We start from the raw sequence: 130,698 nt of genomic DNA, 5'->3' as shown, positions 1-130,698 counted from the left end.
CCATTTCCATCATGGACAAATGACACATAAAGTAGATATTGAAACCTGGCTGCTCTGTGTATCTTTGATAAGGATATGTTTCTCAGAAAAATAGCAGAAGCTACTTCATTTCAGTGTTAAATCTCAGATTGTGGTAGGATATCTTGGTTCATTAGCTCTTAATAGATCTTAATGGCATCTTCATTTAGTTTCTAGAGTTCATTTAATCTGTTCCTCAAGCCTTCAAAGGTTTTGAAGTCTTGCTCTAAATGTCTTAGTGTTAAGCAGACATAATAGAGGCAATCCTATGTACTTCTGGTGGAAGGTTGAGGAAGAGGCCACTAGAGAGCTTATTTTGCTTATCTCAGAATAAAGGGGAGATGAAGAAGGTGGGAAAGGATGCTTAAAAGGTTAATAGTAAACTAGTCTCCTGCACCTCTGGAAATTTGTTCACATCTGAGTTATATTTTCTGGATAAATCTGGATGTGAATCAGCTATCGCCCCAGTTCTGCAATGAGGCCATAACAGAAAAGAAAGAGAAAAGGCACCCACCTTAGACAGAAGAATAAGTGATAGACGATCAGGACCATGGCATGTCCCAGCAGATAAGTGCACAACTTAATAGTTGTATGAATTAAGCAAACTTACTTTCCTTCTCTTTTGGAACACTGTGTAATGAGCGCTTCCAGAAGTGCCAAATCATGTGCTGATATTATCATTATTAGGCTGTTTGCACTGACAAATGTAATAACAAGCAAGATATAGTGGGAACTGAAAATGGGAGCCTACAAGATCTACAGGACAATGTTAAGTCTCAGAAAAAAGAGAGGGCTCCAGACTGGAGGGGAAACAGAAGAATGATTTGCAAGAACCTTTCATAACCTAGATACCAGCAGATGTGAGAAACCATATAACCTAAGAAGTTGGCTGATACTTTGAGAAAGTTTAACTGGAACTAAGAAAGAGTCCTTTCCTCCCTGTATTTATGGGTCTAAGATCACTTTTCATTTCCTAGGTCCTGTTTCCCCAGACCACGTCCTGACATTTCAAGGACAGACTCGTGCATGTATCATACCCAATTTCTAGCCCTTTTTGTGTACCATATCACGTTTCCACAGAAATGAAGCCCACAACTGCAGGGTGAATGGGAGCCATGATGCTTTCCAACATTTTTCTGGTATAAACAACTGGAGATGAAGATCTCGGAGTCTGGTGCAAGAATCACAGCAAATGAATCTACAACACAGCAGGTATAGCCAAATGTCAGCATGTAATAAGGAATATGACTGGAATTTAGGTGTCAACAAGTGATAAAGAATGTTGTTTAACTAAGCGCAAAAATTTCTTCTACTTGGAAGGACATATTCATCTGGAATATTTTTACACTGAGGCAAATGTTCCAGTCACAAAGAAAGTATAATATTTGTCTCATTCAGACAACATCAAAGTTATGAGCGATAGAGAAGCTGGTACTAAATGTATAATGTTCCAGTTGTTCTGAGGTATGAAGTCTCACACAGCTAAAGCATGTGTAGATAAGACCATGGTATTTGCATTTCAAAACAGTTTTGCCAAGCGTGTACTTTTCAGGAGGACTTGTAGAAACATTATTTGATCTCAGCACTATCAGAACTGGAGTAAGAAAAGATTAATAATTCACTCTCCTTGGAGATCGAGGAATGCATTCATAATGCATCCTAGACTAGAAGAAAGTCATAGGAGGATTCAGAAAACATTTAGAACACTATATGTGGGACTGAGCTGATCAAATAAAGTCATCTATTGCAGTGTGAGCTCTCTAGACTTTTTAGCCTTGTAGCCCAGTACATATGGTGCTATCATTGCTGGTAACAGGCTACAGGCTGTGTGCTAAGCTGAAAAACAGGCCTCGGGACTTGTCAAGATTTGTCTGGATCTGCCTTGATCTGCCTGGAGCTTTAGTTTAGTTTGTTTAGATGTAACAGCAATTTTCTGATAACCAGGTGACTATTACTTAATTTGTTTTAGCTTTTGTTTAGCTTTATATAATTGAGTGGTGTAACACTTATTGTTATCTAGCTATCTATCAATCTGTAACTGATAGATATTAATAACATGCAGGATTTTTTTTTTTCCTATAATGAACTATCTATGACCCTAGAATAAAAAACGCAGTATGGAGGAGTACAGGCAGGGATGATACCAGGAGTCTCGAAAGTACAGACACAGGATGATAACAGAGGCCCCAGGGCCATAAACAACTCACCAGTAGTCAATTACTGGCCGTCAAAGGAATGAAACCTTGGAAACTGGGTAAAATAAGCCCAGTTAGGGGTAACAAAAGAACAAAGAATAAGTATCTGACATATGTAAAACACACCATACATAGTGGATGTAATGTGAATTGTGAACCCATGAATAAAGAACAAGTGGACTGTGTTAGCCAGTATATTATAAAAATACTAAGCAGACCCAAGACTGAGGAGGAAGAAACCATCAAAATCAGCATCGTATTTCCTGAAGGGAGGAGGAAGAAACCCCCATCACCATACTTCTTCCAGTGAAGGAAGGGATGCTGACAACTTACCGTAACACCCTCACCCCAAGACTGAAGCCATCAACCTTGGGACCCCGAGTCACAGTGGAAGGGTGAGCATAATACCAGAGAAAGGGACAGTTACTAGAAAGCTTCAACATTTCAATTTTAACTGTATCATTCTTGTGATGAGCTGTAGTAATTGGATAACTTGAACTGTAAGCATTAGTATCATTGTGACTGGTCTAATAATAATTCTTTGATTAGACTGTCAAGACTTTAATTAGACTAACAACAAATTCCCAGCTCTGCGTGAAAGGTGTGTGGTCCACATAAACTGCACAAGTTATAGTGCAACAAAATGGCAGGGGCAACCTAAGCTGCAACTTGGATGCAACAAATTAGTAACAAATCTGTGGAGAATGTGGGCAATCTAGGTTCTTAAAATTTAGTGCAACTACTGATTGCATTGATTAGATCTCCACTGACTGTAACGGGAGCTTAGATATCTAGCTTATACATAGACAACTGAATTTAGGTATCTCATTTAAGTACCTCACTCTGAAACTGATCTCAATGTACTTCTGTTGCCACCAGATTGTATAGCAGATTTCCAAACATCTTCTAGCTTAAAGGACATAAGTGGAGCAGAAGAAAGCTGTTAATCTGTAAACATGGCATTGCTGCTGGCTATGATTCATATAGTAAATCCTTTGATCTTGAATTCTTTCATGTTCGCCATGTAGCATGTCAGAATTCACCTAAGTTCAACTCATAGGTCTAGCTATAGTCTGCATGCCATCAAAACACTACAGAATGTCAATGTAAAATCCTGCTGATGTTTTCATTGCATAAATAAAAGAATCCCAAATAAGTGTGAGAAGGACTTGGTGTTTTTTTCCTACCAGGGAATTAGCAATGGATGCATGCCAAATAAAAAGGATGGAATTGTAGAATCATGCAGGTTGGAAGGGATCTCTGGAGGTAGACTAGCCCAACTCCCTTCTCAAAGCAGGCCCAGTTAGATCAGGTTAGTCAGGCCTTGCCCAGTCAAATTTTGGATGTCTCCAAGGATGGAGAGTCTGTTTAAAGTAGAGTCTACATTTGCTCCACTCTCTCCATTGGTGGTAAGAAGGGCTTATCTGCTATCTTTAAACAAAGCTGAATAAAGAGTTGAAGAAATCAATGTATAATTATGCTAGTACTATCCAATATACCATATGTTTCTGATCAGTCTCAGAGAAGATCCAGGTCTAAATGGGCCTTTTGTTTGACCCAGTATAGCTATTCTTATGTTTTTATGTAACCTAAATGATCTTCCTCGTTCAGCAGTTTTTGGAGATACAGTCATAACTCCGAGGAAGCACTCAGACAGGGGAAAGCTCCCCTCATATAAACTTTTGGTTTCAGGAGGATCACTAGAGTATTTTTTTAGAAAAAGGAGTCTACGGACACAAAAAATTTGGAATCCTACCAAGGTATGAATATTTACAGCATCAGATGTGTGAATGGACTAGAAGACCCTTAACTCCATCTGAACCAGATGCTCATATGGACAGAGCTAAGGGAGGAAAAAAGTCAGCTTTTTGTGGCTTTTCTCTGAATCAGAGAAAGAAGAATACTGCTTAACTACTAGAGAGATTTTTGTAATGGGAGCCTATGGACACGTCACAGAATTAGCCTTTTCTAATTATGAGAAGGCTACCTATCACCACACTGGTGATAACAGATATGGAAGTTGAGATTTAGCAAAGGGAAAAGCAGTATGAACATAACTAGATACTCTACTGTTCCCAAGCATTATATCTGACACCTACTACTGAAAAAAAAGTGTTGTGATTGATGTGTCAGAGAAGGCAATAGTTAATCAGTCAGTATTCAAGCAATCAGTGTTGAATAAATTTTGCAGACAAATATTGTCTGTCTTTAAAATAATGCCAAGAGGCTGATACCATGCTCTTTTATTGAAAATCTAACTGGCAAATTAATATCTCCAATAGAGGAAGTTGCTAATTCACTTCACTATTAGTAATGTTGCTAGTAAATGCGAGTAATTATATTTAGTGCTCATGCTTGTAAATGCCGTTAGAATTGGTTTATGTGATCACCATGGCATAGCCGAGTCATAAGAGCTCTTAATCTGGAAGACTTAAATCCCAATACGAGGGAAAAAAAAAAAAGAATTTCTATAGAAAAAACAAATGAGTAGGGCAAAATGTCAATGAGAAAAATATACTGAGGTCTAGCTCTAATACTTTTTTCTTTCCAAATACCTCCAATAAAATTTTGAGGGAAGTGCCTCTAAATATAGCCTGTCAGGATCTCTCTGATACTGCTGAAGAAGGTCAGAGTCCAATCCCTAGCCCTGATACCAAGCAACGCTGACTGGCTTACTTCCCAACAGCATAAATAGGAAAAGGAAATAAGCAGTGACTAGGCTTCTTTCATTCTTCATGTCTTCAATACAGAGACTGGCAATATTCAGGACACAAGCACAATCCCAACAGACCTTACTAACTAGAATACTCCAGTCGTAAATATGTAGACTATGTACAGCAAAGCTGGAATATTTATAGACAAGTACTCAAAATATGGATGCTTGGTACTTCAAAAAATAAACCATTATAAGTTGGATCTGTACTGAATATCATGCCGAATTCAAGATTTGAAATACCTGTCTTCAAATCTCTGATTTGAATCCATGATAACCAAGAAAAGATGCAGAACCACGACTGCTCTCTGCTGTTTTTGCAGTATGAAATAGGCAAAAGTGAGTGATTGCTTATGATTTTTGAATAGTCCCTCCATGACTTAGTATTTCTTGTAGGAAGTAAAATCTGCCACAAATTTCTCTTCTTTTTGCTTCAAAGTGCAAGGTATCATCTAATTTTCTCTCACAGACAAACACAGACAACGACAAAAACTGTCCGGTTTCCCTTTATGACAGCAAAACAAAAGAGGCATCTGATGCTCAGCACCTCAGTGTCAGGTTTCTCAGCAAGATGGTGGCAGTGGATGCAAAAAAACCTAAATATAGTGTGATGCTTATGAAGATGGCAAAATGGATTTAAATGCCAGACTTCAAAGTGCCCACAACTGAACATCTTGGCCCAAATCCATTTCAAAGATGTAGCTGTACAGCCTGCAGCTGTATCTGTCCTTGCCCCAGACATATATTTTTTTCCTTTTGTGAATTTGATGCAGTGGTCCTTTTAGCATGATCACATTTCAGCTATTTAATTTTTTTCTGTAACTTCAGTTGATGGCTGCAAGGTAAATATTTATTTAAGACTAACTCCAAAAACATCTTTTGTAAATATCTAATGGGGTCATTTGAAAAAAATAATAGGAGTTTAGGTTTATTAGTACTAGTTGTCTGTAACAATAATTGAAGTTTTTGGTGTTTGTTTTATGATACTACATACAGTTTGTCTGCTAAGGTCATAGGAGGATCCAAAATGTCTTGTTTGGTTTTAAGACTGTTAAACACAAATATATGTAGCTGACTGCAGTGAGATTTTAAGGTTATTTCTGAATTGCAGGGAAATGCAGTGGAAATGCTGTTACTCTGAATCTTGTTATAGAAGAGTCATAAAGGCACAGGAATGAATTCTTCCTGAAGCCCCATTTCCTTCCTGTAAATTTCTATGGAACAAAAGCAAATTTCCTGCAGAAGAGCTCATTCACCCCAATGAGAGCAGAACCGTATACTTAAAAAGGAAAGAGGACAAAAAAAAAAAAGAAAAAAAACGGTTACTCAGCAGCTAACTGTAAGGGAAGTATGTTTTCCCTGGCTACTTTAAAAGAGCTACTACATTGTCTAGCATTCCCCTGAAGCTGTGTCCTTGTCAGCACAGAGGCTGGATAAAAGTTGTTGCATCACCTTTTATCAGAGGGAGACACAATTGCTAAAGATGTTGTGCCAAAGTACATATTAGTATTTGATTTTTTTAAAAATACCCTTGTGTCCAAAGCTAAAGAACAACACAATTTCATATTTTCCTATATCCTGGTACGATAATATGTTGTCACTTCAGCTAAGTATGAATAATTCATTCAATGAATCACTTTCTTTTCTTTTTAAACAAGTATTTGGCCTAAAATAGGGTAATAGTGCCTTTTGCAATAACAGTTAGTACCATAATAGCAGAACTTCCTAAGGTTAAAATAAGCAAGGTTAAAATAAGCATTTTTGAACTGTAAGGGACAGATACGCTGCACCTCTCTAACTGTTTTGATCTGCACAAAGGCATGAAGCAGCTATAAAACCAGGATTCACAATTCCCTCTATAGAGAAATTCTCAGATGTCATCAAGCTGCTAAACTGTTCCAAAACTTCCCTTTTTTTTTTTCTTTTTATGATTTTCTGGAATAAAGTAGATATACCATGAATCAGTATTTAGAAAAAAACATAGTCATAAGACTGTATTAACTTCGACAGTGATTTATTTGCCTTCAGTTTATGGGAAAGAAAAGCTGGATAAGTGCACTTCTTTCTTTTTGTTGTCTACCTCCCAGTTACAGCTGTACTACACAACTTACCAAACCAATCAGAAATGCTTTTTTTTTTTAAAAAAAGACACACTTTTTCCAACATTTGAGACTATGGGTGAGAGTCTTCTCTGATGCTCTAGGATACTCAAGACAAGCTACTAGGGCTGGCAGAACCTAGGGGAGACCTCAGCTTTTTGAGGTGTCTGATAGCATCCCTCCCAAACCTGAGGGCTTCTTAGATACTGCTAGATGCCTACGTTAAAGCAACCTATTGTATCTTTTCTGTCTAATTATCCCTAATCCCTTTCCCCTCCTTCTCCCCTCCCTGCCTCAAGCCAACACAGCAGCCTCTTGAGGAAAAAAGGAGTCATAGCTCACAGTAATATCTTCTGTAATTTCTGAATGGATAAAATTATCTTACCTTTTTTTCAGCTCTTGAAAATTTAAAATAGAGAGACTGGTTTAAATTTTCACAGAAACAAGCAGATAAATGAAGGAGCAACAGGCTGACAACAAAGCTCAGTAGAAGACTAAAATATATAGATACATGACTATTTCTATTAATAATCTGCTATTATAAAAATAATGGATAATTTTTAGGCAAATTTCTAGGCAAATGATGGATAATTTTAAAATATACAGAAGTTACATAAAGGAGAAAAGGTTTGTAGGGAGAGATAATATTCTGAAAAAAGACTTTTACATTCCAAAGCTTGTCTTTTTTCCATATTAGCTGTTATCTAGTAAATGAAAATCTCTCTCCCACAGGTCTTGCCTCACTTTTGTCCTTAGACTGTCATGAAAATCCCAACACTTCTTCTGTGCATATTTGACAAATCAAATAAATGTTAAACATTACCTGGGATATAGCAACAGATTAAGAATACTAAGACTGGCCAAAACTTGAGCTGTCGGATTCTCTTCTCCAAACTTTATGCTGCTCCATAGGAAAATGCCGTTTTCCTGGAAGTTGCTAGATAATAAAATTTGGTCCAGATTTCTGGAATCTGACTGGGTCCCAATCAAGTATTAATGAAAACTAAAAGATATAGACAGTAATTACACTAGTCTAATAGCCTCAACCTCTCAACCATCTCATACTTAAAGAACATCTTTAACTTTCATTGCTCATATTGGCTTCTTTCCTATATTAGGCATGCAGAATATATAGATATTCTTTACTTGTGCAAAAGGAGGAGTTCAGAAGATGCTTTGAAAAAATTATGACACCAGCTGATAGCAGCTTATTTTTTGGGTGTCAGAATACTAATAAGGGAAGTTGACTGTGAAGTTGTAAGGCACTGAAAGGCCATGAAAAAAAAGTCACAATTAAGATTAGCTGAATTGCTCATAAAACACTCCTTTTGAGGAATCCAAAATAAAGATAGGAATATCAGAAAATATTAATAAAACAAGCTTGTGGATTTTAAAACTGTGTGAATGTTATGGAGGAGCTTGACAAACAAAGAGGCCATCAGATAGTATGACAACAGGAGGAATAACAGGAATAATGCGAACAGTGTTTCAATAAAGACTGGAAAACAACAACTGAAAACATATGCCTCAAATAGCATATGTCTTCAGAGGCAGAATCTCTGAAAAAATATGATAAGGCAGAAGAAAGGCCAAGAGACAGCCTTAGCAGATTATACAAAATGTCCCTCTCCTCCAGGATCTTGCTCCCCAAAGCCACCAATAGCAGATGCACAGAGAACAGGACAAGTGTGTAGTGATACGTCCACAGAATATTTGCCCAGCCTCCAGCAACCTGTGGCTCACCAACCGTATGTAACATCCTTGTATCTAACAGTCCTTGGTAGGATTTTCTTCCATTAATTTGTTCATTGTTTTCTGATCTCTTTGAAAGCTTTAATATTCCAGGTCCATATGGCACAGAGTTCTACAATTGTATTATACATCTTGTGAAGAGCTATTTCCTTTGTGTTTTTTAATCTGTTATCTGCCAGCTTCACTTGATAGGCATAAGAGAAAGTGAGCAATTGATCTCTCTTCACGCTCTTCACCCTACTCGTATAGACTACTGTCAGGTCTCTCCTGAGCCTTTTCTTTTTTAGACCTCCTAGGTCTTGTATTGATAGGGCCAGTGTAGAGCTCATGGTAAAAGCACTACATATGTAGCTCTGTGAAGGAGATGGAGTAGGACAGAAGGAATATGGGAAGATATTATCACTGAACTGAAGAAGAAGTTCTGATGGAAAATGAAAACAGGAATCTTTTCATTTCAAAGAATACTGTTACAGAACTATAGAGAGAAGACCTGTATAATCTTAATTATCTTAAAAGCAAACTAGAGCTTCTTCTGGAAGCAAATTTGGGAGAAAGAAATTTTGAAGAAACTGAGGAGAAAATCAGATTACTTGGGAACAGCAAAATATGAGATATTCATAAATCTTCCTTTTAATTATTAAACACATAAGATAACAAAAAGCTAGGTCTAGAAGTTTAGAAATATTTCAGTGGAACAGAAGAAGGTTATCACATATCAAGTCCACGCTTCGGACTATTACCCACTGCTGCTCTTCCATGTGGGCGCTAATGACACCAAGGGCAAACTGGAGACCATCAAGCAGGATTTCAGAGCTCTGGGGATGGTGGTCAAGGGTCTGGGAGCACAGGTCGTCTTCTCCTCAATCCTGCCAGTGAGGGGGATGGATGAGAGGAGGAGGAGACAGAGTTTCCAAGTTAAAGACTGGCTGCGCCGCTGGTGTTGGCAACAGGGTTTTGGTTTCTACGACCATGGGACCCTGTCTGAAGATCGACAACTGATGGCGAGAGATGGGATCCACCTCACGAGGCGGGACACGCGGGTCTTTGCCAACAGGTTGGCCAACCTGGTAAGGAGGGCTTTAAACTAGGAAAGATGGGGGAAGGGGAGAATTATAGTGCCAGGGTAGCTGGCAAAATGCAGCTCAAGTCAGGACGCCTCCAGCAGGTGAATGCAGCCAGGGAAGTGCGCATGGGATGTGGCTATGGAGGATCCTCTTTTACCCCTCCTGGGAAACCTGCATGCTCCATCACCTCTCTGAAATGCCTGTACACCAATGCACGCAGCATGGGGAACAAACAGGAAGAACTAGAGATATGTGTGCGGTCGCAGGGCCATGATCTCATTGCCATTACAGAGACATGGTGGGATAGCTCGCATGACTGGAGTGCTGTCATGGATGGCTACGTGCTTTTTAGGAAAGACAGGCCAGGAAAGCGAGGTGGTGGAGTTGCTCTTTATGTGAGAGAGCAACTGGAATGTACTGAGCTGTGCCTAGGGGTGGATGAAGAGCGAGTCGAGAGCTTCTGGGTAAGGATTAAAGGGCAGGCTAGCATGGGTGACACTGTTGTGGGTGTTTACTACAGGCCACCTGATCAGGAAGAGGAGTCGATGAGGCCTTCTACAGACAGCTGGAAGTAGCCTCACGATCCCAGGCCCTGGTTCTCATGGGGGACTTCAACCACCCTGATATCTGCTGGAAAGACAGCACAGCTAGGCACAAACAGTCCCGGAGGTTCCTGCAGAGCATTGGTGACAACTTCTTGACACAGGTGGTGGAGGAGCCAACAAGGAGAGGTGTGCTGCTGGACCTCGTACTAACAAACAAAGAAGGACTGGTGGAAGATGTGAAGGTTGGGGGCTGCCTTGGCTGCAGTGACCATGAGATGGTGGAGTTCAGGATCCTGCGAGGAGGCAGCAGGGCACCAAGTAGGATCGCAACCCTGGACTTCAGGAGAGCAAACTTTGGCCTCTTCAGGGACCTACTTGGAGGAATCCCATGGGTTAGGGCCCTAGAAGGAAGGGGTGTTCAAGAGAGCTGGTTAATATTCAAACATCACTTCCTCCAGGCTCAAGAGCGGTGCATCCCTATGAGTAAGAAGTCAAGCAAAGGAGGTAGGAGACCTGCATGGATGAGCAAGGAGCTCCTGGCAAAACTCAGCCAGAAGAAGGAAGTATACAGAAGGTGGAAAGGGGGACAGGCCACTTGGGAGGAATATAGGAACGTTGTCAGAGTATGCAGGGATGTGACGAGGAAGGCTAAGGCCCGCTTGGAATTAAATCTGGCTAGAGATGTCAAGGACAACAAGAAGGGCTTCTTCAAATACATCAGCAGCAAGAGGAAGACTAGGGAAAATGTGGGCCCTTTGCTGAATGGGGTGGGTGCCCTGGTGACGAAGGATGCAGAGAAGGCAGAGTTACTGAATGCCTTCTCTGCTTCAGTCTTTCCTGCTCAGGCCAGCCCTCAGGAATCCCAGACCCTGGAGACAAGAGAGAAAGTCTGGAGAAAGGAAGACTTTCCCTTGGTGGAGGAGGAGTGGGTTAGAGATCATTTAAGCAAACCTGACACCCACAAATCCATGGGCCCTGATGGGATGCACCCACGAGTGCTGAGGGAGCTGGCGGATGTCATTGCTAAGCCACTCTCCATCATCTTTGAAAGGTCCTGGAGAAGAGGAGAGGTGCCTGAAGACTGGAAGAAAGCCAATGTCACCCCAGTCTTCAAAAAGGGCAAGAAGGAGGACCCAGGGAACTACAGGCCAGTCAGCCTCACCTGCATCCCTGGAAAGGTGATGGAGCAGCTCATCCTGGAGGCCATCTCCAAGCATGTGGAGGACAAGAAGGTGATCAGGAGTAGTCAGCATGGCTTCACCAAGGGGAAATCATGCCTAACCAATCTGATAGCCTTCTATGATGGAATGACTGGCTGGGTAGATGAGGGGAGAGCGGTGAATGTTGTCTACCTTGACTTCAGCAAGGCTTTTGACACTGTCTCCCATAACATCCTCATAGACAAGCTCAGGAAGTGTGGGCTAGATGAGTGGACAGTGAGGTGGATTGAGAACTGGCTGAATGGCAGAGCTCAGAGAGTTGTGATCAGTGGCACAGAGTCTAGTTGGAGGCCTGCAGCTAGCGGTGTCCCCCAGGGGTCAGTCCTGGGTCCAGTCTTGTTCAACTTCTTCATCAATGACCTGGATGAAGGGACAGAGTGCACCCTCAGCAAGTTTGCCGACGATACAAAACTGGGAGGAGTGGCCGATACCCCAGAGGGCTGTGCTGCCATTCAGAGAGACCTGGACAGGCTGGAGAGGTGGGCGGAGAGGAACCTCATGAAGTTCAACAAAGGCAAGTGCAGGGTCCTGCACCTGGGGAGGAATAACCCCATGCACCAGGACAGGTTGGGGGTTGACCTGCTGGAAAGCAGCTCTGCGGAGAAGGACCTGGGAGTGTTGGTGGACACGAAGTTAAGCATGAGGCAGCAATGTGCCCATGTGGCCAAGAAGGCCAATGGTATCCTGGGGTGCATCAGGAAGAGTGTTGCCAGCAGGTGGAGGGAGGTTATTCTCCCCCTCTCCTCAGCCCTGCTGAGGCCACATCTGGAGTACTGCATCCACTTCTGGGCTCCCCAGTGCAAGAGGGATGTGGCACTACTGGAGCAAGTCCAGCGAAGGGCTACAAAGATGATTAGGGGACTGGAGCATCTCTCTTATGAGGAAAGGCTGAGAGAGCTGGGCCTGTTTAGCTTGGAGAAGAGAAGGCTGAGAGGAGATCTTATCAACGTGTACAAGTATCTTAAGGGAGGGTGTCAAGAGGATGGGACCAGACTCTTTTCAGTAGTGCTCAGTGACAGGACGCAAGGCAATGGGCACAAACTGAAACACAGACACTTCCATCTGAACATGAGGAAATACTTCTTCACTGTGAGGGTGACAGAGCACTGGAACAGGTTTCCCAGAGAGGTTGTGGAGTCTCCTTGTCTGGAGATTTTCAAAACCCACCTGGATGCAATCCTGTGCAACGTGCTCTAGGTGACCCTGCTTGGGGGTTGGACTAGATGATCTCCGGAGGTCCCTTCCAACCTCAGCGATTCTGTGATTCTGTGATTCTGTGAAATACTAAGAAAATGTGACAAGATTAGATCAAAAGATTATCATGGCATTTCCACCACTGCAGCCATCTTACATTATCCCCAAACCAAAGGAAATGAGAAGGAAACACCAATATGGGATTCAGAATAAAGGTACCCGTGAGGATCAAATATTTTAAATTTGTCAGCTGCTCAAGAAAAAAATGGAAAATAATATTAAATATATTAATCTTAGCAACTCTGACAAAGAATATCGTGACATTTTGTAAGACAGCCTTTGGCTTTGGAATCCCAGATAAAACATTTAAATGATATAATTGCATGCTAAGAGCTGAAAATGTACTATAAAGGAATGGATGAAATCTCTCTTTATTTTTGTATCAGTTCATAAGTACACCAGGATATACTCTATCCTAGTACTCTTTAAAGAGCCTACAGAAAAACTAGTTTAATAAATGGTGAAATTTTCAGAACATCACAACCATAAAAAGAATTCTACCATCTTTTTAGATAAGTTAACAACTTGTTTATGATACGAGATATGGAAAATGTGGAAAAAAGAATTATTGCATTAGAAGAAAGGAACTTAAGATCAGCAAAGGGAAAATCAGATTTATTGTTGTAAACTGACAAGAGATTTTAACCATCAGCCCGTAACCATAAATATCAATAATTTAAAGCAGTTTAAACACCTACAAGCATTAATTGAGAAGAATTATTTCTGGACAGAGTAAATTAAGGCCTGGATGCTGAGAAGGAATGCTTATAATTTTTCTTTAGATAACTTTAAATTCAAAAATTAATTGTGAAATACTGTCTCATATAGAAAAGTTTCTTAAAAGTTTTGTTTTCTATAGATGTAACATTTGGATGCTAGCTAATGAAAAAGAAAGATAATTCAATATATTAGAAAATAAAATAACAAAAATAAACTTCCAGGTCAGTGAGTATGATTTTTTTTGTTGTTTTCCATTAAATTTGTAGGAACCTAATTATCATCTGAATCTTCCATCCCTTCTTCCAAAATAATTTGAAATAGTAATAGGTTCAAAAGGGAGGACATGCAGTAAAACATTAAGGTGGTATGACCACACAAGTTGTCATTTTCCCAAGGAAACAGGCTCAGATTCTTTTACTTTCTCTATTTTGTCATTATGGTTTTAAAGGATGATTACTCTGCAATGACTGCTAAAGAAGCTGATTTTTTTAACAGACTAAAAGTTTGAAACACTTATACCAACACTAGAAGATGAAATAGAAGAGTGTGATGGAATAAAGTACAATATTGATATAATAACTGTTTTTCTTATTAAAGCAATTTGAGGATTTATAAACATCCCGGTATTAGGTGAAAGTTACTCCCTTGAATTTTTCACTGTTTTTAGGGCCAAAAGATGCTGTACACATCAGGGAGAGAAATATAGGCAATGGGGTTTTCTTAGTTTTGAGCATCTAACATGGGGATTTATTTTACTTGGTTGAAGCCTGAAAGTTGTTAGTTGATCAGCTAGTTTTTAGACATAACTTGCTCGAAAATTCAATATTGTAACAAAGAGGATAAATAAGCATAGGCAAACCAAGTCAAGTCATTTGTGATGCTATTTTTGTCACAACTCTTTGGTGGTGATAACCTAAGTCTTTCAGTGGGTATAAATTATGCACAAATGGGCAATGGAAGTAGCATTTCTGGGCACTTACTGAGCTGCCAAAGGAGGGGAAAACCAATACAGTGCTCAGAGTGCCTGGAAGCTGGCATGTCTCCTAGCCGTCAAGTTCCCTTTGGCATTATTGGAAAACTCTCTGCCCTGTATTTGCTCAAATATTCAGGCCAACATTTTCTTAAAAAAGAAGTCTATAATTAGAGCCTAAATCCATACATTCAACTTAAGTAATCAGACTGTTTAAATTGTCGAGCATCTGAAAATTTCCACCTCAGGGGCTGGTTTATAATAAAAAATCAAATACACCAAGGACTGTTCTCTGGCTCTGAGGCCAACTGGCATGGAGCAGCCCTTACCTATGCTACTAAACTGTCCAGAATAGGGAGGCCTTACCTAGATGGCCTACTGGTAATGGTCTCTCGCCCATGCTAATTCCCAAACCATGCCTGGGAACTTTCTGAAAGCTGGGCAAAGCCCAAAACTTTTCTAGGGGTTATACTTGCAATTTAACAACATAAACCATTAAATTTCAGTGCCTAAGAACATTCCCTAGCCTTATTTAAATTGCTAGTATAGGCATGGATAGTAAGCACTCTTAGGTAAACAGGATTTCTGAGGAACAAGGTCTCCTGTTTGAGGTTTTTTGTTTGTTTGTTTGTTTGTTTTACTCTTTTGCTGTTCCCTTTTGCAAAAAGGTTCACCTAAGCCTAAAATCTCATTTTGTTTCTTTATAAATATTAGAGAGAAAAGACCTTCCACTTGCCTTCATACCTTTCCTACAAGACTGTGATGTTCTTTCCAAGCATTTTACTAGCTTGCTTCCTTAGCTATGAGGCTACACATTAATATTTGAAAGTTAGAATTGGACTGGCACAGTACTGTGGAGATGCAGACTTGTTCCTTATACTGTACTTAGAAAGCCAGATACAGTACTTTCTCTTGCATTAAACAGTAACTTACTTTGAGTAGTCCATTCACATCAGTGGTATTGCTTGTGGTGGAAATGAGTGAAAAAGGAGTCACTCTCCACCTTATTTTCCATTATTCTATGATGTTTTTGGTCTCTATCACATATCAGTTGAAACTCTGAGCCTGTTTGACAATGTACTGAACCAATAAAGAAAAGGGAAAATAGATCGTAATGCTGGTTTATAAACTGAAAAGTAAAGGTGTCCATGGTAAGATTAAAGCTATACAAAAAAGAAGAAATGTCATTTGTTCAAATATTGACATCTCTTCATGACTATTTAGGCTATTTAGCAAAAATAATATGTATATGGTTACTTGATTTAGAAGAAGAAATGTCATGAACTTTTCAAAAACAACTGTGATTCACTTTTATAATCAGAAATGTATCATTAATTGCCCAACCTTCTTCAGGCAAAAATCAGCATGAGATGTAGTGATAGGTATGATGTCCTGTGAGGGCAGAAGGACTAGTCAAAAGAGCATTCTCAATACTATCATCAGGATTATATGAAAGGATAACTCAGGCACAGGAAAATTCCTAGATTTAATTGACAATAGAGAGTTGGGCCAGAATCTAATCACATGTTTTAAGAGAGCAATATTCTTTCAAACCTCACACTGTTTTGTAATTGCTTCTTTTTAGCATTTTGGAAGTCTGAGAATAAGAATAGCAATCTACCTATAGTTAAATCTAACGGGGTATGGTGTTTTGAAGAAAGTGGCAATTAGGAAATATCTATTTCTTCTATAACTGACAATTATAGACTAAGAGTTGACTCAAACTGAGTTCAATCAATAATTTAAAATTTAATTTTTAAAAAGTTTCCTTATCTTGCATTTGGATGAAGACCACAAAACTTCAGAAAAGGAGATCCAGTTCCTCCTGATCCTCTATAAAAGAGTATATTTTGTCTATGCTATCTCCTCATTATAGGATGGAATTATCTACACAGGAGATCTTGAAACCTAGGTTCAAAAATATTGTAAAAGAGAGCACACAAATGGCAATAACAGCTATCAGAACATCAATTTCCTCCATAAATAAAAAACCCCCTGCTCCCTATTGTGAGTGCAGCAAGACTTCTGATCATTCTGACAAAAAAAGGGGAAAAAAATAACAGAACTTTGAGGAGAAGCTTTTAAGCATCTGGTACAATTATCAGAGTGGCTGCCTATTGTGCTCACATCTCCAGTTGACTTGCCTCAATACTTTAGATACATCAGGTAAGCAAAAACAGATAAAATAAGGAGTGGGAAATATTTACTGTATTTTCCTCTGCTCTTCAGAGAAGCTTTTGGTCTTTTTTTTTTTTTTTCCAATTGCCTGAGATGGCAAGCAGGATAAAATCCATCTTTCTATTATGCCAGTGAGGTAAGCAGAATTGAATCAGAGATTATTTTTACCATACCATATAAATGTTTATATGGAAAGCTTACTTACTGACCCTACCATAATCAATCAGACTAACAAGAATATCTCATGTATGTAAGAAATAGTGAAATCATGATTCTTATTTGTTTATCCAGGGGTCTTCACATTCAGGCTATGTAAAAGGCTGCACATTGATTCTGAGACTCCATACTCCATTTGAAACTCTATATTCAATAGGTGTGATATCAATAACATAATTACAAAATGAGTAATACTTGGCAAAGTAGAGAGACATTACACATAAGTGCACATAATGGCTAAATATTCTAATATACCTGCAATATTTATTTTTAAACTTTATTCAGGCAACGGCAAAAACCCAAAATAGGAATAAGTTATTAGAGCATTATAATGGAAATGATAGGTAACAATCACAGTCATTATCAGAAATACTATTTTTTTCTAAAAACTGAAATAACCAATAATCTAGTATAATTTGTCATTACTCATAATCGTACAAAAAATCTGGAGCTCACTGTCTCAGATACTCTTCCATATAAGTCAGGACTGAAATCCATATTTCTAAACATCCCTCTTGATTCTCAAATACTGATATGACTTGAAGTGATAGTGTCCTGATCAACAGTCACTTTCTATTTTATCATAGCATATATTTAGCAGGGGAGAGATAAACAATTGGATGGGAGGAGTTACTTCCATATTGAGCAAAGTCTGCTTTAATAACAAGGACATGAATATTAGTTTTACCAATCATCACGCTTTTCATGAAAAATATGCAAGGATCATATGAGATCGCATTTTAATACTATTTTTTCCACTCTTGCCAGTCATGTTGGTGATGGTTCCACATAAATCCACAAAAGTACTGTCTGGTATAATTTAGAAGAAAGAGAAGCTATGGAACTCCATACTTAGAGATACCTCAAATTAATCAGTGGACTGAGTAAAGAAAAAATCAGAAATAAAGACAACACATGACTGAGCAGTCTTACAGTATTTGTTGCAAATTCTGATAATTTTTCTGTGAATGTCTACTTGAAATACATTCAATTATTTAACCTATTATAGCTGTAAGAAAAAAAGTAAAGGAGAAAGAAAAGTCTTTGAATCCAAAAGTAATAATAATAGCAGCATGAAAAGAAGTAACTAACTTCTAACTTAGTAACTTGCTGACTAGCAAGACCTGTTCTTGGCTACTCATGGACAAAAGTCAATATCTGAAAGCAATATTCTGGATATTAGAACAGGAGACGTAACAATAATTAATTTTGCTGAATGATAAATATGGTTCCTACACAGAAAATGTGCTTTGTCTACAGCAGGCTGCAGGCAAATAACTAAAGCTTCTTAGTGCAGAAGGACTAGTCTGTACAGTGTATGTTCCAATGAAGACCTTGCAACAATGAAAGCATTAATGTTGCCAGTAATTAAAAAAAAAACAAAAAAAACCAGATAATTTTGAATAGTGCTTACTTTATAAAATGGATATATGATAGAATATCAAGAAGATCTTTCAACATATAATAAAGCATGGGTATAAAATGAAGCAAGTAGGTTATTCAGGAAGTATTTTCTTATAATATGTTAGCAAAATAGACACAAATCAGACTCTATATTAGAGTTTTCTGTCATAGACTAGTACAAAATTGATCTGCGAGTATGTAAGAAAATTACAGTTTACAATAATTATGGAAACAGTTTGTACATGTCTATGGATGAGATGCTGAAAATAAACAATGGTAATCTGTCCTTGTTTCAGTGCTCTGAAATCTTAACTTTGCACCCTATTGTGAATTAGAAATGCAAACAAACTTCAAAAGAAAACACACATTCCCCAGGCTCAAGCATATGTGTGCCTTGGGGCACTAATGTTTGAAGACAAAATACACCATGTAGTAGCAAGAGTTGTGTCAGGAAAACCTACAATTTTGAATGCAGTATCACATTCTTGCTTTGAATTAGTATGAACAAAGATATTGTTGCTCAGATCACAAAGGAGAAGGGTACTAACATGCTAAGTGATAGAAGAAAAGCAACATAAAAGTGAAGTGTCTTGGTTTTGTATAATGAAGGATTATATACATGAAAAGCAAACTGAAAGTCATAAAGCATAGAACGCTAATAAGGCTTGAAAAGCCATGGCTATAATTAAGCCATAATCTTAATATATTCTTTTATGCAGTTAAAAAAAAAAAAAACAAGGCATAATTTTGACAAGATTAGAATGGTATATACCTTGAAAAGGAAACTACTGAACTTTTTCACACATATAACCTGAATGGAATATTCAAGGGAAAAATGAACAGTATTACCCCTATTATCAATTATTGTTGTAATTAATTTTATTTGTTCCCAACACGTTATTAGTAACATAAATGAACATGATAATATTTCTATGGCTACAGATCCAGCTACAGAATATATTTATATAAACAGAATATGTCAGAGTTATTGTTACACTGACAAAAGATGCAAGATACCGTGGCAGCATGAATGGTATGTAGTCTATTTGTAAGTTAATGAAGAAAGCTTTTCTTTAACGATTTAAGTTCAAAATCAAAACGTATCCATTTGCTATGAATAGAAGGAGTTCCAGCAGGAGAACTTAAGTGAGCTTTTTATACTTCTACTGATGTTGAGACAAGCTAGTCATATGTCAGCAGTAGTTGAGCATTTACTGAGGAAAAGGGAGACCTGTCCCTGCACAAAGGGTCCAGATTTCAGTTATTTTTCTGTTATCTGCGTTTAGAAAGTGTTCTAGCTGCTATGGCATTGTACAAAAAGAATTTCCTCCTTTCTCTCCCTGGTATCCAAACAGGCCCTTCAGGGAGCTGGGCACAGACAGCCAGTATAGGATTTGCCTGACCTAATTTTAGATGTCTAGCGTGTTGACAATTAGATCTGAGTTAGCTGTCTGGACTATCTTCATAGCCAGTGAAGAAATAAGCAGTTTTATGGCATCATTCATCTCAGTTAAAACAAATACTCATAATAAACAGCTCAAAATAATCACATCCTAGAAATATTGTTAACCATAAAGGAAGTCCAAAGTGGCTAATAGGCAAAATAGATCATAGATTCACAAGACAATTCAGATGGGAAGGGACCACAGTATGTCTCTAGTCCAACCTCCTGCTCAAAGCAGGGCCAGCTCTGAGGTCAGACCAGGTTGCTCAGGGCTTTCTCCAGTCAGGTCTTGAAAACATCTAAGGACAGAGATGGCACAACCTCTCTGGACAACCTGCTCCACTGCTTGAATGTCCTCATGAGGAAAAAATTCTTCCTTATATGCGGATATATCCTTATATCCATTTCAATTTGTGTCCATTGCCTCTCATCCTCCTGCCACGCACCACTGTGAAGAGCCTGGCTCATTTCCTTGATGCTCTCCCCATAGGTACTGGGGCTGCTTTGAGGTGCCCCCACAGCTGACCCTTCTCCAGGCTGAGCCAGCCCTGGTCCCTCAGCCCTTCCTCCTCACAAGGCAGGAGCTCTGACCATCCCGGTGGCCATCCCCTGACTCACCTCAGTTTATCAATGCCTTTTCTGTACTGGGGGACCAACACTGGATCCAGTATTAGAGATGCGGCCTAACAAGTGCTGAGTAAAGGGCACACACAGTCCTGGATGCTGCTGGCCATCTTTGCTGCCTGGGTGCACTGCTGGCTCATATTCAGCTCGCAGTCCCTCATGGGAACCCAGGGCCCTTTCCACACAGCTGCTCTCCAGCCCATCAGGCTCCAGCCTGTATCACTGCCAGGGGGAGTCTTTCTTCCCAGGGACAGGACTTTGCATTCTTCCTTGTTGAATTTCATGATGTTTCTGTTGGCCCATTCCTCCAGCTTGTCTAGGTCCCTCTGATTGGCAGCCTTGACCTCCAGCATATTAAGTGGTTCCCCCAATTTGATGTCATCTGAAAACTTGCTGAGAGTGCACTGTGTCACCTCCTCCACACCACTGATAAAGATGTTAAAAAACAGGACAGGTCCCGGTATAGATCCCTGCTTGTTACTGTCCTTTAAGTAGAACTACCCTCTGAGCTTGTTTCTCCAAACAGCTTTTTATCCATCTGGTTGTTCACCCATCTACATTGTGAAGTCCTAACAGGGATACAAGAATATTATGAGAGACAGGGTCAAAGCCTTACTAACATCAAGGCAAATGACATCCACTGCTCTCCCCTCATCTATAATTCCAAGTATTTTATCACAGAAGGCAATTAGATGGGTCAGCCATGATTTGCCCTTGGTAAATCCATGCTGACTGTTCTCAATACCATGTCTTCTTTTGTTTGACTGGAAATGTGTTCCTAGATAACTTGCTCCATGATTTTCCCAGGGAGTGAAGTAAGACTGACAGGCTTGTACCTGCCCAGATCACCCTTCTGGACTTTTTTGAAGATGGGTTCAACATTTGCCTTTCTCCACTCATCAGGGGTCTCCCCTGATCTCCATGGCTTTTTAAAGATGGTAGAGAGCAACCTTCCAAGGACGTTATCCAGCTTTCTCAGCACCCACAGATACAGCCCACCAGGTCGTGTGCATTTGTTTGGAATGAGTCTTCTCAAGTAATCCCTGACTCGGTCCTCATTCATAGCTGGTAGTTTCTCTCCTCCTTGAACTCTTTCTCTAAGCACAGATGCCTGGGAGACCTTGCTGGTGAAGGCTAAAGCAAAGAAGGTTTTGAGCACCTAAGTTTATCTGAGCCCGCTGTTACTAAATCATCCCATTCAGCAATGGCTCCACATTTTCCTTGTTCCAGTCCCACATTTTTCTTGTTGGCACAATACACATAGAGCTAGGTATATTGAATCATAACTCTTCTTAATGTACAATGTATTTCAGTCAAAGGCAAGTCAGGAATAAAGCGTGGTATGCCAAAGAACAGCACTGTGTAGCACCTACATTAGTGCAGTTTTAGGTAAGAAAGTATGCTTCATTAGGAAAAGAGAAGTGTCTTTGATTACGGAAGTACTAAAGAAGTTAAATAAAAATTTATTTAGGTGCCTAAATTCTGACCAGAGTAATAAAAAAAAAAAAAAGTTTCCTAAGTTGACTCGCGTTGTAGTCAATGAATACTATGCAGACAGGGCCTGATTTTCTTCGGGTCTAATGTCTTGTAAAATACATGGTGCCAGCTCAGTTTTTTCTATATCTGCAGAGCAGACATCCTTGCACTTTCTTTAACTAAACCAAAATGTTTATTTTATCCATTGAGCCATTTCAACACTTAGTGAGAGAAGCAGCAGTGAATCCTTTTTTACTATGGATGGGTCATTAGCTGACAGTCCTTGGGATGGGACACAAAACTGAGGGCATTTTTGCTTAATCTCATGAAATGTAAACATGCCATGAGACTGCAAAGGTGGTAGGTGGTTGCACAGAGTGCTGGTCAGCATTCCTGCTCTGGGGGATTTAGAACCTGTTACCCTGCAGGACAGGAAGAGCTTAAGTTTATTGATGTCAGTTGCACCTACTGAAATGGCTTCCTAAATCCAGGATGAAGGATGCATTAAATGTATGGCTATTGTATTTGTCTACTGCATTATCACCAGGAAATTCATAAAGCACCTTGAAATCTTTAGCATATCGAAGATATTCTAATAAGCTGACCTGTGACTTTAGGCAAATCTACTTCTACTGTTTTCTTTTCTTTTTTCTACCTTTTTTCTATTTGCACTCTACAAAATTAATAGCATGAATTATCACATATAATGTATTTGTTCAGAGCCCATAGTGTCATTTGGGATCTCTAGACACTTTAAAATTGTAAGAGTGATCAATAATATATAATGTGTATGCATTTAATAATCTACTATCACTTATACTACTTGCTGTACTTTATATTATTATTTTATAGTATCCTTAAAAATTTACAAAATGTTAGGTCTAATTTATAGCACATGTACCTACCAATCTCATAGGCTAATCTGAGATGCAGGATTAGTCATTACAGCTTTTATAGGTTATAAACCATTCCAAAATCAGCTTAGTTTTTATCATCTACATGGTAATATTACTACACAAAACAAGCTATAAGAGATCCAGAAATATTTTGCATCACAGATAATAAGTCAGCATCTGTTCTCACATCTGGAATTTTAGTATATAGTGTTAAGATGAAAAGCATGTGATTTTTTACCATTTGGAGGGCTCTATTACACACAGCTATTAAACAAATCAGCTGTTTAATTTACATGTACCTGAAAGTTCACTGTGTATACTTAAAATAAAACCAAACTACAAAGTAATGCCGTTATTCAAGCTAAAGCAGTAACCACTACCAGAATATGATATCCAGCTCATGCAATGAATTCACTTGACAGGTAGCTCTTCTTTCAGGATGCACAGCGATGGATGCACAAAATCACTGTAGCATTTTCTCAGAGAAATTTGAGGCAGAAGACTCAGTAGAAATAGCAGTCTAGGTGTTCTGTATTGCCATTTTCAGTGCGTGCAACAGAAAGATGCGATATGGTAAAGGGAAAAAAAAGGACTTGGGAGTTAAGTGATCACAGGAAATGCCTCAATTCAGAAAGCATCTCTGTTTAGGATAGGACTTAAGCAACTATGTAAGTCTCTTTGTCTATGTCTAGACTGACTGACTGGGGTCATGCTGTGGGGTCCTGAACTCCTGATAGAACAGACATGGAGGCAACTACAGCTCTCTGGTTTTTGTCTAGCCTCAATACCTCTTTTTTCTTCTCAGAAATAAGAGCCTAAGAGTAGATAGGGATGCCAGTATGTGCTGATGTCTCATAGCTGGCTGCACATCTGGCCTGAGAAATGTGAAAATATTCCTGGATCTGATAGTATAAACATGACTGGTGCAGTCACAAGCTGCTCAAGTAGCAGAAATGCTTCCTACAATTTGGTCAAAGCATAGAAACTCTCCATTACCAACAGCAGTTCAGGGTCATGGGAGCTTCCAGTTCTCAGTCAGCTGGAATTTGTAGGTATTAAAAAAATGGAAACAATTAAGAGAAAGAGCAATGTAGCATATAGCCACATTGCTGGCAACAGCAGTGCTTCAATCCTTGAGTTGAAACGTTGGCTAATAGCAAAGACATCACAAAATATCTATATCCTTATTTTGAATGGCTGCAAGAATCTTTTTTTGAGCCATTTCTCCATCACGGCAGGACCCTGGTTTGGACCTGCCTTATCACTATGGACTTGTCTGGTTATCGCTGGGCTGTGGCTGACCCTGATTACAGTCATGGACATGATCCTCACCCACTTATTTGACTTCCGGCTTGACCTCAGACCTGCCTCATCACTATGGACATGCCTGGTGATCTGCTTTATTGTCTGACCCTGGTCACTGTCACTGGCCCTGGTTTGTTCTTCTTGTTTGGGTACCATGGGACAGCGCCCTTGACAGTGAGGCACTGCCTTGTGGGTGTCACCATTACCCTCTGCTTCCAGCTCCCCTTCCCTTGTGGAGCAGCCCATGCTTGCTGCTTTTCAACAGACCATAGCTGTAAAGCAATCAGCAAAATGCAATTGTATTATCAAGTACTATGAAAAGTATATGTGTGTTTGTATTATAGATGATGCTGCAAAATCTTTTGGAACTGCTTGTAGCTTGTTATAAACCAAATAATCCTCCCTCCTCATTCAAATCACTTCTTAAAATACATTTTTTATATATTTTTTTTTCTAAGATGGTCTTGTGCTTTACTGCTTCATGCATGCCTCAAAGTATCATATGTAGCTTCCTATTTGGATAATGTCTGAGGTGACTCTACAGGCCTGCAGGGACAGGGCTACTTTCTATGTATTGGTACAGAACAAAACACACATTTGGAGAGAAATAAATAACAGAAGTATGACCTCTAACATTTAGCAAATGCCAAATTCACAGTGAAAAAGGCCAAGTGTAGAGCGAGTATCCATCTGGCCAAGTGACTTTTCATTTTATAGCTATATAAATGTCCTTTATTTTCCTTTCTAGTCATTATTCTTTAGAGGAACATATCTATCAAAATAATCCAATATGCTTGGGCTATACCTTGGAGAAAACCAACAAAAAATGTCTCCACATTTTTGTAGTGGTGTTAAACCCTAAGATGCTATTACTTTAATTTTACTTATCAGAATGGCTACTTGGGGGAGTGGGGGAGGGGGAGAAGAGTAACCATAGTATATTTTAGTTATAGTTTAGTTAGCTTTATAACTTTTGATAAAGAAAAATTAGATTACCTCCTCTAAAGTTATTTCGTACTCTTAGCTAAGACTGCCAGCTGACTCCAAATGCAGACTGACTTTAAGGGGGCCATACTTGAACTAATTTAACCCACTTAAATCTGGCTGACCTTCAAAGCTGGCTGGTATTTTCCTTGCATTGCACAGTTGAGAACCCTTCAGTCAGCTAATCTGGGTGTTCCCCTTGCCCTCATAATCTCACATCCATTTATCCAAGGGCTTTGCACCTCCCTCATCCACTTCAGACATATAATGAGAAACAGCGTTGTTTAAATCACAGAGATTATAACAAATGTTGATAGCAGTCTTATTCCTGAGCTTCCAAAGTTCAATATTTACCTGTTTGTCTTGTATGCACCCCTTTATGACAGATAAATTTATAGGAGTTATTTCTGTTGAAGTTCTATTGTAATCTGTGATTGCAAACTGCATTGTCATCAATATTTTTATTTGTATTATCATCCTCATCAATACTTTTAAAACTTCTGATATTTATTATTCTTATGCATGACATCCTTTCAGATCAGTCAAAACAGTTTTTTTTTCCCCCACATGTTGACTATTTACTGTATTAATAATATACCAGTAAATCATTTTTTTGGTGATCAGTTTATCCTAGGTATATTTTTATGTCATATGCATCAGGGCAAACACAGCCAAAAAAGTATGTGACTAGTTTTCCAATTTGAACTCTTTTTCCAAACATTAATAATGATTTTTCATCTTTATTTAAATGTGTTCCCATTACATGGCTTTATTTGTTTGGATGGTTTTTCCTTCTAAAAATAAAAAAGAATAAAATAGTTAAATATAGACCAGTAATTATTTGTGATTCCCTTCATTGTTATAAGGGTGCCTGGTTTTGAGAAAATGCTATAATCAGAAAATATTAAGCAATCACCTTCTGAAAACATGTGCCTTTTCAGGTATGAAATACCAGGTATGATAGATCATTAAAATTTTTACATTCAAAATCACAGGTTGAATTTTGAATAGGTAAGATAAGTATAGAAGAAAACCTCGCCCTGTTGAAATTCTTGGTAAAACTGAGTGACTTCTTTGGGGATATTATTTTACAAGTTCTTAATGCAATGGTTGCCAGATATTAATAACAAACTTTTTTTTTTTTTAATGGCAGGAAATTAAGGATTTTAGCTAGCACATCAGCTTTCCTTGAACGTTTTTTATGCATCCTACTTCCACAACTCGGAGCTCTGGCCCTCGGTTTGTTTACATCCCCTTCATTAGATTAAACTAATCTACACGTACCTTAGTATATTTATAGGAAATATCATTCCCTCATGGATACCCTTTGCTGATGAGGGTAATTTCTATTTTTAGTTGAGCTACATATTTACTGAGCACTGGTGCAAGTGTTTAGTTTCAGACTTGTAACACAGTCAACTTTTCTTGAGTCACCAACTTTCTGGACTTATTACTATGGGTGTTAACAAAGATGTCAAATACTTGTGTAAAATTGTATTTATTTTTTACATTTCCAAAATTTATACATCTAAAATTTAATTCTAAAATTCTGCCAGCTTCTCACCTCAGAATGTGTATGTTTTGCTGAGTTAACCCCCAGAAAATATATATCTACATAAAAAAATCTACTTACATAAAACTATATGTACATATAAACTAAATATAATGATAAACTATCTATAAAAATATTTATAAAAATAATCTCTTTTTTTTTGCAAAACCTGTCAGAGATTAGATTTGATTTCATTTGATTCTGATCTAGTCATTACTATGCCCTTCGCACTGTTATTGGAGTGCCTGTTTAGAGGAGAAGAATCTCTGTCACTGAAGCTATCTCCCATGAGTATTTTGGGAGAGCCCTCTAGCGGGAAAAGGGAAGGGTTTTATAAGAGGGTTTTTTTGTTTTTTTTTTGTGTTTTTTTTTTCTGTTACACCACATACTGAAAGACATAATGGGCCAACATTGCAACATGGGGGAGAGAAAGATCAGACCAGGTCAGATTGCTCCTCTTTCTTTTCCCTTTCCCCTTCTCCTTCTCTTCCCTATTGTAAAATTTGGGAATTTTCAACCAAATCCAATCACTCTACTGCAGTAGAGCTATCTTAGGGATGAACATGACAAAAAAAAAAAAAAAGAATCCTGTATGCTACGGTTCCTTGGGCTTCAACAGAAATATGGTAGGTATAAACTGGCACAAAAGATTTGTGAACTTGACCATCCTACAGCATCGGGAAATACGTTCTCAAAGCAGAATCCATTCAATAGTATATACCGCCTCCAGTGTGAGGAATGTTCTCCCTATCTTATTTTCATACCAACCAAAATAATTCTATTTGTGGAGTATTCCTGGCTTAACACCTTTGGGAGCTGAAGTTCAAACCCAGCCAATATGATATATAAGATTAACTTCAAATACAAATAAACATCATTAATAATCTGGTCCATCCACAGAAGCTCTGCAAACAACATTGACTTTAAAAAGAGAGTTGAAGGAACATGTACGGCACTATTCAAAGCACAGAAGCTGGCATGAAAGAAAGAAAGAAAGAAAGAAAGAAAGAAAGAAAGAAAGAAAGAAAAGAAAAGCCTGGGAGTGAAATACTACTTTCTTTTAAATCTATTGCCAAATTTACCCATACTACAGTGAGGCCAATATTCATAAAGCTTCCATTGACTGAATGGTGCTGAAATTTCACCCAAAGCATGTAGCAGAAGGGCCAGAGAAGTTGAAATAAGAGCAGTATTTAACCAAGCTTATCCAGGAGGACAAGACCAAGATCATAATGCCAAACACCTTGCAAATGCCCACTCTTGGAAAGAGTAATCCATAGATGATCTTAGGTCCCACTTCCACAAACCCTGCTCAGATAATTAAAGAATGCCAAAGCCCTTACCCTGCTGCATGTGGCTAGTATGAAGACATTTATATGTTTTATATACTGTATCATAACATTTAATTAGATCACACCAGAAGCTGTGTTTGCTAGGATTTAAATTTAAAAAAAAAAAAAAATCATTAGAAATGTCAGTCACATTCAAAATAAAAGCTTGCAGACAAGTAAAAAATTGTAACTAGCAGCAACTGAAGAATATAGATAACAGGCTTTCATTAATAAAAGCCAATTTAGGCGTAAACAAAGGCATGAATGTGAATCTTTTTTCAATAGCACAAAGGCATCACACAGATTATACATTTTAATTTTAATCGGGGAATCCTTAAAAAAGCTTCATACAACTTATGTCATAGAAAAACAGTGTGACTCTCCTAGGTTAAATAGGTTAAGCAGTAGAAATGATTATTAGAGTGCAATTAGTCACAACTCATTTTTTGAAGTCTTTCTGTTCAAAGTCAGGAACATCTAAGCAGTATGAGAAAGAATAACATTTAATATTAAAAAGTTGGAGGAAATTTCATACACACTTGGTGTCTTTAAAATAATGTTTTTAATATGAGTATACTGGAAAATTACTGAGTAAGTAAATGATCTGAAGTCAAACTAAATATATTACATAGCTCAACACAGAATGGGTTAATAACATGCTTAAAGACACTTTCTAATATGAGACTGTAGTGAATCAAACATTTCTAATACAGTCTTATCTTGATAAGCTTCACATTTCTCAGTGAGTGCATAAGAAAATGTAAAAAAAAAAAAACTCGAAAAGGTCTTACAAATGGGAATCCTTCATTCTGAGTAGTATTACTAGCTATTCATAAAACTGCAAACAGATTTTATGCTTTATTTTTTCTTGCAGATTCTTGTAAACATCCAGTTCTTAATTTTGCCTTCATTAAATCATATAAAAATGATGGGAAAAAAAAGTCTTCTAGAATGTTTCTTCTAAAAATAAATTAACTGATTTTTCTCTGATACAAAGTTACCCCTACAGCACGGCCAACAAGAAACAATATCTGTGCTCCCTCTTCTGGCTTTCTAGCAGTATTAACCTAAACAAATCCTAACTCTGCAGGCATAAAGGATGAGGCCTGTGCACAACAGAGAGAATAAAAATGTAAAGCACCAGATTTTTTCAGCTTCATTAAAGAGAAAAAATAAAAGCCGTTTCAAATGGAAACTCAAATGATTACAAAAATATATTTTATTTCTAAACTTCCTGAAAGTCTTTTCCAAGATCTGACAGATGAAAAATATAAAGATTTCTTACATATTGGATGATAGCACTTTTTCAATATTTATAATACTGCAATACCTTTTAATAATCCAACCAGTTACAGAAATTCTGATCTCTATGGTGGACAATCTGAAAACAGTAAAATAATATAAATAATATAAATAATATAATATAAATAATATAAATAATATCAAACAAATTGTTCACAAAGAATATTTAAATAACCTTTTTATTGCCAAAATTGTATCCCTTTTCATTGGCTAATCTGTAAACCCAATAATTCCCCCCCCCCAAAAAAAAAGACAATGGAAATAAAAAACAGCTAGTATCATCCTCTCAGCAGCAATTTAGTTGTATATTTCTCTAGGAAGAACTCATACAACCAAGACTTCACTGTTTCACTATACCTGGTTCTGCATATAGTAGTCTATTGTGGAGTATAATGGATACTGTACATGATACAACTGTCACCTCAAATATGTCAGAAAGTATCTCTTAAAATTCTTTGGTGGTGTTTCCAGCGCACTGAATACAGAGCTCATCCATCTGCTGTAAGGAGCTCTTTGTCAGACCAGCTATGGGGCAATGCTGAGCCATCTTTAAAGAGGGCAGGCATGTGGTTTTAACAGAAATGATTATTTAACTTTATTTATAATTAAAAATAAATTACTGGTTTCAAGATAAATGGATACATTTGGATGGATTCATCTACAATTTGTCATCTGTGATTATTACTTCATTTACTACAAGTTTGATTATGATCTTAGATAGTTGAGGTAGCTCAGAGGCAGAACAGGGTTCACACCATGACTCAGGAACGTCTTGATTCGAGGGTGATGTAACCTGCACAAATGTTGGCTTGGAAAAATCTTTTTTTTCTGTGCTTGTTCAATTCAACAGGAGGGTAGGCTGGGCATATTGCATAGCAGGAAGGGCAAAATCAAAATCCTGCTTGCTTCCTTCCATGGTTTGTGTATACCCGCTAACATCTGAAATTCAGAAAATACCATGTCTTCTATTTCTGCATAGGGTTTGTATATCTGTATATACTGTACAGTACATATTCAAAATCTGACAAGTAGTCCTTGTACACGTATTGTGCAATGTGGCCCAAAACTGTAGCCTTATGGCCAAAAATGGGTCAGAGCTTTAGCTGGTATATAAGATGCAGGATGGAGTTAATTATTAGAAAGCCAGCCTCTCTCCCCCTGCAGTAAATCCCCCACACAGAGCAGTCCCATGCTCCAGGACACGTGGGCCAAGACTGCAATGCTGTCATCGGTGTTATGGCTGCGTCCAGCCTTGAGGAGGCTCACGTGAGCCACTGTGTTCCTGCCAGGGCCTGTGGCCCCGTGGACACCTCCGCCACAGCAGTTTGCCCGAGGGCAGCAGGGAGCATTGGCAGCTGCCAGCCCCCATGTGCAGCCACAAATCCAGGCATGACTCTGCCTTAAAATTGTCTGCTCATGCAAAGGACAGGAATGACACAGTCGCTACTTGCTGACTGCACTAAGACGATTTCCAGAAGGTGAAGCTCTACTGGTTGGAGTCATAAGGGCAGAGTTATGAGCTTTGTCCTTCCTTTCCTGCTCCACCTCATTCTGTGAAGAAGAGGAGGTATTAATTACACCCTGGGCCCTTTTCAGTCATCCTTCCCATAGGCACAAGCAGGGGCTAAGCTTAATTTTGCTGCCAATGGCAAAGTGGAGCAACCCACAACAAGCTGTCCCCTCATTAGTGCAAGCTAATGAGGTTCTACAACATGAGCATCCTATATTGCAAAACTGACCCATTTTATTTTTTAAAACACAGTGACATTTAGAGATGTACAAAATAGTTTTGGAGTGTAATACGACTTCAGAAGTGAAATATCCACTACTAAGTAACATCTCTACATTTAAACAACAACAAAAACCACAAAGAGTATATCCATTTGATTTTTGACTCTAACAACTCATTTGACCTTGGCTTTCAAGAAAACCTGTTTAACAAGTGTTAGTATCTGTTTTAAAAAGCCATACTCAGATGTATGACTTGCAAACTCAGACTAAATGATACATGCACCAGCTTCAAATACTTCAAACACTTGTAGTTCAGGTGTCTAGAAAATTAAGAACCTATGTCTATTACTAGGTATGATTCAGTGTCAACAAAAATAAAAACTTACAGAGTTTTTCAGCCATGGATAGTGACTGAACGATTTATGAAAGTGACCCTCCCTAATGACCTTAACTTACATGTAAGAAAATTGAGGAAGGGCAAGATCACAGCCACTTTCAGAAGTATTTGCTAATATATTAGTCTGGAAATCTTAAATATGGAAGCACCCCAAAAAAACAGCTGTTGATCCTAAAAATATAAATGCACTAGATTAATTTTGTGCCTGTAAATAAGGTAAAAGAACAAAATACAACAACTCTATCAGATTTTATGGAAAGAAAGATTATAAATGCCTTTGCGCTCCCAAGCCCTGAGAATGCTCTATGCATAATTGTTTCATACACCTCAGCACACATGTAAGATAGCCATAGGGACAGAAAACCTGGCTTCAGAACTATCTGGCTTGGGACATTCTGCCAAAACTTTTCTCCAGCAGTGTCATCTATCTTTTTTCCTGCAGCAATGGAAAAACAGGAGGGAGATACAATCCCATAACTTAATTCTGTTGCACAGAAATACCATTCTCATGGAAATGTCCTCTAATATCCACAGCATATTTCATGATTCAAACATTTGTAGTTTCAGAATTGGAGGGAAACATTCAGACCTTAGAGACCATGTGCTCTGACAGGCCCCAGTTTTTAAGTAGCAATGGTTCAGTTTGACTCAATTCCCTATGCAGGAGTCAATAGTAAAAAAGCAAAGGACTGAACATTCATAAATCACACAGTCACAGAAGGGTTGAGGTTGGAAGGGACCTCTGGAGATCATCCAGTCCAACACCCCTGCTCAAGCAGGGTCACCTAGAGCACATTGCACAGGATTGCGTCCAGGCGGGTTTTGAATATCTCCAGACAAGGAGACTCCACAACCTCTCTGGGAAACCTGCTCCAGGGCTCTGTCACCCTCACAGTGAAAAAGTTTTTCCTCATGTTCAGATGGAACTGTCTGTGTTTCAGTTTGTGCCTGTTGCCTCGCGTCCTGTCGCTGGGCACCACTGAAAAGAGTCTGGTCCCATCCTCTTGACACCCTCCCTTTAGGTATTTGTACACATTAATAAGATCTCCTCTCAGCCTTCTCTTCTCTAGGCTAAACAGGCCCAGCTCTCTCAGCCTTTCCTCATAAGAGAGATGCTCCAGTCCCCAAGCATTGATCTTTCTGAAGCATGGTCAAGTGAGGGTAATTCAAAGCTGACTTGCTGCTCTGTTGAAGCACTAGTAAGTGCATTTATGTGAAAAGGTATACTAGTGCTTCAGCTTTAAGATGCTCAGGAATTGTGAGGCATTTGTTCTCTGTGAAGGATGGAAGGGTGAAACTTCAGGTCTCCATCAGTTCCATAACAGCCTCCTCAGAGCTCATATTGATGCCTCCCGAGATGAAACTCACTATATAGTAGATGAGGAATATCTGAAGGTGATGCAGTTCATCTAAGATCAGGATTGCCCTCTGGTAGCCTATCATTCTCTACATTAACATATGGAGCCTTGATTGTCTCAGGAGCTTAAATTATGTGGGAGAAATCTGGGCCCCTAAGCATTTGACCTCTTCTACACAGTGCAAAGGCATACATCTATAGTTGGGCAACAAGTATCTAACAGCAAAACCTAAACTCAATTAAAGTACAAAATGCAAATCTGAACACACAAAAACACTTTTGTTCCTTACAGACATCCAGGTGCCATCCAGTTCCATTGACCCTGTCATCACCTTCCACAAACAGCTGCTATTTTAACCAATGCTCTGATGCTAGGGGCCGTGGGAGGTACGTTGCAAGAACATGGAAGCCTTGATCTTCAGATCACGCATTTAGATCCATCCAACCTGTAACTATGTCTGCAATACTTAATGTTTTCACTCCTTTGAAATTCTGGGAGATATTAGGGGTCCCAGGCCTCGAACTGCTGGATTACATCCATGATACAAAATTAAACTCACATTCAATGCTAGTAGAAGACCTACAATCAGAAATCAAAGTTTAAACCAGAATGCAAATGAAATCTCCTTCTCCTAAACAAAAAGGTGAAGCGTTTGCCGATCTGACTGAAGAATTTCAGAATGCTATAGGACACACTGACACTTTTCAAAAAATTAAACTCACTTAAAACAGAAAAAAATTAAAAAGAATTAACATCATATGTATGACACAAACACTGACTGATAAAGGCAGAAAAAGCTTGGTAAAAAGATAGAGGCACCCAAAAGTTACTCTCCTCTACAAGTACATTTTGTTTTTAAAATTTAAACATCTGAGTTAAAAAAAAACAACACTGATATTCAAGAAAATGTCAACTTTCAAATAAAAATCTTCAACACTTAAAATATTGGCTTTATACATTGACAAAGATCGGTTATGAGCAAAATTTCAGTGACTTTAGAAAGGAATCACTTCAGAATCAGAAATAAAATTTCAGAAATCTCAGGAAGGATTGAAATGTCTGTCTTGTTGGCAAGGATGTTGGCAACATTCAGCCCTCATGTAAGTGGGTAAAACTATAAAGATGTGAGTAAATATGAACCATTATCTTTAGACATCACGTCACTAAGTTGAGTTCAATAGAGAGTGTTGTGAATTAGACACAAAACAAACCTAGAGTTATTATATATGAAAACATATATACTGCTTTGAGGAAATTATGACATTTTTATAGCCAAAAGGGCTACTAGAAAACACATTTTATGTGGAGGAGACTTAGACACTGTGGTTTTTTGTTTGCTGTTGTGTATACAAGGATCAAAGTTAGTTATAAAGATGAGAATGACGCAGACTGATGCAGTGCTATTAATGTTGTTTGCCTGAATTACTTCCATTGGCTACTAGTTTTAGTAGAGGATTAAGGGACAGAAGAAATTTAGATTCTTATCACAGTACCTAATTCCTGGGTGCCTGGCCCTTCAAAGAGCATTCCGAATCCCAAGCTAAGTGATCCCTTTTACATGTTCAAGGGGAACTAACTTACTTCTAGATTAAGAAACTTTTAGGCACCTCCAAGTTCCTGGGTCCAAATGCACACCTCAGATAAGTCTTGATTTCAAACTTGGGTGAAAGCTGAAACATGAAGCCTCCCTTCTCCTTAAGCTCTGGTTTTCATAGAAAAAAAAAACAAGAAAACTGTGTACTCCAAAGGTCACCTTCCGACGATTGATAGGTGAGGACCACAGGACTCATGGCAGTTGACAGTCATGACAGCCTTAGTCTATTGTTCTGCTTTTGCAGATGTACCTTTCAGTACTGGTGACCATCTTTCAGTGGCAAAAAAATGCCATGGGTTGGTGATGATGAGCTTTATGACTTTTTAAACGTCCACAGAATGGTCTCTGGAGAATTGCAGCCTCCGGATATTTTCTGTCTACTTACTGGAACAGAAGATCACATGCCACTCACTCACCGCTATGCAAGGAAATCAAAGTATACCTTGTAAATGGAAAATCCTCACAGAAGTACCTACTAAACTGGCAGTTTATTTGGTTGACTTTGACTCTCCAGATGTCAACCAACTTCAGCTCTGAAGTTGGTAATCAAGGCACAAATAATTGTGTACAGGCAGTCATGTCCTCTACCATCTCTTGTTTAGCTATCTTGGATAGTGTATTTCTTGACACCCTCTCTGCTGCAGTAAAGTTCTTCTCAGTAGCAAGGAAAATTGTAAATAAGGGCCATAATCATGTCTCAACCTTGCTATGTTACTAATGCGAAGAGGTATGGTTGAGATTTTCTAACAGAATGTAACTGCCAATGCCCTGTGGTTGATTTCAGCAGGCAGAAAGATGCTCATGATGAACCCTGAAAGGCTTTCCATGCCAAGACACAGCCAGACATTGTCTTTTTATCTGTACCGGCCATCTCTGGCAGAGCTCGGAGGGTTGTGATCAGTGGCACAGAGTCTAGTTGGAGGCCTGTAGCTAGCGGTGTCCCCCAGGGGTCAGTCCTGGGTCCAGTAGTGTTCAACTTCTTCATCAATGACCTGGATGAAGGGACAGAGTGCACCCTCAGCAAGTTTGCCGACGATACAAAACTGGGAGGAGTGGCCGATACCCCAGAGGGCTGTGCTGCCATTCAGAGAGACCTGGACAGGCTGGAGAGGTGGGCGGAGAGGAACCTCCTGAAGTTCAACAAAGGCAAGTGCAGGGTCCTGCACCTGGGGAGGAATAACCCCATGCACCAGTACAGGCTTGGGGTTGACCGGCTGGAAAGCAGCTCTGCGGAGAAGGACCTGGGAGTGCCGGTGGACAAGTTAAGCATGAGGCAGCAATGTGCCCTTGTGGCCAAGAAGGCCAATGGTATCCTGGGCTGCATCAGGAAGAGTGTTGCCAGCAGGTGGAGGGAGGTGATCCTCCCCCTCTACTCAGCCCTGGTGAGGCCACATCTGGAGTACTGTGTCAAGTTCTGGGCTCCCCAATACAAGAGGGATGTGGCACTACTGGAGCAAGTCCAGCGAAGGGCTACAAAGATGATTAGGGGACTGGAGCATCTCTCTTATGAAGAAAGGCTGAGAGAGCTGGGCCTGTTTAGCCTAGAGAAGAGAAGGCTGAGAGGAGATCTTATCAACGTGTACAAGTATCTAAAGGGAGGGTGTCAAGAGGATGGGACCAGACCCTTTTCAGTGGAGCCCAGTGACAGGACACAAGGCAATGGGCACAAACTGAAACACAGACACTTCCATTTGAACATGAGGAAAAACTTTTTCACTGTGAGGGTGACAGAGCACTGGAACAGGTTTCCCAGAGAGGTTGTGGAGTCTCCTTCTCTGGAGATTTTCAAAACCCACCTGGACGCGATCCTGTGCAATGTGCTCTAGGTGACCCTGCTTGAGCAGGGGGGTTGGACTAGATGATCTCCAGAGGTCCCTTCCAACCTCAACCATTCTGTGATTCTGATTCTGTGATCTTGCTTTCTTTCACCCATACTCTCTAGCAATCTCTCTGCTTTTATCCTTGCTCCACGCAACAAAGATATGACTTCAGGATGCTCATAAACGGACAGACTGGTGAAGACCAAGGTTGCTGTCTAACCTGATTACCTAAATTTCCTCTACAGCAGAGAAAAACAGGCAGGCAGCTCTAGAGTTATCCGTCCTGTCTTGAGATAGGTAGAGTGAATTATTTCCTTGAAATATCTGCCTTTTTTTATTGATAAAAAGCCCCAGTTATGAGCTCAGTTAGATGCATATCTTTTGGATGTTCACTATGTTTAGTGAGATAAACCCGCCTCATTTTCTTTCAATAGCCAGTTAACCTGGGGCCCAGACAAATGCAGCAGCAGATATGAATATTTAACCAGAAGGCACTGTAAGGGGGTTCTTCAGCCTGCTGATTCCTGTGGTGTGTGCATTAGTAGCCTCTCCTAGGTGACCAGGTGGAAGGGCTTGCTTCTCACCTCTCGCCTCCTTCTTTCTAGGCCTGAACTCCATTACCAACATTGACTCTGAAATGATGATTATCATTTTCCAGTATCATACGTTTAGAAAGATGGCACCTCCTTCCACATCAGCAGAGTTTACAGGGCTGTCACGCTGGCCATGTCGCCCTTTAGAGCGAGATGAGCACACTTTCGCAGATATAAAATGCCTCTTTCACGAGCAAACAGGCCAGGAGAATGCGGAACATGGCTCCGAACTGGGATTTTTTAGAGGAATTTTTTTACTCCCATCTTTTTCCCCCCTCCCCTCCCCCAGCTGTCAATATTTATAGCGCCTCACGTCACAGGGAAGCTCTCGCCGCCTCCCCGCGGGGCGGAGCCAAGCGCCGCGGCGCAGAGACGGCGGCGCGGCCTGCTGCGGCCTGGCGCGGCCTGGCAGGACCTCGCGAGACCTCGCGGGCCGCCCCGCCTCGCCCCGCCCCCGCCTCCCGGCGCTCCCGGCGCGCCGCCCGCCCGCCCTCGCGAGACTCCTTATTCTCGCGACAGCGGGCCGCCGCCATCTTACTTGCTCGCTCGCCCGCTCGCTCTGTTTCTCGCTGCGGCTAAGGGGAGTGGGGGGGGCGGCGCGTTTCGGGCCGCGCTTGGGGCCCGCCGCTGCTGCTGACCGTCGCCGCTGCTGCCCTCCGCCCGCCGCGCAGGCCGAGGGGAGCCGCGGGGCAGCCGGGCCGCGCGCCGCGCCGCGGTGCAGGAGCAGGGCCCGCAGGGAGCAGCCGCCGCTCGGCTGGTTCCGCCCCCTTCGTGGCGCTGGGCCTGCGGCCCCTGCCTGGCGGCCGCTGCCACACCGGGAGGCGGCCTCGGCCTCGGTCTCGGCCGCGGCCTCGGGGGACGCGGCGAGGCGCCGCAGGAGCCGGGGTGCCGGCCGGCGGGGCGGGACGGTCCCCGCCGCCGCTGCCGTTGTTGTTGCTGCCGGGGAGGCGGGGGGCCCGGGCCGCTCTGGATGGTGGTTAAAATGATCATAGAAAACTTCGAGGCGCTGAAATCCTGGCTCAGCAAAACCTTGGAGCCCATGTGAGTAGCCGCGACCCTGCCCCCCCTCCCAAAAAAAAAATAAACAACACTGCCTTTGAAAAGACGGACCTGGTGGGGGCGGGGGGGAGGCGCTTTTGGGGGAGAGTCCCCTGAGCGGGCCGCCCCCCTGAGCGGGGCGCCCCCCGTGTGCCCGGTCTCCCACCGGTCCCTCTCCCCGGGGGCCCCCGCGGGGGTGCGCCGTCCCCCGCTTCTCCCGGCGCCGTCCTCGGCTGAGAGGTAGCACCGTCTTTTTCCTAAGGATGCAGCTTCCCCCCCTAGCGACCGCGAGCATCGGTAGCGCCTCTGTTCGCTCTGCCTTTGTAGCTGGAAGTACCCGGGAGGTAACGTGTCTGCGTGTGCAGCCCTAAAGCTGCCGTGCCCTGTCCTCACTGCCCGTGTAGGCCAGGTGAATAGCTACCGCCTGCCCCCTCTACAGTGACCTTTTCTGGGAGAGGCTATGGGTACTTGGGCCATTTCCCAGAATAGGCTCTTTGTGTTCAGGGATCTTCTCAGTAACACTTTTCATAGGCTCGTAGTACTTCATTCTTAGTCTTTTTGAGTATTTGACACTCGTGTGTTTTCCTCCCCCCAAATACGAGTTGCATCAGTTCTGTAGAGCTCTTGGGAATAAAAGCCCAGCAGAATAATTTGCCTGTGTGTGAATACCTGCTTGGTCTCTATGCATAATGTTCTTGTGAGTAATTAGGATTCTTCTGCTCATGGTCCATTCAATAACACAAGTCTGCCTTCTCTGGATAATATTTTGGTAGAATCAAGATGTGAAGTTGATTTTAAAGGTTTCATCTTCCAAAAGTATGGTGTCTGTGTAGGCACCTTGGACTAAGGCATGCACTTGACATGTCACCCAGAAACACCATTTTAACATGTGTGTATTAATTTGCTGAAGCTTGATTTGAGTCAATAGAATGAGATCTTATAAATTAATTCTTGTATTCACTTCTGAGATATTTGAGCACCATTGGTTCTAACACTGTTGAATGGAATAAAAGGCTGCTTTAATGCTTATACTTAAATATTGCATGTGTATGTGCATGTACAATTTGTGTGACTTATGTTGAAATAACTTGAATAAGGCTTAAGAACTGAAACTGGGAAATTTTTTTAGGATAGCTTCACTTGTGATAGTTTGGGGGGTTGTTCTTTTTGTCTTTAGGGCCTAATCTGAACTGCATTGAAATAGATGAGTCTTGAACTGAATTTCAGTGGGCTTTGTATCAGGCCTGCAGAACTGTGGTGGATTTTTTTTTATTTGCAATAAAATATGACTTGTGAAATGTAAGATGTAATTGTGTGAAGGTGAATTAATTTTCCTTTTGAGTAACTGTGAAAAAGGTGGTTTTACAATAACAAAACGCATTCTGTTCTGTGGTAATAGATCCCACTAGTCCTCTGGTGCAGAATGCTCCCTGTTAGTCTCTGAATGCATTCTTGCATGTATGTTCTGTTAATGGAAATCAGCAGTTTGATATCAATATTTAACGTGTGCTGTTCCAGAGAGTTGGGACAGGTAATTTTTAACTTTGGAAGAAGTTGTGGTTTCCAAAATTCATGTTGGTAATTTGAAGTGATAAATCCTGCACACTTACCTCTTAGTTTATCAGCAGCTGGAGATTGATATTTACAAGTATTGTCAAATTATGAGAAATCTAAAACTGGAAGTCTGCCAGTGACATTTGCAGTAGGGCTTCAGTAGGCTTCAAAATCCCTCATTTCATTGAGTAAATCTATTTTTTTTTTTTGAAGTTCTTTATCTGTTTCTTCTTTTTGTGCATCAGGAGCTTGAGTTTGACTCACCAGTGTATTATAAAACAGTTTCTTATTGACTATCTAAAAATTATCAAACGTTTGCCAGATACCATTAAACTAGAGGTCAGGATGATTCCTCACTCTTTCTCCTCAACCTCATTCATCGATGATGTATATAGTAATTTCTTATCCTGGCAACAAGCATAGGTTGTTCAGTGTTCCTGGATCTGTTTGAATTTTGGGCTGCAGTCTGCTAGTGCTAGTCAGCAATCAAAGGATGAAATTGGGATTTTCAGCTTTTGGAAACAGTGCGTTTTTCTGCTTTGTGGCACTAAAATGGCCAACCTGTTGCCCTTAAGTTATATGTAGTGTGTGAGCAGTTCAGGTGTGGTTCTCATGCTGGAAAAATACATCATGTGCAATGGAATTGCTGACCTGGAGGGTGCTACAAATTCTTCTCTCTGGAAGGAGACAAACCACCAGGAACTGTTAAAATCAACATTGGCCTGCTGTTCAGTTTTGTGCAGTGTCCTATGTAACTTCATTCCTCCAATAAATGTTGGAATTAGTGGACGGGTGTTGATATTGTCACTACTGTTAAAGCTGCTTCTGCTCTTAGTTATCTGAAATGTGTGTCTTATGACTCCTGGCTATATGAAAAATTTAGTATGTAGCTTGTAAAGTAAAGAATAACTGCTGATGGTGCAATACTAGTACAATGAGGACCTAAGTGCTTGTAACCTGGAGGTGTCACCATAACCTGAAAATACTTTTGTACTTGTCCTTTCCTTTTAAAGAAACAAAAATGTGCCCACTGTTTCATTTTATTGCTCTTTTAGAAACCTTTAGCTGTAGGATAGGCACCAGAATTTTTTTCTAACTAGGTTCAGGAAAACATCGTATTGGATCGATGTATTGGATACATGTGGAAGTGTTGCCTCTGTAGCTGTAAGAAAGGAAATATATTTAAGAAGGTATGTAAATACAGTTTATATACACTGATATATAGGTCTAGATTTATGTACTAGATACCAGCCTAGGTACCTGGAACATGCTTGCTTTTTCCAGTTGCCCATTTTCCAAAGTAGCTGGCAATTCTTAATCGGGATTAAGACAATTATTAACAATAACTTTGAAACACTACTGTTTCAAAGGCCGTAACACAAACATGCTTTAGAACTAGAAAAAGAGTATCCATAAAGCTTGTTTTATTTCATCGTAAAGTTTTATTTTCAAACTATTTTAAAGCATTATCAAGAATACCAACTTTTCAGCATAATGGAACAAGTGGTGTATATCATTGTATGGGCTGGACATCATTTGGTTGTTAGACTGCTTTCTCATGGTGCCTCTGGGAAATCCTGTTCATAGGCAAGAATGTTTGGATGGGAGGGATGTTACAGAGTTACTGTTTTGGGGGTTTTTTTGGTACTACTCTACTGCCTTTGGCAAAGCCTCAGTAATCCTCCACGCAAACACCCCTATCTTGGTCATGTTGCAGTAAGGCAGGAACCGTGCAAAAGCTACCATGCCAGAGTATTTATGCGTTCCAGCTCTAGTTGAGTGATGGTGGTTCTCCAGCACCTTTCTACAGCTCTCCAAGGTAGAGGCTTCTTTTGCAGCTTTGGAAATAACTCACTGAGCTGCTCTGTTCGGTGCACAGAGAATTACAAAATATGCACACTGAACTATTAAAGTTATATGTATGTGAATGCAGTGCCAGTGTAAACAAAGTAACAGAAGTATTTTTTTTGCTCTGTGGCTGCGTTGTATTTGAGTAGAACCGTCTTGTATGTGTAATTCAAGCCAGCTCTGTAAAGAAGACATCTCTCTTTTCTTCGCTGATTACAGACTGCAGTATGCTTAGTTTCTAGTGCTATGTGTTTTGTCCTTGTCCGTGGCATATCTCTTGTGAGTGAAGTGTTTGAAAGTAATGTTGAAGTTGGAATAAAACCTTCATGTCTGTCCCCTCTTATTTCTGTACTAGCAAAGTCCTCTCTGAGCTGTATCTAATGCAATGGATTTTTTTTCTTCCTGTAAGTCCATTCCAGATCCTTTATAAACTTAGTGTTTAATACTTGCTAGAACATCAGAATCTGGCTTGGCAAAGTTCCAAGTAGGTATATTGTTTCCATTTATTTTCTTTACTTGAGCCTCTACCTGTGGAAAAATCTGCTCTTTTGTACAAATGCTGCACTCTACATTTTGTCTTATAAGTAATTGTAATGTTTAGGTGAAACTTTCATCTGCCTTGCCCTAATTCTTTATAGTGGAGATATATCTTGTTTTTAATTGTTCTGTGTAAAATAAATTTAATTAAAATCTTCTGCTGGCCCACTAACTTTTACTTGATTAAGGGTCCCACATCTAATTTTTTTTCACTTTGCTATATTTACCTTTTTTTTAGATTCAGTTTAGTAAATCAGACTTGCAGGGAAGACAAAAAGGGGAGAAAAAAGCAAGAACTAAAGCAATGTTCATGCACTATTTAAGCATACCTAATTAAAATGGAAAGGCATTTTTTGCATCAGTTAATTCTGTAAATGATTATGGTATTGTAACTACTTATGACAGAGGGAATAAAATCCAAATTGTTCAAAGAATGTTCTGAATATATTTGCATATCATTAGAATATTTTATGTCAAAGAAATAGGATACTTTGGTATTCAACTGTGCCTTCCCAGTATTATTCTTGTTTGCCTTATTTTCCCAACCTTTCTTAATAAAATCTCATTGTGTTTTTATAGTGTTTGGATTTTGCTTAACTGGTAATAGGTTAGTGATTAGTTTTCTTCACCCAGTTACTTAAGAAACCTGGTGAACAAGAGAGGTTTAACAATGGTGTAAGTAATATTGTAATAACCCAAGATATTGAAAGAATAGAAATAAATTAAAAAATTTGGACATTCCTTTCCACATACATATTGCACACCGTACTACCAGTAATGCTCATCAGCTACCAGGATGTTTCACTTTCATTTCCAAAAGAAGTCTAAAAGCAACAGAGTAAGTTAAATGAAGATAAACATATATTAACATTTTATATTAAAGTGTTTATAACTAGTATAAATAAAGCACAAATACACAGTATTAGTACCTTACTTTCTCTTAACACTGAAGTTACTCTTTACATCTTTGATGTTGCAAGTTACATATGTAACTTCATATTTGGTTCACCTGACTCAGAAATCTGCTGTATTTGAGAATGGGAGGTTCTTAACTTTCAGTGCTGATACTGTTAAGCTTATTCGAAAAAGTACTATGATAGAATTAAAATAATGGTATTATAAAGAAGGCGTAGTTGAATGCAGAAAATAAAGAGGAGAAAATTATTCCTGTTGTAGTAAAATTTTCTTCTTCTTACACTGAGCAACTTCAGCAAAGAGGAACCCCTTGACTGCATCTCAAGTCATAGAGACAAAATTGATGGGTTTTACTTTCCGTATTGAATGATATGTTGGACAGCCAGCAAGCCAACAGCTGTTGTGCCTCATGAAAGCTGTCTGAGTCTAGAGGTGGTATTTAAAGCTGTTGGTTACTAGTTGCAGCTGTATGAACATGTCTAATCTGGGTACCATCATAATTAATAACTTGTATAACAGCACTGCAGGCTGTTAAATTCCTCAATGAATTCCTATAATATATCTACTTTTAAAGAGTTACTGAAAATGAGCATTGCAAGAGTAGTCCTTCCCATCTCCAGTAGTGGCTCCAGATAGCAGCCAGATCTTGCTGAATGAATCTGTCATTCATTTTACTTGCTGAATATTGTAGCTTTTCATGGATTTTTGAACGTAGAATCTAAATGGTAGCATCACAACTGATGGCATGATTGCCTACTTTAGACTAGCTGTTAGGCCCAGTATGTGAGGTACTCTTTTCTGCATGCACTTAGCCCTGCTGATGTAAAACATGTCCCTCAGGCTTCAAATGTATCCATGTCCACTTTGGTTAATGTCAAGGATTGAACAGTATCCTAGAGAAGTATAAGTATTAATCTTCAGGCAACAAAACTAGACTCTGAAATTTAGGTTGTAAATTCTGTGGACCAGTGTAAGACAAATAACATGCACCTACATGTTATTTCCTTTGCAAAAAGATCATTCACTGCCTGGAGGACTTCAGACATGCTTTTGCAGTTTCAATTTATTGTGGTGGTTAAGATTTGTCAAGAACTAGTTTCAGGACTTGCAGCACCATTTTGGTCATTTAAAAAATGAACATACAAAAAACAGGCGTAGCTTCTTTTACCAATTTAAAGAAGTGGTGAGTGGGCACTAGCTGTCTCCAGAGTGAACTGTAGGTTCAGGTTCATGATGGCAGCCTGAAATAAAGGTGATTAAATATATTTGAAAGTAAAAAGCCATGTTTTGTTTACAAGGGGATTTGATGGATGCTTTTTTCTCTCCTCATTTCTCCCCCTCCTCCCAAATACACTTTTTTTTCCTCAAGTGAGTAACAGTGTTCATTTTGTGAGAACCATAAGATTATAATTTGAGAGGTTCAGCTTGGGAAATATATTTTCCAGGTAGTAAAAAAGTTAAGTGCCCTATAGTCAAATACTACTTCTGTATAGCTCCCTTCAGGAATTTCCATATAAAGGCCAAACATTGTGACCAGGGGGTAGATTTTGGAATACTAGATATTTCTTTATAGTAAAAATGTGAAGAAAAGTGTGAATTAAGTTATATTGCCAAAAGGGTAAAAAAATCAAGCTAATTTTCTATATTATGGTGGACTTGTTGTCCAACTACCATAAAAATTTAAGCAGCAGTCAGTTTGCCTTGCCATGCTAGTGAGGTTTTCAGCAAAGTTAAGCTTTAGCCTCTTGTTAAACTGAATTCTCTAGCATCGGTTACAGCACCATAGTACCATGTCTCCTCCAAATACTATGAATACTGCTGAAAAATTGACCAGAAATGATTATTCATGTTATTTTTTTAAAGCTCTACTTCAGACTGGTTATTTTCTTTATGAATTACTGACTTAATTGATGAACAGTAGCATGAAGAACTCTACAGCCCTAGAGATGTGGCTGGGTTTTTTTGTTGTTGTTTGTTTGTTTTCCTGAGAGGAGGAAATCTGGTGATGAGAATCTGCGTTTAGGTATTTCTGCCCTTTCCTCATGCTAATTGCTTAGTACTTTCAAAGGCTTCAGTTTGGTATATGTGTAAGATACCTATAATATCTGTCTTTGCTTGCTCTGGGCTTTCAAAGTAGAAAAACATTGTTTGAGGAAGTCAGATTAGAGCAGGACAGGCAACATTAATAAGCTGTTTAAATGTGGTTTTTTTTCAGGTAAGCTTTCATTAACCTCATAACCCTCTTGATCATTCTTAAGTCTGCTTGCTGATTCTTTAATTCCTTGCATATATTCCTCCTCTTTTTTAAGAGTTCATCATTTTTTCAGCTGATGTTAGTATTGTAAGAGGAGTCTTTGTGGTGTTATATTCAGTATTTGCTTGGTGGGAAGCTCAGTGCCCTGTGGGAGACAGATTCCCAAAGTTCTCAATTCTTGGTGGGATATTTAGTCCAACAGAGACTTTCAGATATGCTTTCCCTTCTGATACCTTTTACATAAAAAATACTCAAGTAAAGAGCATGCTTTGTGCTTCAGTTCAATATGTATTTTTATATTGATGCTTAAAACATTCATAGGCACTAACCTGGCAAAATATGGCTTCAGTATACTGTACATGTAGTTTGTGTTTATTCCCTCTTAAGACTTTGAAAGTATTTACTCTATGCTTCTATTCAGTATCTTTTAAAGTGGTCCTTATGCAATATTTATGGATACAAAGATATTTTACTAGTTTAGTTTTTTTTTTTCCTTGTTGAATTACTTTTAGCTATTCTGGCAGTCTTTTTTAATCAGTACAAGCTATATCATTAGTAAGAGGTTTTATGGGTACAGCTACACCAGTAAGAATCTTTTGCAAACAATGTGCAAGTGTATTCCGTATCTGCTGAATTTGTATATTAAGGCTGTTGCCTGTAATTGCATAGTATTTATAAAAATCAAAGTTCATTCTCAGAATGTATTTAGTGTTTTATATTTTGAAATATGTAAATCTGAGCCAGAGACAGATAGGTTAAGTGGTTTTTTTTATATTAATTAACTGATGTTTTCAATTAAAAAAAGGCCTTTACAGAGAACTGAATCTTCTTCAGTCAAATTACTTTTCTGTGCCCAAACACTCGTTATTAAAAAGAAAAAAAAGTGCTTATGGCTTACTTCTACATCTTCATCTTTACTCTTCTGCTTTATTTCATTTGTTTGAAATAATAATTTGGTGTCAGCACTACAAAACATGAAGAGATTGGAAACAAATGATTTTGAAAGAAAGAGGAATTTTGAACTTTTCAATGAGTTTATTTGCAGTTGCAAAATCTTGCTCCTACAAACTCTTGCTTCTCTTTTTGAAGCTTTTCTTCGGCAGTTAGCAGTTGGAAGTATTCAGATGTTCTCTAAGGAATGTGTAGAGCTCTAGTAAGAGAACTCTTCCATACGTGCCTATACATCAAGTAATCTTTATTAAAGCAAGATTTCCAGAGCGATCTTTCTTGTTTAATATAGAGCAGATAGGTACTGCATATTTTCTGACTAACATAATACAGACTCTGCAAAAGTAAAACCTTTAATTAGGATCATATGTTTTCTTGCAACCACTTTCTGATTATGGTTGGTGTTTAATTCTAACCAGCATCAGGACGTACTTGCTACAGTGGAAATCAGTTTAGATTGCTTATGCCAACTGTTCTTTTGTTTGTTAAAGAAAGTAGTATGAAAGAAAACAAAGGAGGAGAAATTTGATTGCTGTTGCTTATGGATTTTTGCAGCACATGCCTACAAAAAGTTAATGGGATGTAAAAATGGGAATCAAAATTGAGAAATATAAAATGATTTAAAATACATAGCTATATAGATTTTATACTGTGTATTCATATTTTATACTGTAGCCATATATATAGCTACAGTAACTGTTTCAACTGCAAACAAATATTGGGAAGATCCAAAAAAAGCTTAGCAGTTTCGTAACTACATACTGTCTTAATATAAGGCTCAGTTCTATCTTTGTTAAATTTGGTTATTCTGATTTTAAATGAATAGGCAACGTGCTGGATGTTTGAGTACTGTGTGAACATCTAAGATGTACACAAACCAAACCCCAACCTTTTGAAGTGTTCTGGAATGTAGTCTTCTATTATATAAAGGATTCAAATAGGTTGTAATAAGAACGTGAATTTTAATAAGAGTCTGTTATCTTTAGTGAACCAGTTCACTTTTTAGTAATCTAAGAAGATTCCTTATGAGACTGGGGAACCTGCAGGTATTATTTTACACATTTGAATGCATGAAGATATTTTTTCCCCTAATGAAGTTTTAGCGTAAGAATGGAGTTAAAGCTAAATTTCTGTCACACCTCTAATGCACATATTCCATGTATGTTCTGGTCTGTGATATCCTGCACCTTATTCAAATTAACCTAAGGATTCAAACTTGTCTCTAACAGAATTGAAAATGTGTATCATTCAGTGAACACTATAATTAAATTATTGAAATAATTTAACTGGCATTTTGAAATTCAAAATCAATTTCTATCTGAAACATGCATAAGTGGTATTCTGATGCCAGACTGCTACCTGTTTTTCTAAATATTCAGTTAAGGACCTTTGTCACTCTATTGATCTTACAGTCTGCAGGAAGATAGTATGATATGCTTCTGCAAGGCAAAGTCCTTGTGCTACATAGTACGTTTTGCTGCTATCAACATGGGTGCCTTTCCTGTTTTCTCTAAGGTAATATCACCAGGAAAAAAATTAATAAAGCACTGTCAACTATAAGAGCATAAAAAGCAAGTCAGAAAGGCTTTTAAAACCTAATGTGTAAAAAAATCCACGTATGCATAGCAAAGATACTACAAGCATGTGGCAGCTCTTCATATGTGAAGCATCCTGTTCTCTAAGAAAATACTGTCAAACTACGGAACAAAAGAAACTTTTTAGTTATGAGCAAAACTTGATCCCCCCCCCCCCCCCCAAAATCAGATACAGGAACTTTTAACTAAACTGAAGAAGGGTGGAGAATTTGGATGCATTTTTAAAGGAGTTCTGTCCAAATGAGAAAGTAGAGGAGAATTGTTTTAAAAAAAAGCAACCTGTCCCTCCCCCATCAAAAAAAAAAAAACTTACAGAAAATACTCAGAACTCCAGTAGCTATAAAGAACACAAATCATCAGCCCTCCTGTATTCACTGTTCTGTAAAGTTTTTTATTTATTTATGAGACCTGTTATTCTACTTTTCTACTTCTTCATGTTGTTAGCAATTTACTTTTTCCAACATCTTAAGAAAACAGCATTTTACAAGAACCTGAAAACCAGGAGTAGATCAGACTATGCCCTTGTCAGATAAGATATAAAAAAATCTATCTAAAGTACAGAAAGAAGCATGGTCTTCAGTAATATGGAGAGAACAGATCAGCCAGGTTTTTGTTAGTTTTGAACAACCTACATAGGAGGCTTCTGTTTCAAGTCAGTACCTCAAGAAGGAAGTCGGCCTTTGCCTGCATGAAGATGATTTGCAGGTTAGTTTTTAAAAGTGAAAAGAAATCGCCTACAATCATGCTCTCAATTTACAAAGGCCTTTTTCCATCTTGCTCTACAACAGAATACATTGCATCTAATACTGCTCAGTTAGCATCAATTTGAAGTAATTCACCTATGTTCTTATCTTAAAAAATAGTATTTGTTGAATATCCAAAATAAATATATATTCTTAACTTGAAAGCATGTAAGCTCACATGTTGAAGAAAAATAATAGAGCTGAGTAAAATAACCTTTTGCATTGTTCATGTGCAGCAGTATAGCATATATAGCAGGAGAAAGTGTTTCTGTATTTAGAAATTAAGAGTATGTTTGTATACTTTTTTTATTGTAGCTATTTTCATGAGAGTACTTTGGAGTTGGGTGAACAGAATGAAATTCTGAGGTCATTGTGGAATGGGCAATATTGCTAAGATTGGATATTAAAAAAAAAAAAAGGCAAATCAAGCTTTCCAAAATCATCAACAGGAAAAAAAAAGCTAATTGCTATTTAGAAAAAGCATGTGCTTTTTCTTGCCTTTAGTTTTGGCGTCTAGGTGGCTTTCCAGACAAGACTTCCTTTTTTCTACTCTACTCATGCGAGAGGAGTTGCTTTAACTGAATGTGTATAGTCACTACTGTAGGAGTTGGAGAATTAAATAAAATAAATTGCAGTAGCTGGCAGCAATGCTTTTTGATGCTTTTTTTTTTTTTAACCTTCTAGTCTGATGTTTTGTTTTTTTTCTTCACTGAAGTTCTGGTGCATGCATGTGTCATTATTTAAATCAGTTATAGACTGATTTCTGATCAGATAATATCTGATTATAAGATGGTCTGATGCTCAGATTATCAGATGACAACTGAATGAAAATCAAAATAAAAATTTAAATCTGTAATGTTTTATCTGATTTTTGAGGATAATAAAAAGGAGTAGAAAAAAATTAAGCATTATCTTGTGGAAAGTTTCCTCCTCCAAATTTTTTTCCCCCTCTTATGACTGTTGATAATATGGAAATAGCACATTAATTTTCTGAGGTATGATTCAGCTTGAAACTCTGAAGGGAGAGGAATGAAAACTTTCTGTAGCGATACTGAAGTTGTATTAAGGAACAATAAAAAAAAAACTTTGCAATTTCAAACATTCAGAAGTTAAGAAAGATTAGAATTAAAGCCTCCTGAAGGCTGTGCTGGATGAGAACTCTCACTACAGCCTCTGAAGAGCAATCTGTTCAACGTTTGGCTTCCAAGTAATCTGGTTAGATGATGTGCTCAGGTGCCAACACTATGCAAGAGACCATGCACTTCTACCTCTCTATTACTGTACAAGGTTTGTGCCTTGCTCCTGTTTTGAGGATGACTTGGGGCTTAGACAGAATTTTCTTCTGGATAAAGAATTATTAAATCTGAACAGAGGCAAAATAGATGCAGTAGTGGTAGTTGGAAGAAAACATTTTTGAAGGATTTTCAGTGGATGTACAGTCTTTTTTGATTAACAGTAGGTATTTGCATTTTGTCGGTTTAGTCGGTACAGGTTCTTCTGGAGCTCAGACTGATCATGAACTCCCATCTCCTACATCTATGAATAGTGCAGACTAATACAGAAAACTGTGTTACGTCTCCCTAGCAGCTCCAATTGCTTTTACAGCAAGAATTTCTGCTGTTGCCTGCTTTCTAGAGGATGCTGAATTATGTTTTAAGTTTTGACCTTTAACTTCAGAGCACTCTGTATCCAGAGGATCTGCTAAGGATGCACAGATTTGCTTTCTTTGCTTAGTGGATCTCTTTGCACTGGGGATGAAGTTTGCTGTGCAGGAGATAGCTTCTTTGGGGAAAGGAACAGGGTAGAGAGACGTTGTGAAGGAATTGCTTTCTTCTGCCCGCAGTCTAAAAATACACGTCAGTTATCAACATTCAGACTTGTAATTAATCTTCAGTGTTAAAATTTCATTCTCCTTAAAATGTGGAAGAGATTGGTAACCACTGTTCTGTTCAGTCATTGTGACTAGTGGACTACTGCTGGCATTATGAGTGTTCACTGGAACAGTATTCGTATAATGTTCATATTCAGTGCTATTCCCTGACCACACTTAATTTTATTCATTTCTCGGTTATTTTTGCTAGAGAGAATATACAGTTAGGATGTATCAGTGCAATGTTTTCCTCTTATTTTAGTTTTTTAAAACAACACCGTTAACTTTGATTTTCATCTGAACAAGGTAGTTATCCTTCTCACGTGGCCTCTGTGTGTGTGTTTAATCTTCCTTGGTTGGAGGGCCTGTGACTTCCTTTGCCTTATGATGAATCATGGGAAAAAATTGGTTATTGATGTATAGCTTACTCAGTTCTGACATTCTTTGTTGATAAGAACATTTGTTTTCTGCTCAGGCTTCTCAGTCTAGGAGTATTGTCCACTGGAGCTGTGAGATTTAAAGTTATTTTCTGCCTGAGAGTCTAATCCTAATGCTTTGAGATCTATTGCCAATATACAAAGCTATAGCCATCTTGCTGTTTTTTTAGTCATGATTTTCTCAAATTGCCAGACTAACTTTTTTGCCAAGCTGGCTCAGTGACTATTGTGAGACTTCACCACTCTCTGTGCTGTTATTCTTTGGGGTCTGTGTGATGTTTTCAGGGTGTGTGGTTAGCCTTAGTATGCCAATACTTTCCCTTCAAAACCTTGTTCTGTAGAAATGCTATAGCTAAGAGTTTCAGTGAAACGCCAACATCCTTCATACTGAGGGACCTAAGGCAATTGCCAACAAATGCAGGTGCATTAAATTAGGACAGCTGAAGTGCCTCTTGTCCCAGTCGCCTGCCTCGCCACTCTGATCTGCCTCCATGCATGAAGGGAAGGCTGAACATCTCCTGTATGGCTGCTGTGCTTACTGTCAGGTGTGGAGAGATGAGAGATGGTGGAGTTCAGGATCCTGCGAGGAGGCAGCAGGGCACTGAGTAGGATCGCAACCCTGGACTTCAGGAGAGCAAACTTTGGCCTCTTCAGGGACCTACTTGGAGGAATCCCATGGGTTAGGGCCCTAGAAGGGAGGGGCGTTCAAGAGAGCTGGTTAATATTCAAACATCACCTCCTCCAGGCTCAAGAGCGGTGCATCCCTATGAGTAAGAAGTCAAGCAAAGGAGGTAGGAGACCTGCATGGATGAGCAAGGAGCTCCTGGCAAAACTCAACCAGAAGAAGGAAGTCTACAGAAAGTGGAAAGGGGGACAGGCCACTTGGGAGGAATATAGGAACGTTGTCAGAGTATGCAGGGATGTGACGAGGAAGGCTAAGGCCCGCTTGGAATTAAATCTGGCTAGAGATGTCAAGGACAACAAGAAGGGCTTCTTCAAATACATCAGCAGCAAGAGGAAGACTAGGGAAAATGTGGGCCCTTTGCTGAATGGGGTGGGTGCCCTGGTGACGAAGGATGCAGAGAAGGCAGAGTTACTGAATGCTGCCTTTGCTTCAGTCTTTCCTGCTCAGGCCAGCCCTCAGGAACCCCAGACCCTGGAGACAAGAGAGAAAATCTGGAGAAAGGAAGACTTTCCCTTGGTGGAGGAGGAGTGGGTTAGAGATCATTTAAGCAAACTTGACACCCACAAATCCATGGGCCCTGATGGGATGCACCCACGAGTGCTGAGGGAGCTGGCGGATGTCATTGCTAAGCCACTCTCCATCATCTTTGAAAGGTCCTGGAGAAGAGGAGAGGTGCCTGAAGACTGGAAGAAAGCCAATGTCACCCCAGTCTTCAAAAAGGGCAAGAAGGAGGACCCAGGGAACTACAGGCCAGTCAGCCTCACCTGCATCCCTGGAAAGGTGATGGAGCAGCTCATCCTGGAGGCCATCTCCAAGCATGTGGAGGACAAGAAGGTGATCAGGAGTAGTCAGCATGGCTTCACCAAGGGGAAATCATGCTTAACCAATCTGATAGCCTTCTATGATGGAATGACTGGCTGGGTAGATGAGGGGAGAGCAGTGAATGTTGTCTACCTTGACTTCAGCAAGGCTTTTGACACTGTCTCCCATAACATCCTCATAGACAAGCTCAGGAAGTGTGGGCTGGATGAGTGGACAGTGAGGTGGGTTGAGAAGTGGCTGAATGGCAGAGCTCAGAGAGTTGTGATCAGTGGTGCAGAGTCTAGTTGGAGGACTGTAGCTAGCGGTGTCCCCCAGGGATCAGTACTGGGTCCAGTAGTGTTCAACTTCTTCATCAATGACCTGGATGAAGGGACAGAGTGCACCCTCAGCAAGTTTGCTGACGATACAAAACTGGGAGGAGTGGCTGATACCCCAGAGGGCTGTGCTGCCATTCAGAGAGACCTGGACAGGCTGGAGAGGTGGGCGGAGAGGAACCTCCTGAAGTTCAACAAAGGCAAATGCAGGGTCCTGCACCTGGGGAGGAATAACCCCATGCACCAGGACAGGTTGGGGGTTGACCTGCTGGAAAGCAGCTCTGCAGAGAAGGACCTGGGAGTGCTGGTGGACACGAAGTTAAGCATGAGGCAGCAATGTGCCCATGTGGCCAAGAAGGCCAATGGTATCCTGGGGTGCATCAGGAAGAGTGTTGCCAGCAGGTGGAGGGAGGTGATCCTCCCCCTCTACTTAGCCCTGGTGAGGCCACATCTGGAGTACTGTGTCCAGTTCTGGGCTCCCCAATACAAGAGGGATGTGATACTACTGGAGCAAGTCCAGATGATTAGGGGACTGGAGCATCTCTCTTATGAAGAAAGGCTGAGAGAGCTTGGCCTGCTTAGCCTAGAGAAGAGAAGGCTGAGAGGAGATCTTATCAATGCGTACAAGTATCTGAAGGGAGGGTGTCAAGAGGATGGGACCAGACTCTTTTCAGTGGTGCTGAGTGACACGACGCGAGGCAACGGGCACAAACTGAAACACAGACAGTTCCATCTGAACATGAGGAAAAACTTTTTCACTGTGAGGGTGACAGAGCCCTGGAGCAGGTTTCCCAGAGAGGTTGTGGAGTCTCCTTCTCTGGAGATATTCAAAACCCGCCTGGACGCAATCCTGTGCAATGTGCTCTAGGTGACCCTGCTTGAGCAGGGGTGTTGGACTGGATGATCTCCAGAGGTCCCTTCCAACCTCAACCGTTCTGTGATTCTGTGTTGAACAGAATAGGGAATTGCTTCACTGTGATAAGCTGGGCTGTAAAATATAAATCAAGAGTTGCTTCTCAGTCGTGTTGACTGTACTTTTTACTTCCTCGGGAACAGCAGTTGCTGAAAGAAGCTTGGGACAGACATCTAAGACCTTTAATCTCTTCCATTTATGCAACATTAAGCTTTCTTTCTTGTGGCTGATATCGAGTTGGAACCACATAGGTTGGTCAATGAGATTAGTATTTCCAGTTGTCTACCCAGATCCCAGTATTAAACAGCTGAGTCACTAGCTGCTTAGCTGCTGCAGTTTGCAATATAGTATTTAAAATGAACTTAAAATAAAATAGGTGATCATTTGTCTTAGTACACGGTTTTCATTGCAGTGGTTCAGCAGCCAGTTCAGGTAGCTCATCTGTGCACAAGTGAACAGAGGAGATGGTGTGCCAGTTAGACTTCTCTTCTCGCAATACCATCAGCTTCTACACTTAAGTGCTCTAAGCTTAATTTTAGATTGATTTAGATACCTAAAATCAGTAATGATCCTCTAAATTTCCCTTTATTGTCTGTGCACTTCTTATGCAGATTTCTGTGATAATATTGCAAGAACACTTTTTTCCTTAGGCTTTTGAAAATAAGATTTTCAGTTAATCTGCTTTTTATGATATTTGTATGTAGGTAGCAATAAGATTCCTTTAAAACATCTTTAAGAGTGAGGGGTTTTTTGGTTTTTGTTTTTGTTTTTTTAATAGCATAGAACACTTCTGCATCACTGTTTTCATTTGTAATTACATGAAATATATTTTCCCCATTAATAGTCACTAAGTATTACAGGGGTATCTTCACTGATTTCATCACTGGAAAATTAGGGAAGTGTTTGTGGTATTTTTAGTAGTTAAGATAACTAGGCAGTTGAAGCTGTTTCACTGTAAGCAGTCAGTTCTTTCTAGTTTGTGAAGTGCTCTGTAAAATACAGTGTGGAAATCTCACTTCCAGGTAACTATTTCTCCTCTGGAGAAAAAAAGCAATATTTTGTGATCTTATATATCTGGACTCTGTCTTTAAAAATACCTCTGGGCATTTTTCATTGACTTTGATGGAAAAGGTTTTGTTCCTTGATACCATTTTCAGATATTCGCTTGTATATTTTATTTACTCCAATATTTTTTGCATTGATCTATTTGCAGATGTGATGCAGATCCATCTGCCCTAGCTAAATATGTTCTGGCTTTGGTAAAGAAGGATAAAAGTGAAAAAGAGCTGAAAGCATTGTGTGTTGATCAGCTGGATGTATTTCTTCAGAAAGGTATGGTCTTTGTCATAACCATTAAGCTTGAGGGAATTGCTTTTCTTGTTTAATTAATGCAAGCAATCTTTTAACTTAGAATCCTGCATTTATCTTTTCATAAGTTTTGTTACTTGGAATTATGTATTTCAATTTGCATGAAGTAATTTGTTTACAAAGATAGGTGTATAGCTCACTATGTGTTATATTGCATTAGGTATATTTTTGCTGTTTATTGATATTGCTAAGAAAATTAAGGATGTTAACAATTATTGCCAGAATAGAAGTACTGGAGTTCTGTATTCCAGAAATAGTCTCCCAGATATTTTATTTAAAGGCATTAAGTAGTTTAAAGGTTGAAAACCTTTATGAAACATTATCATTATGGACATGTTTCTTGACCCTGTAGAAATTCTTTTTAAATACAAAAATTAGAAGAGATGCAGACTCTGTCATTGTTCTAACTTTCTGGTGAAGGTTGGATTTTTTTTTTTTTTCAGTGTTAACTGAAGTTGTGAACATTGGATATGTATTTTTGTACATTCTTTTCTTTTAGAAACTCAGATCTTTGTGGAAAAGCTGTTTGATGCTGTGAATACAAAAAGCTATCTACCTCCACCAGAACAGCCATCATCAGGAAGTCTGAAAGTAGAATTTTTTCAGCACCAAGAAAAAGAGACAAAAAAGGAAGAGGTAGGCATGCAAGGCTTTATTTTAAATGTATGTCTTTTTTCTCATTCCAGTAATTTGCTCATGTGGTTCAACTTCATCATGTTTATGTTATTATCAGTAATAGTCACAAAACTTACAGTACAGCAGTAAAATCTTTTAGATTTCTGCCTAGTAGGTTGAGTATTGTTACACAGTTTTTCTTAAGAAGTGGGTATACTTCATAGATAAACTGAAATGGTTCTCACCAGCCAAAGATAAACAATGTTACTGAACAGTGTAAGAGTTGTGGTACAACCTGCATCACTTCATTGCTCAGGATACTCTAGTAGTTATATAGCCCTTTAATCCAGCATAAATCCACTCTGGCATTCAAAATGACAGTCCTCGTTCCTCCAGCTTCATGATCCAGGCTTCATCCTTATGCCAGCTCTAGTATCCATGCAATTCTGTGAGCCAGAAAAGACAGAGAGGAAAAGAAGGGAAGATCTGACACTTTTCAACAGCAGCCTAGGTTTGGCTGGATGAATGTGACTGTGTAACCATGAACTGAACAAGCTAAGCTGCTGATAAGAAACAGGTCATACAGTGCCAATCATGTCCTCCCAGGTGTCTCAGCACGGATTTGCCCACCTATATTCTAAGTAGATTTATTTTCATTGCAGCATAATATCGAGATTGTTTATTTTACTTTCTTAGAAAAGCTAATATTTTCTTTCAACCAGTGCTTTGAATAGTCATAAAATTACAGAATTCATTCGTTATGAAGAATTGTCTAATTGCATTAGAGGCAAAAAATACTGTCAATTTGAGTGTTAAGGCTGACTTTGCTCGATGTTTTGAGTTCTTCAGTTTTATGTAATTGTGCAGAAGTCTCCGTTATAGTATGCTCGTATTTTGATCTAATGTATATACCTTAAAATTCAGATAGTTAAAGAGGAAGAGCGAGAGAAAAAGTTTTCCAGAAGATTAAATCATAGTCCTCCTCAGTCAAGCTCTCGGTACCGAGATACCAGGTAATAAATTTTGCTTAACCACTTGCATTATTTCAGCAGTTGAATATATTTGTTTTTTTCATAGTGTTACTATATTAAATATTTCATTTCTGTACAGTCACTTAATAAGTTTTAAGACTTTTACTGCATTTGTGTATATAGTCAAATTGTAAGTATATTGAGTGATAGTTTAAACTGTCTCTAAGTTGTGCACATCTGTCAGATTTCAATTTTATGATACAGATTAATGTTAAATTTGTGATTTGTATTACAACACTTATTCCATTTCAATACAGAACAGACTAGTGCTAATTTTAATTTAGAAGCATTCTTATTTTTCAGTATTTCTGGCTTGGGGAAGGTGTATTTTTATGCAGAAGCAATATTTTATCTACATTTTTAAATCTTTTGGATGCTAAAAATAAAATACATAATCCAACTAAAACAATTATTAAAGTCTTTTCAGAAGAAAGAAAGGACCATAGTTAAATTTAATAATTTTTTAAGAGGACTATACAAGGAGTGGACAGTCAACGTCAATAGAATATCAACCTCAGTATGTTTCCAGTGGTTTCTTGGAACCTGGCTTTTCTAATATTTGTACTTATTAATTTTAGATTATTGAGCAGAACATTGCGGTGTTGCATCTTTTTCATTTGTATAATGTCTCCAAAGCTTTTTCCATTGTCATTTTTTGAAATTTTTAAGTTAAGGTTTTAAATTATGGCTTCATAATTCTTGTAATTTACAACCAACAAAATTGTATATTTAGAAGCCGTGATGAAAGGAAAAAAGATGAACGTTCTCGGAAGAGAGATTATGACCGAAACCCTCCCAGAAGAGATTCCTATAGAGATCGGTATAACAGAAGAAGAGGGCGAAGTAGGAGCTACAGCAGGAGTCGAAGTAGAAGTTGGAGCAAAGAGAGATTGCGGGACCGGGATCGAGACCGGAGCAGGAGCCGGAGCAGAACACGAAGCAGAGGTACCTATAATTGGTCTCTAAAATATGGTGGATGTTGCCTACATTTTTAGATGCCAGACTTTAACACTGTCTTCAAGATGCATCAAAATTTCTATTCACATTCTTTCCTGTGGAAATAAGACTTACACAATTAATTTCTTATTACTTGTCCTCTGTTTCTTCTATCATTTTTCTCATCTAATACTTTTGAATGTGTTCGCCATTTTTAAACAATTTTGAAAGAGAGACAGAAATATCAGATCTGATTGCATCTCATTAAGTTTTAGAAAACTTAGAATCTGATTTGGGGAGATAGAGAAATAATTACCTATTCACAGAGGTAGGACTAGTGGAAACTACTTTTTGTCTGGTAGCAAATGGCTGGTCAAGCTGACCAGTACAGCTTTTTTGTTGTTGTTGTTGCCCCTTCCCTGGTGTTATAGGGAGGGACTGAAATTACTAATGTGTGTGCACTAGCGCAAATATCTGTATGACTTAAGGCTTTGGTAGTTTTGGTCCTCAAATTAAGCTTCTTGCAGAACAAAACTGCTTATTCAGCTGAAAAGAATGCTTTTCTCCTGCAGTTGTTGCTGATAAATTGAAAAAGAGCATTTAGTGTAATTTTATGATATCTTTATCCTGACTTAAACAACACAGTGGTAAGAATAGTCTAGGTTAGGTCTCCTATGTGGTATTATTCCTTCTGCAGTATTGACCTCACTATCGCAGCCTTAAAAGGCAGTATTCCTGAAAATTTGTGAGTGGATATTTTGCAAACACCTTATGAACAAGCAAGTTAAATAGAATGTACTGACTTAACTAAAAGATTACAGTGTGCGTTAAGTCTTAATTTAAGGTTTCTTCTGCATATGCTACACTGATAATATCTTATAGGCTTGAAAAAACTCTGTTTCTTTATCCAGGTACGTAGTAAAGCTTATAATAAAGCAGAATCCTATCCATTACTCTCACAATATTTTACCCGTACTCCTCTGCCTTTTATAAGACATTTTTATTAATGTTTCTTTTATATGGGGTTGTTTGAGTCTACTAACTTTTCTCATGATGGAACTCTTCTTTCTTAATCAGGATACTTACTGTTTAATTGATGGTAATGTTAGAAGATAGAGACTGTGACAGAAAGTTAAGACAATAATTTGTATGTATTCACAATAAAAGATCCTATTACTGCTGTATCTGGCTGGGAGTGTTCCACGCCTTTCAGATACTTTTATGTCTTTAAGCTTTGCATTCAGTTGAGTGTACTCAACTTGGATATAAATGAAGATACAACAATAACACTATCTTAACATGAAAAATGTCTAACCTTTATACCGTTTTCAAGTGGTGTTTGGCTTTTTCTTGCCAATTGCTTCTGTTAATTCTGAATAATTTTTCATTCGAAGTTCTTAGAATATACACATCGCTACAGAAGGTCTACGCTGCTTGAAGTTAAATAGAGTTTCCGCTTAATTGTGGGTATAGCTATCATTAAAAGTACCCCAATTACTGTATAATTTTAAGATTATTAATTTTTATGATTAAAACTCTGGAATATAGAATCATTGACTAGGTGAGGTTGGAAGGGACCTCTGAAGGTCATCTAGTCCAACACCCCAGCTCAAAGCAGGATGAACTAGAACAGTTTGTTAGGACCTTGTCCAATTGGGTTTTAAATATCTCCAAGGATGGAGACTCCAGAACTCTCGTAGGACATTTTAATTATCACTTTTGCACTTTGAGTTGAATTCATTTGGAATAAAGATGCTGGTACAGGTTAGTGGTGAAAATGTGTAGAAGGAATCACACAATATAATTGTTTTCTCTTACAGAGAGAGATCTGGGAAAGCCAAAATACGATATGGATAGAACAGATCCATTAGAGAACAATTATACTCCCGTTTCTTCTGTAACAAATATTTCATCTGGCCACTACCCTGTCCCTACACTGAGCAGCACTATTACTGTTATTGCTCCTGCTCATCATGGAAATAACACTACTGAAAGCTGGTCAGAGTTCCATGAAGAGCAGCTGGACCACAACTCCTATGGAAGACCTCCGCTGCCAAAGAAACGCTGTAGAGATTATGATGGTAAGTCTATGTTTTTAAAATTACTTCCTGCAGCTATGACTGGCCCCTTTCTGAAATGATCCAAGTAATTTTCTTTTCTTTTCTTTTCTTTTCTTTTCTTTTCTTTTCCTGTTCTTTAATATTGTGTTTTACCTGTTATACAACTTGCCAGTTTTTTAGCAAAATTCTTAAGTATTATCCCACTTTTTAATCACCTATCTTCTAAACAGCCTTCTGTGTTAGTATCAGTGTAGTTTTTTAGTTGTTAGAATTACTTTATGTAGTTGAAAAATAGTGTATAATTTTATATAAATATTAATGGGCTTTTATGCAGTTTTTCTGTATTCTGTCTTGTTTAAGCCAAGTACAATATTTGATGCTTTCAGTCATGATTAGAACCTTTTAGCTGGAAGGGTCTAGAGCTTCAACTTCTTAGTCTCTTCCATTTTTGTCAAAGCCAGCATTTCTTAAAATTTAGTGGGGTTTTTTTGTTTTGTTTTGTTTTTTGCTTATCTGTATCTTGCACTATCATTTGGATGTTGGGATTTTTTTTGTTTTTTGCCACAGTCAACACAGGAGGCTGCTACAGTTTGCAGTGATTTACCTCAGTTCAGCCACTAAACCTGTTAACTCAAAAGCATTTTAATTTTCCCCTGAAGTTTTTTCTGAGTTTTTTTTTGGTTGTATTTCACAATGATCTGTTGAAAATCTAGGACAGTGTACATTCAGAGTTCTGATTAGAATCTTTTTTTTTTTTTACGTAAAGAAAATAAGAGGCTTAACTCCCAAGTGTTGACAGAGTTACAACAGCAAAGCTATTCTTAATTAGCACAAGCAATACAGCAGTACTGTGAAGGCAGTAGAGTTGTGAAAGTGTAATTACATTTTGAGATCTTCTTTTAATACAGGTGGAGTTGTAGAATGTTTTGTCATGGTCTCCCATCTACAGACTTTTTTAGAAAGAGAAGAATGTACAGACTAGTATACTTTGGAAATAACATCTTCAGGCATGACACTGGAACTTTGTATCTTTAATAGTCCCTCTTAGATAGCAGCTTATTACTTTCCAGTCTTCCAAATATGAAGCAAATGGTACTGTGTGTGAAAATTATGTTATAGTTGTCTCAGATCGTTACTGTTTTTTGTACGTTTCTGACCAGTACTAAAATTTTTTGGGAGATGTCTCTTGCATTTGCTTTTCCTATAGTTGTTCGTGTGTTCTGAATTCATACACTCATCTTTAGTAGCTAGCTTGTTCTGTCATACTGCTCTTCCTGTCTGTACTTTCACATTTTCTAGTTCACCCTCTCCTCAGAACTTCTATTTTTCCTTAATCTTTCCATTTCTGTGCTCTATAACTTTTCCTGAAGATGAGATGAGATAATATATACTTTTTCAGTCTCAGGTGTTCAGGCATCAAACACACAACTTTCTTCCTATGTTACTGGAAAATGTTTTTGAGCCTTTTGGGGAGGGGTGAAGGGAAGGCAGATGTTGCTAAACAAAGTGTTTTACTTTGCAAGTAAGCAAAGGGAAATTGATATGCTTACGACGTATTTAAAAAGGTATATTTTTGTTTATATGTGTATGTATGTTTTGTGTGTGTATATATATGTACACATGTATACTTATAAATAAAAATACTGTTTTTTACTCTTACATAAGCACCATAAACTATGACAAAATGTTTTAATTCTTTCCAAAATAATTGCAGAAGACAAAACATAAAAGAACTGAAAGGAATTTTCTCATGTTGGAATTTTATAATATTAACTTCCAACTCTAATAGAGGTTTCTCAATTCAATTTCTACACTTTTTATTTAGAAACATTGTGTTCTTGATATTGTGACGACGTTCAGATTTTCTTCTTTGTTCTGCTAGAATGTCACTGCAATATTCTCATGTGCTGACTGTTGAACTAAAGCTAAACAGACAATTTCATATCCTAATATAAATTTTTGTTGCTATGCAAAGCTCTTAATTTACAAACTCCTGCATTGCATATAGAATATCCAATATCTACTCAAAATCAAACCTCAGCTGCTGAATACTAATAACACTTCCTTTTGTTTTTGATATTTCAGAAAAGGGTTTCTGTATGAGAGGGGACATGTGCCCTTTTGATCATGGAAGTGATCCAGTAGTGGTAGAAGATGTGAATCTCCCTGGCATTCTGCCTTTTCCAGCACAACCCCCTGTTGTTGAAGGACCACCTCCTCCTGGACTTCCCCCCCCTCCACCAATTCTGAGTCCTCCTCCTGTTAACCTTAGACCTCCAGTACCACCACCTGGCCCCTTACCACCTAGCCTTCCACCTGTAACAGGTAATTTAAAAAAGGTTAAGACCCATTTTTGAAAAGAAAAAGCTTCATGTTATTTGGGTTGTGTGCAGTGCTAAAAGCTATTGTAATAATGTAAAATATCTTTTAAAAAGTTGTAATATACTCTCAAAATCAGGTTGGTATACCTTACCCCAAAATTATTGTTTTTATGGTAATCAGTATAATGCTGGTGGTTATGTTATTTGAATGCTTTGAGTTTTGTAGGAAAAATTTGAAACTGACTATACCTAGAGAAGATGGGAAAACCCTGGAAATAACAGATGTTTGGCATTTCACTAGTAATATAGAATTAAAGAGAGTTCATGACCACATTAAACTTGCACCTGAAAATGTTTCACTTGGAATTGATTGTGAAACCTAAAACAAAAAAAGAAAATCTTTTCTCCAGCTTGTTTATTCTTGCATTGGAAAGTACTTTGGCTCAAGTATTAAAAGTTACCTGAAGACTTGTGTACCTGGCCATCATTTATAAAATAGCAATTTAGTATTCAGATGCCTTATGTGGCTTAAAAACTGTCTGATATATTACTTTCATGGGACTATTCTGGTTTTTTTAATAACCTAGGTGTCCCACTTGGTTGAATTATTCAAGAACAATTGGTATTTGATATTGTTTGAAAGTTTCTTAAACAGTTTTCATTTCCAATTGATAGTATTTGTAAGTAAGAACTGAATTTATGTATTTCACTTGGTATAGAGAGTAACTATCTTGCTGGGGTGATCAATTCTGCTTCACATAGTATTTTCAGATCTGCCTGAAATTGACTTTAAAGTGTGTGACTTAATCTTTTCTTCCAAAAAGTGTTTTTACCAACAATTGATTTGAATGTCAGGCTTGACTTCTCAGCTTCAAAAGTCTCACGTTACTTTTTCTAAAAAAGCTCTGTTTTAAGAAGGATCACTTTGGCTTTCAACGTGAATCATAGGTTTCTTCTCGGGTGTTTGAAAAAATTACTTCAACTAAGTTAATTATTGTCAGCATAGAATATTTTTGTTACTCTGTCTAGGTAAAAATCCACCTCTGTGTCCTTGAGTGGTTTTCTTCAACTTTAAAGATTTTCAGTTGGTGAAGATAAATACTGGGTTAGCAACGAAAGTTTGTTTATAGGAAGATGGTATTTGGAAGAATGTTCAGCTATTCAAATGCTTTTGTCTGTAATCTAAATTCTGATTTTTTTGCCTTTGAGGATGGTTTCATATGAATGAATGGTACGGCATTGTGTCTGTGTGTGTGTATATATATATTTATTTATTTGTATTTTAATAGCTCTAAAAGCATTTCATATCAAATTCCTTATGAATTGAGTGTGACATAAATCTAGTGGATAGTGTATGAATGCAGTGTTTTCCTTTATTTTTGACAGGACCACCTCCTCCACTTCCCCCATTACAGCCTGCTGGCATGGATGCTCCCCCAAATTCAGCAACTAGCTCAGTTCCTACTGTTGTTACAACGGGTATTCATCACCAGCCGCCTCCTGCTCCACCCTCTCTTTTTACAGCAGGTGTAGTACTGAGGCTTTGCCCACAAGGTTTGCTAAATAGAATAACATTGATTTATATTTTACTGTGCTTTTTAGAGATTGTAACTTTATTCTTTGGGAGAATAAGTTTTATTTTCTAGACTATGACAGTAACTTAACACTTTTTTTTTTCCTAACTTAGGTCAGGACAGAAGTAAAATTTGCATGTAAAATGTGAATCTCAAATATGGAATAATATTTTAATTGTGTTTAAGCAAAAACTTCTCATGGCAGTTTTTTAGGATAGTAATGTTATACAACAGACTGTTCCATTGTAATTAAATCTTGTAACTAAATGAAATATTAGATTTACAAGTTGTTTTTTTTTTAACTGCAATTTATTTTAATTAGACAATCTCTTTGTTACCAGAAACGTATGACACAGATGGCTATAATCCAGAAGCTCCAAGTATAACAAACACTTCCAGACCTATGTATAGACATAGAGTGCATGCTCAAAGACCAAATTTGATAGGACTCACATCAGGTGATATGGATCTCCCACCCAGAGGTATGGTCTCAAAGCTATACTTACTTAGTTTAGCTGATTTCTTAGTTAATGCAGATTGAGGCAGCTATCAGAGAATGTGATACTGGAAAACATTGCAATTTTGTGAATCATTTGGATTTAAGAGAAATATAATTGAACAAGGAATTATAAGTTGCTTACAGGAACTGATAAGTTGCTTTGCATATGCATTTTTACAGGTACTGTGAAATCTACTGGTAGAGTATCGTATGGATTGCACACTTATTAGGCCTAATGACCAGTCGCTTTGTATACCTCTTATATAGAAAAATCTTATATATTTGTAATCTTAGGATTTTTTTTGTTGTGGAGGGGATGAGGGCATTTTAGCTGGTAGTAGACAGCTATGCATAAGTAATCTTACCTTATAGTTCCCATGGTCCTGAGAAGAAGAAGCAGCATATGAAATGGGAAGGCGATAAGAATTATTTTGATGAGGGTTTATTTATATCTTTATTTGCTTGCATTTAATCTTCTTAAGTTTTCGTTAATGTATTTTCAGTGAAGAGTTCCCCAGTTTGATTTGTGTTCTTCAGCAAGAGCCACTCCCTTCCTGCCCCACCTTAAAGCTTGCTCCTAGGTGTTGATGCTTTGGAGTACCACACACTTCCTATCGTTAGCATTTTTTCTTGTGTGTCACGTAATAGTAGAATGGAGGTGTTAGGAGTAATGGCAGAGTATTTTGTGGAACATTGGGAGTGAGTGAAATCATTTTGTGGCAGATGCCTTCTGTCACATTTCTTTTTTTTTTTTCCTTATGTATGATACTACTGAGACAAAACTAAAGCTATTAGCTATTTTGATCTGTCACAGCATCTGTTAATAGTTAAGGTTAAGAAGAAAAGTCTGTGACCAAGATTTGATCCAGTTTGAACAAGAATAATAGTAATTTCAGAACAAACAGTTTGTTTTTCAATGCAAAGTCAGGGTGAATGAGAAAATACCATTTTGCAATCAAATGCACAGAAAATACAAAAATAATATAAAATCTCTCATCTGTTTACAGAAAAACCTTCTAATAAAAGTAGTATGAGAATAGTGGTAGATGCTGAGTCCAGGAAAAGAACAATTGGTGCAGGGGATGGTGGAGTTCCTACAAAGAAGACTTGGTTTGACAAGTGAGTGATTGTTAACACAAAGTTGCCTTAATAGTTGGAATTCATTGGAGCTCTTTTCTGTAATCTGAAACAAATATAAACCAGTGTAATTTGCAATAATGTTAACTCTGAATGAGCTGACTGTATTAAAGTAATCATACTGTAGAGGGGTCTGTGTTTGACAATCTATTCTCAAAGACAGTATAGAGATAACTGAAGTTGCTTTGGATGATAATGAGATCTACTCCCTGAAAGCTGGAATGATCTAAGAAACAGAGAAGCTGCAGTGTCATAGTCAGGCATTAAGGGTGACTGGTTTTCGTTTTGAAATGAGAACTGTATCACTGCCAGTTTAGATTGAGTTTTGGGATGTGTTACTGACATAAAATGTGAAGTGCAGATTTACCTGAGGTGACAAAAAGATGGAAGGTGACAAAAGATAACTGGGACTGAGGAGAGCCTTGGAGTAATAGGAGATATTGGTGGGGGGATTCAAGGGATTTTGGAAAATAGTTTTTGGAGAGAGACTCTGAAAGAATTAGAAATTTACTGACTTGAGGATATTATTGGGAATTATCTTGAAGATTTATGCACTAGAGTATGTTGCGGGGGGGGGACTGCAGGTGTATGGGCCTGTGCACTTTACTCCTGTAAACTCTTCTAAAATTGCAGTGTTTAGGTCTGCAAATATCCCGCCCACCGTGCTCCTGTGTAGGTACATAAAACTTAACATTATATTTGCTAGCTTGCTATGGATTTCTGGCTTGGTTTTTATCTTATTGCAGGCAAAATTTTAACAGAACAAATAGTCCAGGTTTCCAGAAGAAGGTACAGTTTGGAAATGAAAATACAAAACTTGAATTGAGGAAGGTTCCCCCAGAACTTAATAATATCAGCAAACTTAATGAGCACTTCAGTAAATTTGGAAACTTAGTCAACTTACAGGTAAGAGTCAACAGAAAAAAGACAGTGTACTTTGACTTAATGCTGAAGGTAATGTGCTAAAAGGAAAATGTGAAGTGCTTTGTAACTGCTTCCTTGAAACTACCTGTTTTTTAGACATGATTTCCCTGTTTTTAATAAAATTATCATTGAAGAACCAGAAGTGAAATGTTCAGTCTTTGTCTGAATTTTGAACAAAGGTTTTCCTCACAGATCAGACTTCTCAGATAAATGTTTTTCCTTCTTCCTTTCCCCAGTCTTGTATCTGATGTTATAAACCTCCAGTATTTTTTGAGGTAAATCATAATTAGAGAAGACCTGCATTTTTCATCCAGAAAACAGTCCCTGTTATATATGGAATAGCTTTCTAGTCCCATAATTGTGATATTATCCCTTATAATTTCTTCCTGGTTTATCAGTGATCCACTTTTTTTTTTTTAATAAGTGTTTATAAACAGAAATAAGCAAACAATTAGAGAAAGATACAAAAGAGATACAAAGAACTGGAGCTTAGTTTATGTTAATGTTACATATGGCAGGCTGCATGTGTAATGTCAGCATTTTTTACCCATGTTTCTTTTATATTATGTTTCTTTATCAGCAATGGTAAGCTTCAGATGCTACGTACGTGATGTTTTCACGTACACTTGCTTGCTTGTTCTGACAAGTTGAATCAAGAAGTGGTAATAGAATATTTATTGTATGTACTGATACAATACGGAATGAACCTCCTGCACCCATCTTAACACTGAGAGAATTGAAATCACTCTTAACTGTTCCTAAGTATTTCTTAAGCCTTTCAGTAGTGTACCTAAGAGTATGGGAGTATTAGCAGGCAGTATGATTCAGTAAGGCAAGTAAACGTACATATATACATATATATACAAAGAGAGAGAGAGCAAGCTCTGCTCCTCTTCCCAAAGGTATAATTTTGTTCTTTGAAAGTGTCTAAAATAATATATCAGCATCCAAAGGAGGAAAGTGCAAATACTTTGTTTTATAGCTATGATGCTCGATAAGGAAATTTATTAACTGACTCCTCTGTTGATTACGGCAATTATCTTTACTTGAGCATTGCTTCCCCTTCTGTCTTTCAAAAAGCTACTCATATTCACTATTTGGAAATTCTGTCTGACTTTAGGTATTTTGCTTCATTTTTTTTGCCTTTTTTAAGCATTCTTAAAGTTTATTAGCTTAATCTCAGGATTGCTTCTTGAGAGCAGACTTTTCAAACTTAGTCATGAATAGGAAATATTCATCTGCTGACCCATATTGGGTTTAAATAGTAAGCATCTGAACCTCTGAAACTAGTGATTTTATGATAATGTTGACACAAATAAAAATCCTACGTGCAGTAAGTTTCATTCTTCTGTTTTAAATCTTAGGTTGCATATCAAGGTGATCCAGAAGGTGCCCTTATTCAGTTTGCCGCACATGAGGAAGCAAAGAAAGCTATATCAAGTACAGAAGCAGTGTTAAATAATCGCTTTATTAAAGTTTATTGGCATCGAGAAGGCAGTACACCACAGATGCAAACTACTACACAGAAGGTAGAGAATCCAAGTCTGTTCTATCTAGAATTTTATGTAAAATACATTCTTTTTAAACTGTTAGGTTTTGAAAATGTTTATAGAAAGTAAACGAAGTATGCTTGAAATAATGAATAATTAAAGTCATTGTTTCCCCAGAAGTTACACTTTAGTTGTAGATCTTGGACCTCAGATACAGGGTACAGGATTTGATTAGCAAGGTACTGAAGGATTAGCAAGGACTGAAGGTACTTAAAGCCATTCTGTGACTTATGAAGAATTAGTCTGTTACTTGTCATCTTATGCAAAGCAAGGTTTGATGCTACTGTGTGCCAAATAACCGCTATTTTATTTTAACTGGCATAGACGTTTTTTTCTTCTAGTAAGCATGAGAAAGACAGCGGATTTGTATTTCTTTTTCTGGAAAGATAATCTCCCTTTTCTTCCAAAAGATGCAGTTTTTTCAGGTTCTTCCTTTTTCCTTTCCTGTTGAGCGCACACACTGCAGTAGGAAGGAGCAGTATAGTCTTTTTTATACAGAAGTACTCTGCACTGTAATCTCCTCTGTAGAAGAAGAGCTGCATTAGCCTAATTTTATGTGAACATATTAGGGACATTTTCCATTTTGGGGCTATCTGAACTGCACAGTGGAGCATCTATTGGTAATTGTCAAGTGCATAGTAGTATTGACAAGTTTTTAAGTGTATGAAAGAGTAATTACCATAGTGGAGCTTATTGGTAAGCCATGGGCAAACCAAATCCGCTTTCTTAGCAGGCCTTGTGGTTCTGCTAAAACCTAAAGAGAAGCTTGGATTCTTCCGAGTTATATAGGTTATTGGATGGAAGTCTGTCAGTTAGCTCCTGGCATTGTAAGTCCCTCTAAATACTTGGGTATCCTGCTTTACTGGATTTGCTATCAGTGTGAAACAACACATTCTACACTTAAAATATGAGATGGGCTTTGTAGCAGAACCATTCACATGTTTATATACGCTGCTATGATGAACAAGTTATTTTTTTAGAGGTTTGTTTCAATGCTACTCTAACTTTTGAATGCCTCCTTTCTCTTGGTGATGTACATCATCTTTCAGAACCAATGACGTCATTTTTTAAGAGCAATCCTGCTGTAGGCGTTCTAGGTAACAGTTTCCTGTGTCTCCCTTTTTTGTGCCAAATGTCCTGCTTTTTATCTACAAAAATGTAGTTTTAATGACTCCCATTCACACTCTCCCCAGTTATCATCCTTTGGATTTGATTCTGGATCCAAATTTATAAGTATCCTTGATGCTTGGTCTGAAGCAGTGCTACTCTCAAAATACAAGAGGGATTTTGCTAAGCTTGACTTGCATCTGATCAGCCAGAAGAGGGTGGTGAAGAATGTCATCTGTGTTAACATAGACGTTACCTCTCTTGAATAGGATAGCTTGAGGAGTTAGGTGTTGTTGCCATCAGCTTATTTGCTGATTACACGATCCAACTTGGAATATTAGCTGTATATTTCCAAACAGATATCTATATGTTATGTATTTGTTATTTTACAAAACACCAGTTTTGAATAGTCTCGTGGGTTTTAGTCATGTTAACCTAACACCTCTGACACATTAACCTCGATGGTTTGAAATTGAATTTCCCCTGGTACCAAGTAACAGTATTAAGGGTTCCTGCTTCACAGAGATCAACCCTTTGTCATGTATCAAGAGACTAAAATTTGAAATCTATTGGGGTGGAGGGGGCACAAAAATTAGAACTTGAAATTAGAAGTTAATAAGTGCAAAGCCTTTGTCTTCCATCTATCCCGAAATGTAAGAATTATCAAACTGCTGGACTGAGTAAACAGGTGTTTCTAATTCATAAACCTTTCATAACCATGAACAATTATCTCCCTTTTAACTGAAATTAATATTTGGTATCATATCCATAATTCATATGGAAACCGTTCTCTTATAGCACTTCCAATTTTGTCAGGATTTCTGCTCTTTCCTAAATTAAGTTCACCTGTGTGTATAGTGGTTTCTGGCCAGATTTTTTTTTTTGTAGCTGGCACTGGAGACAGACTTTTTTTTTTTCCTCCCAAGACCAATTTTCCCTTCAGTAATATGTGGTCCCACACAATTTCCTGACTGTTGTTGTTGCCTCAACAGGATTACTTTGGTTAGTTTGGGGCACCATAGTTTAGAAAGATTTTGAAATTCCTAAAGGAGCAGAGGTACCTAGTAAAGATGGTGAGAATCAACCATAATAAAACATCAAATAAATAAAAGACTTCTGCAAAATAAATAAAGACTTCTGAAAATAATCTGTTCTCCATGTCTCTGGTAGATAAGACAAGAAGTATTGGGCTTAAAAGGTAGCACAGATGATTTAGATTAGACATTAAAAAAAATTTTTAATGCTAAAGGATAGTGAAATACTTTTGCCTAAAGAGGTAATAGTCTTTTTCACTGGAAATTTTTTAGGAACTAGATAGATGTCTGTCGGTAATGGCTTAGTTATAGCTGGCTGCCCTGGAGCGGAGGAATGAATTAGGTGACCTTCTGAGGGTCTCTTCAAGTTCTGTTTTTTTCTCATAAAATGACAGGAAGTGTGTTCAGAAGCATTTTTTTGGTCTTAGTATTTAATTGTAATGTTTTGTCAAAGAAAAAAGTGAAAGTGTTAGTTGAGGGCATATCTCTAGCAGGCTATGAAGATGAGCTGCTCTGTATTCCAAAGCCCTTCAGTGCCATGTGCGCGTGTCTCTCTGCCCCTCTTTCTGGCTTGTACAACTGAAACACACAGCGGAGGAAAGGTGATGTATCAGTGTAAAACAGGAGGCTCTCTGTGGTGCAAGTTCTGCTTTGCTGGAACTGAGCAGCTAATGAAGAAAGGCTTGTGAAAGGAATCAGAAGATTGCTGGTTGCTTTTTGTTGAGTTATAACAGATAGAAAGAAAGGTAGGCTAAGTAGACATGATGAATGGAAATAGAGCAGAGTTTCAATCACTACTGTGAGCTGTGTATGCAACAATAAATGTTATTGCTGTGTGCACTACACAGTTAGTCAGCGCAACATCCTAAATCTCATGAGCTGTTTATTTTTGCTGTCAGGCGAAAAAGCTTTTGATTCGTAGAAAGGAAGAACTGTAAATCTAAATGCCATTGTAGCATTGTATTTATTGAACTGCATATGTAGCAGCCTTCTGTTGTTAATGTTATGATCTGCTTTTTTTCGGGGCGGGGATTGTTATAGGTAATACAACCCTTAGTTCAGCAACCTAATTTACCAGTAGTGAAACAATCAGTCAAGGAGCGATTAGGTCCGGTACCTGCAAGTAATATTGAACCTGCAGAAGCACAGAGTGCCAATACGGAAGTCACTCAGGTATGTACGTTCAGTCAAAGAAATCAAGACCTTTTTTTTTTCTTTTCCCTGTAATGGCTTCTGTAGTGTATAAATGTATGCCAAGAAATGTATTCTTCACATTTACTCATATGTTATAAATAGGCATTTACCACATTAAAGTGCATCTAATTTGATTGTGAATGATTTTTTGTATAAAAAAGTTTTCTCTAAATGCAATGAAATTTGGCTTTTGCACCCAAGAGCAATATTCAGTTTTTAGTGTCCTAGCTTTTTATTTTGTTTAAAAAACAAAAACACAAAATATTTCATTAATTTTTTTGTTAAGTTGCGGTTTTTAGATTTTAAAATAAAGTGAAAACTATCCTTTTTGTTATCTAAAAGATATATTGCTACATATTGACTTACAAGATTCCAGCATAGCTGATTTTAAAGGCAAACTTAGATACTAAAATACCTAGGAGTTTTTTTTTCCTCTCTATATGTTGCCTTGTTGGTCAGTGTAAATCTTTTGAGCATGAATCACCAGTTTTTCTTGCCCTTTGTTAATCCCTAACCACATAATTAAAAACAGTATTTGGCAAACTTACTCACTTCTGGATTTTACAGTAGAATTTTTATCACAACTAAAGAAAAAAACAAATCTTTTGATAGTATAAAGACTTTATCTTTCTAATTCCCACATTTTACCAAAACCATTAGAGTGATTTCTTTTTAAGAAATGTTGTGTTCAAACCTCTGAACTGCGTAATGCATTGCAAGTTAATGAATGTGCCTGTTTATGCAAACATTAGATCAGTATATTCTATTGCTGGCAACTAAAATGACTCCAGTAATCACTTGTTAAATTTACTAATTGCCAAAAAAAGCTGCAATAACTGAACTCCTCAGAAGTCAACAATTCCATTAGTATCTGTTAAGCAACTAAAACCATTAGAGACTAATGGTCAGCATCTGGAAGTGTTTTCAGTATTTGTACATCACTCTTAAAACAAGGAAGAATGTAACTATAGTACAAATATGAATCATGACATAATCTAGCATGTTACTCTCAATTTGAAATAGACTTTAAATTTAGATTTTTTTCGGAAGTACCTGATTATTAGCACTGTACCACTACTTGCATTTTTCTTCTGAAAAGGAGGAAAGCCACATTTTACCACATATTTGTTCCATAAATTTGAACTGCAAAATCCTGCAGTTGATGCCTGCCAATCACAGCTTATAAAATGCAGTAACTGGAGTTTGAAAATGTATTTAAAAGAGCCCGTACTGATAATCTTCTGCCTTTTAACATGTCATGGGCTTCTTCCAGAAAAACATCTAGTCTGGTCTGTAATTCCACATTTGGCTATATCCTTGTCTGTGCCAACCTGTTTACAAGATACAAGTATATATTATCAGTAAAATTATATATCTAACATACATTCTCTATGATGCTTTAATATTATTTTGCTTGTATTGTTGCCCAAAAGTCTATTATCTTACTAATTTTTTAAAATCTGCTTTTGCTAAATTATTAACATTTGTAATTATACAGGAAACAGTAAATTATTATACTTGTAAAGTTAAACATATTTGGAGGATAATTTTGCTTTGTTTTCTTAGAATGTGACTAAATTATCTGTGAAGGATAGACTGGGTTTTGTGTCAAAACCAGTTACTCCGACAACTGAAAAGGTAAGTGATTGTCTCATGTTCCCCTCCTCTCACATTTAATTTTCAGTAGAATGTATTTTGTTATAAAGCCTCTTGTATCAATATTCGGTTTGTTTCATGAGTAAAGTTATTTGCCAATGCTTAGTCTTGGAAACTATGATATATAGAAATTCAGCTTAGCAAATGGCTGAGTGATTGCAATAAGAATGAAGCATGCTGGGACAGAAGCTGTTATTCTATGGTTTTTGCTTTAATATAATAGATTTCATGTGTTCAGTCATGAAAATGGCTAGGAATGTCCAGGATCCTGAGTTGTTGGCAGAAAGTAGAAGTAAATTTTAAATAAAAATTAATTTTGATATTACAGATGAATTTATAGAAAGCCTTTCTATAAAAACATTTTTGGGGTTTTATGTCCCTTGAAAGGTGATGCCGTAAACATTTATCCTCTTATTTGGTTGGTCTTATAATTTGCAGTACGTACTTGAGGAAAGATAAAAGAGAAAATTAATATACAAAAGAGAGAAAGGAAAGGTGGGAAAGGTGAGGTAGGTGGGAAAGGTATCTGAATGGTGATTATGAGTTACTATGTATTTTGTCCGATGGTTGCAATTTTCAGAACATGGACTTGTTGATGTGTTTACCTTAGTAGTAAAATTCATGATGCATGTTCCAGATCTATTTAGTGCCTTAGGGATCAGGCCTCCCCAGTATTTATAGCATTACTTTGAGAAGGCTTTTGGTAGAAAGGCAGCAAGTTTTACCCAGTAACAAGATTTCTTTGCCTGGGTATGTATCTTTTCTATTCTGAATTGGATTGACCTGAAGTGAGTCAAGCATCCTCTGCATTTTATTTATTTATTTTTTTTCCCCCTGACAATGTGTCAGTTAATGCATTTACTGGAATGTAATAAGTAAAACTGACTCCATAAATACAGTGCTGTACTTGTTTTGCACACAAAGATAGCAGTATTTAATGTTGAGCTATAAATGTAGAGGATGTCTCTTTGACTTATTTCAAGTCAAGCCAAGCAGTCCACTTGCATACACTGATCTTGGCTTCTTGCCTGTATTCTGTTTTGAGTTAATTAGTTGCATTCTTGTGGCCCTAAACTAGCAGCAGATAAATCTCTTATAGTATATTCCTGAACTGCATTTTGCATGTATACCATATGCTTACTTTAATAGTAATGTCTGCTTCATTTCGAGTAGGAGTAGTTTCTTCTTCTCTTTCCATAAGGGCTGAGTTATCCTGAAACACCAGAGTGAATTCATGCTAAAATGATTTTCTGCTGTGTTGTCTTAGAGGAGAGACTGACTGGGATTAACTGCTGGGCTCTTTAATGGATTGATTATGAAGCAGCATTTTCCTTGGCATGTTTAGTAGGATTCTAAAACTTGTTTTGACCTGGTTTTGGCTACTGTTTTCCCTTCTCAAGGGAATGCCCTGCTTATTTTGCATTGGCTCTGGTCTATGATGATTAGAAATGAACATATTGACAGCTGTCACAAATCACAGATGTCATGTTATAGATGTTTCTCTCCTTGTGACTGAGTGCAGAGAATTATGACAGCTTTCCAGTAAGAAGGTAGCTAGCTTTGATTGGCTTTGCCTGCCATGGAGCAGGAGGAAAGGAAGATGAAACAGTCATGGTGAGGCCTTTTAAGATCTGTATAGAGACTGTTCTTCCAATTTCTGAGCTCATGAAGAGATTCACAGTGTTCTTTCATGTGAATACTATTAAGACATTTACAAGATGTTGATATTTTGCTTCTTGCTCTTCTGTATTAGTGGAAGCAGGTACATCTGCTGTGGCATCCCTCCTTCTTGTATTAGAAGGGACAGTGAGTAAGCTTGGTTCACTGTGCCGTGCAGAGAGTTCAGGGATAAGGGAGCATGTCAATACTTTGTTCTTTACTTGGTCCTCTGCTTGTTTGTGATGTGGCCTGTCCAAAAGCTACTTTGTAAAGCAGCTAGATGGTTAGGATGTGGATATGGTGATGTGTTTTAAAAAAAGATTCAAAAATAATTACTTCATCTCCTTTTTAATGGCCTGCTTAAAGGACTTGATATCACCTTTTCTAATACCCCATAACATGCTTCGCCTTTTTTTTTTTTTTTTTAACTATCTGCACTGTCTACTCTAGAAAATACTGTTGGAAAAATCAGTATCAATAGCACAATGAAGTGCAAAGGTTTTGTATGAAGCATTACTGTTGTAAATTCTTGTGATCTCTAAATCTTTTCTGTCTTTCTGTTTCTTGGCTGTCCCTTTCTTCTCCTGCTGTTGGGCATTGTTGTCGATTTTATGGAGTGCATGGTGACCAATAGACTCTGCATGCATCTTTTAATTTTCACTTTATGAATAAAGTATTTTTAAACTCCTAGAGTTTGGTACCAATTGTATAATTGCTGTGATTTGCTAACAAGGCAGACAAGATCGTGCCAGTATCATCTGCAGCAGTCAGCCATGGATTTTTCAATACTAATATAGCTGAAATGGCCTTTAAGGAAATTGATAAGAAACAGAGAAGCCCAAATCCTCAAGTATTGTAGAGATATATGAAGTATATTTTAGAGAGGCTGTAAAGTGGTAACAACTGTGCTATCTATAAGTTAGAGAGAAATTTCCATACCTCATTGTAAGTATAGGAAAGAGAACAGAGAGACATAGGAGTCTCTTCCTTTGCTGTATGATGTTAAAGACTTCATTATATTCAAGTAATTCTTCCTGGCTGTGCAAGATCTACTTTGCACAAACTTGCATATGAAGAGGAATTATTGTATCTACTTTGGACCTTAGTCTCTAAAATTATGTTGAAATTTTGCTTAGAAAATTCATGCAGCCATGAAAATTTCATTTTAAACTTAAATTCAGTTATTCTTGGGTAAATCTGTCTCCTATTTCCTTAATTATGCTCAAATATGTAAGTTTTTATTTATTTTAAACTTTGACGTACATATGAAATCTCATTATAAAGGATTTATAATCTGCTCATAATTCTTATATATCTGACATTGTTACCTTTTAAAAAAATTAACTTCAACTACTGCAAACATATTTGTTGCACCAAATTTTAATATTCCATATTATCAAAACAGACAAAAGAAAAGATGCTTATATATTTTTAAGCACTCATGTTTTTTTAAAAAAAAAATGAAATTCACTGGCAAAAAATAAAATGATTTCCTTCTGTAGGTTTTATCCACTTCTACTGGCTTGACAAAAACTGTGTACAACCCTGCTGCTTTGAAGGCAGCACAGAAATCTTTGCCTGTTGTTTCCACTTCCGTGCTAGACTCTAATGAAGCACAGAAGAAAAAACAGGTAAATTAAATACACTTCTTTACAAAATGGACCTAGATTGCGAATTTGTGACCACTAGAGATAGTGCACTATGTATATTCATCTTAAGAGCATACATGGAACTAGTTAGTGAGATTAAATTTTGCTATTATGGTTTCTTTTCAAAGTACAAGAAAATTCACCGTTGGTTCTGTTTTTTTGGAGGGTTTTTTAGTTTTGTTTTTTTTTTTTATGGCAGTGTAAGCATGTTTACAATTCTCTAAGAGTTCAGAATATGTAACAATATTTCCTGGAAACAGAATCTACATGTTGAGGCATGAATTGTCTGTTATGAGTGAGAAGAAAGTATAGTATAATCACTGTCCTACTCTCTTGAAGCCCTTCTGAAACTGGCCTTTATTCTCATATTTTGAATTTGTAGTGACCAAAATTCTTTCTTTGCTTGAGAGAACTGTATAGCTCTGTGTTTTATCATTTCCAAACTGTGGTTCTTCACCATGCCTTTTTAATTCTGCATAGGACTAGATTTTCTCCTTAATTTTTATATTAGAGAGGAAATAAAACAAAAAAAAGCATTTGGTCATCTTTGAATGGGTAACTTAGTTGTAGTTTAGCTTAGGTAGATTTTTCAGAAGAGCCCAGTTAAGCTTCTTTTTCAGATTTCTTACAGAAATTTCTTTAGTTTCTTATAATTTAGAAAAACTAAATGTAGGACAATATTTATCTTACTGGTTTCAAGTTACAAAACAAGAGTTGAATACATCAGCTTAACCTCAAACAGAGCATTGAGAACATTATAGCCGTTAAACAAAAAATTTAACCCAATGGTAAGCTTCTGTAATTAATGTCTAATTTAATTTGAAATAGCAGTTTGTATCTGCATGTCAGTTGTGGCCTTGGGCGAGACTTTCAAGAAACCACTTCTAATTTTAGGATTTCATTTCATGTTTGTCCCCTAAAACATGTTTTTCAGAAGTTAAAGCCTTTACCTTTCAAGTTAAGAAACTAAAAGCTTTTAAGATGGTAAAAAACTTGGAGTAAAATTGTTGACTCATCATTACAGCTATGGGTTTTTTTGGAGAGGAGACACTGAAGGCTTGCTATGTGATTGGTTCTTTTTTTTCTTGTGGCTTTTGCTGTTTTTAAAGTACTAATACTTGTGGAAAAACATGGTTTTGTGGGACTCATTCCCTTCTTTGCTCCTCTGTTTCTCTAGTTTTCCTTAGCATTCATCCCCTTGTCTTATCTTCCCTTTCCCTTCAGAAAAAATGATTGCACACACTATTGCAAAACTAACATTCCATGCGGCAGAATTTTTCGATATTTAGGAGGACACATACGCAAGCATTATTACTATTTCTTTTTATGGCTTTTGGGCATTCACATTCCTTGTGTGAGGCACTTATATTTGCAATCTGATCCCAGCTGAATGGTGATCTAGTAGTGCAAAATCATCTTTTGCCTCTCCTCTTTTATCCTATCAAATATGTTGGTATCAAAACTCTGTTGTTTTCTGCAAATATCTTGGTATCTAAGACCTTTTTCATTCTGTATCCAAGAGCAAGAAGCAGTTGCTTCCTCTCAAGCAGCATTAGTAGGAGCTGAGCACAGCAGCTGTGTCATCTCCTGCTTCCCCTTCTGAGTGCAAAATGTTACAAATTTATCAGTTTCAATTCATTTCTATTTGCCAGTTACAATGTCAGGTTTCTGTTTTTAGCAGTTGGAGCGATAGTACATGTCAGTTCCAAATTAAACTAGTCAGATGCAAAAGAGATTATTTTCTATTGGTAACTTCTTTTTTGGCCTGGGACTGTACTGTTTATCGTGTTTAATTAAGGGGCTTGATACACAGTTGCTTTCAAGATACTGTCCTTGCATGTTTGAACTCTTGTATATGATTAGTATTCTTGTAGATCTTGTGGTAGTATATTATTTTGCCTTTCAACTTTACTAGAGTTGTTTAAGGGATTACTCTGTACATGAGGTTTAGCATTTCCCAGCACAGATGTAGCTAAAACAGATCATTACATCTGTCACTAATTTGGTGTTGCTTTGTTTTCCTAAATATAGTTTTAAATATTCCCTATTTGTACTTTGAGTTTTTGATACTGAGGTTTTTTTACTGTTATCAGAAAAATCATAGTCAGTTACTGCTGTATAGTTGTGAGGTATAGTATATTATTCTTCTGACATTGTTTTCAAATTCCAGAAACTTTCTGTAATGTTTTTATACTTCTAGGAAGCATTACGACTTCAACAAGATGTGAGAAAAAAGAAACAAGAAATCTTAGAGAAGCATATTGAAACACAAAAGGTAAAATGTTAACGTTAAAGAAAATGGGCAATTTAGTTGTAAAACCTCCATTCACGTTATTAAAATCTTTCAGAATTTGTAAGCATGAGTTTTAATAACTGGCCTATAAAATAATCCTGTTTTCTTTTGAAATGGTATTATCATACTATTTTCAATTTAGAGTTTTAATCTAACTTGTCTTGCTAGTTCACTTCAAAACTACAGGCTTCTGCAATTTAGATACAATTTTAGATGAGATTGCCTAATTTGAGTGCAAAATGTGTACTTTTGGGGGACGAGTGAAATCCAGAGAGTCCTACTTCACAACAGAAGGTGAGATTGTTGTAGAAAAATATGCATGAGTGTGCTCAGACTTAGGAGGGAAAAAAGGCCAAAATGTGAGTAAGGTTAAATACAAATTTTTGAAATACTTCAGGTATGTTGAGCAACCTCAGTTCAATTAAAATCAAGATGTTGGATGTTTATTAGCAATATAATTTATCAGAGAATAAATAAAAATCTTTATTTGAATATAAACTGTTAAAAGCCCTCTATACTGAGTTTGAAAATCATGGTGAAAGAAATGCAGTATTGTATTTTTCCATTAGTTGTAATGAGTACTGAAAAACAGATCCATAAACACATATTGTTGTAGTTGAAAAATAAAAAGAAACTGTTTTAAATTGGACAGATGCTGATTTCAAAGCTGGAGAAGAATAAAGCCATGAAGTCAGAAGACAAAGCAGAAATCATGAAAACACTGGAAATTTTGACTAATAGCATTACCAAGTTAAAGGATGAATTAAAAGGTGTATCATCAGGAGGAACACCCCCCCTAAAAAGCATGAAAACCAAGGCTCAGGTACTCAAGTTTTGGTCAGCTTTTTGATATGATTAATTTACATGCTTATGTCGGTTGAATGAAAAATGAAAATATACAACCACTTTAGAAGTCTTCAGAACCATGCTGTTTTAAGTTTGAAGTCTTCTATGAAGACTTGAAGTCTTCTTTTGTGCGTAGTCTATTGCTTACTTAAATATTTAATAGAAGTCAGGAAATCAGTATTTCTAATGCAAAAGGATTATCATTACTCAGCATAGATATCTACTGGTTAGGTTCAGTATATGAAAGAAACCTTTACTGCTTTATGAAACTAGCTGGCTGCTGTAGTGGTACAGAATTTTTCTTTATGTCAGTGAAATTTTTCAGTTTTCTAAACTTTTAAAGCTGATGATCACACTAGTTAGTTTTCCTTTGAGTTATCTACCCATATTTAGCCTGCACCCGTGAGAGGAGTTTCTGTTCTTTGCTATCTGTTTTGTTAGTATAAAAGACTTGATAATTTATTTTGGTCTTTTGCACAGCTATAATCAGTTTTCTCACCCTTTGCTTGAACACACAATTATATCACATTAAATGTAATATTTTGCTTATTGTAGAAGTATTTCTTCCTAAATAGATCACAGCGTGATTGAGGATTCAGCAAGGACTTTGAGAAATAACATTTTAAGGAATTTGCAAGTGTTCTTTTAAATAAAAATATCACAACCTTTTCTTGCTTTATCAAGTAAGGAAGTACATACTAATGAAGGAACAGATTTTTGTACAGTGTTTTTTCCTGTAGGAAACAACAACTCTTGATCTTTTTGTGCCTTTTTTTAATTCAGAAATTCATTCATCTTGAATCTTCAGAATGCTTAATTTTCTAATGTTTGGGATACTGTTTTAAAAAGCTGGTGTAACACTACAACCCAGGTGTAGTTTAAACGGATCATTAGCTTTCATTTTGAAGCTGTATTTCTATAGGGTTTTTGTTTTGTTTTGTTTTTTTGTTTTTTACATAGAAATACAGGCATTAAAAATAACTGCAGTATAAATTACAGTAATATATATGTTTGAAAAGAAACATCAAAAAGGACTATCAAAATGACCTGTATGTATTCAGTGTGGCTTCTTACATCATTCCTCAGTCAGGCAAAAGCTTAAGCTCTGTATTTTTATCCTGAGAATGGGCATAGATTATAATTACTGGTAGTGGGTTTGTATGTCGTTATTCCAATGTAAATAAAGTTGTTTTCCCTACTGTGTTTTAGAGGGGGGACTAAAGCTGATAATTCCAGAATTCGGACACTGCTGTAATAAGATTGAACTGTTCTTTAAATTTTAGAGAGTGGAAAAGAGATTTTTCTGATGTTTTTGAGACATACTGAACCCTGTCTGGTTAGAAAGTGTTTCTTAGAGGAAGCAAATTAACTCTGCCTGTAGAGGGAATTCAAACTACTAAAGTCCCAGAAATTGGCAATATTTTCAATGCTGCATTTGATTGTAGAGAACACCTGCAAAAGCCTGATGTTTTTTCAGAAATACTCTTCTTCTATGGGTAGACACTGCTTCATAAATTTGAACTGGTAAAATGAGTTTATATCAGTTTTGATCCAAGAATAAGTTAGTTGCGTTTTTTGTCACATGCAAAGAAAAGAAACCAGACCCATAGAAATGAAGAAACAAGTTGTGTCATTAAAGCATGGTGAATTCTTGACTAGAAAATCTTAAATGCAGCATTTTAACCCATGATAATTATTTTGTCCTGAGAGTGGTCCAGTAAATTCTTGAAGTGGTGAAGAAAGTAGTCCTATAACATAAAATTGCACAGAATGGTTGAGGTTGGAAGAGACCCCTGGGGATCATCTAGTCCAACCCCCCTGCTCAGAGCAGGGCCAGCTAGAGCAGGTTGCTCAGGGCCACGTCCAGTCCACTCCACCATATCGTGGTTGCTGCAGCCAAGGCTGCTGCTGCCTTTCACATCACTGACAAGTTCTCCCTTGTTTGTTAGTATCAGGTCCATCAGAGCGCCTCTCCTTGTCAGCTCCTTGATCACCTGTATCAGAAAGTTGTCGTCAGTGCACTCCAGAAACTTCCTGGATTGCTTGTGTGTTGCCCTTCTAGCAGATGTCAGGGTGGTTAAAGTCCCTCATGAGAACCTGGGTCTTCAAATCTGAGGCTTCTTTCAGTTGTCTGAAGAAGGCCTTATCTCCCTGATCAGGTAGCCTGTAGCAGACACCCACTGCTATGTTGCCCACATTGGTCTGCCCTCTAATTCTGACTCACAAGCTCTCAGCTGGCTTATCAGCCATCCCTAGGCAGAGCTCCATGCATTCCCACTGCTTTCTTGCATGAAGCATGACTCCCCTGCTCCTCGCCATCCTGGCCTGTCCTTCTTAAAATCCCTGTATCCATCCACTGCAGCTCTCCAGTCATGTGAGCTATCCCACCACGGCTCTGAAATCCCCACGAGATCACAGCCCTGCAACTGTGCACAGAGCTCTAATTCATACTGTTTGTTTCCCATGCTGTGAGTGTTAGCGGACAGGCTTTTCAGAGAGGCACCCATTCGCACTGATTTCTTAGAAAAGGTATGAGAGCTTCCCCCTTGATACTGTTCTGTGGGCACTTGCTGGTATACTAGATATGCATATGCTTGAGGTGGTCCCCTTTCAGCCCTGTTCTGTTGATCACGGGGTCTCTCCAACTCCCATCACCCTTTGCTTGCCACTTCCTCGCTTGATAGTTGTTCATACTTGATAAAGAAAGATGATATGCTTTGTATTACAATTTTGATACAATTCATGAACTGATTTTCCATTTATCTTGAAATATGGAAAGGGAAGAAAAACTTTAAGGAAGCCTCTTTCCTAATTTTCTGCCCTTCATGGGTAAAAAATCCATATTGTAGAAGAATTGGTTTTACCGAGATGCCTAGAAATGTCTGTCAGGTAGCTTTCCTCTCAGGCAGATTGTCATCTGTAAGCATAGTTTTGTTAACATTTGAAAGAGATGGAGAAAAGAATCTGTCCCATCTGACCTTTGTGCAAGTGAGGAATTACAGATCCTTCAGTTAAAATTTACTACTTTGACAACTTTCTGAAAGACTTTGCTCTAGGTTCTCATGCATTTTCTTAGATTTTAAAATCCTGGGCAGCTCACAAGACCCTGCAAACTTACAGCATTAGTTATGTGGGGCCCATGTGACTGCGCCTTTGCCTTTACCTATTTTTGTCTTGTTGCAGTTCATGCAGATTACAAAATACTCTTCTCTCTGAGTATAGAAATCTTTGCTGCCTCCTGGTGTATCTTGAGGAGGCATTTTCTTCCTGTAAAAGGAAAGTCTTCACTAAGAGCACCAGAAATAAGCCTCACAAAGTCTAGACACTTTGTAACAGCAGAGTCCCTGGCTGATTTGTGAGTTCTAATTACTGATCATTATTAAATTTCAAAAGTGGTTGTTTTGCCATGTCATTGATGCATTGCAACACAATGGGATTTGACAGAAACACTGTTACTCAATTTTGAAAACTTTGAAAATAATTACAGGAGAGGATGATGTTTTCTATGGTTGCTGTAGATAACTAGAAATTGGGATTGAAATGGGCTCAGATTGAAGTTGCCAGTTGAATAATCCAGCTTTTTTTCTTTTAAAGCTTCCAGGGGAAAAAACAAAGAAACAAAAAAGCCCCTTCTCTATCATTCATTGGTGATACTTGGTTTCCAACTGTCACAACTGCGAAACCTTCATCTCTTGACAACCAGCCCTTGAATACATTACATGCTGTGGTTTTGAATCAACGGGTGTAAATGTAAAACTGTGTTTCACGATCATCTATAATTTTCTTCTTCATCTGTGATACCATTTGAACATTTGGCTGCTGCTCTTTTCATTAAAAAAAAAAAGTTTCCAAACTGGAAGAAAATTTCAAGTAAAATTTTCATAGTCATGCTAAGCTCTTTCCTGCACCAGCATCTGCACCTCAGTCATTACAGTGAACATGTCTGAATTTAGATTCAGGGACACTTTTCAGTTTAATTTATGTTTTTGCACTTTTTTGTATTTTTTTAAGGTATTGTGTGCTGGGATGCAATTCTAGGTGCATCAGAGACCAACCTTTTGTTAGCAGAGGTCTTGTTACTGTACTACACTGCTTGTTCCACTGTGGTCTGGACAGAACTGCCATTTGTGCTTTTTGCACATGTGATAATCTTAGGAGTTATTTGCCGTTACTAAGTGTAGATTATATATTTATCCATAATTGTACTGCTTTTTTTTTTTTTTTTTTTGTAGAATCCCTTTTTATCTCATCATCACTACTGTATGATTCTGCATTTTCTATTTTGTGTATCTCTAGCTCAGCAAATTCCTTGGCTTTGGCTTTGTGTGGTAGACTAAAAGTTTTAACATCACCCATCTCAGAAGCATACTATTACACCTAGAGGTTTTGTCTTGCCGAGAAAGCTTCTAAGCTTGTGCTTGATTTGTTTTTGAAGGTGGAAACCTAGCATAGTAAGTAGTATACCTACAAAGTCACTACTGTGATTTAAATTAATAAGGCACAATTTAGCTAAGTTTTAAATTTCAGTCCATCTTCTAGTTTTCAAGTGCCCTTTCTGTGTTTCTAGGAATCTGTTTTCCAGGCAGAAGTGCTGTGGCAGACTTCTACCTTATGTGGAGGCCAGCAGTAGCCAATTCTTAAGTCCCTGTATTTTTTCTGTAATAGCCTACTGATAGGGGTATAGTAATAGATTCTTGGGTTTTATCGGAAAATTGTTTCCTCGCTAGAGAATGTGAACTGTATAACTAATAATTTACCATAACAATTTCTTAGATGCAGAAAGAGTTATTAGATACTGAACTGGATTTATACAAGAAGATGCAAGCTGGGGAGGAAGTTACTGAATTGAGACGAAAATACACAGAGCTGCAGTTGGAAGTATGTTTATCTCTTATTTTATCTCTTATTAATCACATGTTTTCACATATTTTTTATTAGCTTGTGTAATGTATTGTAAGCTGTTTTTTTTTTTTTCCAGAATACAATGTTAAGTTGCACACAAATGGAGGCATTTAACAAGAACATTTTACAATAGTAGTTTCTGGATTCTTCTTAAGTATAGAAATACTATTGTGTCTTTAACTTTGAATACTAATCAGTTTAAATTCAGTAATTGTTTAGATGACATGGTATTTTATAGATCTGTGGTAGTAGTACTTTCTCGAGATCATGGTGTATTTTTAAATTACTGCCTATAGGTGGTGCTGTGTTTGATATCAAACACTACCTGATTGTTCTTGTATTTTTAGGTGTCAGTATCCTCTTACTATTAACCAAAACAGTCAAAGTCCCCAAAAGTAGTAGTAGTATAGAATTAGTTTCAAGAGAAGGTAAACTTACAACATGCAAACATGTTGTCCTAGGAAGTATTCAATGTACAGAGCCACATGCTTTCTGTTAAAGGACTTGTTTAAAAAAATCAGAAGATTCTGTAAGATTTTTCAAATGTGTCTTATTTTAACCAATTCTGAATGGTATTGGTTATTCCATGCTGTATTACACTTTTTTTGCCTATATGATTGTGCAATATCCACTTACATGATATTCTGTCTCTTTTTGCTCTTCAGCTTTGTTGCTTAAATTCCTCTCGTCTTAAGGAAGTTTGGTCTTGTCTTCTAGCTTTTCAGATTGACAGTAATGATTAATAGTCCTCGGCTAACTTTTACCTTGAAATCTTACTGTTAAGTAGTCGATATCAGAGGATATAGGGGAGAGAGAGAAATTCTCTGTAGAATAGAGAATATAGAGAGAATATATAAAGGATATTCGTTTATGAGTGCATATGAGCACAGTGCACATACATATGGTAGATTGCATCATGCATGCTTTGAAACTGCAGTTGTTATGCAGCATTGGTAATTGTTAAAGTATCTTTGTTAATAAGCCAAGCCAACTGAACAGAGATGATACAAAAGCGTACATTAACAGTATGTATTCTAAATCTTGAATAAGTATTTCGCAGATACACTAAAAGTGTATTTTTAAAACATATATTTTTAAAATTATATAAATTGACTGATCTGGAATATAACAGTACTTCTATAATCACACAGGATAAAGGGAGATGCTAATTGGACGTGCTAATCCTACTCCATCTCTTATTGAGTCTATACTTCTGCTTATGAAGAAGAATTAATTTAGCTATTTCATAAAAATAATTTTTGCTAATAAAAATAAATATTTTGAGGCCTTTTAGCTAATATTGATCATATCAGATGCAGAAAAATTAGGATTATAAGTAAAGCACACCACTATGTTTCAAGGAATAGCATGAAATGTATCCCTTTTGTGATTTATAAGAGCATCGAATCCCTTTTTTGTTTTTTTTTTTTTTAATTTGATGCTTGTTTGAATCTTCACTACACCTATGAGTTCTTTAGAACAACTTTTATCCACACATTCTCTTTGTGACCTTAAATCCTACAGTATTTGCAGGTTGCTTCTGTGGCTCATAACCTACTATTCTATTCTAGGTGGCCCTGAATTTATTGTGAGAAAATGCAAACAGTATACATTTGGATTTGTTGAAGCAGCTTAATTTTTTAACTTTTCCAGTTATCATACCCTTGAAAATCGTTAAAAAACAGGTTTGCTTTTACAAAAAGCATGAGCTATTTATATGGTATAGTTATCTCAATAATGTCATGAATGGAAAAGCCATAATAGATTGTTCTGTTCATGGTTAATATTATTTGCATGCATTAGACTATTGCCATCAGTGTTTCATTTGTAAACACTGTGTAGGATATATAGTAAAATACTTTGTTATAGTGATTTTGGTTGACATTTTGATTCCTGAATCAGACCTATTTGGTTTTAAAAAATATTTTTATGCATGCTACAAACTTTGAGATTAAATCTCTAAAATTGCCTTTTTAGAATTTAAGGCAACTTTTGCAAATTGAAAAAAAAAAAAAAAAAAAAAACCAACTGTCAGATATTGTCATTGGGCCTTATGAATTTTCTTAAAGAGAGTGCCTGCCTGTTCTCTGGAAGGGAAACACAGGTATTGTGGGAGTTGAAATGAGTGGCTACGTAGAGCAGAATTTTTAGAGCATACTGTGTCCTTATAGGTGCTCTTTAGGGCCTCTGTTTTATACCTCACAATTCTGTGGTCAAAAGCCACTATGCTGCTTCTGTCCTTGTTAGATTAAAAATCCTGGCTGAGAATTAGGAGAAAAACTGAGTCGTTTGTTACCACAACAAAAATAATTTGTTAATGAAGTTTAGGTGTTGGACTGCAGTTCCAATCTCCTGTGAGGAATTGTTCTCATGAATAAGGACTCTTTTGACATCTGGTTTTTCTACCTTGTTCTTTTTTCCTTTCCCATCCTATTTTTGATCTGTTAATAATTTAACAGTATTAGTTATTTTTTAATGTTATTAACATGTTCATCTTTTGTTATTTTAAGATATGTAAGTTGGTCTCTCTGAGGCTTGTTTGGTGGGGTTTTTTTGTTTGTTTGTTTGTTTTTAGGAAACAGAATATGTGTTTGTATTAATTTTGACTAAATATTTAGATTATGAATTGTAATACATCAGTATGTTATGTATAAACATCTTAGGCTGCCAAACGAGGGATTCTTTCTTCAGTTCGTGGTAGAGGGGTTCATGCAAGAGGTCGGGGTGCATCACGTAGCAGAGGTAGAGGAATACGAGGCCGGGGTAGAGGCAGAGGAGTCCCTGTGCATGCAGTGGTGGATCATCGACCTAGGGCATTAGAAATCTCTGCGTTTACAGAGAGCGACAGAGAAGATCTTCTTCCTCATTTTGCGGTATGTGGTATTTTCACTTTTTCTGTTCTTTGGATGTGCTAAATGAATAATTCTAATCAATGACTTGTTTTTTCTTGAGTCAGTTTATCTGGTGATATTATTTAGAAATGAATCTATATCATGATCTTCCTGTTCTTGAAAAAGAGGGTGCATCAGAAAAAGGTGAAAAAATGAGAAATTTTACTGTTGGTTCAACTGGTTATAGTAGCAACTGCATACCATCTACAAACCCTGGGTTTGGGGATTTTTGTTTGTTTTGTTTTTTTATTTTTTTAAAGTGGGAAAATTTTGGAGTATAAAATAATGACTTCTAATATTCAGTTATTCAGAACAGGATATATGTAAAAATTGTAGCAAGTCTTTAGGCATAAAAAGATGAATTAACCTAGGGGATGGTGCGAACAAAGAAAGATTCAGGACTCAGCCTTCAATACCCTGTAGTCCATTTATCTTTCATAAAATATCCTAACGGCTGCTTACAAATATAATTATTCATGGTTCTGTGTATTCATGCTACTTTCTTCCACGATACTTGTAATCTTTTAAATACCTTTTGCATCTGTTATGATATCAAGTTGATCTGAAAATCTTCCGTGTTTTTGCCTAACCTTCTGAATTTAAGACTAAAAGTGAGAACTGTGCAACTATTGGTAGTCCTTGCCAGGACAGCCACAAAAATCTGTCCCTTCATCTATATAAGCTTGAGAATTCAGAGTTCTTTCTACAATCTTTTTCTATTTTTTTATTATAAAAAATGATAGTTCAAAAATTGACAGATAATTTTTAGCAATTTTTTTTAATGTGCAAATATAATAAAGTGAGAATTGAACAGAAGGGGAAAAAAAATCTTTGTCCTCTCAAAAGCCTATGATAGAAGGACATCTGTATTTCTTGAATGAATGCTGAGAATATCATGGAATTGGCATAAATCATGGGTGAGTTTTTTTCCCTCTTCTTCTTTTTCAATATTTAATTGCAGTGGTCCTCTCTGAAAGTAGACATGCAAGAGCCAATAAGTTCAGTCAATTCTACTCCAGTCACTGTACTTAATATTTCCAGTCTGGCAGCCATGCAAACAGCTCTTCAAAAAGATCAAAAGCCAACAAAAGATCTGGCTCTACTGAAAAATACAGATATTATATTAGGTTTCTTTAGGAGTCATGTTTCCAGTAACAGACTGTATGTGTGGGTGTGGGTGTTTGTATGTTTGTACACACACACACACACATATATAAATTAGATGTACTAAAGGGAAGCAAAGTGCTTTTTATAGAGGTGAATGATAGACTGAAAATTTGAGCATTAACTTTACACATTTTTGGTATAAAGACTAGGGACTTTTAGCATTAAAATGAAGTAATACAGTCTACTTAGTCAACCATGGGATGTTTGTGAGGTTGGTTTGAATAATGAGTAAAAGACAGAAAAAAAACTTGTTTTTAATCCAGAGCTTTATGTTGTGATTTAATCTGCCATGTGAATACTGCTAAATTAAATTTTGCTCATGCGTTTCACTGTGTCGTATTCTTTTACTGACGGTGAATATAAAAATCCTCTGAAGAACAAGAATCTGCTACTGTTAGAAACTTGCTGTGTGGCATCAGTTTATGGTCATAGTTTTGCTCAGAATGTGGTGTTTTCTTATACTTAGGTGGTTTTATTGCAGGCAGTATTAAATTTACTGACTTTAATAATCTTAAAAAATAACAAATAATTATTAGCTTCAATGAATGTAATTATATTGATAGTTATACTCTGCTAACACTGAGAAAAGTTGGTTAGTTGTTTCATTTCAAAAGCTGGGGATTTGCTGTTTTTTTAAACTTACTCCAAATTCTGTGGAAATGCGCTGAGATAAACTTCTCTTTTACAAAGCTCTAAAGCAGCTGTTACAATATCACATCTCTGCCCTTCAGCAGTGCACTCCACCTGTGCAATTATGTTGGGCATTGCAGCTCCTGGTGATGGCAGCAGAAAGGTAGCAGCACCATAGAGACTGTTACAGAATTGGAACAGGATCTTTAGATGCTGAAATTAGGTTGTTTGAAACTTTTGCCTCATTTTGCCATATCTAATAAATCTCTTTGTGGAAGCACCTCATGATAGATTGATGAAGTCATCTCAGGATCCATTCTTTTTGATCAGAACAGAAGTATTGAAGCAGAAGAACCTCTTTATCTGTCATAATTTTACTTCATGTCTGTATATTTACAATCAGGAAACCCAAAGGCTACAGCACTTTGTGTTTTAGCAATGTATGTAAAAATAATAGTATTCCTTGCAAAGACAAGTGCTCTGATTGTCATTAAGGCTGTAAAAGGGTACGTTATTCTAATTTAATGTGATTTTTAGGGCATTCTCTTTAGGACAACATTTATGGGGTGGGAGGACTATTTCACTGAGCTTATTTTTTTCTTATTAAAAGCAATATGGTGAAATTGAAGATTGCCAGATAGATGACTCTTCTCTCCATGCAGTGATTACCTTTAAGACAAGAGCGGAAGCTGAAGTTGTGAGTATAGTCTTTGCTAAAAAAAATATTTTTGCATAGTTGCCTGTACTAAATTCAATCAAATATAGTAATTTGCTGTAATTATAAAATAATTGAATGCTTCTGAGTATTTTCAAACAAGTCTAACACAAAGGTTTATTTCTAGATTAAACAACGTAGAACGAATCTGTCAAACCAGGATATTACTGAAGTTCTTAGTAAATGAGGAAGTTTATAACAAAGCAGTCAAGTACCGGATGTAAGAGAGAAATCAAGAAGAATATGTAGGAATTCATGGCTGGATATCTTGGTTTATCTTTATTTACTTGCCAGTTGTCTTCATCTGAAGACTTTGTATCTCACCGTCTTCCTCAAGCTTTAACTGACATTCTACAGAGTGGTCCTGTATATTCTGTTTGTGATGAATTGGAGTTACATTTGCTTGAAGACCTATGATAATGTACATGTAATTTCATGTGATGGGATTTTCCTTTTTTAGCATATTTCTTAAAAATTTAGGAAATCACAGAAGTAACTTTTAGAGACTAAAATGAATTATTTGGTAGGTAATTCAAAAGTTGAGGTATGTTGTAATTCAGCATCCTTACATATGGGTCATTAGGACTTTTTAATTTTTATATATATGTAAATTTATATATAGATTACATATATTTATGCACATACACACACACCTAAATTTTATATGTGTGTGTGTATATATATATATATGGCCCAGTGGGATGTCTGCCTTATTCAGTCCGTATTCCAGGCAGTATATTAACCTAGGCACAGTTGTTTTGCAAAATATTGTTTTCTGTGAAATTCCTGCATCACTGTTGGAAAGGAGTATTCTGAAAGTAATGGGGACTTCAGAAGGAAGAAAAAATGGGTTCATGGTCTTAATATGGTTGTATAAAAAGATTTCGTTTTATGTTTATATTTTCCACAAAGTTGTTCTTGTGGAAGTTACTCAAATAGAATTCTCATATCTAGCCAAAATTTGCTCTTTTTGTATGCTTTATCTTGAGAGACCAGCGACCTGATTTACAGAAATACCACTATTTACGATGCAAGTCAATGGGAGCTGTAGTTTGAATGCATACAGTATCAGAGGAATGGTTATGTATTTTGAGAAATAATTTGAGGCATTTCCCAAAGATGAATTAAAGAAGCATAGAAACACTATGAAACTGACAGATGCAATAGTGATGAGCACTACTATATCGAGATTGTAACTATTCTGTAAAAAAGGAAACATAATGTGGGGGTGCATAGTATATGTGTGTTCTCACTGAATGATGAAGTGAAAAAAGCAGAACTGTACAACTGTCTGTTGAAGGAATGCGATTTGGCAGTGAACAAGATGAGTTCTATGGAGAATGAGAAATACCTGATCACAGGTAAAAGTGGTCATAACTAACGTATACACAAGCAGACTGAATTAAGGTTGAAGTTTTAATTTCGGCACTTCCTAAATTTGGATACCAGGTTTTGCAGCTTCCTAGTTGTTGCTTACATAAGAAATATATTAAGTATTGAGAGGAACTTACTTACACTGCCTCTTAAAAAACTAGAAGACCTGGAAGTGATTTCTTGTTACGGACCATCCAAATAAAGTTTTTACTGATGCTAGATTGAGTATGATTCACAACAGTTGACCGGATATTTACTATGAACAGAAATTCTTCTTGAGATAACTTCTTGTCAGCCAAGTACAGTTTTTATTGTTACAACTTTTTGTTGTTGTTGTTAAAAATTGGTATGGAGAATCACTTCAGATCAGCACTACAGAGCTAAATTTATGTATCCAATAAAGCAGGGAACAGGACAGGAGTACTTTGCAAGTAAACATGGAGGCCTAGAGATGTGAAGCACCTGAAAAAGAGACGGGTTAATGCAGGGCATGCAGAAAGGTATTGGTGGGGGAAAGGGAGACGTGTTTGGGGGAGAAGGGGAAGGCAACGTTGTGTGCATTTTCTTTGGTGATGTGTTTCACTCCATATGAACAACAGTATGTTTTGCTTCGGTCATTCTCAAATAGAATAGGGAGAGTTGCCAAGCGGTATCAAGGAGAAGTTTTGAATACATGCTTTAGAAAGAGATTTGAGCTGGATCAAAATTCCTGATCGGTGTGTGATGTGTTCACCTTCCAGTTAAAGACAGTGTTAAAACTTTTCATTTGAGTTTGTGCCTAATTGCACCATCATTTTTAGATTGAAATTTTGTGAAAAATGTGTTTGATCAAATACAGTAAACGTCTATATTTTCCCTAAGATATTCTAATATATTAAATATATTTGTCTGGAAGTTGTATGTTCTAGTAAAGCAGACTTCAAGACTGGTAATTGGAGAAGTTACAGAAGTAGAATGTAATCATCAAAAACTTCTGTTGAAGCTGATTGTGAAGTAAATGTAGCTAATATTTTACCTTCTTAAATGAAAAAAGGCTTAAGCTATATGACCATATATGTTTTAACCTGGAAGGAAGAGGAGGATTCCCTGCTGTAAAATGTTGCATTTTTATGTAGTAGTAATTTCTTCCAAAGATTACAAGTTGTTTCTAGACCTAAATGTCATGTATAAGTACTTTTAAAAATTCTAGTTGTGTGACATTGTGATGAGACCATGGACAAAAAGGTCCTGAGCTGCATTTTAATAGGCATAGAATCTTTTAAATTTATCATAAATTTATATGTACAGATTTAAAATTTATACCTGGAGACTTTAATATCACACAATTCATGTTCAGATGTCATTGAACATGTAATTGTTTCTACATTTCACATTATGCTGTACTTTCAGATTGTACTATAAATCTTGTGTGACTGTGACGGTTATTTCGGAATGTTGCTAACGCTGATTTATGCTAGTTCATGTTACTTTAATTTGAACATACTATTTCCAAAGCAACCACTTAATGCATCTGGTACTTAGAAAGGCATGAATATCCCACAAGTTAAAAAATTTTACATTTCAATTACAAAGGCTTTACAGGAAGTGGAACATTTTCCAGTAGATTAAGTTGTAATCACAAAGTGTATTTTTTTATATCAAATCATTTTTATTGTGGGATGCTTTATTTTTTCCAGTAAGTAATGCATTAACTGTTTTTTCATCTTTTGTGTCAAATTTTGAAAGGTGAAGAACCCACAAAAACAATAAAAAAGCAGGAAGATATTAGGTTCAAAATGCTATCCACATCACCAAATGGTTTATGATTTTCAAACCTTATTTTCTTATGGTTATGTTTTAGTCATTTTCCTGAATGGATATGTGAATTCTCTGCGTAGTTAATAAATCTGTTCAAATCTAACCTATTAACAATAGTTCAGAGAGAGTTTATGAACTTAACTAAAACTCAGATTTTCTTCAAAAAAAACCTCAGACTGTTAGTTTATTTCTGGCATTGAAACATTACTGAAAGTTATATTCCTCCATTAAGAAACATTAAACTAAAAAATTTTAATTTGTTTTAGGCTGCAATTCATGGATCTCGGTTTAAAGGACAGGAGTTAAAGTTGGCATGGAACAAACCAGTTGCTAACATGTCGGCTGTTGAAACAGAGGAAGCTGAACCTGATGAAGAAGAAGTAAGCTTTATTTTATTTTTGTTGTTGTTGTTGTTTAAGGTGAAATATTGTCTGTCTGTCATTTTACTTTTCTGAAAATGATCTGTGAATTCATGCTTCTGTTCCTGAATTTGACTCTCATCTTTGATATCAGTAAATAGATTTATCAGTAAATATAATATTTGTTTTCTAACCTATTGATAGTCCAGATATTTTACTTTTCTTTGCAGGAATGTTTCATCTTTTACACAACAAAAAGTTCTAGATGGTATATTTAGAAAATTAGAGGTGGGGGTGTGAACTTGCCCGAAAAAGTTGAGGATTTTATCCAAAAACAGTTATTTGTCCAATCTACTTGAGGCATTAATTTCTTAGAGGATTGAAGTTCAGAATCTAATTTTCCTTTATAGAGAGAGGGATATCTCTTTGGGGATACAGGTGAAGGAATATTTTTAGAACTTTTGCTAACATCATTCAGACAGCTAAAGCACCCCTGCTGAGTGGCAGCCTCCTTCATAGTGCAAGAAGGACTCACAGTGGATTCAATACAGATTAAAAAAAAAAAAAAAAAAGTTGATGCTGTGTGATCTTGGACTGAAAGATAGTAAAGCTTTGACGATAAAGCTTTACTGGATTAATCTAGAAATAGTGGGGAAAGATCTCATGATGTGTTTAGCTCATTATGCCCAAAATACTTATAGTGTGAACTGTGAAAAATAAATGCCTCTTGGAAAAAGTTAAACAATCTTCCTTTTAATTCATTTGCTGTGAGTTAACTGTATCTACGTGATAGCAGTAGAGTAGCTGAAGTAATAGAAGTACACCTTGATTGACTTTGTGATAATATTTTGTGTGCATCTTTGCTCTGTGATGTTTTGGCATACCTACCAAAGAAGCTGTTTCACAAGATTAAATTTCGATATGACCAAGTTCAGTTAATCTTTTTGCACTTTGTGGTGTTCAGTTTTTAATAAGATGTGAGTAAGCATGAGGCTGTGTTGGGGAATCTGTAGAGGATCTTGGGTATTTTGTCACTTCTCCTTCAGGGTTATATTGCTTCTGAAGATTGACATCAATGTTTGTTACTTGAAGGACTCTATTGAGAGGTCTCATTGAGAAGCTGAGACATCTCTGTTTTACTTAATGAAGGAAAGGGCATGCAAGGATATACAAACATGTCAGCAGAGTAAAGAAAGGAAAGTACAAATTGATTGGTAGGTGAGATACAGTGGGATTTATCTTTTACCCCCACCTGGAAATACTGAACATTAGGGAACTTCTTGGTTGTGTTAGGAAGGGGGAAAAGGGGGAAAGATAGTAACAAGCTATATGCACTGGCCGCTCTGGTAAAGGGAGAGCATAGATTTACACACTCTTGAAAAGACCTGAGGCCTTAGATATTTGACAACTCTTGTCTGTTGAAAAACAGTTTTGGTGGTGGGATGCATCTGTTTTAGGTGATGTTCGTCCTCTTCAACAAGACTCATCAAGTATGAAAAGAAAACTTAGAAGACTTGCATGAGACTGTTTTCTGTAATTTGTGAATTGTTGGACCCATCTAAAACTTTCTGTAATTTCATGGTTTGGATGTTAACCTTTGTTGTAGATCTTTGTTATTATTTATTATCTGCTGATTTTTTTCTAATACTTTTCCTGAGATCAAATTTTGTTTTCTTAATTTAATTGTTTTCATCTGTGTGTCTCAGGATTATTTCTGCAGTTAGCCCTTGGCTAATGATTTTTGTGGAAAATGTATATGAGTTGATCTTGGATCAAAACCCTAGATGTTCACTTCCTTTGTGTGCTTGCTGAAATCTTTACAATACTGAATGTCTAATACAAAAATACTATTTTACCTATATAACAGGATTGTATTTTATTTGAATTCTCTCCAACTGAATTAGTCCCTCCAACCTTCATCAGATTTCTATATGTAATGGCTTTTTACTTGCTGATCATTGGGAAATTCTTTCTCCTTGAGTGACCTTTGCATTGCTTCTAGCATTTGGTTAAATTAGTATTTGAAGTACGGTATAGTGTTACAATTGCTAGGTCCTGGATGAACCAGTTCAAGAACATAAAGTTCATTTGCTGAAGTTCAACCAGTTGCATCAAAGAAATCCTACAGCCCTATTGTTTAAAATTTTTACTTATGTAGGATTAGAGCAGGGTGTTTTTTTCCTGTAGTCACTGGCCTGAATTTCAATCATGCATTCGTTAAATGTGTAACATGACTTGAGTTTCTGTGGACTTGCAATTCATCATGCTGCTTATATAACTTTGTTTTACAGCAGCTATTATACAAACATATGAAAAAGCTTTCCTTCTTTTTTTCCATGTCTAAACTCTGTCATTTTAGTTCACCTAAGGAATAGTAAGATAAATAGGGTTAGTAGGCTTAAGACCTGAGTAAAACTAAGAAATACCTTGTTGTTAAAGAAAATAAGCTAGATCATAAGCTAGATCAGTTTAGCCTGGAGAAGAGAAGGCTGAGAGGAGATCTTATTAATGTGTACAGATATCTAAAGGGAGGGTGTTGAGAGGATGGAGCCAGACTCTTTTCAGTGGTGCCCAGAGACAGGACGCGAGGCAACAGGCACAAACTGAAACACAGACGGTTCCATCTGAACATGAAAAAAACTTCTTCACTGTGAGGGTGACAGAGCACTGGAACAGGTTGCCCAGAGAGGTTGTGGAGTCTCCTTGTCTGGAGATATTCAAAACCCGCCTGGACGCGATCTTGTGCAATGTGCTCTAGGTGACCCTGCTTGAGCAGGGGTGTTGGACTAGATGATCTCCAGAGGTCCCTTCCAACCTCAACCGTTCTGCATTTCTGTGCGACTCTGTGATTCAGCAGAATGATGTTCTTGAACAGTAATAAACCAGGGCTCCTAGTCTGCTTATGAAAATTTGAAGCAAGGCTTTTTTAGACTTGGATGCTGTAGAGTCTAAACTGCAGCCCAGAAAATCCCTGGTGAGCAGCCACTTAATTATGAAAGCACCTAAACTGGCTACGTGTCTTACTTGCTACTTCTGGATGCCTAACAAAAGAGTTGACTATACTGAGTCAACAGCAGATTCCTGGGAAAAAGAGACCCAATTGTAGACCTGCTCTTCTAATCATAAGTAGTTTGCAGTTCAGGGACCTCTTGAGTGAAAGGTAGTGTCTCTGTAGTTGAAAGCTTGTTCTAGATACCTATTCCATGAATTTGTTGGGCTTCTTTGAAACTTGAATAGACTTAGCATCTATAATGTCCTGCAACAAGGAATGCTATTGTTTAACTGTGCATACCAAGTATAATTACCTGTTGATTGGACTTGCTGCCTTCGCCTTTAATTTTGATACCCTGTTTCTCTTGTATCAAAAAAATATATATAAAAAAAATCATTCCTTCTTCGCCTTAGCTCTAAGACACTTAATATTTTACAGACTTCTGTCATACTTCCCCCAAGTTACTTTTTTTTCCGGGCCAAAGAATCCTGATCTGTTTAGTTGTTTCTCTATAGGGTGGTGGTTCCATGCTTGTGATCATCCTTGATGCCCCCCTTCTCTTGGGCACCTTCGAGTTCTGCGTTGCGCACTAGCCCAGAACTCCTTTTTGACAGGGCTGAGTGGTTCCTTGCCCCTTATATTTTAGCCTGCTGGACATCTAGACACATGGGGAGGAGACTAAATCTTCATAAGGCTGCTACATATTTAGGTTGGCCCACAGTATCCCTGGCGTACATTGTTAGGATCAGACAACGTGTAAACAGAGCTGCTTTTTAAAATGAACTTTCCATAAGCAGAGGTAAAGATAGTAGTTTCTCCCTCTTGTAGAACAGCCTACTGGAAAGAGGGAGGGCTTAGTTATAGGCTTTTCTCATCCTAGAGCCTCATCTCTCTGGAAGGTTTTCTAACTTCACTCTCAGCCGTCCTCCTGTGAATCTTGGAAATTCTGTATTAAAGGCTCTACAGTTCATGGGACAGGAGGAACAAGCAAGGAAGAGCATAACTGTAACCTAATAGTTAAGAGACTTTGCTAGGAAGCAAATCCTGGTGTTTTAGTCCTTTTGTTGCAGTTAATACATAAACTGGTGCAAAGTGTGTAATCTTTAAAAAGTTCTGAGACAGTGGATAGTTCATATATACACCCTGTGTCTATATTTAGGCCAAAATAGAAACATGACTCGCTGTTCATCTCTCTCTCTCTCTTTTTTTTTTTTTAACTTTGCCTTTCTGAAGCCCATAACTCTTGGCCTGAACTGTTTAGTGAGCCAAAGCTGTATTTGTGTAGTCTGTTGACATGTTTTATTGTTGCTGAAAGCCAGTATAGAAATTGAAAATCTGTTAATGTATTTTTTCTAGATTTTTGTAAAGACTCTTTTTCCCCTGATATTATAAAGATTAGGAAGATCAGTTTTGAGCTTGATTAAGCTGTCAAAATCAAAATGATTCTGAGTCAAACTTTGTGCTGTTGAGGCACAGGTAGATTAAGCTCTTTGGAGTGAAAAGAGGCAAAGTTATTACAAACATGGGAAAGCTAACATTAATTTTCAGTGCAGCATCTTAAAATTCCTGGCAACGTAACAGCTCAAGCATGGATGATATAGTGAAGAATCAGAAAGGTACATATCTCCTGGTCATTTTGAAGTCTGCTTAAAACAAGAAAACCAAATTGTATTTGCCATCTGTTTATAAAATTTTATATATATATTTTTATATATATATGTATACACACTATGCTTTTTTGAAAGTGTCACTGTTTTTACCTTTTAAAAAATGAATACCTATTTTCTTTATTAAATCTCGTGAATCAGAAGTTTATGTATTGCCTTCTGATCTTTCACATATTCTGACTTAACATAGAGACTATCACATTTTTCCCTTGAAGTTTCAGGAGGAATCTCTGGTGGATGACTCACTGCTTCAAGATGATGATGAAGAGGAGGAGGATAATGAATCTCGTTCGTGGAGAAGATGATTCAACTGATCACTGATAATGCTAGAACTGCACCTGCATTGCATTAGTATTACCTAATGTACTTCTGCATCTTTGTAATAAGAAGGGTTTTGTTAAATGTGGTGAAGTTGGATTCGGATATAGACTAAAAAGCAGCTGATCAGTTATATGTTTTGAGAGATTGATGTTTGAGTTACATTTCAGTAAATGATTGCTAAAGACATCATACTAGGAACATATGCAATGTTTTTATTACATAGTTCTACAGAAAGTTACAGAATTCTTTGGGTTCTTTGTAATTTACGGAATTGGTCAAACACAAATGGCCAAAAGTTGTTATAACATAGATAATTTTTGTTTTATTCCAGATACGGAATGAAAATTTGCATTTAAAATCTTTGTGAATGTTTTCAGAAATGAATAGATAACAGTACTAAACCGAAGTCTCTAAAGTTATGTATTCATAATATTGCATAGTAGTATGCTTAGGCTTTACTATGTACTAGCCTTTTGTTGGATTTGTGTACGTATTTTACCTATGGGTTTTAATGATAAAGTGTATGACTGCTTTGCATATAAGTCCTTATGACTTTAAGATGTTAAAAAAATAAAGAAATGGAATGGTCTTCAGAAAAAAAAAAAAGAAAAAAGAAAAAAAAAAGCAATAACCAAAAAAGCTAAGGCAATGGTCCTTCATAATGAAAAAAGAAAAAAGAAAAAAAAAAGAAAAAAGAAAAAAGACCATTCCAAATGGCAACCCCCACCCCCATGTTCACAAAAGGAGCTCTAATCACTATTTCTTACATTAACGTAACATTGACTATAAAAAAATAAAACTTGAAATAGAGAAGTTTCCTTTCAATTACACACAGGCGTACGTTACTGCCATATAAAAGCTTTGCATGTCTTCTGAATTTTAAAACTGATTAAATCAAACTCTAAATAGAATAATGTTTCAACAATAAGGAATTCATTCTGTTTACCTACACTGTGCAACTGTAGAAGAAAGCTTGATCCCACAATGATAGATGCACTACTGAAATGTAGTCTAAAAATACATTGAGAAGTGGCATATTTGGTAGGTATTAGTCTAAAAACTTTAAGCCTACACACGCTAACGTATCTTTTCTATTCTTGTGTGTCTGTAATTATCTTTTTCCATTTCAAAAGCAGTATGTGGCAGATACTCAGTTCATGCTATATCGTATATATTCATTAATGTACATATGTGAAGTATTAGTACAGTTCTGACTCCACAAAGTTAATTATTTGGAGCTTTCTAAGAGGACATTGTTATGTGAGATCTGAAGTTTGTCTTTTGCTTAGAAAGAGGAACTCCCCAGTCCTTTGCAGTAAAGGAGCTCTCTCATCTTAAAGAACTTGTTTCTCCTTCCCTTAAGTGGCATTCTGCTGCTGCTTTTTTACAAGAAAGGCCACTTATTAGGTATGAGAGTTCCTTTTTTTTCCCATCAACTCATTAATGAGTACAATACAAAGCTGCTATCTCACTTATCAAATAGATGTCAAGGACAGTACTTTGGTTAATAGTCAATTTTCCTTAGGCCTTGTTCTTTTCCTTTTGGGGGTGGGGGGGACTGCTAGGCTTTAAACTTGTTTTTTGTTTTTTTTTAATTTTTTTAATTCCAAAACAGGAATGGCAGGAAGTAGTACTATCCCAGAGATAGGACTTCCCTTGTAGACTTTTTCTTTGTTCTGTGCTTTTTAGTTGTTTAAAGGTTTTTGGAGGCCTGGATCCTGTGGTTTTTTGTTTTTGTTTTAATGTCTCTGTGTGTATGCATATCTTGTTGCACATTATGCACTTAATTTTTGTACAAGTTTCACATTGAAATTTCACAATCGACTGCCATGCTTGTTACAGTAAGTTCTAAATCTTGCCATAAGGAGTTGTATTTGGGAAAATGATTTCCTTTTACACTGAATTTCAGGCAAAATAAAATATTTTAAGAACCCTTTTATCCAGCGCTCCGAATGAACTATTCTAGTTCACTGGGTTAAATACAAGATTTCCTACTTTTCTTTTTTAATAATTTAGTACATCTGAAGGGTGCCAGACTGATAGTCCAGGAGATGGAAATTTTTTATACGTTGTCTTACAGAACAGGTACAGCATGGGTAAAGACTGTGCATGCCACCTTAAGGTCATTGCATAGCATGCTTTGCTGCTCAAATCCACCTCTTCACTGACCATCAGCCATAATCCAAGCTAACGATAAATATTAGTGTGTAATGATTTACTTTAATCTTTCCTTACTTTAGAGATTTCACGCTTTAACATGGTCATTCCTTGTTTGCTTGCTTGTTTTGGATTCAGACTGGTAACACATCCATGCAAGATTCATTTCTTAATAACTGTCTGAATCCTGCTATACCTGTAAGGAGAATAAATCCTTTAAAGTTCTTTTCCACACCCGCACCTCCACCAAAAAAAAGGGGAGGGAATTCCTACTCATGTGTATTTTGTCCCCTACTGTTTACTTACATCATTTTGAATTATTGAAAACCACCAGGATCAAAATGGTTTGGTTTACTCTCACTTTAAGAAATGAACCCAGATGTTTAGTTTTCAGTCAAAAAAAATCTGTGATTGGATACTATTCCGTTCCCTCTCTCAGTCTAAATTGATTCTGTATGCATTTCTATCCCTATCAAATGACTTGATTTGAATTTTTTTTGGCTTGCTCTGTCCTTGTGTTCTTTGCCTAGCTGTGTTCCCCATTGTTTGCTGCTACCTTAACCATCTCTGTTGTTTCCGTTCAGTTGGAGCCTTGTTAAGATAGCCTTCAGTGAAATCTCTGTCATCTGGAGCAGTGTCCTCCCCTGTCTGAACCAGCCAAGCATCCTGCTGATTTTTATTCCCTTCTTAGTTGATCCTGCTGGATGTATTCCTCAAGTATGTCTCTGCTATGGTTAGCTAAATCGTTCTATTTTTTTTTTTAACAGTTCTGCAAATGGATTTTGATAGTCTGAAACACCAAGTACGGGTTATCTTGTTTTATCCCCAGAAAACTTTTCCAAATTTCTATGGAAAAAAAGGTAAACATTTAAGAAGGTATTTTCTTGTCTAGGTAGATGATAAAGGACTTGAATAAGATGTGATCTGATATGTACTTCAGTGACAATATTGTAGTAAACCATATTGGCTAAACTACAGAAAATGTTAAGTAACAGAAGTCAGTAATTGCAGCGGTCTATCTACAAAACAGTAGATAGAATAACAGTAAAATAACAGGCATACTACTTATAAGCAGTACTTATAGCTAGTGTTATTGATAGTTTTTTCTTCTAGTGTTATTAATATTTTTTTCTTCTCTTAAAACTCACTTAAATCAATACAGAAAAGAAACACATGAGGTATTCATTAGTGAAACAAGGTATGTGACTTATTTTACAAGGAAGACTATTTCTTAAATATAAAAAGCAGCCTTTGGAAAGTATTCATATAACTTTAGACACTTAAATTATGCTGCTGTTCTAAAGTACTCTCTGAAAACAGTGTCTATCCCTTGATTAGACAAGGAATCCAAAAATATTACCAGGTAACTTAGGTATTCGAGAAGAGCCTAGCATGAATACCTGTGAGCATACCTCATGTAAAACACTCAGTTTGGTTGTTGACCATCTACTCTGAAGAGGTCCCCAAACTAGTAAACTGTACTATAATTGTCAGCCCTTGGGTAACTTTTAATAACTGTATATTTATTTGGGGATTCTTGGGTGAAGTTGACAGTGTCATAATACTAAATTGACTGGACAAGGTCATTTGTATTTGTATGGAACCTTTGCTGCCGTTTCCTCCCCCCTGCCCCCCCCCCCCAAGTATTTTTTGAGGAAAAGTGTCTAATCCTTTTATTTGTTTCTGAGGTTTCTGGATTTCTTCTTAACCTTGGTTTTTATGAAAGAAATTGCCTCAAGTCCTTTCCTAAGGATTTACCTATTTAATGGGAGGTGGGAAGGCTTAATGCTCTGTATAGCATTAAGCAAAATGTAGAATTTCAGACATGATCATGTATTTTAACTTTATTGACAATGGAGGTATTTCCTCAGGTAAGAAGGTAGTTTAGTATAGACTTTTATAATTCAGTTTTTGTATCTTTTCCAAGAGGAAAATGCATTTCATATGTTCTTGGTTTTGTAGCTGTCAGTTGTCTAATGAGTATAGAACATCAGAAGATGTGCAGGATTTTCTTTTTGACTCAAAGAAGTGATTTTGATTAGAAATTTCCTGTCTCCCCTGTATTTTTGCAATTAATCCCTGGACTAGTAGGTCCCACTAAATATACTTGGGATAGGAGGAGCCGGGGGGGGATCTTCCACGTGGCATACACAACTGCTGTGCCAATGCACAAAGTAACAGAAAGAGGCATAGATTTCCGAAGACATGCCCCGTTTATTGTAGTTCATCATTGTTCTAGTGTTGCTACTAAAGGTAATGTCAGATTTAATCCTAGATTGATTTTTTAAGTTTTGAAAATCTGAACAATTTTGACTTTATCATCCTATTTCTAAGTGGAGTAGGGTGGATTCTCACTGTGTTGCTCTAACAGCACTTAATTACTTTCAAAATAATTTCTGTTATTAAGTCAGACAAACTAGCTATTTCTTAAATCTCTTGATCAAGATTTCAAAAAAAAAAAGTTTTATTTTGAGGAAAAAAATCTGTAAACTGATTCTTGATGAAAATGAACTCTTTATATTTTGGGGGACTGATGTACATCTTTACAAGCATTTTAGTGTGCTTGTCACACAGTTGCCTAAATACTGTTTTTTGCTAAAATAGTTATTTTCAGTTTTTACCTTAATATGTCTTGGCATGTTTCTTTTCATTCTGAACCATGTTTTGAATCTGTAGATGTCAAAAATGCCTATAACAAAAATAGGGACTTTGCTGATTTCAGTATTTTATTTTAATTCTCTTTAAACCTAATTGGATCGCTAATGAGAGGGATTTCAAGAACATTCTGTGCAAGGAATTTTTCTCTTTTTTTCTTATTGGATCATTACTTTTAAATTCCTTCTGTATGTGTTATTGTTAAAGAGTACTTGAATGCTGATACTTTGTACGTTGTCCAGCTGACTGAAGATTGCTTTTTTTCTTCTTGTTACAGTAAGCTTGTAATGCTGCGACCAGTTGATGTCTTTGAAAATCATCTCATCTGACCGTATGGTATTTTACAATGTTTTTGACAATTCTGATGGATTTTTGAATTCCAGGATCCTGCCTGCTTTGTTAGCACAACAGACTAATTCAGTTTCTTACCTTTCTCTGACAAAGACTAGAAAATTACATTCAGCAAATCTGTCTGTGCTAGTTGATGAACTGGATTTTAACATTTCCTGCCTAGCAACTGGAAGAAAAAATAAATAAAATTGTGGGGCACTTTTCCAAAATTCACTTTTCTGAGAAACATCTGCAGTAGACCTGCTAGTTTATTTTGGCCTTTTGGATACAGAGAGGGTAAAGTCTTCTTTAGTTAGCAGTACTGATCAAGCTTTTTTTTTCTTTTTTCCTTTTTTTAACTATATGTATAAAATATCTTACTTTTCTATGTTGCAGTTTCATGTAAGATTTTGAATAGTAATTTGATGGTAAATGTTTTCTTTTAAAAAGCAGATCTTTTTATGTCATCTAGCATATATATTTTTAATATATATTTATTTATTTAAAGTTCCTTCTGAAAAGCTATAGAGTTTATATGTAATTTTATTTACAGGCCTCAGAACTGGAACAGCTCAAATGACTATTTCTCAGTTGACAAAGAATGACTTTTGCTTCTTAGGCTTAGTTCTTTTAACTGCAAAGGTAAAAAGAAACACTAACTTATCCAAGATGTTTTCCTAATGATCTGCAACTAGATAGAAGATTTCTCTGCTCTAAGGCATACTAAGCTGCCTCTTTATACAATAATTTGCTCTCTAGGGAAATGAGAAAAGTTTCTTAGGTTTTAAAGGTCATAATTTATTCTTCATCTTGCACAGTTTTGTGTAATACAGATGTTTGAGTCAAAATGTTTCCTGGTAGTAGAGAAAAGAAAGACTTGACAAATACATATGTTGACCTGTGCATGTAAAAATCCATATCCCTATGCCAAAATCGTGTGCGTGTTGCTAATGCATATGTGGTGTAGGTGAGATCTGCGAAAGCACAGAAATGCCTTTTACTCTCATTTTACAGAACTCCTCAGCTCTGCAGGACTTGGCTCCATAAAAGCTGCAAAAAGTGTCCTTTCCATTAAAGCCACTTGTTTTTAACATGAAGAAATGTTCCTTCTCACATTTGCAAACTGTCCTTTCTCTGAATAAAAAAGGCAGGTCTGAGTTTGAGAGTTGTTAACTTGAGCTGAAGCTCTGTATTTTCTCTTTTGAATGCTAGGGGGCACTATGGCTACGCAAGTGAAACTGACAGTAATGGGAAATAATTTGCTCCCATTTCGATGCTTCTGTGGTATTTTCCCCTGTTTCAGTTCTCATACTAATATTTGCGTTTCTTGCAGAAACCTGTATACATCTCTAGCGTGTCCGCAGAAATTCTGTTTTTTGTGAACTGATACAAGTTATGTCTCTTTGGAATTAGGTACCAATGATAAAACATGACTCCAAGTGTTTAAATCTGGATAAAATAGAAGAACATTTCTGTGTTGCAAGAGACACATACACATCTCCTTTTCTGCTCTGGGAGCTGAATTACTTTTTCAGAGATTACAGCTGATGTAACAGAAAACTTTGGGCAGCTACATCCTGTTTGTCAAAGCTTTTTGTAAAAATCAATCTTCTAAGCATATGTTTATGCTCTAGAATAGAGTATATGTAGTGAACAGAAAACTAACTCCCAGCTGGAAAATGTGTGTGGCAGAGGACACTATGCTTTTTTTTTTATAAACTACAAAAGAAATCACTAAGTTACCATGGGGCGAAGAAATTTCACAACTGTAGCCAGTTATCTTGTTTTATGGTAGACTCATGTTAAATACATCAAAGAATTAACCAACTGGTGACATGTAATTACATGAGATAATTTTTCAACCACAGTATGGAATACTTGTTCATAGTGATACTTCTGATAGTATTATATTATCTGTAACTGTCCTGCCTGAATGCGTCCAGAAGCTACTTGAAACCCATGGATCTTTACACTTGGAATTCTAAATATGCAACATCCATGCAAACAAATCCTTTTCAGGCCAACAACACAAAGGATATCCGTTTGACTCATTATGTGTTGTTTTCTTACCTCTTTTAGTTGAGTTTGATATCAGAAAGTGCTGAGGTATCACTGATTTTGTTATGCTTCTCTTGATCCACAAATTCAATTATGTGGAGATTATTATACATTTTTCTTTTTAATGATCACCTGTGGATAGACATCACTGAGTCCTGGAAAACCAAAAAGTCGGTATCTTTGAATCCACTTAAAAAAGGAATCCTTACCATACCAACAGGTCTGTGGGAGAAAAAATACTTGAAAATTTGTATTGGAAAAAAATTCTGTGTTTTTATTTATCACAATCATCTAACTGTATCCAGATCTGATAGATGCTTAACATTTTCCTACTGCTGTTCTCAGGGAGTTATTAGATAACGTTTAAAATGATATATCCCTGTATGCTATTTCTACCATTTTGATAGCAAATCAAAGAGATATACTGTGCTCATACATATTTTGATACAATTTTTGATGATGTTTTCCACCACCATTGTCCATGGAGAATATTTTACCCTAGAGAACAGAGAGAAATGAAAGGATTCTAGTTATTTGTTTACATAGTTCTACAATCTTAACCTTTCTCCTTGCTATTGTTATTTTCAACCCACCCCAACAATACCATTTTTTCATATACAAGGCAAAAAAGTTTTGTCAAGAACACAAAATTGGAAGTAACCAAGTAAGCTGCAAATGAGCAAGTTCAGGTAACTCTGCTGCAATGTAGAACTGCACAGTATAGATATGCAAAAAGTTGGACTTTCCATAGCTCAGTAATTGGACTTGTGACCATGTTTCAAATAAATTGTTGGAGTGAAGGGAAATATCTGGTCGTACTTGAAAACTTTGCTTCCATGTGTTTCTCCAGTAATTGACTTGGATATGGAGCCTCTAATTGCTTATGTACAAGAACTCTTTCAAAATCAGTTCATCTTTTTATATACAGAGCGAAAAATGTGTTTTGCTGCTATATCCAGGAATGTTTGTTCAATATCTTTCAGAAAAACATCTGTCTACTTTTAAAATGCTAAGAGAATAACTAGTGAATATTTGTTTCCAGTATTCAGGATCTGAACACTGGGGCTGCTACAAGCTACTTCTGTCGCTGTTTTTGCTGTGCTAGAATTTTATCTGTCATTTTGCAAAACTAGCTACTGGAAGCCAAGAAAGGTATTTTCTCATTTTAGAGTTTGTATTTTTTTGTTTTTGTTTTGTTCTCAGAACCAACATCCTGTACACTGTGTATTTAGATGCATTATTGTGATGTAGCCAAATGTAAGCGTGGGAGTATTCTGTTACTGAAAAATGTGAGATTAAAGAGCTAGGAGCAATGGAAGTACCTCTGTCTTTTATGGTGGAAGGAGCTGAGAGTTGGGCCTTGTGCTGGTAGCAGACTTATTTCCTGACCTGAATTACAAAATAACTTTTGCATAAAAATCATGTAAGGATATTGGCAGTATAACAGAATGAAACTGAACACTTTTTCTGACAATATATAATGAAAAGCTGTGGAACCATTACAGTTTGTTAACTTATAACAGGTCAATATTGTCTGTATTTGCAATTTTGTATTGATGAATGACCCAAAATATTATTTGTATTCCTTCACTAAATATATATTTTGATAACTTTAATATTAAAAGCATTTTAAATGTATTAATGTTTCTTCTTTTTCTGTATTGAACTATCTCTAAGCATCCTTTAAAGTGATTCTGTGTAAGTGCTGTTTCTTTTTCCATCATCGTTTACTGTAATGTTTCCTGATGGGTTTGCTGTTGTCCTGGGCCATACTTGCAAATTTATTATATATTGAATTTTTTGAAGACTACTTGCTCATTTTAGGAAAGGAAAACACTGGGGAATTAGCTTTGTATTAGGGGAATAAGTTGCAAAAACTGGAATCTGAAAAACATAAAAAAATTAACCAATAACATTTCACTACACTACCATTTTTAAGATGACAGCATATCATGCTACAGTACTATCTATAGATAAGCTTTTGTTAAACTTTTAAAGTAATTTCAGTAGGTAATTACTAGTGTTTTAGTAGTCTAAGCCAGAATTGATGGTAGCTTGATTGGCTGTAGCAGTTACTAAAGTTCACATTTTATGACCTCCTTAAAAATATTAATTTAGAAGCTTATGAATTACTCTCTGGAGTCGTTCTGAATTAACAAATACTGAGCTATCTTTTAGCTTTAAAAATTTAAATAATTTCTACCTACTGCTGAACTTTACAGTGTTTTCAAGAACTCATTTTCTAGATAGTGCAGGAGTAACTCTTTCATGGCCAGGTCTAAGTTGCACAAAATGTTCTCACAAATAGTCTTGTTCTGTGCCACCATTAAAAAAGAGCCTGGATGATCACACCTGCCCCTCCTATGTGCTTGGCACACACGTATTTGTATGATCACATAGTGACTTTAGTTGAGGAGCTGAGACATGCTTTTAAAAATGAGATAGTCTAAACTGAATCACTGTCCTAATCTATTTCACCGTGTGGCTGAGAAAAAGATTTGTAGCGGGGGATGCAGCAGCAGACGTGAGCAGCTGGGATCAGTAGAGTTCTTCCCACAATGTGATTCAACTTTCTTTCCTGAGCTACTTCCAGTTGCAAAACTGGCATCACTGTGCGGTTCTTGGTTACTTGTGTTTGGCTTCAGCTCTTGTTTTTTCTCTTCTCTCCCTGATTTACAGGATCCAGGACAAAACATTTAACAAAGCATTTAGCAAGCAAAATGTGGAAGCTGAAGAGCTTCCACAGAAGGTCAGAAGAGCAATTGCTGAGAAGAGCAACTAAGAACAAAAGCATTGCACTTGCACAGGTTCCTCAGACACATGATGCATGCTATGGTTCAAAAATAACCTTCTAAATTGAAAGCTGCATGGCTCTACCTTTGAGCTGACCTTCTGTGCCCATTTGGGTATCAGTAAAAAGGTAGTCTTAACCTTAGAGACAGGGAGTTCTGTTGTGGGAATTCTGACTTCTTTCACTGTATTCAGTGGTTCTGAAGGGAGCAGTGGCAGGCTCTGACATGGGGTAAGGAAAGCCCCCCATGGGGTAAGGAAAGGAGGTGTGAGAAGCCTTGGGAAAATTTTATTTTATCAGACCCTTTGGATCTTCACTCTGCCTGTCATGGGAAAAGCAGTTTTGTGTCAAAAGCTGTGACTCATACAGCAGGACTTTGCTAATGCAGTATCAGCAAGCTACTTATGAGCTGCTTCCTGCTCCAAATCACCGTTTTTCTGTGGGAAGCTGAGCTGAAGGAATGGGCCACAGTGCCTGCGCTTTCACTTCCTAGGAGAACACAGACTTGCCAGCTGGCTAAAACAGCCCTGAGGCTAGGCTGCAACAGGAGGAGATAATTTCCCCTAATGGATCTGTGTAGACAAGCTAAACCATTGGAAGGGAACACAGACAATTCTGATGGCATCTAGTGCATAGGGACTTTTGCCAATCTGGGAACCTGGTATGTTGGAAGAGAGCTGAATAAATTTTGCAGAGAGATGTACCATGAGGTATGGGACTGGGGATGATAAAGTTGGACAGTGTCAAGGCTGGTTTTGTTGAAACTTATTGGGTGCAGGTGAACTAAACTACCAATATTAAATTGGAAGAAGGAAGCACTGAGGCAGATGGAAGCTGGGGTTTCAAGTTCTGGGGCAGGCCAAACAATCGGTTGTATGCATGTTTTCTTTCACCCAATCCACCCGCTGTCTGCCACGCTGTGGGGCAGCCCAGTTTGTTGCGGAAGAGAGGACTTGCTATAAAAGATTTGGAAAATACTGCCAAATCCACAAAATAGGCCAAGAGAATACTGGTTATTGCATTCTGGTTCCACAGAGGATTTCAGCTGGAGCTTTAAAATAGCATCCAAGATGCCTAACAGCCTAGATAAACCTTGGTATAGTGTTTCCTTCTGGATGGCTTAGGAAACTCAATTCAGTGTTGAGCTGAGTGTTGCTTATTATGAATCCCTATGGAGAATGCTGTGTTGTCAGAGTGGGTTGCTGTTTTGAAAGACTACTGTCCTCTCCCAATTTAATAGTCTTTGTGTGATCACACCTGTTTGTCAGAGCAAGATAGGTTAGTTTAAACAAGTCAAGTAATAGGTCTTTGCTGTTATTAAACTGTTTAACCCTGTTGACTGAGTGAACCAATTAGGAAGCAGTTACGCGAGCAATTTAACTGGCAGATCATAATTTCAGATTGGAAAATGAATGATGATGAGCTGCTGTAAAATCGGAGTAGGGGATACTCTTTGCTTATCATGGCTGTAGCAGAGGCTGGAAGAGGGTGTGAGTCTAAACTCTTATCATTCTATTAACAGGTGTGCGTGTCAATTGAACCGTTAGAACTGGGCACTTTGGTAACACAGTGCAAAGCATTTCAGTGGCTAACTCCTTTCAAACATCTCTCCAGCTATCTGAAGAATCAATGGCCCTGTCTTACCCTTCCTTCTCTGAAAAGATTGGGACCTGACCTGAGCAGTTGAAGTGTTAGGAGCCATACCAAGTACTGTCTTCATCTGAGAGCAGCTGTTTTCATGAGCGCTTTCTAAAATCAGATAATTAAAATTCAAAATGAAATATGATGAAAATATTAATATGAAAGGGAAGGTGGACTAAAATTTTACATCTTTATTGGAATTCAAAAATCACAATGAGAATAAGTAATTTTATACTTTCTAATCTCCATGGGTCTACTGTTCAATTTACAGAGATCTCAAAGCTTATTGTAAAGTGTATCCTAAATCTCTAAAGTGTATCCAAATGCCATAACCAAATATAATATATGCTGTTCTCTGCAAAAATAAGCATTGCATTTTGGAGAACTCAGCAGTCTCTTTCCTTCCATATGTCCAAACAAAAAGTAGATAGTCTTCTCTTACTAGTTATGGGACTCTGTTAGGATTCCTCAGCATAACTTCTGTAATTGTGTTTACGAAGATACCGAGTAAAATTTTAAGTGATGTAGGAATCTAAATTCAGGAATTCTGTGGGAATTCTGTAAAATTCAGAAGTTCTTCTGAATTTTATACCAAATGTTTGTAGGACGAAGGAGAAATGATTGCTTACAACTTGCATTTCTACCCCAGCAATCAAATGAGAGAATCAAGTAAGAAAAAAAAAATCAGTGATCTTACAACACGAACTGCTCCTGCATGCAGCACCTTGATTTTGCAAGGTGGTAGACTGTGGTGACTTCTGAATGCCTAGATGTCATATAGTCATGCTGTGGTTTAGTCTGCTGCCTGTCCTGCACTATCACATTTCAGCATGTCTTTGTAGTTTTTGCTTTTAGCAGAACTCACTGGAGGCATAGATTATTTCAGTGTCTTGTTCCCTGTCTGAATGTTGGTACTCAGCCTCTTAGTCTACATCAATACTAGTAAATTAAACGTAGCTGGGACTACAGTGTTCTCTGATGCTGAAGCCAACTGGCATGGAACAACTCACATACATGCTATTAAGCTTCAAAACAGGGGAACCACATCCACATTCCTACTGGGAATGGTCTCTGGCTTGGGATAGCTGATCCATGTCTCAACTGTGCTGGGGCCTAACGGCTTAACAGTATTGGCAATCAAGTTCCAGTGTCCAGGAATATATGCTGGACCTCTTTATTTTACTAATAGAGGTTGCCTCAGTTGCGCGATTTCTTCAAAAGCCAAGCGCTGTCCAACAGTAGCAGGTAACGTGGTCTAGTTCCATAAGTAGACTGAGGTCTTGAGGAAAGTCTGTTCTGTGGAAAGGCAGTGACAACAGACAACACTATTCTGCAAGAAATCCATGTTCTCTAGCAATGAATGAAGCACTGTCATTGACTAAGAGAAAAAATACTTTATTTTATTCCTTGTGCTTTTGCTAACATACAAAGGGCAATTAGCTACCAAAAAATTAATAAACCATAGAAGTGTGGCAGCTATTGGATTTAATGAGAAGAGTAAAATACATGATGGTCTCATGGGTATAGGGTTAGAAGAAACCTCATTAAAGAAACTGAATAAAAACCTTAAAGTTGAAATACAGATTGTATTGAATACAATACATTGTATTCAAAACTTCCAGTCATTGGGGGCCTCTTGAACTATCCTCTAAGTATTATCAGCCATCTTTAAAATTAACCTAGCATGAATGTAATGCTGTAATCAATGGTGCCCCATTGGTGCTGTGATATTTTTCTTGTAAACCTACCAGTAATATTGCAGTTTCCTATAAATTGACATGGGGGGGGGGGGGGCTTATACACAGATAATTCGTCCTTTATCTCTTCAAGTATGCTTTCTAGTACAATTCATCACCTTAATTGTTATACCCTCTGCAGCTTAAAATTCATTGACCAGATATTTTTTGTTGCCAAATTACTTGCACATACATGGTGAAAATATTCTCTTTGTCTGTACATATACATATATTTCATCAGCCACACTCCCATCTGTCAAAGTAGTGTGACTACTTTAATTGCTTAATCAGCTTTCTGGGTCTCCCATGCAAACAAGGAAACACTGAAGTGAATGGTATGGCTACACAGACTTGCATAAGAAATTATTAGAGGTAGTTTTCCTAACTTTTGTATTCTAATAGGCAACAAGGATCTTAGATTCAGTGAGATTATAAACACTGTTACTTACTGGCAGAAGCTGATGTTTTTCTCTCCTCTATTTTTACATTGGAGGATAAAGTATAATTTATGTTTTGGGCATCCTCTGCTAGAAGTTTTAAATCACTTCATGAGGCTTTCAGCATGGCTTATGTCATTTATCCATCAGCGCTCAGTCCATTTAATCCAGGCCTCTCAGCTGTACAGACCTAGCCCCTGTTGTGAGTGATTGGCCTGCTTGAGTGCTCCCAGCTTCTCCTGTCACATCTCGTTTGCATAAAAAAGGACGGATAACCAAATTTGAGCACACAAATGAAAATGCTAAGCGCTGAACCTGTCACAGTTGTTGTTCAACTAATTGTGAAAAATTTGATTTGCTGGCTTTTCACTGTTTATCATGTAGACCCCCTTCTCAAATTTGCATTGGCTTCTGCTTCTGTACATGTAGCTTTTAAACTCTCTACACAAGCAGCCCACCCTGGGGATTACTTACCTCTCCTAGCAGCTTTTAATGTTGGCTCATCTACTTGACTAAATTAGGCCACCATGGCAAACAAACACATAATTAAAAACCTGGGAAAGACAACTGCAGTTGCACTTCTTAAATTGATTTTGCAGTCTATTACTGGTATATGCCTTTGCATTTTGCCATTTTTTCTTGTCCTTCCATAAACCTTGAAAATACCTTTGCTTTTAATTATGTGTAGAAGCAATGTATACTATTTCAAAATGAAGACTTAAGATTTTCTTCTCAAAAGGGAATAGTATATAAAAACATTTGTATTTCTGGATAATTTGTAGCAGCCTATTACACAGGTACTTTATTTATTTGAAATTAATAACCCTTTTTGATTTGGTGTGAAACCTCTTGGATGAAGAGGTTTTGCATTATAGCAGTTTTTCAAAATTCTGTTTTTTGACTAAACTTTCCAAATTTGCTTTTAACTGCTGTCATGCATGCTTCTATTTCAAAGCACCTTCTTGTAACTTATTTGTATAATTTACATGTCACTTCTCGTAAACATATACCACAAGGACAGCAATTAAGAGTCAGATCTCATGTTCCTTTTTTTTTTTTTTTTGGGGGGGGGGGGGTCGGAAAAGGGGTAGTCCAGCCAAACAGTCTATACGAAAATACAAAAGATAGCCATTTGTATATCCAAATCCTCCAACCCTTTGTTATCTACAGTGGTGCTATTCTGAACGCCCATAACTGTCATCATTCAAGAAGGTGGACAGCAACGTGCACAGAGTGGATACAAATTATAAAGACCGTTAAAAAACCTCTAAAAACAACCTGATAAGAAAGCTGGTATATAGAAGTATACAAATAATTGATATTTTGCTTGGTGAACTGAAATATCAAGACAGTTGTTTTGGAATGAAGAAAATATTTTGTCACCATATTAAACTTAGGTTTGAAATATTGTTTAAAAATTCAAGTATTTTGCTTAGAATGCATTTTAATTTCATCTAGTTTTGTTGTTGAAGGGGAAAACTCCCTGAAGTGACTTTCGTATCAGGTGCAGTTTACTGGTAACAGTAGTAGTCATGTGGCACAATTCCTTTCATAACATGATCAAGGCCTATCTTAAAACTGTATGATATTTTCCTCTCTTTCTCTGGTAAAATTGTACAAACTTTACACATTCTTTTTTGACAGTTAGGATCTCTATAATTTGTAGCCTAAACTCGTTTAGATCTAGGTTAACTAGCCTTTGTTTTAAATAGCTTTTCTCTACTTGTGATGTTTACTTCCTTGCTATGTTCATAAGCAGCAGACATATATTTTCTTAGCCTTCATTTTACTAGGCTAAGCAGGCCAGACTGTTAAAGGGCTTTGATACAGAAGGTCTGATGTATTTAACTGTAGCAGTTTAAGATATTAACATTCACAGCTCTGTGTGCTAGAGATCGCTGTCCCCTACCTCATATTAAATGTTGCCCTTTTCTTCATTTTTACTATCAGATTCTGTCATTAAAAATGCAGCTAGAGAAATAACTCTTACCCAATACATTTTGCTTGTCTGCTATCAGTTTCCTTCTTTACATCCTTATTTCGCATCATACTATTTTATCTCCTCCCTCATGAACAGCTTTCAAGAGCTGACCTCCTTTCCTGCCCTCTTTCTTGAGTTTACCAATGAAGTATATTAATTACACAAGTTATATTTGCAAAATAAAGTATTTGGAAAACAGAGATACTGAAGTGCTTGGAAGAGACTATTCATTACCATGTCGGGCCTAGACCAACAAACTGAGGAGCAAAGAAAACTCAAGAAATGAGTTATCTAACAAAAAAAACTTCATTCTGTACTTAACAAACTGCAACTACTTTGCCAACAGATTTGATTCTGAAAAACCGTGTGGTAGCTGCTCTTGTAATCAATATAGGAAAACCTAGACCAACGAGGTGGCTTGCAGATGCTCTGAACACTGTTACATCTTTTAGATTAGTCTCAGTAACCTTCAACAGGATGTTCCAGAGTGTATCTTATATACTCTTCCAGTTTTTCCCATTTCAAAATAGCTCCTGATAGCTGAAATGTTCTAAGATGTATTTGTGATTGAAGAGGCAGAAGAAGATTCATCTACTCAAGAGAGTATGTCCTGTTTTCAAAACCCTTCATATCAAGAGAACAATAAAAATTCCATAGTTACCCTCTTTTTCAACAGTGGGATTAATATCATGTTGATGAACTATTATCTCTTCTTACCATGCAATGATTTGATCTGGAAGTCTCAAGTTGATAGCAGAACTGGACTGAATATTTAGGTCGGCTATAAGGATCATGCACTTCCTCCATTGGCTATAGCTTTAAGAATAGTGTCTCAACCTATATGTGCATCATACTGGTGACAGGAAGATAAATGTTCATGAATGGGGTGAAGTCACCATCTTTTTCTCAGATTTCAACAAACAAGATGTAAATTACTTGCTGTGTTTGTAACTTTATTGATATGTGGAATTCTATTGTTAAATCCTGGCATTTTAGCATTCATTTGAAAAAAAGAAATCCTTATCCCCTGTTTTAATTACTTTGCCTCTCTCTGAATTTAATTACGTATCTTCTTAGGTTTATTCTGAAGCAGTACAAGAAAGGGAGAATGGAAAGGAACAAGTACAACGCCCATAGAATGAAATAGCTTTTGGGTAAGTTTTGCAATCTAAGTATTTGAGACAAATAAACTAAAAAGCAGTTTTTTGCAAAGGAAAATTAGGATGGTAGAATTTGGGAGCAGTGATGGATTCAGATTTTAAACTTTCTTCAGTAGTTTTTCTGTCTCCTGAGCGAATGTGAACATGCAGTCCACCAGACGGGTTTCCTGATGTAAATGTCTGATTTACAATTTCAGAAACAACACTGCAAAATTTCTTCAGGTTATGTTTCCTTAAATATCCTCACCAATAAAAATGTTTTGCTGGACAAGTCGAAGAAACACGACAGTAACTTCATCAGCATGCTAGAGAAGCAGCTGCTCCACCTCTTCCTGTATATTCTACCATACAAAGCAGACCCCCTTCCCATGAGCTTAGATCTTGACAACAGCTAAATGTAAAATGCTAAGGAATAAGCACATGCAGAAAGGATTAGCAGGTTACATCTACATGTCTCCGTGGTCTGTGGGTATCCACAGAGAAAGAGATATGTTAAACTATCTGTTCTTTTTTATATAAAAAAGGAAACTTACATACCCTATGGATAAAATGTGTTGACCTACAGTATTGCAGTATAAGCATGAATAAGGTTACTTTTTCCCCCTTTCTGCTAAGTAATAAGGCAACTCATGCTGAGGGTACAGTTAAAATATACCTCTAAGTCTTGGAAATTTATAGATTGTAAGGCCAGATAGGACCATTATGATCATCTTGCCTGACCTCTTCTATAGCACAAGCCATAGGGTTTTGACAATATTTGTGATTTCAAATGCTCTAGAGTGCTATTTATAGAGTGCTATTTATAGGATATATATTGTATGGAAATGGCAGAACATACAGTGCTCTGAAATTCTACTAGTTATTTTATGACCATGGTAGCACCTATCCTATTCTGGGTTGGTACGTGTAAGCATTAAAAAAAAACCAACAGCAACAAAAAACAGAATATCAAAGAATTTCCAAAAAATGTGTTTGCATCTAGTAAAACTGCTCAGGACAACAGCTGCAAAATGATATTCTCAGTATGAACATACAGGCGATACAAAATAATCTACATAATTTATTAATTACCAAGTCCTGTAGAATCCAACTAATAAAGAAAAAAAAATCTAACTGGTCCATTGCACTAACTGAAGTATTTGAGCAAGAACAGAAAAAACTTGAACAAAATTAGCATACCTTTCACTGGCTCAGTCTTGTCCTTTCCCCTTTTCCTAGAGTTCCTTTTCCTTTTGGGTTGACATCAAGAACTATTCTGCTTTTAACCTGGATAGTGTAAAGATTTCCATGGAACCCCTTTGACTGCTATAAATGGAAACTGATTTTAAATGTTGACTAGTTCAGAAGTAGACCTCTACTCTGTTATACATCTAAAGCAAATTGAGCTGAATCGCGTGCCTTGCTTTGTAAAACTATCATCCTTTCTTTATGTCAGCAAGTATATTTAATATTTCCATTAATGAAAAAATGAAATCATTAGTCCATAAGTTTCATTTCCTATGCATCTGAGATCCAGAAAATGGTCTCTGTGTTTTCCGTAGGAGTCACTAATGAAATGTACTGCTTTGAACAGTCCTGTAAGTCCCAGTCAAACCAAACCAGCTGTCTTTCACTGCTCAAGTCTTGGCAACAGATAACATGCCTGATTTTTAAAGATGAGAATTTAGATATTACCCATGTTTGTATTTGCTGCTGGGAAGGGAGCAATAAAAGGACAATTAGCATTTCTACTGTTCATTGGTTAAAATGATTTAACCTGCCTTTTAGCAAAGTAATAAAGATCCTTGAAGTAATTACATCATTTTGTTAAACACTAAGAATGATGAGGTAAAACAACATGGATATCACTGGTCAAAGCTGTTTATCTATGTGTATTGAAATGTGTTAAACAAGATCTTGTGGTAAAGCCTACGCAATTCAGATCAGTCCCTTCTTCTCCCAGTCGTCTCTAAAATTGTACAAATTTAAAGACAGATGTTTAAGAAAGTGTGCCTGAAAAAAGCAGACAGGAGGCTAAATATATCACTTAAAAACTTTGGGGAATCGGTTATCAGCAAAATAACTTGATTTTGTAAAATCTGAAATGCTTTGTTCAGGGAGCCTCTGTTATGCCTAAGTTTTGACAAACTCTTATGATGAGTGCAGAAGGAGGTTTGCATTTTGATCCATTCACTAATAACTTCTGTGAGAGCCTAGATAATTGCAACATTTAGCTAAAAAAGGTTAGTTTAAAAGCAATTTTTAAAGATATTTCGATGGAGAGAAAGAGAAAAGGGATGAAGAGGCCAATTAACCAATTTTTCTTGGCCTTTCTCTCACATGTAGATGCATTCTGTACAAACTCCTGTTTTGATGTATGATTTTAATTAATCCCAGTCTTTTGATTTCTGCAAAAAGAAGGTTAGCAAATGTAACAATGCTTGAGAGTTTCTTTATCGTAAAAGACACATAATTTCAAGCATTTAATAAGGTAGATTTATTCTGGGTAGTTTAGTTTGCACATTCACTCAAACAGCCCTCCCCAAAGACAACATTAAAAATGTGATTAGTTAGCTGCCATCAATAACACAAAATAGGAAAACACTCTCTGAAGGGACAGCTTTGTGGAGGGGACTGCACAGTGTGTAGTAAAAATATATGGCCTAATAAGTTTACATTTGCAGGCTCATTTGTTAAAACTCTTGAATTTCTAATTTGTGTCGGAAAGATAAATGGATGGGGCCTCAGTAAAGTGCGAGATTAATACTGATGGATGGGGATTCAGATTTTTGCTAGCCTCTTACTCCCATACAACCCAGTAGGCAATTTATGGGGAAAATCAAATGTAAATAAAAAAGAGGACATTACTTACTTTGGTCAAGGCCAATTACCAGTTATATTGTTCTTTTCAACTTTATAGTTTAGATGTAAATTATCCTTATCTAATTATTGTTTAATGCATTTTGGTAATCAAGCCCTTACAAAGTGTAATTAGATGCTAAAAAGGACAGGCAGCCGATGGTTACTTTGATACACTGCAAATAGTCAAATGGTAGAAATAGAGGCTTCTGGGACCTTTTGGGGTATAGAGTGGAAGAATAATAATAAAACATATCATATAATAAAATCTGCCTTATACCTGAATAAAAATACTCACTTGAAAGGAAAATGAGCTGAGGTTAATACAAATACAAAAACAAGTGGGATCTGCAGGTGCCATACACAGTACTTCTTTTTCAAGAGCCTTACATGTGCAGTATCAGAGCAATGTTATAGGTATGTTATAAAGAAACAGACAATATAGGTTATAGAGGTATTTCTTACCTGTTTGGCAAAAGGTACTTCTGAACTTGGATGAACTTTACCAACTAAAAAAAAAAAGTTCTCATATTCTAATGAAGTAAGTTGCTAGCTCTATTTTAAAATAAAATATGAATATAGATATGATGGAAAGAAAGGCATTAGTAAAGAAATAAGGAAAGGGACACTGCAACATGAATGAACACAAAACAAAGCTCACTGTTGAATGCTCCTGTAGGTGTAGTACCTTTAGGTCAAAGTTAATCTGGAAGTCTTCAGTATTTGCAAAACAGCATGTATTGAAGTGTTGGTACAGGTCATTAGGGGTTGCCAAATCCAGCAGCCAGACAGAGGCAAGGCTGCTGCATCTCCATGCCCCTGGGGTCCAACCAGTAGCAAGGCTGAGCACTTATTACCAGGAGGCATCCATGCAAGCACACACACATATACAACACATATACACCTGGCTGTCCACACAGATCAGGACAGACAGACACACTCAGTACTTATACAAACACAAGCAGCATCAACAGCCTCATCCTCTTCCCCTCTCTGGCTGATTAGGACGAAGGTCTGTTAATGGGAAATATATACATATATACTCTGTGGATCTCTCCAGTAGCTGACCTTAGATGTCCAGTCCACCCAAAAACTGACCCTTGGACCCTCTCGTCTCCAGTTGCCTCATGCACAGACACACTCACACATGCAAATGGGTCTCTCAGTTAACCACCAAACCCCATGGTCACTCCAGCAGTTGGCCTGGACCCTCTGGTCCCTCCGGTAGCCACCTCCTCCAGTTGTCTTACGGCCCAGACACACACACACATCTGGCTCCCAGGGCACTTAACCTACTCACCAACTAGTTCAGCTTGATATTCACTTGCAGTCACACACTGACACACGTACCCACACTCACTCCATCCAGACAAGTGTACTGACCAACAGCCTGTTTGCCTGTGACCGGCCCCTTTTATCCATTTAAACTTCTATTTTCCTATGCTTTTTTCTCCCCAAACCAGCTTGACCTCTTCTTTTCCCCACTTTTGGTTCCTCCCTGAAACATCCCCTAATAAATCTTGTGCAATCCCAAAATGCTCTTCCCATACGTTCTGTAATGAGTCCCCTGCCCAGTAGACAGTAACCCCCCTCACTCTGTGAGGCTATTAGCTGCTCCTGTGGACTCATCCTGATGGGTTTCACTGCAGACCATGGGGTTGATGGCTCTCCTGTGATGGGCCTGGAGGAGCAGAGCAGGGTATTATTCGGGTTCCCCCAACTGCCATTGTCTCTCTGTGCTCCTTTGTGTGTATGGAGACCAGATTTTTATTTTTATTTATAACACAGACTAGTATCTTCGTGAGCTGTCTGCTTAATGAATTTGAACAGCCATCCTTAAAGAAATAGGCAGAGGTAGAGCCAAAATTTGCAAGGAAAATCAGTGTCCTGCTGAACAATAAAAAGGGGACCGTGTCATAGGCATTTGTTTAACCAGCTGCAACTTAAAATATAATTACAGTCATAAAAGTTATTTACATATATTTTTCCTTTACAAGTGTGTAATGGATATCTTCTTGACATCATACAGTTCCTCTAATACCAGTGCATTTCATTGTTCTTTAATCTAATTGTTCCAAAATAAATATAGTTATGAGACTTGAAGGCAGGCTGTTCTTTAGTTTCAGCATCATCATTTGCATTTTAAGTTAAATTACTTCTGTAAGAACTTTAACCTTGTATCCTTACTTCATGCAGACCTGATTCATGGTATCAGTTCTCTGCGAACCAAAAGAATCAAACCCCAGATCCAGCTTGCTTTCTTTCATTAGGGACTTTTTAACAGACGATTATCAAGAAAAAGTTTTACGAGTATGACAATACTTTGTCAAAATAAAATAAAACTGAGAATATATCCGAAATGGACCGATTTAAGCAGTTTTTAGCTTAATACAAAAAGCAAGTAGAGTGGTGACTTGGCACATTCTACATAAAAAGACAGCTCTTCAAATTCGATTAGTAATTTTTAACAAGGGCAATTAGACAACAATTCACTATTGTGCGACTTTGTTAAATTAAGATTTGATGTCTTCTTAAAACTGCACTTAGCCAATGCTCTGTTGAGTGAATTTCCTTCTCTATGTTCCACACTTGCATACATGCATTTTCTGCTCTTGAGCTTGGAGTTTTGGATTAGCCTGCTTTTGTATGTGCTTTGCACCGAGGACTTAAAAGGGAGGATGCATCTTCTTCGTATAACTCTTTTCTAATTCCTGTGCTGTAATTTAACCATAAATTAGTGCACATGGTGCAGAAATTACAGACCAAAGTTCTATGGCCTGTAGTATGATAGAGGTCAGAACAGATGGTCACATGTGGTCTTACTACCTTTAAAACTCTGATTCTGTTAAAATGGACACATATCACATATACTCAGATTATAACTGAAGAAGACTCACTCCTGTTGTTATTATACAAGTTTAATTTCTGTGCAACTCATGCAATGTTATGATTCATGTTTATTTGAAAAGGTCACAGAATAATCATGATGCTAATGTCAAAACAGCCCTTTTGTTGTAGGTAAAACTATTACCTTAGTTTAACTAACTGCGGCCTTACATTCTGGCTAGAAAAAGGATCCATTTGTACTACAGCAGCTCACGGCTTGAAATTTGAATTTCATCACTGGAAGCAATTACAGTATCAGTGCAGTCTCTGCATGTAATCCCTCATTTAGTAATTTAATCAAAAACAAGTAATACCATGAGCACCAGAACTAATGAAGCCTAGTTTCCAATAGAACTGTGTCACATGGTTGATTGACTTTAACTGAACTATGTGAAAGCTGCTGTGTGAGTTCCTCCGCTATTTTCAACATTTCAGAAGAGGTCTAACGCCCTGTTCAAAAACATTACACAGTTTGTATCTCCACCTCTCCTGGCACAGTTCAGAGATGCACGAAGGAAGCAAGATCGGTCAGTGTGGTCATGGGGAGAAAAGGCTCCTCAGGAAGACCCAAGCTGCTAAAGGACCAGAAAGCCACTGCTTCAGCATGACTGCTCTCTTATAAAGGAGAAACAGTGCATTTCTGAGCTAACTGTGCAAAATTTGGAACATGACTGATGAAGAATTAAGTAACAGTGGCTGGGAATTTCACAGAGCCAAACATGTTTTTATACTTACATTTCTATGAAAGTACATCCCAAATCTAATGTATTTCTTCCTTTCCTCTCCCCCTAATAGTTTTTGTATTTCATTCCTTCTATATTGGATAGAATAGTTAGGAAAGAGTTGAACAGGCTGAAATCAATGGAAATTTAAAAACAGACTTTAAACATTACAAGTATGAATCTACATCCATCAACATCGGCTACATGCTATGCCCGATTCCTAACTTCTTAAAGTGAAAATGATGCATCTACTAGCATATTCTCTTACTAATAAAATTGAATGCCATCATTTCCTCTATAGAGCAGCGAATATCTATCATTTCCCAGTGTTTGGAGGATTTAGCAAAAATAATCTCAGTTTTTGTGCACACTGGAAAACTGCCAGTAACTCTTTTATTATTTGTTTAAATGAACAGCAGCCTGATTCTTTTGAAATGATTCCCATTTAATTTGAGAGAATTGAAAGCAAAAATAACCATATGTGTATGTATATGAGCACACTGCTTTTGTCACATACCTAGCTAAGAAATTTATTTAAAATAACTGGATGATGCCATCTATTGGATAGTACTACACTTCTTTTGGATTTAACTCACTAATGTTAAATTGTCTGAACATTTAGAACAGAAAAACTATCAGTACATTTATTTCAAAATCTTTTATTTAAAAAGGGAATATACACAAAAACATGGACAGAAAACTGACTACTTGAGGTTATAACCAACATAGTTATTTCTATAATATTCATTCATGGCTTTTGTTTAATGATTAATGCTTGTTGCTTTGCTTTAACTTGAAAGACTCTGTGTAAGAACAACTGCAGGAAAAAAAATTGTGGCAATAAACAAGTTGAGCTTGGATCACTGTAGGCAATTTAGCTTGAAATTTCTCCTGCAAAGTGGCTGAGATGGGACACAAGTAATAAAAAATAAAAGTATAATAGCAAGGTTAGTTTCAGACATTCTTGTGATTTTATGGAAAATAAATAAATTTCATTGAACAACCTTGGTGTAGCTTTTTTGACCCCATGAAAAGTTTGCCAAGGTTTGTCCTAAACTGTGCTGATGGATCATGTGACATTCAGTTGAAAAAGTTAGTGTTATACAGAATCAGTATGGAGCCAGTAGTAAACGGATTGAAAACTGGCCAGTTGCTCTCAACAAAAATTGCCAACATTGAGGATGTAACAAGTAAGAAAAAAAAAGACACAGACTACTCATTTCAGCAACATACATTTTAACATAACCAAAAAAAAATAGCATGGGTCAAACTTGCAAGAAAGAATGCATTCATTAAATAAGACCAAGGGGGATGGTTTTAAGAGTGAAGTTATGCCACAGAAGCCATATCATAAGCTTGTTTCGTGATGTGGCAGCTGGAACAGTGTGTTCAATTCTGATGTCTTCACCCCCAAAAGGGCATTAAAAAAAAAGATAGCTCAACATGTATGTGCATGCTAGTTTACCTATCTTATTGAAAACTAGCCATCCAAGCCATGATGGAGAAATTACTGGTATCAAGAGCTGCCAGAACAAAACAGTGTGCACCTTTATTATTGGGAAACAGGAAATGACAACAGCTCAAAATTAAGCATAAAATAGTTGTCATTTCAAACCTTAAATTTAGAGAGAACAACTTTTGGTAGGGTTTTTTTGTTTGTTTGATTGAATGAATCTTTTATTCTAGACACTTGAGATACTGGTTACTAATTATAAAGTACTGTAATTACAACTCTTGAAAAAATAATTGAAATGAGATTCACACGGAGACCCACATTCAGAAAAGCATACATTCAAGTCCATATATATTCAGCAAATGATGCAAGCACATGCATGGATTTTAACCCCATTGACTTCACTAGGATTTAAACAGACACTTAAGTGCTTTGCTGGTAAGAACCTTAATATAAGCTTTCTGTCTATCACTAATAATATCACAATTTTTGTATTTTTAATCTGCTAATTACATTTAATAACAAGTTTTAGTGATGATGAATGCCTGTTTTCAGACCTGACAGGGCAGAGTTCTTTATCCATCCATGGTGATACAACATTCAAGTCTTGTTTACATGTTTTTTTTAGAAATCATTGATGAAAATTAATGTGCTACCTGTTCTCTGTGTGACTGTTTGATCAAAACTGTGGTTCTTCAGATTACTTTGGAAGAAACAAATTGTATGTTGTATTACATTTTTTTAAAATTCCCTAGACCACCTAAGACAATGAGCTTCTTAAACAGGATAGCAGGGATAAAGAAGATTTGGTTTTCAGTGAAATAAAATAGCTGACATACTTATGAATTATTTCTATATCAATTTATTCAATGAGACCACAGTGTACCAAGATATTCAGCTCTGGAAAAAAATTTCAACCTATACCTGCAATTTAGATGAAATCTTTTTTCACCATACGTGAGCCTATGGTAAGTGTGAGTTTATAATTAATCATTTTTGCTCACATTAACTGAAAACTATTTTAAAAATCAAATGATTCAAAAATAAAACCATCCTCCTCCTTGTTTTCTTCTTTTGTTGATACCCACTGGTTGCAGTGACAGAGTGAAATACCCTCACAATCTGCTCCAGATGTCCTCTACACTCAAAGAGTTTCAGCTCTTGCAGGACTTTTAAATTTTCTACTCTTCCACTCTTATACTCCAGTGTATTTTCAGTTCACTTTTCTCCCAGCTTCATGCATTGTTTAGCAATCAGGTGGGGACAAGGAGCTAACCTGTTTAGTACTGTACAACATGAACCTCTGCAATAAAACCAGTAACAACCAGAGCCTTTTAAGAAATTCCTCACAAAGTCAATGGAAACTTTCATGTGATGCCATTACAGTACACAGGAAGTAAGTTTCTACAGAGTCCATAAGCTAGGCTACATATTCCAGAATTTCATATACTCACTTCCTAACTACATATGCATGTAGAATTATATGCCCTATTTATAGAGATCTCCTGCAGCAGAAGCTCAGCTCTTTTATGGAACCTGAATATGGCTTGAGGAGACTTGCTTTAGGCTCTCAGTTAAAAAATATGTAACCACAAATAGCTTCATATTTGCATCAGAAATCTATGAGGAGGGGCTGTAGTAGCAGGTTCATGAATTTCAGCAATAGCAGGGGCAGGAGGGAACAGGTACAGTGACACTGGCTTTCCTGCCTGCCTGAATGGCACATTAGCTAAAAGGTAGGTATTCCTCTCGAAAGTTAAAGCAATTAAGTAACAGAACTGGGGCTGGCTGGTTACATTGTTCTTCATGAATTTTATGCAGAATAGATGTGAGTTCTGTAATGAATCCACGTGCAGTCGCTTTCAGCCCTTCTCCAAGCAGATGACATTCTTGTGTATGTTCATCCACTTTTGCAGCTCAGATGGATCACTGCATTTGACATTTCAAAGACTAAAAATGATCTAAAAAATAAACATGCTGCAATAATTTTGAAGGCTGATCAGCCTTTTAACACAGTGTCAGTTGACTTTTAGTTTGTAAATTAGGCAGTGATTTGATTCTTTATCAATTTTTAGTGGTGTTTAACATCAGCTAACTCATGAAGAAAGCAGCATCAGTAGCCTGAAATGCAATGCAGCTTTCATCTACTTGAGAAACAATGACAAGTCTTTTAAAAAAATTTGGGGTGACTTAAGTACTCATGAAAGAGATGCTGATGGTGTTAGCTAACACAGATACTGTGCCAGCACGACTTGTGAGCTCCCAGGCACAGCTCTGACAAATCCCCTCCATTTGACAGGCTCTCCTGCTGCGGTTTTAGTAATGGACATCCACTCCAGCAGTGAAGAAGTGGAAGGAGGGTTTCAAACCCCTTCAAGGTGAAAAAGGGGTTCAAACCAGAAAGACGCTACTGACACAGAGTTCCCATGGATTTGGGACTTACTTCCTTTTTTTTCTAGGTCTTCAGTAATGAAAACTGCACTCTAGGCACTCTGAACACCTAATTACTTCTAGTGGTTTCTGCAGAAGGCAATTCCTTTGGACATAGCTTTGAAGACTGAGTAGTTTTATTAGTCTGACTCAGCCATTGTCACCAGTAATCAGAACTGAAGCAGGTGGTTTTTGTTTTGAGGCTTCACATGATGTGACAGGATTTTTTAGGGATCTTTTTAGATTTTGGAGGGGTTTTGGATCCTAATACAAAAATATAAAGCAGAAAGAGGAAGATGTACTTATGGTGAACATTTTTGCCTAAAAGGGGAGTCTGGAGGGTATTACCGAAGATGATAAGGCATTGTAAAGACATCTGCAAAACACCTTCATTCACGGCTGTGTTGAATACTTCAGTCAAGGATACACTAGCACTTCTGTTGATAACTTTTAAGCTATTTTGTCAGTAGCAGTACTAGCTTCATACAGGACTTGCACAATACAGGTACTAACACACTACATCATTAGTGAAACTGCTTTCTGTGTATTTTTCTTTCCAGTTTTATCTTCCTGGAGATAAAGAGTGATTCTGGGATTAAATTAATTTACCATTAAATTTGTCATTTAATTCACCTGACCTTAAAAGAACTCTTGCAGGAGGTATTTGGCTGTGTGGTAGTGTGGAAACAATTTGGGTTGGCTGAACTCATTATAATTTAAAATGAAAAAGGTGGTTTGAGGTCTCTGGAATGGACAAGCAACTAGATGTAATTAATCTACTCTGCATGTAAGGTATATGTGATGATGTGGTTGATTATTCTGCAGCAAAATGGTTAATACCAATCCTTGCCAAGTGAATCAACATTTCTAAAATAGAAACATTATAAGCCCCCTTATTTTTTCACTTCAATATTATCCAGGCAAAGTGAAATTTAAATTCATACATGGGCTGTTGAAATGGTTTCATGGCCTTTCTTTCAGCCTTTGACTTCTACTTCAGGGCAGAAAATGTTTGTGTGAGTCGTTATCACAGCAGGTAGGAGTCATCTGAACAAGACAACTGAAATAGAACAAGTTTTCTGAGCCCAAAACTTCCTGTGTATTTGATGGAGACATACAGATACATCCAGGACACGACTTCCTTCACTCTAATGGAGAAGTTTAAAATTGTTCAGAAGAATCATGCTCTGCAAAGTTCCTATTTTCTCCGCTGACTAAAAGGGAAACTGGAGGAGGGGAACAGTGACTGGCTGTGTTGTTCATTGCTGATGCCTGAGGTTAGGTGAGATGACTCCCAAAAGCTGTGCCAAATAGCACAAAAAAAAATATCACTTTGCTTCCTCAGCACTTAAGGAAACTTAAAGATATAGCAGGCATTCTAGTCCTGCATATGTAACGATATGGCTACTTTGAGCATACAGGGCCAGGGGCAATGGTTTGCTCATTGTGTGTACAATTTTTAAACTTTATAGCAAAGAGTCCAAATGTACTTTCTCTTTAAAATGGTGGAATAATTACCTACAGGCAGTGAATATTAGGAAGTATATGAGCAGCAAATAATTTACTACTGGCATTATCCAATAATTATCTCTAGATGAAACTGCAACACTGCAGTGTTTTTAGAGCCCATTTGTGACCTATAAAATATGGGTTAAAACCTCACATTCCACCGCTAGCTTTTGCAATTGTTACAGCAAATGGTGGGAAAGTATAAAGCAATCACCAGGAGAAGACATCTCTTGACTACTAACATTTCTAAAACTAATCAAAAAGCTAGAACAACTTGTCCAAAAGCTTGGTACCTATCTCATTTTATTTATCAGTAAGCGAACAGAGATGTAACACATAATAGTAACAATCTCTCTTTCCAAATCAATCTTATTCTGTCAATATGATAAGCAAAGGATTCTTTGCTTTTACTTTTCTATCGTGATATAGGACACAATAAGACTGGCTATAAGCTCACCTTTAGAAAGGAAATTACGAGACCAAAACAAGGACCGAGACAGTAAAACACTGCCTTCTAAAAGTGTACCAGGGTTACTTCAGGGAAGAAAAAAGAGGGAAGCTACATATCAGTCTCATCATAAAAATAAATTTAGTTCTTAACAAATGTATGCAAGAGCTTACAGTAATTTCTTCTGTTGGTCACAGCAACAAGAAGAAAGATTTCCAACATGAAGAATGGAGGCAAAGCCTCCCAAAGAAAAAATTTCAAGGTTGTGTTCATGGAAGAGACAATATGTACTGCCCAGTCACCTTTGATAATATGGAACTGGATTGGAAGACTAGGAAGACCCTGTTAGACCTACACTTTCTTAATGCAAATAAATCCTACAGTCAGGGAATATTACATCTTTTGTGACTAAACTGAGATGAGTGATTTTATCTTGTGCTCAGAGCAGTAGTGTTAAACAGGAAATCTGATGTCAGTTCCAGTCTCTCCTACAGGGCATTTTTATGATCTTGGAAAAGTCACATAGGGTGAAATACAGAGAACATAGCTTGAGAGCCAAAATAGGGTCAAGACAAAATGTAGGAGTGCAATTCTTCTGTCCTGAGTTAGACATCTAAAAGGTAGTAAACTCTGTGCTAGTCACTATACTTTCAATATAAAGAGTGGAGAAAAGAGACATTTCTGCAATAATTCACCCTAACTTAACTTAAATACAGATCATATAAGTTACCTCTGAATGTGTGTATTTTCCTCGATTGACTGTCTAAGGACTTTTAACTTTTAAAGGTCTGAAGTTAGGGGAGATGGATCCCACTGAAGCAACTAACTCTAAGGAAGTCCTCTGGAAGCCAAACTTCAGCAGAACTATAATGATGGGATTTGCTTTGATGACGTTTATAGCCTCTCAAAGTCGTTTTGCAGAGAGCTTAAGTATAGATGAGTGAGTGTATTTAATTGAGATTTTATATTTCTGAGATTAATTTTTACTGGCTTCAGTGAGATTCAGGTACTCTCCTCTCACCACACTTCAGGTCCACAATCGACTTCAAGCACAGGACATGGAGAAAAAGGCCATGCTTCAGGCAAAGCATGGGGGGATGTGTCTGAAACGATGAAGAGAGCATGTAAATATGCAAGGCTTTAATGAAAGAGACATGTTGACTTCAACTAGTAGTGGCCTCATAACTTGTAATGACTGGAAAGAAAGTATTGTCACCAAACTATTCTTGTTAAAAACAAACCAGACCCAAACCAAACCCAACAAAACAACCCCTTCCCCCCCAACACAAACACCCTTAGCAGAGTGAAAATAAACCAGCTAATGTATAGCAGATGTCCACTCTTTCATGGAAGCCAACTGCTTCTTTTCTTGCCATACTGCATTCCTATCACTAAGTGGCAGTATGTTAAAGTGTATATACATAGCACCATTACTTGCAAATTCCATACATCTTTCCCATAACCTAAAATGGCTACATGCCAACATCATATCTTACCCTGACTCCAGAGAAAACTACCAACCTATTGATTTAAGATAAATTTTCCCCTGCCTCTGCCTTTTGAGATCAAAAGTGGTTAGAAGGAACAGGCTATATAGCATAGCAACTTTGCAACTGGATTAATGTTTTTGTCTTTTCCTCATGAGACCTTCATATAACTTTTAATACAGATGAACTGTATTTTGGATTAGTATCCAGATCTACCCTTTTAATGTTCCTATGCTAGCTTGATCTTTCACAAGATGTCCTAGAAGAAGAGCTAACAGAAAACACCAAAAGAGTAGAACATATTGGAATCACTCCTCAGAAGTAACTATATTGTCTATTGACTTTAGCAGGAGTGTATTTTAGAAGAGAATCCCAAGTTACTTGGATAGGATGAGCCAGGTAACAGGCAAAGACACCCCAGGGACCTACCTCATTTCTGTAGCAGCTGCTTTTGCAGAAGATCCTTGTGCTAACCTGCATCACGTCCAAAATAATTAATTATTTTACTTCCACAGCTTCATGAGAAACTGTTTCTACTGGCTTCTCTTGAAGCTTCATCCCAACTGCAAACAATTACCATTTTGTTGGTAAAGCACATAGGCACAGTAAAAGCAGTGTCATATGGCTTTTTTTTTTCTTTTTTTTAATGAAAAGAACCCAATCAAATCACTTAATGAAGGGTCCCAGTTATGACCCTTGAGTTCTCTGCAGTTACTCATCTGGTCCTACCTCTAAATACTTTTCCAAGACCTCTTTGGTTTAAGTTACACATGATGAAGCAGAGTGATCTAATCCTGAGATAATTTTGCCCTGAAACCACAAGGGTAGCAGCCATAGCTCAAGGGAGAAGCATATTGCTATATAGTTCAGGCATTTGCTATATAGTTCAGTATGATGAGCAAGTCTGGCAAAGTAATGAGTGTTTGCAGCACTAGCCACCAGACACAGCAGATACAAGTGTCTGATAAGAAAATTTGCCAGTCAGTTAGGAAGAAAGGAATAGAAAGAAGAAGAAAGGAAGTGGGATCCCAAGGCTGTTTTTGAGCCTTTGATGAGGCATGATCAGGCATTTCAAGGATGTCATCTGCAGCATCACATATGCTTTACAAAGACCCATACTGAGGTAGCACTGCCCAACACACATTGCAATAGAAACTATTTTTAATGTCATTAATAAACCCTTTCCTCCTCAAAACATCGAAGGAGAAATTATTATCTGATTCAAGTCTGTAGAATAAAAGGGAGATGAGATCAGAAAATCCTCATCTTTAGCACTGTTGTGATACCAGTGCAACGAAAACACAACTTCACTGTCCATTCACCATTGCTCTCACCTGCTTATTTTTCTGAAGAGAATTTGTGCTGCCTCATGCTTTAAAAATCAGTTGCTGGCAGTAATTTGCCAGCAGTTTTTAACTTTTCCTATAGATAGTTTCAGCAGGAGTTGTAAAAACTCCCAATTAAGCATTCTGAATAAAATATAAACATTTAAAAAGCAGCTCTACTCAAGCACTGCTGAAACCTAAGACAGTACACGCAAGAGAAAACCGCTACTCTCTGTTTGAAAGCTGAAAGCGCCTGTTGGCTGAATGTGTTTTCAGGGGAGAAAGGGAATGAGTGAGTCAGAATGCAATAACCAGGGCTTAGCTTGTCACCCTGTTCCACCTCCATCTCCTGCAGTACCTTTTCTTCTTTCCGATGTGGCTCTGATAGGAAGAATGATTTCCAGGACCTCTCTAAAACAGTTACAATAAGTCCCCTGGCTATAAGACACAAATTCCCACAGATACTCAATTTTTATCCATCCTCACTTGGGGAGAGGTGAGGAAGAGAAGTGGAGAAGATCCTATTTCCAGAAATGATGCTGTCTTGCCCGTCTGTGTAAGGGAGTCTGCAACATGTCCTCATGTAAAATCTCTATGGCTTGAAGGCATCCTGATCCTCCCAGAGCAGAAACCTGTTTTTTTTGTTGTTTGTTTGTTTTTGTTTTGGGGGGGATGGGTGTCATTTCAGGATTGGATGTCATTTTTCCACTGCAGTTTTAGGAGGGGCTAAAAATCTGCAAAACTGGCAGTACCAAAATAACCTTGGAAATAATTCTGTGAAAAAGGGACCCTGAAAATATTGAACGATTTCAGTTGATTTCAAATTTTTTTGATTTATTAAATCTCATTGAAACTCTTGAAACAACCTCAATCTTTCAGATCATCAAAACCAAACATAATTCTTGTCAGCCTGAAATACTATAATCTGTCTTATCTCTAAAGGATATGAAACTAGTATGATCATGCTCCGTATTCATCTGTGTATGCACACAGTCACATGTGAGGATATTTATTTGTCATTCTCACCATAATAACTTCAAAAGCATTTTCCAGTTTTAACCACATTTGACAGGATTTGAAAGATGCTACGGTCTTACAAGTTTCATAGAAGTAAGTGGCTATACAGAAAATGGTTGGAGTTCCTATTCATGACCCAGA

General features: G+C 37.2%; 1 protein-coding gene across 3 annotated transcripts; it reads left to right on the top strand.

The window, feature by feature from the left end:
• Positions 1 to 37,645: 37,645 nt before the first annotated feature.
• Positions 37,646 to 99,435, top strand: RBM26 (RNA binding motif protein 26). Of its 3 annotated transcripts, none has more exons than XM_067293145.1 (22): positions 37,646 to 37,796; positions 54,442 to 54,560; positions 55,096 to 55,232; positions 56,136 to 56,224; positions 56,976 to 57,187; positions 58,999 to 59,259; positions 61,324 to 61,563; positions 62,946 to 63,086; positions 63,475 to 63,615; positions 64,640 to 64,751; positions 65,516 to 65,675; positions 67,058 to 67,222; positions 70,426 to 70,557; positions 72,145 to 72,216; positions 75,396 to 75,524; positions 77,743 to 77,817; positions 78,488 to 78,658; positions 83,455 to 83,559; positions 86,247 to 86,456; positions 88,882 to 88,968; positions 92,424 to 92,537; positions 97,391 to 99,435. In XM_067293145.1, exons 1-22 carry the CDS (start codon positions 37,726 to 37,728, stop codon positions 97,478 to 97,480), a joined length of 3,033 nt encoding a protein of 1,010 aa, XP_067149246.1. In that variant the 5' UTR covers positions 37,646 to 37,725; the 3' UTR covers positions 97,481 to 99,435. The 3 variants fall into 3 exon arrangements, with proteins under 3 accessions (XP_067149246.1, XP_067149237.1, XP_067149252.1); XM_067293136.1 differs by having other exon boundaries at positions 62,946 to 63,113; XM_067293151.1 differs by lacking the exon at positions 75,396 to 75,524 and having other exon boundaries at positions 62,946 to 63,113.
• The last annotated feature ends 31,263 nt before the right edge of the window (positions 99,436 to 130,698 follow it).

Source organism: Apteryx mantelli, chromosome 1 (assembly GCF_036417845.1).
Source record: "Apteryx mantelli isolate bAptMan1 chromosome 1, bAptMan1.hap1, whole genome shotgun sequence".
In the NCBI taxonomy this organism is placed as follows: Eukaryota; Metazoa; Chordata; class Aves; order Apterygiformes; family Apterygidae; genus Apteryx; species Apteryx mantelli.
This window is presented reverse-complemented; position numbering and strand designations above follow the sequence as displayed.

What these genes read in the sequence shown, in the direction of transcription:
- RBM26 (XM_067293136.1), top strand. Translation starts at nt 37,726, where the DNA reads ATGGTGGTTAAAATGATCATAGAAAACTTCGAGGCGCTGAAATCCTGG. An exon ending in AAGAGACAAAAAAGGAAGAG is followed by an intron (nt 55,233 to 56,135) that starts GTAGGCATGCAA and finishes CTTAAAATTCAG; the next exon opens with ATAGTTAAAGAGGAAGAGCG. An exon ending in AAGAAGACTTGGTTTGACAA is followed by an intron (nt 64,752 to 65,515) that starts GTGAGTGATTGT and finishes ATCTTATTGCAG; the next exon opens with GCAAAATTTTAACAGAACAA.